At 43.7% G+C, this 113,456-nt stretch overlaps 1 protein-coding gene across 3 annotated transcripts; it reads right to left on the bottom strand.

The window, feature by feature from the left end:
• Positions 1–44,865: 44,865 nt before the first annotated feature.
• DAPK2 (death associated protein kinase 2) lies at positions 44,866–104,271 on the bottom strand. Of its 3 annotated transcripts, XM_069980551.1 has the most exons (12): positions 104,186–104,271; positions 85,350–85,449; positions 74,529–74,750; positions 69,821–69,959; positions 68,939–69,068; positions 66,987–67,035; positions 66,877–66,903; positions 65,211–65,363; positions 63,726–63,771; positions 56,517–56,606; positions 50,728–50,811; positions 44,866–45,338 (listed from the first exon to the last, which is right to left on the bottom strand). In XM_069980551.1, the coding sequence occupies exons 2-12, from the start codon at positions 85,409–85,411 to the stop codon at positions 45,258–45,260; spliced, it is 1,083 nt and encodes a 360-aa protein (XP_069836652.1). In that variant the 5' UTR covers positions 85,412–85,449; positions 104,186–104,271; the 3' UTR covers positions 44,866–45,257. The 3 variants fall into 3 exon arrangements, with proteins under 3 accessions (XP_069836652.1, XP_069836634.1, XP_069836643.1); XM_069980533.1 differs by lacking the exons at positions 44,866–45,338; positions 50,728–50,811; positions 56,517–56,606 and adding exons at positions 61,541–62,293; positions 62,419–63,244; XM_069980542.1 differs by lacking the exons at positions 44,866–45,338; positions 50,728–50,811; positions 56,517–56,606; positions 104,186–104,271 and adding exons at positions 61,541–62,293; positions 62,419–63,244; positions 104,106–104,166.
• Positions 104,272–113,456: the final 9,185 nt, after the last annotated feature.

Below are 113,456 nucleotides of genomic sequence, written 5' to 3'. Positions count from 1 at the left end.
AGGCAGGGACTCAGCAGTGCTATAGGCGGAAGTTATCCCGGAAGGAGGAGGGGGGAGAGCTGCTGTGTACTGAGCGGCTCCCCCCTGCGCCCGGCGGCATGTCATATCCATTACCCAGCTACAGCTCCCATCACCTGTTCATACTATAAGCAGATGATGGGAGCTGTAGTTCAATGTATATGGTCCGGATCGGCAGGAATGCGGCGGGTCGGCGTGCGGCGGATCGGCGGAAATGCGGCGGATCGGCGGGCTTACTGTGATATCCGAATGTATTGAATTAATACATTTATGCAATACTTTGGGGAGCAAGGACACTTGCTCCCCAAAGTATTCCATAGATGTATTCATTTAATAAAGCACACTGTACATAACATTACATTACATAGAAACCCATAGAAACAATAAAGTCCCATAGACTTCTATGTAGAGAGCGCCCCCTGCTGGACACTCCATAGGAATTACACCCTGGGTCGTGACGTCACTTCTTCAGAGAGAATTCTAACACTTCCTGATCTACTAAATTAAGGGAAATAGCAGTATATGTGCATTTCCCATAATTAATGTACATTAGAAATTTGTATAACTTTTCATAAGTAACAACATATCAAAAATTAATTTTGGCCGGACTTCTCCTTTAATTTAACCCAGACATCCGGGCACCAATGACCCCGGTCTTGAAAGGGTTAAAGACACAGCTAAAGGGCAATCAGTCCACCTAAATTAGAATAATGTACCAACAGGACTGACGGGCGGCAAAACCACAAAATAGCAGATGTTATTTTGGGCTCAAAATGATGGACATATTTTAAAAAAATTATAAATGCACAAGAAAAAACATAGTAAGAATATAGCCTGTAGGTGAAATAAATGCAAGCACAGTATACATACCTGATCCGTGTCGACTGACCCTGTCAAAGACGTAATCTTCGGAAGGCCGGCCGACCCGCTCCTGCCGTCCCTCACGCCGGCCCCCCTCTGCCGCGTCATAACTGTGCTCAGTCGCGATTGGCTGAGCACAGTTATGCTAAGCCAATTGCGGCTGAGCACAGTTATGACGCGGCAGAGGGGGGGGGGGGCGCATGAGGGACGGCAGGAACGGGTCGGCCAGCCTCCTGAAGAGGACGTCTTTGACGAGGTCAGTCGACACGGATCAAGTATGTATACTGCACTACACTTCCGGGTACACGGGGGGCGGGGAACACGGGAAGGGAGCCATTCACATACATTACAAAGTTGTATTACTTTGTAATGTGTGTTATTTTGTGAATAATTTCTTAGCGCCGCACTACCCCTTTAATGAGATGATCGATTTGCTCATCTCTAACTTTGACTACCAAGCACCTAGCGTGGATGTGCGGACAGCAGTATTACATAAAAAATGGAAACATAAAAACAAGGAATTTATTTTACGACTGGCATCTGACAAACCATCTTATTAAAATCTGCTCCAGCTGTATTAAAGTGTTACTGTCATTTGAAAATATCATTCCTATCGAGCCATCGGAAAGAGCCAGGTGCTGGTCTCTCAGGGGGGTCCATAGAGAATGGAGCTGCCAGTCATGTGCTGTACCCACAGCTCTATTCAAAACAAATGAGCTGCTGGCCGATATAGAGGTCACCGGGAGTATGAAGGTTGGACACCCCCCACACACACAGTAATCACTTGTCCCCTGTACTTGTATCCTGTGATTCAGATGCATAGCTAAAGGCTGATGGGCCCTGGTACATAATTTTAGCTTGCCTTACCCCCATCCCATCTGATGAGGCACAGTCAGAGGCCAAAAAATCTTTGACTCTCCAGCTGAAAAACTACAACTCCTATCATGAACTGCCAGCAGGACATGATGGGTTTTGTACTGCTGCAACATGGAGAGACACAGACTGCAAAACTACAACTGCCATCATGAACTGTTAGTAGGGCATGATGGGGTTATAGTTGTAAGGATAATCTCACCTGTCCAGGTTCTTACTGTTCAGGTCTGACTGCTGTGTATGGGGGCAAAGCTAATTGCTCTGCTCATTACATAGAGCAGAAGTCTAGGAATCAGAAGAGCAAGCACTGTAGACACCGGTATCTCAAGGACTATGTTGTATTTGGTGGACTACGTCGATGAACTTTTTTTTCAAAAAATAAAATGGTCAACAAGGGGTAGGGGGTGTTTTTCTTCACTTAACCCCTTGGTTGCCAGACTGTAAGCAGCTATTAGAGATGAGCGAACCTCAAGCATGCTCGAGTCCATCCGAACCCGAACTTTTGGCATTTGATTAGCGGTGGCTGCTGAAGTTGGATAAAGCCCTAAGGCTATGAGGAAAACGTGGATATAGTCATCCATGTTTTCCAGACAACCTTAGAGCTTTATCCAAGTTCAGCAGCCGCCACTAATCAAATGCCGATCGTTCGGGTTCGGATGGACTCAAACCCGATTCACTCATCTCTGGCAGCTACCTGTTGGTTTCCAGAGGATTACATCGGATTCCGTGGACTACATCCATGATCAGCTGATTTATATATATATATATATATATATATATATATATATATAATGGTCAACAAAAGCCAAGCTGTGATTGGTTAGGGTGCCTTTACACAGAGAGATTTATCTTACAGATTTCTGAAGCCAAAGCCAGGAACAGACTCTAAACAGAGAACAAGTCATAAAGGAAAGAATGAGATTTCTCCTCTTTTCAAGTCCATTCCTGGCTTTGGCTTTACAAATCTGTCAGATAAATCTCTCTGTGTAAAGGCACCCTTTCTATCTGGAAACAAGGACACTGTGCGATAAATTTACCTAAACCCCCGCCCCCGGATGTTTTTGTCTGTGTCCGACAGAAAAATCAGGCAGACTATACTCATACAGCCAGTGGGAGAGAGAAGAGTTGGAGGAGGAGAGTGACCAGCAGGGGGAGCTCCTGTGTGCCGTCCACTTCGTTGTAGTTCTTTTCTCTTCACCTCACACGATAATGGTGTGTACTGCAGAGCAGCCATCTTAGGGGGAGCAGAGCTGACAGGTACAGTGTAAGAGAGGTGGTGTATGTAATGTCCCACATTATCATTTTTACACACTTACACCCTTGGGACACCTTACTCCAATGTATTTTTGCTTCAAACCAACATATAAAATGCTGGTGTATACTTAATTCCCCCCATGTCTATTTCCTAATAATAAGTACACATTTTTGCCAAATAAAACATTTATTTAGCATTTTAAATCATTCGCTGGCGGTGGTAGGGATGCCCCTCGGAGCGCGGTGTGGTGGTGGTGGTGGCGGGGAAGCCACGAAGCAGCTCCTGGTAGATGATAGCCATGCATCTCCTTAGCTCCACATCACAGTATCAGTCTGGTGGTGTTTATACAGCTGATCAGCATCCTGCAGGTCGTGTTTATCCAGCTCAAGGTCTCACTGGCGGTTATGAACCAGACCCACCTGTTGCAGAGGCTGGTCACCCACGTGAGAAGCTGAATACTTGTGGCAATCCAGACTAGCTTCTCGCTGACTCTGCTCATCAAATTTAGCAGCTCACTGGTGGTAGTGGTGGTAATTCAACTGAAAACAGTTTTCCAGGTGTGCAGGGAGCTTCTGCAGGTGAGGGTGGTGGTCCAGATGATCTGGTCCCTGGTGGTGCAGATTCAGGACATGATATTATTGGTGGTGGTGATCCAACTCAGCTGCTGTAGAGTGGCAGTGATCCAGATGAGTAGCTGGCTGTCAGCGAAAATCCAGCTCAGCAGGCGGCTGGTGGTGGACACCCAACTGAGCACATCACTGATAGCGGTGATCAAGCTGAGCAGGGTAAAGAAGGTGCTTTCCATGCTGTGTAGGTGGCTGGTGATGGAGATCAGGCTGATTGGGTCTCCGGTGGTAACATTCCAGCTGAGCAGCTCTCCAGTCGTGGTGTTTGGACCCTGTCGGGTGCTGGTGCTGGAGCTGGGCCTCTGCAAATTTGTGGTGGTAAAGTTGGGACACTGCAGGTTGGTGGTGGTAGAGTTCCACCTGGGCAGGTCTTTGATCGTAGCATTTGGCCTCTGCAGGTCCCTGGTGACATCCCAGCTGAGTGGGTCGCTGATGGAATTGCCCCAGCTCAGCGGGTTGATGAAGGGTTCAATCAAGATGAGCGGGTGTCTGGTGAAAAGACAGCCCACCAGGATTGGAACCACGTAGCACAGGAGGTTGCCAAATGGCAAAAACCCTGTCAATCCTCTTATCTCTATCCATGGACTGACGAAAAACAGGAACACTAGAAATAAACTTGCAGTATACGCAGGCAGAATGCACAGGTAGTACAGGCAGTGTGATTGCTAGTGAGTTCCTAAGGACAGAGAATCTTCTTTTCTAGGGCTCTGGGATGACATCATCAATTATGTCACTTACTTGATGTCCCTGCTTGTCGTGTTCTCATGTGATGTCATGAGCATGCCCTGACACGTTGTTGCCATGCATCAGTGCAGACACTTTGCCACAATCCCCCTTGCCTGCAAGTGAAGTGAAAACCAACTGCCAGTACTAATGAGACAGATCATGTCTCTGTGATTGAACAGAGCATGTGCAACGCAAGAAAGAGGATGCCTGGCGGGCATTTACCTAGAGTATCGGGTTATGAAATTAAGCAGCACATAGGGGGATTACTGAGTCTATATCTCTGAAACGATACATTTTAAGTAATGCTTGTACAATGGAAATATGTTTCATTTAACATAACACAGCACTATAGATGTAGCTGTGACAGGGCCAATCAGTGACAGTGATTATTGATTATGATTATTATTAGTGAGTATTTCAGCACCTTGCACCTGCCAGTGATGGTGCAGCCTCTGTGCCAGTACCTTCCAACCATCTCAGGTCCACTATTCTGGGACTGCACCCATTTGGTCCTCTCCAGGGTACTGCAGGTGCCCAGTTTTACTGTGGGCCGTCCTGATAAGTACAGTTTCAGGCTAGGTTCACACTATGTAACTGTGCGGCTGTATTTTTTATGCGGCTGTAAATGTGCGGATGAAACTACGGCCGTGGGAAAAAATAGACATGCGGCTGAAAACATACGGTCATTTACTTGGAAATCTGGTTCAACTAAAAATAACAAATAAAATCTTAAGAAAGTGATGCAAACACCTCTGGATACATCTGGGAAAGCAGGGAAACAGTTTACATGAATTGCTATTACCGGGGTTTGCGATCCTCTGCAGTAATGCCGATGCCTCTCATGGTTAATATATTGAATTAATAAAACACATTTTCTTTGTAATAAAGTCCCTTTCGTTGTTCAATAATTTAATTCTAACGAATCCATCATTTTGCAATTAAATATACTGTTAAAATAAATATATATATAAATAAATGTATATTTATATATATAATTTTTTTTTACAGTATATTTAATTGCACAATGATGGATTTGTTAGAATTAAATTATTGAACAACGAAACTGATTTTATTTCAACGAAAATGTGTTTTATTAATTAAATATTAATTAGTACAGGAAGCTCCAGTAAGCCGCTAATTCATATTGCCGGCAAAAGAGCATTCTGTACTAATCATCACTTTACTGTAATTAAAACATCAAATGTTTCTTCTAATTATGTTATCACAATAGCATTGTTAGAAGAAACATTTAGAATTATATGTGCGCTCAGCTGATTGGCTGATCGGCTCAGCGCACATATTATTAGCGGGTCCGCAACACAGTGACTTCATTGTGCTGCGGACCAGCGAAGAGGACACATCGGGGTGAGTATAGAGCTCTCCCCACCCCCTCCCCAGCACTGCACCCCTCCCAGCAAGGAAGGGGGGTCACTTAACCCCTTCCTTGCTGGGATGGGTGCAGTCTGACATCAGTCTGGCCCCCAAGGGGTTAAGGGGGATACAATACATCCTCCCTTAACCCCTTGGGGGCCAGACTGTAAGAGCCGGGTGCCAGTGGTCCCGGAGCGTCAAAATTGGCGCTCCTGGACCGGGCGGCAGCAGGCTGGTAAGATTTAGGCTGGGGAGGGCCTAAACCAATGGCTCTTCCCACCCTGGTGTTACCAGGCTGCTGTCGTTTGGTTTTTAACCCGGCTGGTTATAAAAATAGGGGGGACCCTATGCGTTTTTTTTTTTTAAATAAATAAATAATTAAAAAAACACGCATAGGGTCCCCCCTATTTTTATAACCAGCCGGGTTAAAAACCAAACGACAGCAGCCTGGTAACACCAGGGTGGGAAGAGCCATTGGTTTAGGCCCTCCCCAGCCTAAATCTTACCAGCCTGCTGCCGCCCCAGTCCAGGAGCGCCAATTTTGACGCTCCGGGACCACTGGCACCCGGCTCTTCCCAGTACCCCTGGTGGCATTGGGTACTGGGGTAATAATGGGGGGTTAGTGTTAGCCATTTTATACCGGCTAACACTAGGCCCCGACTTGGTAATGGATTCCGTCTATTAGACGGCTTCCACTACTAAGTCTATAAAGTAAAGAAATAAAGACACACAAGTGAAAAATTGTTTTATTCAAATAAAAACACCCCCACACCACTCATTGACCATTTTATTACAAAAAAACACCAAACAACCGCTGGTCATCGACGTAGTCCACGGAATCCGACGGAATCCACAGGATACCGATATCTGAAAAACTAAAAGGGAGAAACACACAAAAAACACACAAACAGGAGCACAACACCCATCATTGTGAGCGGTGTTGTGCACCTTACAGTATGCAGCATCTTTACAGATCGCTGCTTACAGTCTGGCCCCCAAAGGGTTAAGGGAGGATGTATTGCATCCCCCTTAACCCCTTGGGGGCCACACTGATGTCAGACTGCACCCATCCCAGCAAGGAAGGTTTAAAGTGACTCCCCTTCCTTACTGGGATGGGTGCAGTGCTGGGGAGGGGGTGGGGAGAGCTTTATACTCACCCCGATGTGTCCTCTTCGCTGGTCCGCAGCACAATGAAGTCACTGTACTGCGGACCGGCTCTTGATATGTGCGCTCAGCCGATCAGCCAATCAGCTGAGCGCACATATAATTCTAAATGTTTCTTCTAATAATGCTATTATGATAACATAATTAGAAGAAACATTTGATGTTTTAATTAAAGTAAAGTGTTGATTAGTACAGAATGCTCTATTTAATGGAGCTTCCTGTACTAATTAATATTTAATTAATAAAACACATTTTTGTTGTAATAAAATCAGTTTCGTTGTTCAATAATTTAATTTAAAGAATCCATCATTGTGCAATTAAATATACTGTCAAAAAAAAATAAAAAAAAAAAAAATATATATATATATATATATATATAGAAATTTACATTTATTTATATATATATTTATTTTAACAGTATATTTAATTGCAAAATGATGGATTTGTTTAAATTTAATTATTGAACAACGAAAGGGACTTTATTACAAAGAAAATGTGTTTTATTAATTTAATATATTAACTATTAGAGGCATCGGCATTCGGCATTATTGCCGGCTATTTTTGAAGTACTCCGTACGGACCGCCTGTCAATCCACGGCCGTGAACTTGCACAGTTCCAGCCGCAAACAATGGTCTTGTTAATTTTTTACGGGTCCGTTTACGATGGGGCCGTAGGCTCATACATAGTGTGCACTGTGCAGCCGTATATCGTATACTTTCCAGCGTACGCATTAACCGAAAAAATACGGCCGATGATTTACAGCCCGCAATACAGCCGCACAGATACATAGTGTGAACATAGCCTCATGTAGCACAGTGTATGACTAAGCCTAATGCTGCGTTTACACAGAGTTATAATTTGCCCAATCATACGATTAACGATTTTAAAGTAACAATATATTTTTATAGCGATAAGCGTTTAGACAGAACAATATATCGTTTGGAAAAATCGTTATTGCAGTTGTTTTAAAATCGCATAAGCCTATCTCACACATAGGGTAAATTGTTGAAAGACTGTTTACACAAGGCGATCTGCGAATTTTTTGTGAACGACCAACGATGATTTGAGAACATGTTGAAAGATCAAAATGAATGATTTCTCGCCCGTCGCTTGATCGGTCGCAACTTTAGAGCGGCCTGTCTAAGCTGACAGGCAGCTCGGCCAATCACTGGCTCAGACAGGCCGCTATGAAGCTTTGGCGTCCAGGACCAGGGAGGAACCATACAAAAAAAGGAGACCGGGAACATGGACAGGTAATGTAAACTGTTTGAATCTTCAGCTGTCAGCCATACATTGCTATTACATGTAGTGATGCGCGGTCAGCGCCCGATGATTTTAGGTCAGGGCCTAAAGAAACAATCAGCCGATGATTGTTTCATTGGCTGATCGTTGTCTCTATTACATGGAGTGTTATTTGACCGAATCGGGCCGCTTCGGCCGATTATCTCTCTGTGTAGTAGGATCCTTAGGGCCTCCATGGCTGTCATGATTCTAATCATATTACATGACAATAGGAGAGTGTGAAAAAAAGACCACTGCAATAGAGAAGACTTGCGATACAAGGAACAAAAGCTTCAGAACACTTCCCAAATGTAGACAAAAAAATAAAGGTGTATGGAGGTGCAAATATTATTTATTTTACAAAAGCAAAAGAACATGACAAAAAAAAGCTTTATAAATTTGGTATAGCTATAACTGTGCTGCTTTCAGATAAAACACTGTGGTGTCCCACCACGGGCTTTGCTATAGGTTACACCCTTCATAAAAGTCTGTACTTATTGTTAGTCAGTGAAGAAGGTAAGGATAACGTTTCGCCACTAGATGTCGATGTATTTGGTATATGCACAGATGCTGCACGGCTGAAGTGTGTAAAGGGTTATTGTTTATTTGTGTGTCACATGGATCTGTGAACCTACGGGAATCTTTTCTTCTTCTGTTTTATCACCTTACTTCTTCTATTGCACTCTTCACCCACTCACAGCGCACTTTAGATACGCTGAGAAAGGAAGTCACATGGGTAGAGGAAGTGCATGAGTCTTTTGAGCTGGACAATGTAGAGGAAGGACGCAAGCTAGACAGCTCTCTACAGTGGTCCCTCTCGGACCCTAGCCCTCTGCCAGGTCCCCCTGCTCTCAAGAAGTTCAGTCTCAGTCAGGTCCCCGTATAGGTAGGGAGCAAGACAAGACACAGCTAGCAGTTTTTTCTCAGTAACGCTACACAACAACATACAGTAATAAAGCCCTTACAGGAGAGGACAAGTCAGAGACAACCTCAACCCACGCCATGGACTAGGAGAGTAACAGAGCAGGACAGTGTCCACAGACAGCAGTGAGCTAGGAACTGATCCGGATAAAGCAAAGTTGCTTAGAGCCTAGGAACTCTATCTTGCAGCGCGGTTGTCAGCAGGGAACCCACAGCATTCCACTTATCCCAGGAAACAAGGTCTGGGTCCTTGTGTTACCCTCATAGGATGGGTTATCTGACACTGGTGGGCATTAGGTGGTTTGAAGACCCAAAGGTCAATAAACGGGCACAAGTATTCTTTTCTTCTTCTAAGCATTCTTCTACCTCATCCTCCAATATCCCGGCAGAGCACAGTACTACTTGGGTTGAGACTCTCACGACATCCTCCTCTCTGCTACTTTAATACTTTGCATCTCTCAACACGCTACTCAGTCAGCACAACTGTACTCTCCGCTGTATTCCTATCACAGATCTAGTTGCTGTATTATCCAGTATTATCAAGTGTATTATCAAGTGCTTTCTCAAGAGAAACCTCTACTGTCAAAGCAACACTATATAACCTGCTGCGCATACGTACTCCTCTAGTAAAAACAGGCTTATTTATGATAAAGAGACTTTGTGATTCACCTCACACCGACACAGTGTACACCACAACCTTGGAACATTTCCCCTTTCTGTTTTTGGCAGTTCCGATAGTCCGGGAGGGTCACTACACCACTCCGGCCATCCGTGACTACACTAACCCAAGGAACCCCCGTAGCAACCCGGCAAAACACTGAAACAAGGTACAACCGGCCTTCTAAACTAAAAGCAGGCATGCCATCACACCTATGTAAAGAAGGGAGACAGGGGGCGCTTCCTCGTGTAATAAAAGGTGGCCAGGTGGATGGAAAGGAGATCTGACAGGGATCCACTCACCTGGGTAGGTTGTGCGAAAATTAGGCACAACTCTAAATGCAGCATGAAAGGGTGTACTCCGCAGCTGTACTGGGGGACATCACCACCGACGGTGGGAGAAGTAAATGCAGATGTGTAGTCAACCGACTACAGGACCAAGGATCAAATCCACACCAGAATACGGTAAGCGCAGGAGTATACACAATTTGCACACGGCGGTGCATCCAGAAGTCATCCAAAGAGTAGATGGCGTAATAACTAAATGATCTTTTATTGCAACGCGTTTCGGCCCTATATTATTCAACATGGGCCTTTCTCAAGCATACAAAGCAGACACTGCATAGGGTATATATAGGCACAACTTGATGACATCATGTGGGCGTTCCGGGTCAGTGACCTCAGGAAGTCCAAACTCAAAGTAAACAAACATAAGCACATGGTAGACGGACATAAACAAATATACCCATGTGGCCAGAGTGAACAGATATAAATACATGCAAGAAACAATCAAATAAAAAATATGTACAAATGGATATAAATTCATGATAGATAAGGGGCATCAATCCATAGGTCTATGAAGTTCCCAAAATATACTACTATAAGTTCATAATAGAAGTGGGTGAGTAGGCAAGCATGTGTTTTTTCCTACACATAGCGGAGTTCAACAACATATGAGAGACGTCACTCTGATTACTTGTAGATTATGTAAAGTCACTAAAGTGCATGATTGATTTAAAACAAACATGATAATATAGAAAGAAATCCATTGCTTTACCGTCTTGAGGGTGATCACCCCCATCATAGCCAGATAGCCAAGGTCCCGATGGTGTGGAGGAGCGGAGTAGTCTCTCAAGCGTGTGACGTCATCACGTCAACGCACGCTACGTTCGTATACTGATTCAGAGTGGTGGAATGGTGACGTCATCACGTCGACGTACGCTACGTTAGTGATGCGGTATTCTTGAAAAGTAGTGTATATCGGGCGCACGCTACGTACGTGTAAGGGTGCGGTATTCTGGAATAATGTTGCGGTGAATGGGGAGATGAGAGATTCTAATACATATAACCAGGGGGGGGAAAAAAGGGGACATATAAAATATATATTAATAAGCTCATTATGAGGTGGCACTAGCACTTTAATATAAGATCTATTTTTATTCTACTTCACTATTCTTATTATATTTACTCACTATCTAGCCTTACTCTTATTTTTTTTTTTTTTTCACCTCATAATGAGCTTATTAATATATATTTTATATGTCCCCTTTTTTCCCCCCCCTGGTTATATGTATTAGAATCTCTCATCTCCCCATTCACCGCAACATTATTCCAGAATACCGCACCCTTACACGTACGTAGCGTGCGCCCGATATACACTACTTTTCAAGAATACCGCATCACTAACGTAGCGTACGTCGACGTGATGACGTCACCATTCCACCACTCTGAATCAGTATACGAACGTAGCGTGCGTTGACGTGATGACGTCACACGCTTGAGAGACTACTCCGCTCCTCCACACCATCGGGACCTTGGCTATCTGGCTATGATGGGGGTGATCACCCTCAAGACGGTAAAGCAATGGATTTCTTTCTATATTATCATGTTTGTTTTAAATCAATCATGCACTTTAGTGACTTTACATAATCTACAAGTAATCAGAGTGACGTCTCTCATATGTTGTTGAACTCCGCTATGTGTAGGAAAAAACACATGCTTGCCTACTCACCCACTTCTATTATGAACTTATAGTAGTATATTTTGGGAACTTCATAGACCTATGGATTGATGCCCCTTATCTATCATGAATTTATATCCATTTGTACATATTTTTTATTTGATTGTTTCTTGCATGTATTTATATCTGTTCACTCTGGCCACATGGGTATATTTGTTTATGTCCGTCTACCATGTGCTTATGTTTGTTTACTTTGAGTTTGGACTTCCTGAGGTCACTGACCCGGAACGCCCACATGATGTCATCAAGTTGTGCCTATATATACCCTATGCAGTGTCTGCTTTGTATGCTTGAGAAAGGCCCATGTTGAATAATATAGGGCCAAAACGCGTTGCAATAAAAGATCATTTAGTTATTACGCCATCTACTCTTTGGATGACTTCTGGATGCACCGCCGTGTGCAAATTGTGTATACTCCTGCGCTTACCGTATTCTGGTGTGGATTTGATCCTTGGTCCTGTAGTCGGTTGACTACACATCTGCATCACACCTATGTGCCCCATCGGCACTGGCGTCACAACTTAACATCTTAAGGTCCGGTTATATCTTAGCCAACCAAGCCTTCTTTACCATGAAAAAGGATGCTGGTTGACCTCAGGGAGATCAACCAAAACACCGCAGAGACACCATCACGTGTCTCAACATCAGTGTATTCTAGAACATTGCCCCCTGAGAAATCAAATATGCAAAAGAACACTGCAGAGACACCATCACATGTCTCGACGTCAGTGAACTAAGACCTTCCCTCCTGGAAGGAACAACCAAGCCAAGGGTGTTCTCCAGTCAAGGAAACCACCTCAGCAAGGTATCCATCCACAGACAGCTGTTTCTGGGTTTTTGCCCCTCATCAGTGTGGAGTAGGTTTCTGGCTAGTGGGAGCAATGACTAGTAAATGCATGCAAAAGGACGCTGGTTGACCTCAGGGAGATAAACCAAAACACTGCAGAGACACCATCACGTGTCTCAACTTCAGTGTATTCTAGAACATTGCCCCCTGGGAAATCAAATATGTTCTAGAATACACTGACGTTGAGACACGTGATGGTGTCTCTGCGGTGTTTTGGTAAGGTCTGGCTAGTTCACTGACGTTGAGACATGTGATGGTGTCTCTGCAGCATTCTTTACCATGAAGACTGTGAATCTGTGGAACGGTCTACCACAGGATCTGGTCACAACAAAAACAGTAGAGGGCTTCAAAACCAGCCTAGACAAGTTCTTAGACCAAAATAACATAAATGCATATGTATAGAACCTATCACCCCTCCCCCTTCCCTGTATCCATCCCCTCCTTGGTTGAACTTGATGGACATGTGTCTTTTTTCAACCGTATTAACTATGTAACCACCACTGGAGTGGCTTCACACCTCACCACCAAGTGACCGGCCGCTCCTCCGACACAACACCATCGGGGGTTACCACAACACCTTGTGTCACAAAGACACTGCTGTAATGTCACCCATTCCAGGTGTAAACGTAATGACTCCCAGCTGAACGTCACTCACTTCACATTTAGGGGAGTGAGTCTGGTTAGACCAGTACAGCATGGCATGTACGACAGTGATTCTGTGAGTGTAGAACTATTCCCTCTGGCAGCATTTAGAGATATAGTTTACAGCAGTTAAAAGGACTGTAGGCAGGGGCGTAGCTTATGGGCCCTGGTGCAAGAAGTGAACTTGCCCCCCGCCACACACACACACAGTGCCACGCGACTCCAAAACCGCAACCCAACCCCCACACGCAGAAATATGATAATTTAGCGATGGTGGCACAGGCAGGGCTGCCTCTAGCTTTCTTTTTGCCTGATGCAAAAACGCTGTTGCCTTATGAAAATCCCTGTACCTCTTACCTAGTCATACAGTTACCAAATAATAGCAGTAAACCAGGAGCAAATACTCTCACAATACATAAGCCAAGGAATGATATGGTGCACCAACCCCCCTCCCTAGTATACAGGGAAAAAATATAGTCACTATAAATATACCATCAGACCAGGGGTGCGATTGCTAGGAAGAAGCAGTGTGTGTGGATTAGGCTTAGAGCAGTGTTGCCCAACCTTTTCCACCCCGGGGCACCCCTATCCAAAGTTCTACAAAATACAAAAAAAACATCATTTAGTGACTCACAGGTGACTGCTTCTTTGATCTGAGGCGTCATTTCCCTTTTTCCCATACAGTAGTAATTCCGCTGTTTGGTGTTATGTGCAGTAAATTGAGTATGTTGGTTGCCCCCTATCTATATGATCCCCTGTTGTGCCCCCATAAAGTAGTAATGTCCCCTGCCCTGCTGTACCCCCATATAGTAATAATGCCCCCTGCTGTGCCCCCATATAGTAATAATGTCCCCTGCTGTGCCCCTATATAGTAGTAATGTCCGCTGCTGTGCCTCCATATAGTAATAATGCCCCCTGCTGTGCCCCCATATATTAATAATGTCTCCTGCTGTGCCCCCTATAGTAATAATGTCCCCTGCTGTGCCCCCATATAGTAATAATGTTTCCTGCTGTGCCCCCATATAGTAGTAATGTCCCCTTCCCTACTGTACCCCCATATAGTAATAATGTCCCTTGCTGTGCCCCCATATAGTAATAATGCCCCCTGCTGTGACCTCTATATAGTAATAGTGTCCCCTGCTGTGCCCCTATATAGTAATAATGCCCCCTGCTGTTCCCCCCAATATAGTAACAATGCCCCCTGCTGTGCCCTATATAGTAATAATGACCCTTGCTGTGCCCCTATATAGTAATGACGCCCCCTGCTGTTCCCCCCAATATAGTAATAATGCCCCCTGTTGTGCCCCCATATAGTAATAATGCCCCCTGCTATGCCCCCAATATAGTAATAATGCCTTCTGCTGTGCCCCCACATACTAATAATGTCCCCTGCTGTGCCCCCATATAGTGTAATAATGCCCCTTGCTGTGCCCCTATATAGTACTAATGCCTCTTGCTGTGCCCCCATATAGTAATAATACCCACTGCTGTTCCCTTCATATGGTAATAATGCCCCCCTGCTTCCGGCTGATATACACTAATTTAATAGGACACAATAGCACAGCATACCTCACTACTGAGTCCAGGTAAATTAGTATATATCAATAGAGAGTGGCCCAAACAATAGTGAAGTGAATGGGGCCTGCTGCCCTACACCACACTATATGTCAGGATCTCTTTGGTGGTGGGATGCTGAAAGTGTACCTGTCATTATAAAAACAAAACAAAAAACATTTGACGTGTCATAGAGACACCATAGAGACGACATCATAAAGACATGTCAAAGACACATGATAGAGACATGTCATAGACACATCATAGAGACACCATAGAGACAACATCATAAAGACATGTCAAAGACACATGATAGAGACATGTCATAGACACATCATAGAGACATGTCATAGAGACGACATCATGGAGACATCATAGATACATGTCATAGAAAAATGATAGATACATGTCATAGTGACATGTCAAAAGTTTTTTTTAAATAATGACAGGTACGCTTGAAGGATAGCTCTGATGTGGATGTGTTGCTCCTACATATGTATTGTGTGAATGTAGAAAGGCAAATCAGCTCACCATGTGTGCAATAGTCAGTGGTGCTGGTCCTCAATTACGTCTGGAGCAGGTGGAAGGAAACAGAGATCCGGGCCATTTTCCGGTGGCAATAGGTAAAAAGTGGAAGTCCACAGCTCCAAGTAAAATGTAAAGTCTTTATTTAGAAATCCTCTTAAAATCCAAACATAACAATAAAAAACACGCCGACGCGTTTCAGGACACTGGTCCCTTAATCATGGCAAATTTATACTGAATATTACAAGCTTTTATAAGAGGATATGACCAGTATGTTACAAGGGATACGCCCCCCAAAAGGGAGGAGAAAAACATTGTATTGTGTATTAGGAAAATACATATGTATTGTGTATTAGGGACACATAATACACACTTCCCTCTCTTCTCTGTCTCCTTATCTGAGGCTTTTATTACAACAAGTCATGTTTAAACCTGACTGCTTTCCCTCAGATACTTCTGTTATATTAGCAGCAGAAGAGCAGTAGAAGGGTTAAACCTAACCTGCAGTAATAAATAAAGAGTTATAGATAAGGAGGCAGGAACAGCCTGCCAGGCCTCCCTGGCTGGCGGGCCAGATCGCAGCAGTGACCTCTGCGACCACTGTAGCTACGTCACTGCTGTGGTTATAGATATACTGTATAACTACATACTGTCTATAGTTCAAAAAGAAACAAACAAGCATAGTGAAATGAGAACATATTCAACATTAAAGCCACTCTGTACCCACAATCTGACCCCCCCAAAACCCCTGCCCGTGTACCTGGAAGTGAGTGGTGCATTATACATTACCTGATCCGTGTCGAGCCCGTCTGCCATCTTATGCCAAACATCATCTTTGGACGGACGGACGAATCCCTGCCGCCTTCCCCCCTCCGCCGCGTCACAACTGTGCTCAGCCGCGATTGGCTGAGCAGAGTTATGCTCAGCCAATCGCGGCTAAGCGGCTGATGACGCTGGTGGGACACAGGGAAGGGGGCGATTCACAGACATAACATACATTACAAAGTTGTATAACTTTGTAATGTGTGTTATTCTGTGAATAATTTTTTAGCGCCGCACTACCCCTTTAAATAATAATTGCACTTTGTGTAAAAAATACTATGAAGTGAGGTCACTGCTCACATCAGCTCATATTATCTGTAACACAATATGAGACTGAATAGAAGCCGTTGTTAACTTGAAATGGATGAATGTCATGATTTCCAATAGATGTCTGATGTAAACCTATGGTTAAATGATGGTTTGAAGTAGCAGTAAAGTTCACCTCTTAATTTGTTCTTCTAGAACACTAATAGGCACAAGAACAAACTTGGCCACTTTAATACTAATGGCTCATTACTTTATATATTATTCATGTTAAATCCTTCAAATATAAATTATTCAGTTTCTATGAAATTTCAGGAGCATCATATGGCATATAGAAACATGGGTACTAGGCATCATTGTATATAGATATAAATGGTGTGTGTGTTGTGGGGGGGGGGGGGGAGGTATACACACAATATTACAAAATTATATTTGAACAGTACAATAGAAAATACCAACAGTGAATTATTTACATTTTATCTACCACATATGGTTATTACATACTGGACTGGAAGGGGAAATCTTGTAATTGCCCTGGGGCCTGGTGGGTATCCTGATTCAAGAGGACAAAAATTCATGAGACAGGAACTGTACAGTAGAGATGATCGAACAGCGGAAAATCTTAGGCTGTCTCCTCCTTCCCCATGTACTGGGAAGGCATCAGGAATCAAATGCAGAAGGTTCGACAAGGTTCGAGTTCTATAGAACCTAACATTTTCCGCTGTTTGATCATCTATACTGTACAGTACTGTGCAAAAGTTTTAGGCAGGTATGAAAAAATGCTTTCAAAATTAGAATTGTTAATAGTTTATTTTTACCAATTAAAGGGGAACTATCAGCAGGTCAGACAAATCTAATCTGCTGATAGCCCCCTATAGTGCACGGGGCGCAGAGGACGAAGGTATGTCTCTTACCTTCCTCCTAGACGTCATTCTCATGTTGTTAGCAGCGTAATCCTCAGTCTGGGGCACTTCCCCGACTCATCCACTCCATTGATAATCATTAGAAGGAGCGTGCCGATGGGGGTAGGGCAGTGCTCCTAACGATGCTCCGCAATGCTTCGATTCATCTAACCTGCTGATAGCTCCCCTTTAACAAAGTGCAAAGTGAATGAGGAGAAATATAAATCAAATGAATATTTGTTGTGACCGCCCTTTGCCAGGATTGATTCTTCTAGGAACACTTGTACAATGTTTAAAGGAACTTGGTAGGGAGGTTGTTCCCAACCACAGATCTTCCTGATTAATCCTCCTATCTCTTTATGTGATCCTAGAAAGACTGAATGATGTTGAGCTCAGGGTTCTCTAGGGGCCATATTACTACTTTCTGGACTCCTTGTTCTTTTTTATACTGAAGACTTCTTAATGGCATTGGCTGTATGTTTGAGCTTTGTTCACACATGCTACGGTTTCATTGCAGTTCTGTCATGACTGCCCATGTAGGCACTGTATCCCACTGTAACTATAGGCACCATAGAAAAGTTTAATATAGGCACATTACTATATAGCAGTTATTTGTACACTTTATAGAGTTATAGTATTCTATGGTACATGTAAAAAACTATATGTTTTTGTTACTGAATCCCAACATTATTTAGCTGATTTTTCTTCCAAAAATGAAGGGTTTCCCAATCAGGATTTGCACATGGGCTTCTATATACTGTGATCCAACAAAACAACAGACGAGCAGGATTTATTTTACTTTGTGCCTGTATGTAAGGCTGAATTTCTTTTGGTTTCAATAAACAAACAGGAGCATCGCTGTTTTATAAAAGTTTGTGTCCCTGTCTCTGACTGCCAATCCTGCTGTCTGCCCGGCTCTACAGAGCTAATCTCCCACATATGGTGCTCCGTGCGGGCATAAAAACGCAGTCGGGTTAAAGAGACATACACACTGAAAGGACTTTGTACAGAGATACCTGTTTATGTCTTGGAAAAAAGCTGCAGGAGAGCTGAAAAGGAGGCTGCTGCAATGGAGGACTTTATGAAACAAGTCATGATGCACGCTGAGAAGCAGCAGCAAGCAATTACCCAGGCCATGCTGAAGCAACAGCAAGAAACCCGGGCCATGCTTCAGAAGCAAAATGAGGCACACAGGCTAGTGGTGGAGAAAATGGCCGAGGCAATCTCAGCTCAGCGAACTGCAGGAAACAGCTCTGTACTGCAAGGGACTCGGTGTCCGCAGCCATCTGCAAGGGCCACTGTACAGGCATCACTCCAAAAGATGACACCCACAGATGATGTGGAAGCCTAGCTCATGGTCTTTGAAAGAGCTGCAGAGCGTGAGAAGTTACCGGCTGACCAGTGGGCAGATGTTGTGGCGCCATTTCTGACTGGAGAATCCCAGAAGGCATACTATGACTTGAGTGAGCAAGACTCCAGAAACTATCAGAAGCTCAAAGGTGAGATCCTTGCCAGACTTGGGGTCAATATGCATGTGCGAGCAGGCCGGGTGCACAACTGGACTTTTTCTGAAAGCTCACCACCACGGTCACAGGTGCATGACCTGATCCATCTTGTTAAGAAGTGGCTACAGCCTGAGGAAACTACCCCTGGTCAAATTGTGGAGAGAGTGGTCCTGGACAAGTTCATCCGTTCCCTTCCTCCAAGGATCCAGCGCTGGGTTGGACAAGCTGGGCCTACAGATGCTGACCAGCTTGTGAATCTTGTGGAGAGGTATAGCGCCACCGAGGAGCTACTACAGGTGTCACCAAGACGTGCCAGCTCCAGGGACAACAAGCCATTGAAGCCAACTGGTAAGACTGTTCCAGTTACTAAAGGGGTGCAAAAGGTCTCAAGGGGAGGTGGCTCAGAGGGGGACCTAGCGGTTGGGCCCAGGAACAGTGGGACATTTGGTCAACAACCATGGTGTCAAGGTCGAGACCAGGGCCATATACAGTGTTGGCGGTGCCATAAACTGGGGCATATAGCTGCTAATTGTCCCCTGACGACTGAGCCCATGGAATGCAACACCTCCAGACGTATCTCCTTATTTGCACGACCTGTTCTTTCTGCAGAGACTATGTCAGAGACTGAACCTCAAATGTGTACTGTGTCAATTGGAGGTTATGCAGTACCAGCTCTGCTGGACTCTGGGAGCTTGGTGACTTTAGTGCATGGCTCTCAAATAGACCCTGGAACACACAGTGGACATACTGTCGGGGTCTTGTGCATACATGGTGAAACCAGAGAGTATCCTACCGCTGTGGTCCCAATAACGACTACTTGTGGGATAGCGTCTCATGAAGTGGGGGTGGTTAAGTCTCTAATGTATAATGTGATACTGGGAAGAGACTTTCCCCTATTTTGGGACTTGTGGCGGGGAAAACAGGTAACTTACACTGAGAATGTTGCTATTGATAATGTATGTCATGAGGTAACCCCGGTTCCATTTGACCCAGATGCTGAGGTACCAGCCGTAGGGGTGACCACAGAAAGTGACAATGTTCCCTTAGCTGTACTGGCTGGTGAGGGTGAAGTCCAGGAAGAAGTTCCTGATATGCCTGACTTGGAAGTGTCACGTGATAACTTTGGCACTGCTCAGCAGGGATCCCACCTTGATAAAGGCCAGAGAGAATGTTACCGTGATAAATGGGGTGTCACAACTTCCAGGGGCCAACAAGATGTACCCACACATGGCAGTCACCCAGGATCTACTGTACAGGGTAGATAACATATGTGGGGAAGTTGTGGAGCAATTAGTGGTACCTCAGCCATATCGCAGAATGGTCTTAGATCTTGCACACAAACATGTACTTGGTGGTCACCTGGGATGCGAAAAGACCAAAGAGCGTATTCTGCAGCGCTTTTATTGGCCAGGGGTCCATAAGGAAGTACAGAGGTACTGTGAGTCATGCCCAGAATGTCAGCTCACTGCTCCGGTGTCACATTTTAGGAGTCCTTTAGTACCACTGCCCATTATAGAGGTGCCTTTTGAAAGGATAGCCATGGATTTGGTCGGCCCAGTAGTTAAGTCCGCAAGAGGACATCAATATATCTTAGTGGTGTTAGACTATGCTACACGCTATCCAGAGGCTGTGCCTCTGAGAAACACCTCCGCTAAATTAATTGCTAAAGAGCTTTTCCACATGTTCTCTCGCACAGGTATTCCCAAAGAGATCCTTACCGATCAGGGGATACCCTTCATGTCAAAGGTCACAAAAGAAATGTGTAAGCTATTGAAAATTAAACACCTGCGTACATCTGTGTATCACCCACAAATGGACGGTTTGGTTGAAAGGTTCAATAAGACATTAAAAAGCATGCTGAAAAGGGTGGTTAGTAAAGATGGGAAGGATTGGGATTGTCTTTTGCCTTATTAAATGTTTTCCATCCGTGAGGTTCCCCAATCCTCCACAGGTTTTTCCCCATTCGAGTTGGTGTATGGCAGACACCCACGTGGACTCCTTGACATTGCTAAGGAAACCTGGGAGCAGGAGCGCACTCCTTATAGAAGTGTAATAGAGCGTATTTCCCTTATGCAAGATAGGATTGCTGCTGTCATGCCCATAGTCAAGGACCACTTACAGCAATCGCAAGAGGCACAAAGCCGTGTCTACAATAGGTCCGCTAAAATTAGAACCTTTAGCCCAGGTGATCGAGTGTTGGTGCTAGTACCAACTGTGGAGAGTAAGTTTCTAGCTAAGTGGCAAGGGCCGTATGAGGTGATCGAGAGAGTGGGACCTGTAAATTATAAGGTGCACCAGCCAGGTAGACGGAAGCCAGAACAGCTGTACCATGTAAATTTACTCAAACCATGGAAGGACAGAGAGTCTCTGTCGGCAGGAGCCCCCACTGGTAAGGATGTTTCAGTAGAGCCTGTATCAGTTGTAAGCCCCCCTTGTAAAAAGGTCCCAGAGGTGCGGATATCAGATACATTATCCAGAGCCCAAAAACAGGAGACAAAGGAGTTTGTCCTTAGAAACACAGATGTGTTCTCAGATTTGCCTGGGTGCACCTCTGTGATAAAACATGAGATTGTCACCGAACCACAGGTACGGGTTCATGTGAAGCCATACAGGGTACCAGAAGCTCGTAGGCAGACCATATCGGAAAAGGTCAAAAACATGTTGGACCTCGGGGTTATTGAGGAGTCAAAAAAGTGAGTGGTCAAGTCCCATAGTCCTTATTCCAAAGCCAGATGGGACACTTTGGTTTTGTAATGACTTTCGAAAACTGAATGAGGTGTCAAAATTTGACGCATACCCAATGCCAAGGGTTGATGAATTAATTGAGCGGCTTGGCCATGCTAGGTTTTTCTCTACCCTGGACCTTACTAAAGGATATTGGCAGGTACCCCTCACTGACACTGACATCTGGGGTGACACAAGAGAAAACTGCATTTGTCACCCCAGATGGTCTCTTTCAGTATGTCTGTTTACCCTTTGGGTTACATGGAGCCCCCGCCACATTCCAAAGGTTAATGGACATAATCCTCAAACCCCATCGCAGGTATGCCTCCACATATCTGGATGATATCATTGTTTTCAGTAATGACTGGGAAAGTCATTTGGCAAAAGTGCAAGCAGTAGTAGATTCCCTCAGGGCGGCAGGGTTAACGGCCAACCCTAAAAAGTGTGCTTTAGGTCTGGAAGAAGCCCGTTACCTGGGGTATGTAATAGGAAGAGGTGTGATTAAACCCCAAGTAAACAAGGTGGAAGCTATCCAAAATTGGCCCAAACCCTTAACCAAGAAACAAGTGAGAGCCTTTTTGGGTATAGTGGGGTATTATCGCAGGTTCATACCGAACTTTGCTACCATAGCAGCTCCCCTGACCGATCTTACTAAGGGCAACAAGTCTGTTATGGTCAAGTGGAGTGCAGAAGCCGAGGGGGCATTTCAAAGGTTAAAGTCAGTTCTGTGTAGTGAACCAGTGCTGATCACCCCAGATTTTGCAAAGACCTTTGTACTTCAGACAGATGCGTCTGATGTGGGTTTAGGTGCCGTTCTTTCACAGGAGGTAGGAGGTGAAGAACACCCTGTAACATACCTGAGCAGGAAACTTACACCACCTGAGAAAAATTATAGCATTGTGGAACGTGAATGCTTGGCAATAAAATGGGCCTTAGAATCGCTCAGGTATTACTTGTTAGGCCGACATTTTAAGTTAGTTACAGATCACGCCCCTCTTACCTGGATGAGTCAGGCCAAGGAACGAAATGCATGAGTTACAAGGTGGTTCCTCACGTTACAGAATTTTAAGTTCTCAGTAGAGCACAGGTCAGGAAAACTTCAAGGTAACGCAGATGCGCTGTCCCGAACACACTGTTTGATGGCCAAAAGTGTTCGCCCCCACAGGTTCGAACAGAGGGGGAGGGTATGTGAGACAGTGACAGGGATTGTGGTTGGGAATTGCTATATCTCCCCGAGGTACCTGCCATATGTGAACACTAGGTTCCAGAAAGTCCATACCTCATCCAGGGAAAGCTGGGTGAGATATGGAGGAATCCAGGAAAGTTAAAACCCATAGCAAACTACTTGCTATGGGACTGTTTTAGTTGCTGTAAAAGGGCCTGGATTTTTATGGAATGACAGGCAGGTTGGTAGTGGGGCCTGTCATTCCCTTTCTGGCCAGTCCAGGTTTTTCTATCTGGCCAAGTCAGCTCAGGTGCTGGAGGCCACTGATCACAGGTCTCATAAGTGGAGGCACAGAGTGTATAGAGCTGTGGCTGGCAGTGGAGAGGGTCAGGGCTGCTAAAGCTTCTGCTGGGACTTGGAGCCACACTGGTATTGTACCAACTTATGTTGTTTTATGTTGGGTGACTCGTAGCAAGTCACCTGTATAGCTAGGATTTGCTGTGTTAGTTAGAGCTCAGATGAGCAGGATTTATTTTACTTTGTGCCTGTATGTAAGGGCTGAATTTCTTTTGGTTTCAATAAACAAACAGGAGCATCGCTGTTTTATAAAAGTTTGTGTCCCTGTCTCTGACTGCCAATCCTGCTGTCTGCCCGGCTCTACAGAGCTAATCTCCCACAGTGTGCATACATAGACATGTGTTACATAGGGCCCTATTCCACCGGACGATTATCGTTAGCATAATCGTTAACGATTAACGATCTCAAACGACCGCTATTGCGAAAGACCTGAAAACGTTCACTCATTTCCATGGAACGATAATCGTTACTTATGATCGTAATTGCGATCGTTTCTTCTTCCGTATTTCTTCGCTATTGCGTTCGTATCTATTGCGAACGACCGAACGATGTCTTATTCAATGCGAACGATTTGCGAACGTTTTGCGAACGAGCAACGATAAAAATAGGTCCAGGTCTTATAAAGCGATCAACGATTTCTCGTTCGGTCGTTAATCGTTACTGCATTTCAACCGAACGATTATCGTTTAGATTCGAACGATTTAACGATAATCTGAACGATAATCGTCCGGTGGAATAGGGCCCATAGACATCCTTTGAATCCATAGAGTGTCCAGCAGGGGGCGCACTATATATAGAAGTCAATGGTACTCTATATATAGTGCACCCCCTGCTGGACACTCCAAAAGAATTACAACTGATTTGTGACGTCACGGTTTTTGAGAGAATTTGAAGATTCCATGATCTACTAAATTAAGGGAAATAGCAGTGTGCATTTCCCATAATTAATGTTCATTAGAAATTTGTCTAACTTTCCATAAGTAATAACATATTAAAAAATATGTTTTGGCCGGAGTGTTCCTTTAATCAATAGTCATGCAATCTCACTAGGATTATCTAAAAAATAGCTCAGCTATTGGTGAAGAAATGGGGCCGTATTTTCAGAATCTGATTGCAAATGTGGGAACATGGCCTTCAGCAGATTGCAGCATAATGCAATGTTGGTGCTTCAACTAATGTGCCCAAACATACAACTTGGTCATTGATTTTTCCCTGCTTACCTGGCCTTTACAGTCCCCAGATCCTAATCCTATAGAGTATTAGGAGCATGTCACTGCCTCCATATAATGTGCACAATAATAATGTGCAAAATAGACACAATTTTTTCCAGAAATTACACAGTTTGCACACACACAAAAAAAAAATCAAGATTTGGAATTTGAGAATTGTCTGTAGTTTGTAGAATTAAAAAAAAATTGTCCTTTTAGTCATGCATGTACTCATAAATTGTAAAACTAGAGAAATTGATCATTTTGCAGTGGTCTCTTTTGTGGCGATCGTTTCCAGTACTGTATCAGGACCAGTAGTTCAGTGAGCTCATTTTATCTAGTACATGAGAATGAACGTTTTCATTTACTATCCATCTTGCTAAACAAAAACATTACAATAAACTGTAGTTAAAGGGGGTGCTGAGGTAGCATCGGCAGCTAGGGCCTGGTAAGACCTCATTGTAAATGGCACATAGTAGGTAAGAGCCCTGCTACCAGCTGCTTTATGTCCTGCAGGAAGTGGTGTTTCATTTTCAGTCTGAGGTTGCGTTCACACGTAACACATCCGCAGCGGGTTTCTCGCTGCGAATTCACAGCAAGACCAACTGCGGATCCCTCCCCTGTACACTCTATGCAGACAAACTCGCAGCAGGATGGACATCCCACTGCGAGTTTGTCCGCAGCACGCCCTGTTAACCCCCGGCCGCCAGAGCATATACATCACCTGGTCCCCACTCTGGCTTGCTTCAGGGCTCCCGGTGTCTTCACGTCCTGCTCAGCCAATCAGTGCGCTGCAAATCAGATTACTGTATCTGACATTTTCTGCCAAAGATTTGAAGCCAAAGCCAAGAACAGACTACGAACAGAGATCAGGTCATAAAGGAAAGCCTGAAATGTCTCCTCTTTTCAAATCCATTCCTGGCTTTGGCTTCAAATCTTTGGCAGATAATCTGTCAGATAATCTTTCTGTGTAAATAGACTCTTAAAGTGTACCTGTTGTTATAACTCTCAAAATCTAAATCAACAGTAAATGTGCAATGAAGCAAGTTTGCAATATACATTCATTATTTTTGTTGTTGTTATCATGCTGTAAAACAAAGCTGAACTTACCAGAAATCCAGGTCCAGTCTCATGAAGGCAGATTTTCTGACTTGTGCTGGTTGAAAAAAAAAACAAAAACAGACTAAACACAGGAATTCCGGCCAGTACAGAGAGTCACAGCTCAAAAACAAAAAATATAGTATGCACAGCTATTTTACTCCAAATAGGGTGCACAGTCTCTATATAAGGAAACACACTTGAGAACAACCAAAGAAAAAGATGTAGGTAATCGACTGGCACTCCAATAATAATGAAAAATTCAAAAAAATTTTTTATTGAATATCACAATAATCACAAAAAAGAAGAACAAGCCCTAACCCATAAAAACAACTAAAAACCCTCATACTAGAGTAGAGGCTATAGCCCCTCTCCCACACCATCCTGGACAAGGATCTGTGTAAACAATCACTCAGTCTAAAGCTATAAATGATGAGGGTATACTGTCCCCCTTATAACAACAAATAATCATAGTGATAAATAGTACATACCCCCACAAAAAATGCATAGAAAAACCAATACCCAAATATCAAACCTTAGTAAAAGCACAACGAAAAAAGGGAATGTAAGAGTGCCTGTATATGTAGGGAACAGATGAATCACCAAATGTAATCAAACTGAGTGACCCAGGATGGGGTGTAGGAACCCCATGCATTCCGTCTCCCTCGATGTGTCTGTCAATCACATGACTGCCTTCTCTCTGTGAGTGCTCAGATGGTCTGGAAAACTGGACTGGACTGGACTTCCTGTTTTCTGACTCTTTGAGAAAAAAAAGAGTCAGAAAACAGGAAGTGACGTGTTCTCCATGATAACAAAAAAAAAAAAAAGAAAGCAAAGAATGTAAATTGCAAACTTGCTTTATATCACATCTACTGTTGGTTTAGATTTTTAAAGTTATTACGACGGGTACACTTTAAAACCATGCAGAAGGCACTGTCAGTACCCCAGAAAGCTGAGTGGGCACTGACAGATTCCCTTTAGGGTTTTCATATGTGCTGTATAGACTTACTGTATCAATGTTGCAACTTTTCCTGAATTCTTTTATGTATTTTTCTTCTCTATATTAATTCATAACCATAGACCATGTCTGAATTTTTGGTTTAAACAGGGTTTTAATAGTGGTGATTGCAAATTTCTAGTGTAATCCTTTTAGTTTTGTGAAAAAAAAAAAAAAATCTATTACTTTATCAATGTAGAGCAAATGACTCCTTTTTTTTCCTGCTAGTGGGATTGTAAGACACTGACATTGATTGTAAGATCTAAGTAATACTGTGTGATAGAAGACTGTTATAATTGGCCATAAATAAAAAGTATAGGGATTTACATATGCGTTTGATGAAAATGATATGATTAAATACCAATAGGGTTGTCAGAAAACAAATTTTTTGCCAGATATATTAGTTTTACACTTATACCTGATTCCAGCAGGGGGCAATGTGGACACATGTGTGGTTGGAACTTGAAGTTGTTCTGTGCTCAGCTTAATTATAGACATACTGAAGTCACACTACCTCATCTGCCCCTGAACCATATCCTCACGTACTGATGGGCTTCCAAGAATATAAAGGGCACAGGACAGTCCTACTAAAAAACAATCAATATCCTTGTTCAAATACAGAGAATTACGCTTGCATCATACACTTTACATGGTTGTTCTATGACTCTTTATTGTGCATATTAAGCACTTTAAGGTTGTAGAATCTTCTGTACACAATTGGAACCCTGTTCATTTTTTATATCTTTACTTAAGGGGCTTCCCGGATTTTATGCGCTTACGCACTTTGGATTGTTTTGCACTTTGGATTTTTGGCGCTTACACCATTTACCGTGCGAGATCAGGAATATGATAAATTAATAGTTCGGGCAATTACACACCCGGCAATAACTAATATCTTTATTTATTTTTATTTATAAAATGGGGAAAGGGGGGGGGGTGATACAAACTTTATTAGGGGAAGGGATTTTATATTAATAAACAAATTTTTTTTTTACACACATGCTAGAAGTCCCCCTTCTAGTATCACAGCACTGATCTCTCATAGAGATCTATGCAGTATAGATATACTGCATAATAGATCAATGAGATAGGAGTTCTATTGCTGAGAGCAATAGAATGCCGCGCCGGGATCAGCGCGAACCTGTCAATCACTTTTGTAGCCGGAGACAGCATTATACCTCCGGCCACAAGAGGGCCACTAACTGCCCCCAGCATTGCGGCGTACAAGTAATGTCACTTGTGCACATGCAAAGCGAAGGAGACGCAAGAGGAGGACATCACTGCAGCCTGCAGCAGCAGGTGAGTATTATTTTGTTTTTACAGCCAGGAAACACTGGTAGTTCCTGAAGCCTCCTGAAAGGCTTCCATATTAGTGTTTACTGGCCGTGAAAACAGCCATGGACGTGTGATGGGGGCCTGACACAGTAAGGTTTGTAAAAGTAAGTAAAAGAAACAAAATTCTTGCATTTGTCTCAAGTGTTATATGAATAATGCTTCAGATTATATGCTCCATTACGTGTGCATGAATGTATTTACTTCATAAGACCTGTTTTATCTAAAAATACCTTCTTATACACACAGAGCATTTCACAGTGTGCAGCAATCGTTTTGTGCAAAAACATCTTTGTCCTGTGAAATAAATTCCCGAGACAGAATGTGTTTATTCTCCCCCCAGTAATGTTTTTCAACAGACCAAAGGCTACCGGGCAGATCTCACCAGGAGATCTCTACCTCCATGGTCAGGCTAAATTATCATCATTTTAGGTACATCTACATAATCTCACTGGTATTCATTTAAAGGGAATCCAGCATTAACACAGCCCATACCAATCTCTTTACATAGGCTGATTGGAGCAGTGATGCTGACCTCAACAATTTTCTCAGTTTTCAAATTAGTTGCAGTGCTCCAGAGATATGGGTCAAAAATGTTATATGCAAATTAGCTTTCACAGTGCACTGGAGGTGGTCCCAACTCCCCCATTGCAACACTTTCCCCTCCAATGACATCACTTCATTAATATTCATGATAATAAAGCTGTGACCTTGCTTCCAGGGTGAATCTGTAACGCCTGGAGTAGTGGATCCACTGGGCCGTCACCAGCGATGGCAGTAACCTCACCAGGGAGCGGAGTCTAAGGGGCCGCTGGTTTTCTCCAGAGCCTGCCGCAAGGCGGGATGGACTTGCTGCGGCAGGCGACCCCCAGGTCGCTACCCCTGGCTTGGTTGCTAATGACGGCAGGCGAGGCGTGGCAGGAGCAGTAGGCAGGAGATAGTGCAGGCAGAGGATAGTAGACGTGGCGGACAGGACTCAGGAACAATGGGAAGGCAGCGGGCAAGGACTAGGGACAAGGACTGAAGACAGGAACAAGGGACAAGGACTAAGGTCAGGAACAACAGGGAGCTGGGCTAAACGCTATGGGAAGCATATAGAGGCTCCAACACCTGTAGTGGGGCAGGGTAGGAATTTATAGGGAGTGATTGTGTGCAACACCAATTAGGGGCGGACTGGCCCTTTAAATCTGAGACAGCCGGCACACGCGCGCCCTAGGTGGCGGGGACGCGCGCGCCGGCTGGCACAGACGGAGACAGGAGCGGAGGAGAGGTGAGGCGCCCCCAGGGTCCGAACTGGCAGCAGCGCCGGGTCCCTGCACAAGGACCCCGGCGGCTGCATGGGGCAGGAGGAGGTCGCGGCGGCGGCCCGGAACACGGGACGCCGTCGCGGCCGTGACAGAATCATGAATATTGATGAAATGGTGTCATCGGCTGGCAGAGAAAGGAGGTGCACCAAGCAAGCTAATTTGCATATAACACCTTTGACCAATATCTTCAGAACAGCACAACTGATTTGAAAACCAAGGAAATGATCTTTTGGGCTGCAGAGTTCTGATGCGGGCGCATCCGTGCGCGCCTGCATCAGGACTCCCCACTGAATATCAGCCATGGAAAACTGACATGTCAGTTTTCTATGGTGCCACGAGGGATCCCGGCCGGAGTGTACAGTATACTAGGTGTATACACTCCGGCCGGGATTCCCTCAGAAGGCAGCACAATGTGAGTTCCATGGAATCCCGGCCATTGTAACCATGGCCGTGATTCCCACGGAACTTATGTTTTGTGAACATAGCCTAAAGCTGTAGCTAAGAGGTTAGTATGGACTACATTAATGCTTTATTATCCGAATGGAGCATCAGACTTTTTTCCCAATATTTAAAATGTACCTGTCCTCTTAGTTAACATTTCAGGATAGTGTGTGTCCATTAGGATTAGCACTATATCTGGCTATCATGTATCTTATAGGGCTCTGCATGCACAGGTCACCGACCAATACCAGGCTGTGGATCATTTGGTCCTGAGCCTTGGCTCAAGCAGCAGGTCCTGGTGCTGGGGATGCCTGCTCCTGGGGGAGCCCACTCGCCAACTGGGCACTGCGCCTAGCCCTGTAACTGTAAGCACTAATAATGAGCACTTACAATTAAATGTGGCACTCTGGGTTAAGCGACACTGTCTCCATGCCCTGCCAGTCAAATGCTGTGCATCAATGACTCCTTCCCCCATCCAGATGTCATCTATAGTAGTGAACTATAAATCATTACCCAGCACAGAGCTGTTCAGTGCACTTTCTCCAGCACTATGTTGTGGCATAGCGGAGGAGTAGGTGCTATCCTGTGACTGGGCAGACAAGTAAGAGAAAGGAATCCCACAACTCTTCTAGCCCCCATCTTAGATTATTCTACAACATTAATGGATCCCAACCCATGGGTGTATTAACTATTCTCACAAAGCTCTGAAGTTTCCCACAGCAAGGTCAGGCTGGCCTACCATATATTATGGTGGAAGGTTAAGGATTTCAGTGGCTAAGGTGTATACCTCACTGTGGGTTTCCTCATGACTCCCTAATTTATTTTGGTTGGGTGTCGCATTCTATTTTAAGTGGCACCTTTATGACATTTGACCAGCTATGGACAGAGTCCCTCTCCCGCGCCCTATCTTTCATCATTACCTACAAATGTGCCATGCATTCTTATCAAATTTGAGGTTATCCTGGAGTTCATTTAGGGTGAAATCCGCACTTTACACATCCATTCAAAACCTTGTACTATCTAACTTTCCCAGATCTGGTAAGCAATGTTAGGAACAGACCATAGGTCCTATGAGAAGGATCACATTCCAAAAAGGAAGAAAAGAATGGGTTGCAGTCACTGAAGAAGTCTACATAAGCTTTATTTCTTCATATCAAACGATAAAAAACTGGACATAGTGCAAACATGGACATGGCAGACGCTAGACAAAACAAGGCGGTGACAGACAGTTTTGTGCGTAGCCGGGCTTCTACGGACCTCCTACGCACGAAACAGTCTGTCACCGCCTTGTATGGTCCTGTGTTTCCCCCCAAATTTTTTTTGCATTGTTAATTAGCCCACCCCCAGCTCCATACATTGCTCAAAGCAAGTAATTACCTGTTCTCAGCTGTTTTGGAGATATTTTTCCTGACTCCCCCTCCGGATGCAAAAACTGAGTTGAATGGAGTCCACTCAGACACACTCCCTCCTCCTGGCCCCCACCTTCAGTGTCAGGATCACATGTCCTGCTTCTCTTCTGGGTTAGCTTTTATAACCCTCCCCACCAAAAAGTGGGAGGATAGGTACAGTCACCCTCAGCTCCCTCTACTGCTGCTGTGAACCCCCCCCCCCCTTGACACACAGCTGACTGTGTCCACTCCCGGTGCTGTAACCCCACAAACACACACAGCTGCCCGGCCTGCTCCTGTGCTGTGGCACACCCACACACAGCTGACTGTGCCTGCTCCTGCCAGCTGCCCGGCTTGCTCCTGTACACAGCCAACAGTGCCTGTTCCTGTGACTTCTGCTCACACACACAGTGGCTGCACACTGTCAGCATGGGTATCACAGGACAGGAGAGGGCCGGGGGCGGCTGACAGAAGTGGGCACTGTCAGCTGTGTATGTGAAAGCGGAATTATCATAGCACAGGAGCGGGCCGGGTGGTTGACAGGAGTGGGTACTGTTGGATGTGTGTGGGTTGGAGCCAAAACAGCTGAAGTGTCTTTCTTTCCCCTCTCCCCCTTGCACAGTCCTGCAGCTAACAGAGAACCACCACCACCACCCCGGCACACTACTTACAGTTATTCCCCCTTCACACAGCTAACAGTCTCTCCCCTCTTCCCCCTGCATAGTCCTGCAGCTGACAGTCCCTGCACAGTCCCACATAGTAAGGAGAAGTGGTCAGGAAAAAAAAAGCTAAGGGGGCAGGTATTGGAACTGACCAGTCAGGGAGAAGCACTGCACGATGGGAAATGCAGTTTCCTGTCCGATGCCATCTAGGATATATACCAGCTGTTAGAAAAACTTGTAACAAAAAAACGGCAGCAGCGAGAAAGACGGGAGACGGCTCAAAATACTCAGAGGGATATGGTAAGACCAGCATTTCATTTTTTAGCCATTTAACATGATACATCAACAGACTGAGCAAAATAGGCAAGAACAGTGGTGCTTTGGATTACGAGCATAATTCGTTCTGGGAAGATGCTTGTAATCCAAATCACTCTTAAACCAAAGCAAAATTTCTCATAAGAAATTATTAAAATACAGACAATTGGTTCCACACCCCAAAAATAATAATAATTTTTTATTTTGAATAACAAGTAAAACAAAATTAAACAAACATTTATAAACAGCTGAACATGTTACATTGTAAATTTCTGTACAGTATAGCAATCAGCATGTGGAGTATAATGTATAGTAAGTGCATAAACCTGAAAGAACTGCAGTAGTTTGTAGATACAGGATGGAACTGCAGATCCCCATAATGCAGTAGCGTAGTACAACAGAGTGCTTTGTGGTCAAATGACAGCTATGGCGAATGGGAAGCTATGGGGGATTGGTCCATGTTTTCAGCATGGACCAATCAGGAAGTGAGAACCACAGAGCTGTGCAGGAGGACAGTGACAGAAACTTTTCTATACAGTAGTGTGAATGGCTAAGTGTAAGTGCAGGCACATTATAGCAGCAATGTGTATAGCTGTGTGTGAGTGCAGGCACATTATAGCAGGAATGGCGAAGATGGGAAAAACAAGGGATGACAGAGACTGCAGGGAGCATGAAGGAATGAGCAGGGCAGATGTGGGCACATACATGCAGCACTCTCTGTCTGGGAGAGAGGGGTTACAGCTATGGAGAGATTACTTCCACAGTCCTGTCCCCTGATGCAAGCTCCAGCCTGCAATGGATCTGCTATGATTTGGAAAGTGAGGAAGACTCCCTGGGTCAGTGTACAGTGCTGTAGCCCCCGCTATGCAGACCATGCCCCTCCCCGATCCCCCTCCCACCCAGTACAGGGCGCTTTTAAACCAAAGCAATGCTCTTAAACGAAGTTACAATTATGAAAAACTGTGAGCTCTTCTTGCAAAGCGCTCTCAATCTAAGTTACTCTTAAACCGAGGTACCACTGTACCTTCTTTACATTTAGGGTAGTGCTGTCAGGAAAAGCTTTCTTTAACATTGGGTGATCCCAATCCTGGCTTCATTAGTTCCAAGTATCTCAAAGGTTACATTTCTTTCTTGCAGATATTTTCCTCACCATGGCAATCCTTTATTAAAACCTTAAAATGACCAGTTTATCACTTGGTACACAGCAGTTATAATAAGAACCTGTCTCTTTATAAGTTATAAAGGAGTATGCATTAAATGGGTACTCCGGTGAAAATCTTTTTCTTTGAAACTGGCTTCAGAAAGTTATATAGATTTGTAATTTTCTTCTATTTCAAAATCTCAAGTTTTCCCATACTTATCAGCTGCTTTATGCCCTGCAAAAGTGGTTCATTCTTTCCAGCCTGACAAAGTGCTCTCTGCTGACATCTCTGTCCCAGACAGGAATTGTCCAGAGCAGGAGAAGTTTTTTATGGGGTTTTGCTACTGCTCTGGAAAGTTCCTGTCTCGGACAGAGATGTCAGCAGAGAACTGGACAGAATCTACCACTTCCTGTAGCACATACAGCAGCTGATAAGTACTAGAAGATTGGAGGTTTTAACATAGAAGTACTGTAAATTACAAATGTATGTTATAACTTTCTGAAACCAGTTGATTTGAAAGCAAAAAAAAAAATATTATTTGTTGGAGAACCCCTTTAAATGTAGAAACTTTTTTCTTGCTGTGAAGCTGTGGACAACTCAGAACATCCCTTACCTTCCTTTCTTTATATTCACATTATTTGTATATATGTGATATAGTTATTGAAACACTTAGGAAAGTTCATATTTTTTAGCAATTGAATGAAAAATCACACTATAGGAAGCAGTGTGAGCAAATATTATTGAATAAAAGAGTAGAAGATACTTGGAACAAACCAGTAGATGTGGTTAGCAAATCCACAGTTAGTTATTAAAGTAAAGCTGCCTTGGATACATATGTATCTATTATAAGAAAAAAAATACACAGGAAATAATATAAGGGTGGGCTAGGTGGACCAGATTGTCTTGATCTGACAATCTTTGGTGTTTCTCTGTTGTACTCTTCGATTTCCAACATTTTTTTTCTCAGGCAACAGTAAATGACATCACGTAGGGTGGTTTAATGCATATCTGACGTATAAAGGGCCATAACAGAACATTAAAGTAACATAAGAGATTGGCATTGATTTGTTCTTGTTATTACCATTTTCTAGGCGTGGCATCTGAACTAGTGATAGGCAGTTTGCTTTACAGGTGTTTTATTACTGTTGGTATCATGTTCCAGCACACAGGAAACAATGATTATTTAAGGAATGAATCTTAAAATTGGCATACATTTACAAACATGACCTTTTGGTTAGAAATCAGTTGGCACAACTGGTGAAATGTGCGCCCTGGTCATGTGTTTCTCTTTGCATCTAGGTTTGACCTAGAGCAGATTTAGAGTAGTGATGATTTCTTTGACAGCTGGAAAATGAACAAAGCATAGTAAATGTGCAGGAAAAGGATCATTAGAAAACATAAAACCTCACAGAGTAGAAAACTCAATTTTTGATGCTGGCTCACATATCACAAAAATGTATTTGGCATGAGATAACATATTTATGGCTGCTTTTAATATATGAACACCATATGGCTCACTATAGTTATTCCGAGTGACCCAAGCCTGGTGGAACAGTTAGTGCACTGTGTGAATATTACTTGTATATCTTGGGCGGTTGAGCGAGCCATGGAATATATAGTTTTACATAATTTAATTCTGTATTTCTAAGTGTTAAATTTCTTCAACGTTGATAGCTCTTCCTGTATAAGTTTGCACAATTGTAAAGGAATTGGTCAAATGCACACTTACATCCAACCTCAAAGAGGAACTATCAGCAGGTTGGACAATTCTAACCTGCTGATCGCTCCCTACTGCACACGGGGCCCTGAGGATGAAGGTATGTCTGTTATCCTCACCACCATTCCCATGCAGTTGTTAATGTAATCATAGCAAAATAATAAGTACATGGCACTCTCAAGTCATGCAGATGTGAAAGTTTATTTTACAGTGTACAAGTATATGAAAATGTGAGACCATATGATGTAGCAACGTTTTGGTCCTGCCAAGACCTTCCTCAGGCTGTTCAGTCTCTAGATGCTGTGAGAAGGAGAAGTCGGCACAAAATTGTAGATCTACACAAGACTTGGATAGGCTACAGGACTAAAGGCAAGTAGCTTGGTAAAGAGGGAATAACTGTTGGCACAATTTTTAGAAATGGAAGAAACACAAGGTGACTGTCAATCTTCCTTGCTCCGGAGCTCCATGCAAGATCTCCCTTGTGGGTTATGGGATATTTTGAAAAAGTTCAGGAATCAACCCAGAACCTCGTCAATGACCTGAAGAGGGCTAGGACCACACCGGTATGGATTAAAGTCCTCCTACTCAGGCCAGCACATGTCCAGGCCGGTCATGTGGTCAGATGAGACTAAAATAGAACTATTTGGTATCAACTCCACACTCCGTGTTTGGAGGAAGAAGTCAGATGAGTACAACCCCAGGAACACAGTCCCAACCATAACCCATCAAAGTTTAGGGGTGCTTTATTGCAAAAGGGACAAGAAAACTGCACCATATTAAAGAAAGGATGGATGGCCATGTATAGCGAGATACATCTCAAAGTACTACTTCCCTCAGTAACAGCAGATGGGTTGTAGATGGGTTTTGGCTGGCAGCATGACAATGACCCAAAACACACAGCCAGGGCAACTAAAGAGAGGCTCCATTAGAAGCATTTTAAGGTCTTGCATTTGTGTTCATGACACAACCCAGGCTAGTGTAGCAAGATAGAAGACGGCCCTCCGCACAGTAAGTGGTGGTCGTGGTAGGAGGTGGTCCCAGTAGATATGGTAGAAAAATCCCGGCACTCACAATTTAAATAATGCCATAGGCCAAAACGCGTCCTCCCATGTACCTGCTTTATTCACCTAAATAAAAGAAGCATTATTTAAATTGTGAGTGCCGGGATTTATCTACCACAACCCAGGCTAGGGCTACACAGGAACTTTGGTTATGTAAAACAAAGATTGCATCATGTTGCAGAAGCCTCTAATGTTGTTACATTGTGACTGCGACACAGCACTCTTTGATGAATGTTTTTTCACACACGACTGTGTTACCATTGACCTCAACACAACTGCAACTTTCTTGCTTCTCTGTGATTTGGATATTATGTAAATAGCAAAGTCACAACTGTCATACATTATACTTCGGTCTTACAACTTGGATGAGAATTACGGCCGTGCAACAACAGTTGCCATGTAGCCCCAGTCTAAGATTTATACCCTATCTACAGGGACCTCATTCTCAAGATTATTCCCTGCAGTCAGACCCCAGCAATCATACACTTAAGGGGATAAATATCAATGGTGTGAAAACCCCTTTAAATTGGACATATCTGCAGGATTTTAGTGCTATTACTAAGTCTTAAAGGAGAAGTCCGGCAAAATTTTTTATTAAAGTATTGTATTGCCCCCTAAAAGTTATACAAATCAACAACAAAAAAGCACTTTATAAGCATTTCCCGTAATAAGTGTACATTGGTGATTTGTATAACTTTTGGGGGACAATACAATATTTTTATAAACATTTTTGCCGGACTTCTCCTTTAACTTTTCAACATAAATCTACACAATGTCATTTTTTAATTGTCCCCTCCAGTGCTGAGATATAAGGTTTTGTTTTTATTAGGTTGAAGTGCCTGGGGGCATTCACCTGCACGGCTAGGGCCTAGGTCAGTCCAGCCCATGTACTCATAATAACTGACTCTTTGCCCGCTTATAAGAGCCTTCCCAGCCACAAAGCACTGTCCAACCACAGGATGGCATATGCATAGTAACCTAGTCTTCTCTTCTGCTGATCTGTGCATGTAGAGCATACTTTCTGGCCACCAGGGGAAGACTAGGTTACTGTGTATGCACCGCCACGTTATTGGGTGGAGTTGTAAAATAAAAATGATTTTAAGTCTTTCTTCATAAAACTACATGTCTGCTCAGCTACTCCTGCTAAAGCTTTCAGGTTCTCATTTCATAGATTTCCAATTACAAATATTGCACAACTTATCATTACACTACTCAGTACTGTAGCCACCAAAGTACTTTGCAATCTACCCAGCCTTAGCGTGGGTTCACACAAAGCAGATGCGTTCTGGAATTTTGTTTTGGTTGGAGAACAAAGAACAGTGCAATGCAAGTGAATGATGTGTTAAGAAACAATATATGCATCATAACAAATCCCCAGCACATTCTAGGTGTAGTCTATCTTTTGCAGATTTAACCCACTGCAATGCACATACAGTTTTTTTTATGACTTTGGTACAGAGTGTAATCTGCATTCCTATTATCTGTATAGTTCTCATTGAGACTGGAAATACACACGGCAGCTTTATCTGGAAAACTGACACAGCAGTTTTTGTTCCAAAACCAGAAGTGAATTCAAATGGGTTGGGAAATATAAAGGGAGGACTTGTGCTTCTCTTTTCTGTTGGATCCACTTCTGGTTTTTGCACAAAAGCTACATTGGCGCCCCCCCCCCCTCCAAAAAAAAAAAGCTGTGTGTGTTTCCAGTCTAAGGGCCCTATTCCACGGGACGATTATCGTTTGCATAATCGTTAACGATAAACGATCCAAACGACAGCTATTGCGAAAGACCTGAAATCGTTCACCCATTTACATGGAACGATAATCGTTACTTCTGATCGTTCTTGCGGTCGTCATCTTGTTCAATGCGAAAGAGCAAGGATAAAAATAGGTCCAGGTCTTATTAAACAATCAACGATTTCTCGTTTGGTTGTTAATCGTTAAATGCTATTCAACCGAACGATTATCTCTTAGATTTGAACAATTTAACAATAATCTGAACGATAATCGTCCTGTGGAATAGGGCCCTAATACTAATACTCTGCTGTGAGTTTTGTTCTAGTTGGTGTACACAGTTTATTCCATCTCAGGCAATTATTTTTTATTAATAAAAGGATGACACGTGAAACTCGATCTGCCTGAAACAACTAGTGCTAAAAAATAGAGTTGACCAAATGTCGGGCATGCTGGGGTTTATCCATAAGCTGTATCCATGTTTTCCAGGACTCCCTAGGGCTGCATTTAATTTCAGCAGCCACTACTGATCAAATGCTGCACATTCTGGTTTGTCCTCAAAGTTTGCTAAACTCTGCTAAAAAAGCAAGTAAACCTATGTTTACCCAGCACATTACATAGGTTTTAATTTGCATATGATCAGATAGATGAATGAATTGTATGAAGCTGTAATGATTTGTAATGATTAACACCACACATAGCTAGGCATACAAACCACAATATTAAAAAAGAATCGCTTTGTAGAACACTATTTTTTTTATGACATCACTACTCCTGTTGCTTTGTACTTCTTCGCTTCAAAAATTGGAAGCTTCATCTGAGTTATAATAGAGGGCGTGAGTGAAGCGCCACACCTGAATGTGATCAGAAGCCGCTAAAGGTTTTTTTTTTCATGGCAATAATAATGTAAAAATATTATGCAATCCATTAGAAAAATACTCTACATAAAAAAGGGAATAAGTACAATAGAGTGGACAGCTGTAGACAACCACATTAATACTCAGGATTTATCATAAAAGGAAGATCTTTACAATATACTAAGAGGTTTCCTTGATCTATGTTCTCTGTAATGTTGTTACACAGTGTTTCCTTTGAATCTAAAAAAAAAAAAAACATGAGTGGAAGTGAAGTCTCTTCTTTATTAGGGAAAGGTAAAATATCACAGATGCTCTAGAGCAGTATTTCTCAACTTTTTCAAGGCAAGTACCCCCATGCAGGGGCGTAGCTAATGTCTCCTGGGCCCTGGTGCGAGAGGCCAACTTGGGCCCCCCCCCTCCTTTCACGACCAAGTGATGCTATTGTTGTGTGTGTTTGTGTATATATATATATATATATATATATATATATATATATATATATATATATATATATATACACACACAGTGGTGCCTTGGATTATGAGCATAATTCGTTCCAGGACCGTGCTTGTAATCCAAATCCACTCTTAAACCAAAGCAAATTTTCCTATAAGAAATCATGTAAATGCAGACAATTGGTTCCGCACCCCAAATATATTTATTATTCTGTACTGTACAGTAATGGAGAGGATGGGAAACACAAGGGCTGACAGAGACTGCAGGGAGCATGAAGGAATGAGCAGGACAGATGTGGGCACATACATGCAGCACTCTCTGTCCGGGGAGAGAGGGGTTACAGCTATGGAGAGATTACCCCCCCCCCACACAGTCCTGTCCCCTGATGTAAGCCCCAGCCTGAAGGGGATCTGCTATGATTTGGAAGGTGTTTAGAGTACAGTGCTGTAGACCCCGCTATGCAGGCCATGCCCCTTCTCCACTCGCGCTCCCACCCGATACAGGAAGTTCTTAAACCAAAGCAATGTTCTTAAACCAAGTCACAATTTTGAAAAACTGTGAGCTCTTAAACCAAAACGCTCTTAAACGAAGTTACTCTTAAACCAAGGTACCACTGTATGTATATATATATATATATATATATATATATATATATATATATATATATATATATATACACACACACACACCAAGACAGATATTACCTATTACCGCCATACTGTTACCGACCAAATCCTGTATACTGAGACCAATATTACCAGTAATACCAGTATATAGGGAGGAAACATTACCGCCACACCACAACCACAACCATCACCACCATATTGTTACTGACCAAATCCAGTATACTAAATCACCTCATCCAGTCATATAGAGGTGGCCCCAGCTCTACACAGGCTCTATACACCATATACATTACAGTGCAGATATATCAGGTGACTCACAGGGGACGTCTTCTCTGATCGGAGTTCTTTCCTTTTCATCATCTTCTCCATCCGTCCTAGGCCGTTATGAGAACTTCTCCGAGCCACGAATCCACAGAATCTGCCAGACAGACATATTAGGCTCCACACTCTGACACCATCCTCATCTCTATACACACTGCACATCTGTACTGTCCCCTTTACACCCTCATTTAGTGGGTAGCCCTGACTCTGTGACCTCCTAATAATATATGCCCCCCTCTGTGTATTCCCTCTCCCCCTATGTTGCCCCCCTCCCTTATAGATGGCCCCCTCTACCCCCTCCCTTATAGATGGCCCCCTCTACCCCCTCCCTTATAGATGGCCCCCTATACCCCCTCCCTTATAGATGGCCCCCTCTCTCCTCACCCTCCCTTATGGATGGTCCCCTCTCCCCCCACCCTCCCTTATAGATGGCCCCCTCTCCCCCCACCCTCCCTTATAGATGGTCCCCTCCCCCCCCCCTCCCTTATAGATGGTCCCCTTCCCCCCCCCTCCCTTATAGATGGTCCCCTTCCCCCCCCCCTCCCTTATAGATGGTCCCCTTCACCCCCCCCTCCCTTATAGATGGTCCCCTTCCCCCCCTCCCTTATAGATGGTCCCCTTCCCCCCCTCCCTTATAGATGGTCCCCTTCCCCCCCCTCCCTTATAGATGGTCCCCTTTCCCCCCCTTTATAGATGGTCCCCTTCCTCCCTCCCTTATAGATGGTCCCCTTCCCCCCCCCACCCTCATAGATGCCCCCCTCTTTCCCCCCACCCTCATAGATGGCCCCTCTTTCCCCCCACCCTCATAGATGGCCCCTCTTTCCCCCCACCCTCATAGATGGCCCCTCCTTCCCCCCACCCTCATAGATGTCCCCCTCCTTCCCCCCACCCTCATAGATGGCCCCCTCCTTTCCCCCCACCCTCATAGATGGCCCCCTCCTTCCCCCCACCCTCATAGATGCCCCCCTTCTTTCCCCCCACCCTCATAGATGCCCCCCTCCTTTCCCCCCACCCTCATAGATGGCCCCTCTTTCCCCCCACCCTCATAGATGGCCCCCTCCTTCCCCCCACCCTCATAGATGGCCCCCTCCTTCCCCCCACCCTCATAGATGGCCCCCTCCTTCCCCCCACCCTCATAGATGGCCCCCCTCTTTCCCCCCACCCTCATAAATGGCCCCCTCTTCCCCCCACCCTCATAGATGCCCCCCTCCTTCTCCCCCACCCTCATAGATGCCCCCCTCCTTCCCCCCCACCCTCATAGATGCCCCCCTCCTTCCCCCCCACCCTCATAGATGGCCCCCTCTTTCCCCCCACCCTCATAGATGGCCCCTCCTTTCCCCCCACCCTCATAGATGGCCCCCTCCTTTCCCCCCACCCTCATAGATGGCCCCCTCCTTTCCCCCCACCCTCATAGATGCCCCCCTCCTTTCCCCCCACCCGTACAGGCTGATAAAAAAAACAAAACTTAACTCACCTGACATCGCGCTCCCACGTTGATTCTCACTCCTCCTGGTCTGTCCCCGACTGCTGCGCGGCTGCCGGGGGTGTCGCGTCTTATCCCCGGCAGCGCGCGCATCCCAGAACTCCCTGCGCGCCGGAACCGGAAGTCAGGGCCCAAGGCGCGCAGGGAGTTCTGGGATGCGCGCGCTGCCGGGGGTAAGACGCGACACCCCCGGCAGCCGCGCAGCAGCCGGGGGAAGACGGAGCCCGACTCTTGTGACCGCAAGCAAAACAATGCTTGCGGTCACAAGAGTGATTGATCGGGGGGCCCCGCGGGCCCCCCTTGTGGCGGGCCCGGTCGCGGCGGCGACCCCCGCGACCACGGTGGCTACGCCACTGCCCCCATGTGATAAGATATCAGTTATAAATGTAGACTAAATAAAGCAGAGATCACACTGCTACCATAGGCTGTGTACAAAGCCTCTGTCAGCAGTAGAGACGAGCGAACTCCAAAGTACTTGAATCAAGTATTTTTTAATACTCGAGTGCTCGATTCGAGTAACAAACTCCATTCAAAATCTATGGGAGACCCAATAATTTAGCCAGGTGCTCCCCACTTAGCAGAGCAGAGGGTATCTGGTTAATCTGAAAATGTCTGGCCCCCAGGAGGTTAGCAACCTGAAGGCCAGACTGTGCTCTGTTGGGGGGGCACCGTCTTGCCAGCAGAGGTTTAAGTGGAGATGCTATGCATCCCCACTTAAAAGAGAAGTCTGACCTTTTGCATAATCTGACAGGCAGCAGGCGCAGGGGAGAACATTACAATCAAGCATTGCTTACCTCTCCCTCTGTCTACAATGCGCAGTCTGACAGGCTCCGGGACCCCCAACAAAAGGCATTTTTTCCCAAGTACTAATGGCAGTACATCCCAGCTGATTGATTGTCTGCCTGCCAATCAGTGACTGCAGCGGCATTCCACCCCAGTCACTGGCTGGCTGAGCGGGCAATCCATCAGCCGGGTCGTAAAGTCAGCTCTGTAGGAGATCCTGGAGCCCAGCAGGGGTCCCAGAGCAGCGTTTCAACACTTGAGAGGCATAAGGGGAGGTCAGTCTTGATAGTTTATGTTTCCCCTATCCCTGCAGTTTGAAAATTTTGTCAGGAGTTCTCCTTTAACTCCATGGGGGCCAAACTATTCCGTTTAGTCTGGTATCAGTCTTGTAGCCAGGTATGTCCATTTTAGTCAGATATGCCCTGGTATGCCCAGGACATGGATGTCATCAGAGCAGCAGCCAAAAGAGAAAACTGCGATTTCAGAAAGGAAGAGTGAAAGGGGGGGGGCACTATACTGATGTCTCTTCCAGCACCTGCACTCACCTGACAGGTGCCGTATGTGCGGGGCAGGGGAGATTTTGTGTGCCAGGCAGATGCTGCCAGACCATACAGCGCCTGTCAGCCAAGTACAGCTGCTGGAAGAGGCAGTGTGTAACAGAAAAACAAGCACTTCATCCATAGCATTTCTTTTATTTCCCCCAAGGCCTCCTGCGTACCCCATTAACCTGCACCACGAACCCCCTATGATATGCGTACCTCAGGTTGAGAAACAGTGCCCTACCGGTCCTTGTCTGCAAGCTGCCAGAAATCACATGTCGCAGAGACATCAGATTGTTTAAGCCAGGGCCTCAATGGCATGCATTCTCTTCTGCTATTTTTTATTAAGTGTCACTTTGTACTGGAAATCTTATGAAATCATACCTGAAGCATGCTGAGTTAAAAATGCAACATCCCTCAAAACGCTATAAAAATGCAATGTTAAAGAAATTAAAACAAAACAGCCTTTACAATTGTGTTCTATATACTTTAAATTAACAATTGGCTACGGCTGCAGTGTGTGTGTGTGTGTGTGTGTGTGTGTGTGTCTGTATGTATGCAGAGGGACCTAAACAAACAAAAATACCACCAAGAAGACAGATAAAGGCTGTGTGTAAATCCAGCCTGAGGCGTATTCTATGTTATTTATAGCAATAATGAGATGAACACAGATTCATTTCCTGGACAATGAAGCAAAATTCTAATATTAATTAAAAATACCCAACTTTATATAAGACACATTCATATTCATTTACAACAGCTTCTACTAACACCAGATTTGCCCCTGTTATTAAAATGCATTCATCCCTTTCATTTTCTAGATTATTATTATTTTATTATTATAATTATTATAGGTGGCATTTAATTATCTTAATTTCCCTTCTGGGTTTAAGTATGAGTGATCTTTGTTTAATATGTAGGGAAACACTTATTAAAACAGACTCCTACAGAATTCCCATATGGCTGAATCAAAAAAGGTTTTTATGTTCCTGAGAGATGTAAAATGTAAAATAAGAAGTGGGTGCCCCATGAAAAACAGTAATGCTTAGCTAGAGGATAACAACTGAACTATGAGCAAATCAGTGTCGATATGGACATGTTTTTGCTGCTGACAATCCTTCTAAAACCAAGTTCACACTGTTGTGTTGCTGTTTGTACTTTATTTAAAGGAGAATTAAAAATGGATCTAAAAAATTATATATATATATATATATATATATATATATATTCTTTTTTTCTTTGTTTCTTTTTGATAAAAAGACAAGGCCTGAGGCTGTAAAAAGCAGAAGTAGCATTCATACATGTGACAAAGATAAAAGTTTAGTGTTTTATGACACTGTACTGCAGTGGCCGCACAGAGAGTAAAGCCAGGACTACACTACAACTTTTGTAGCACTACAAAATAAATTTTAACTATTGGGTGAAAGCTTCAATCTACACAACTCAATGTGTTGCTTAGGACTGAAGCTGTAGATCCATAGTTTAAGGGGTACTCCAGCGGAAATGTTTTTCTTTCAAATCAACTGGTTTCAGAAAGTAAAATAGACCTGAAATTTACTTCTAATTAAAAATCTCAAGTCTTCCCATACTTATCAGCTGCTGTATTACCCGCAGGAAATGTTGTTTTCTTTTCAGCCTGACAGCGCTCTCTGCTGACTTCTCTGGCGGAGACAGGAACTGTCCAGAGCAGAAGAGGTTTTCTATGAGGATTTGCTGCTGCTCGGGAAAGTTCCTGTCTCGGCCAGAGATGTCAGCAGAGAGCACTGTGTCAGACTGAAAAGAAAACAACGTTTCCTGCAGGACATACAGCAGCTGATAAGTATGGGAAGACTTGAGATTTTTGAATAGAAGTAAATTACAAATCAATACAACTTTCTGATACCAGTTGATTTGAAAGAAAAAGATTTTCGCTGGATAACCCCTTTAAAATCAGTCTTGTGTTGCTACAAAAAAAAAATTGCAGTGTAGTCAGACACGTCCAGAGGACTGTAGAAAAAAGTCTCATAAAAGCCTAATTCTAAAAAAAAGGCACATATGACTGACAAGTCCACTCATGGAATAAAAAGTCTAGAATAATGATTAGAGATGAGCAAGCTTACAGTATGTTCGGGTTCGCAAAACCCTTAATGCTCGGCATTTGACTCCTGGTGGCTGGAGAAGATGGGTGCAGCCCTGAGACTAGTTTCACACATGGCAGTTTTTTGGAAACTTACTATAAATTCACTCATTTCTATTAATGAGCTTCAGTTATGGTCACTAGTAATTCAAAAATGAACCTGTTTAGAAGGCAAGCTTTATGGTATATACTAACACTCACATGTCATAATGCACATTTTCTGTATTTACATGTTTTAAAAGCAATATAAACTATTAAAAAATGCAGTGACAAAGATAACACATTTATACATAAGAACACTTTCCAAGTAACATAAATGATGCCATCAGTTTCAGTAGAGCATGGCAACCACTGTAATGTAAACCTTTCTGTTCATAAGTCTTTGTATAGAGTTAATGTGCGCAGGTGAACGTAGAATGGACAATCAGAGTTCCTTGAATCACAATGTCTCCTGTGGGGAAGTATATATTAAAAGTGCAGTATGAATTTGAACATATTGGCCAGTGTCATCTGAATGCACAGCATCCCGTATTGTCCATAAACATGGGCACTGGCTGACCTTCAGGCACAATACTCCAGATCCACCCATAAACTCCTCAGGATACACTGCTCCTTCTTCTGGTCTGAATCACTTGCATTCTTTCTGTATTATCCTCAACATCACTTTCACAGTTTCTCTAAAATGAAACATACCAAAACAGTAACTTTACTAGCTGACACGTGTACTTCATCTTAAAACTATTAGCATTCTACTATAATAGGTAATCATTACTTATCTAAAGTGCCATTTTTACAATTTAATGACACCCACGATGTAACCATTGCTAACTAGTTAGCGGAATCATGTTATCGAGCAGAAGAAGCTGAGCAGATTAATAAATATCTTAATAGGAAAAGATTTATTGTAACTTGTAATTTATTGATTGAAATCTCTGATGTTTCCATGAGTCCAGTCCACTGAGTGACACCGCCCACTGGACTCCTTTTCCCAGAATGAGCAGGGAGCAGGCTGTAAGTTACAAGTTAGACTGAACCTTTTATCTTTTCCCACAAAGATAAAGATATATATATATATATATATATATATATATATATATATATATATATACACACTGTATATATCAATCTGCTCAATTCTTCCTGCTCAATAACATGATGGCAATTGATTAGATAGCATTGTCTTGGTGACAGGTTCCCTTTAAACTTAATGAGGAAGAGATATTCTGGAGTAGTAGTAGTGCAGTGTAATGGAAGCAGTAAACATGAAGGTTTACAATACAAGAGTTTCTCTCGTCCCATTGGCAGCATAACACATGGGGTATCATCGATCCTATAAGCCTGCAGACAAGGGAATATTTAAATGAAAAACTGAGGAAATTTGCATAGCTCCTCCCCAAGAGGATATATAAGGCACCCAGAACCCCCCCCCCCCCCAACAGTAAGTTGTGTAATCGTCCTTAGCCCACGGAGGGTGCTCTCTCCTCCAACTATTGTGTGTTTTCTTGTTTTAGGTGGCTGTTCTATTAGCAGGTCTTATGCTGTGAGGAGTATCCAGCTTTCCTGGAATTCTGAGTGGATTTTGGGTATTCTGCTGCAGTGGATAGTTTGCTGCAGTGTCCTGTGCTCAGAGGAGACGCTCCAGCTAAGCTCCCATGTTTCCTCATTTACATTTGTCTCCATTTCATGGGCGTTGCCCCTATGCTACTTGGACAGGAAGCGCATGTTTTTGACACGTACGGTCCACGATTCTATTACAAGAGTCATCAGGATTTCTATGTGATATCCCCTGCCTGTCATTTTTATGACCTTCAGTATTCTGACTTAGCTGATAGCGTTCATTTGCTCCTCTCCGTCGGCCCGTGGTATAGGGCCTTTAGGCTTTGTCAGCCTATCAAGTCCTAGGGGGAGGAGGCTTAGGGTTTTTTTGGCTCCCTTTTTCCTTTAAGACTCCACCTTTGCTCTGGATTCTGAGCAGTCAGCATATGTAGGCAGTCCCTACATTACTTGCCTTAGATTAATCTTTCTCAGAAAGTTGTCCACTCAGTAAGTGTGACTGGGTGAGCTACTGCCATTCAAGGCTAGAAGATTTACGTGCTATTAATATTTAAATTTTTTATAATGTTCTCATAGAAATGTTATCCATGGACTCTGGCAGGTACTCTGGAGGCCAAAAAAGTTCTTCTAAGAAGAGACATCTAGCATGTGTACAGCGATAAGCTCCTCTCCCTGATGGATACGAACACCGCATGCTTACATCAATTTTGGTTCTATTATTTGTCTATAGAATATATATCTATGATTATATGGTGTATGTTTCTTTTAACAGCATCATGTCAGGCTTGCCATGCTTTAGATAATGAGGAACCCACGATAAGAGACGTGGTGACTTGGGTCAAAAATTTTGTTCAGAGATCTGTGTCTGAGTCTAGAAAATGTCGCCAAGGCAAATGTAAAAGAAGATCTAGACAAGTCCATTCCCCTATTTCCCATCCTGTGAGTGTTTTTAATTTGGATTAATCAATGAGTAGAACTTAGGATTCTATTTGGTGTCTATCTTATCAATAGGGGTCTGAATATAAGCTGGTTGATGAGGTTATTTCATCATCTTGTGACTCTTCGTCGTAACCATCTGATGAAGAAGGGGAGTTCTCTAAAAGGTACTGCTCAGTAGATCGTTTCATAAACTGATCAAAGCGGTTTAAACTGAAATTCACCCTGAAGATGGTGATGAGATTGCCTCATATTCTAGGGCGCCTTCTCTGTGGAGGAGCATATGAAACAAATGCTTCAAGTGGAATGGAAGATGGCTGACAAAGCCCCAGTTCTTAGCAAGAAGTTTAAGACCTTGTACAAATTAGGGCTATAGTCACACGTAGTATGAGACCGGCCGTTCCGTGACCCGATCTATCCTACTGGCAGAAGATGGGTCTAAGCTAAAAGACCCTATGGACAGAAGGATTGAGGTAGCTCTAGAAAGGGGCTATATCTCTGCTTCTGCCCAAGGTGTTGTCACTATATCTTCTCCTGAGGTCTCTAGGAGCCTAAGGAGATAGCTTTCTAGGGTGCAGCATGACCTAGAGGCTGGAGATACCAGGGACAGGGTCTTTGACTTTTTCAAACATATCAACCTAGCCACTGATTATTTGTGTGATGTTGCCTCTCAACATGCAAGGTTGTCTTCTAGGCCTATGGCCAAGTTCCAACGCTGCGACTTGGAATTCCAACCTGGTAGATTTTTTTAGACCTAAGTTTGATAAACTGATGAAAGAACTCTCAGATAAAAAAGGCAAGTCCCTTCTGTTAACGTCGCAGGTGAAATTTCAGAGTTCCTTTCTTAAAGAAAGATGTGTTGCTTATGTCAACAGATAAGGTGAGACCAAATCTAACGCTTTTAAGAGAAGTGGAGAGGATCTTCTTCTGGGAAGAGCCAAGGTAACCAGGTTATCCACTCATCACATCAGAAGGTTTCACAACATGCTCGCAGATTGTCCAAGACGAGGCCTCACTGTCCCAGGAGAATAGTCACTTAACACTCAGTTATTCAGTCAGTTGGTTGTCAGGTGGGGTCTGCCAGTCATAAATCTTATGGCAATGAGAAGGAATGCCAAATTGAAGAAATTTAGCTCCCCTTACTTGGCAGACAATCCCATGGTAGTGGATGCTATAACAATCATGTGGAAGTTTAAACTGGCTTACATCTGTCCTCCTACATCAATAATCCCGAAGATATTGGTGAAGATGAGGCAGGACAAGGCATCAGTGATAGCAATCATACCCTTCTGGCCAAAGAGCCCCTGGTTCTCCTTAAGTCAGGGGGAGTTTTGGAAGTTACCCCTGAGGCAGGATCTACTGTCTCAGAACGTCAGGACCTGCCAAGACCTGAAAGCCTTCAAGTTAACAGCTTGGAGGAGAAGGGGACCATATTTGGCACCAAAGGTTTATCGATTCGGGTCTTGAACATGCTGTCCCATACAAGAAGTGAAGCCACCAACAACTTTTATTTAAAAATTTGGAGAGTGTTTAGTAGGTGGGGCTCTGAGAGGCATGTTGATGCCCCAAATCCATCTATCCCTCAGCTGTTGGAATTCCTGCAAGACGGGTTCGATAAAGGCCTGGCTCCTAGCTCCCTCAAGGTCTGCTGGCATAGCTTTCAGCTCATCTCAACAGAAGATTTATTCAAGGCCAGGAGATTAGAGTCTAAGGCCTAGAGTTATTAAACCAGTCTCTAATTGGGACCTATGTCTAGTGTTAGGGGGAATGCTGGGTGCCTTATATATCCTATTGAGGAGGAGCTATGCAAATTTCTTTTTTTTTTTCTCCATTAAAATATTCCCTTGTCGTGCGGGCTTTTAGGGGCAGTGATACCCCATGTGTTGTGTTGCCAATGGGACTAAGGGAAAACACATTAACATATAAAATGTTAACTTAAACATCGTTGACTTAAACAGCAGAAATCTTTATGGATGGAATACCATTAAGCCCTAAGAAATGAATAAAGTAAGAGAGAAAAAACAAACGGCATCATTTCATGGAACATCACTCACAGAACAGAAGATGTGTGGGTGTTTTTTTCTCTCAATTAATTAAAAGTGGTTTCTGACTGACTTTTTAATGAGACACTCTTGTTTTTCATATTTGGGAAGGCTTACAAACTTACAAACTTGCCATATATAGTCTAGAATAATATGCTGTCATCTAATGTGCTCAGTAACCTAATATAAAACTATTAAGATGCATTGTAAGTGTTGCAGTTATGATCACATGAAGGGCACTGTCACTGATGTTCACACAGCTATGTTTGGACAACCATCATTTAATGGCAAAAAAAGGCTACAAATAACGTTCATGTTCATTATTTGTGGCTTTTGCTGTTGTGTGAACATAACCTAAGGGTGGGATGACCCTGCCCTGGCTGTCACTTGCCATAGACTACCCCTCTTAAAGGGGTAGTTCAGCAAAAAAAAAAAAAAAAAATCTTCCAAATCATTAAATCAACTGGTGCCAGAAAATGAGATTTGTAATTTACTTCTATTAAAAAATCTCAAGTACTTCCAGTACTTCTTTCATTATTTTCTCTTAGACAGGAACTGTCCAGAGCAGTAGCAAATCCCCATAGAAAACCTCTCCTGCTCTCCAGACTGGAATGAATACCACTTCGTGCAGGACCTACAGCAGGTGATAAGTACTGGGAGACTTGAGATTTATTTAATAGAAGTAAATTACAAATCTTTGGCATCAGTTGATTTGATAGAAAAAAATGTTTTGCTGAACTACACCTTTAACTGACATGTAGGCAAAGCTCTATTGGTGCATTTACATGGAGCGATAATTTGGCCAATTGATCGTTTAACGATTTTGAAGCAACAACATTTTTATAACAATCAGTGTTTAGACAAAGTGAAAAATCGTTTAAAAAGTCGTTATTGTGATTGCTTTAAGATCGCTTAAGCCCATCTCACACATAGGGTGAATCTGTGAAAGACTGTTTACACGAAGCTATCTGGGAATTTTTACTGAATGACCAAAGATGACTTGAGAACATGTTGAAAGATCAGAATGAAAGATTTCTCGCTTGTCGCTTGATCGTTCGCTGTGTTTACATGAGCCGACTGTCGCGAAAATTCGAACGATAATTCCGTGTGGAAACGCACCATATATTTTGCCCTTAAATTAATTTAGCAAACTTGTCTCCTGTTATGCTGCTCCTTCCCTCCCATTGTTGACAGCTCTTTGTCTAGGTTATCAATCACCACTCTGGTGTAAAAGCAGTGGTCTGGCTAGTGTATATAGCTATTATATAGATGTATAGAGGGGGTATCAAGACCGACAGTGTTAAAATAGGCCCTGCCCCCTTTCCCTGCCAGATACAGAGATACAGGAGACCAATGGGGGACAGTGATCAGTTGAGATGCAGAGGCACAAGGACAGGTAAGTATAACTTGATTATTATGTTCCCACCACCCCCTGCCCTCCCTGTTTGTTAAAGTTGATAGAAGTGCCCCTTTAATTTGCATGACAGGATGACATGTCAGTGAGCTATTTAATTGCTTTATAAAATAGAATTACCAGTGCAAGCTTTTCTTCATCAAGAACTTTCTTCTTAAGAGAGCGACTCAGATGATTGCAGAGAGCTACGACACTGTAAGAAAGCTAAAGAGAAAAAAAACATATCAAAGAAAAAGAATATGTGAAATCACTAGGCTATAAGGCATCTTTTTAAATGTGTTTTATGTGAGGTGAGGTACTGAGATTATTCAGGAAGAAGAAAAAACTTATGTCAAGAGGATGTAATATCTTTGGATGTGTGGGATAGTACTTTGCGTTCTCTAAAACCCAATTATGTGACTGCTCAGCTGGAGTATGAAAGAAATGCACCTATCATCCACACATTACGGAATTGGAGGAGAGGCAGGTGCTTGGATAGAGTCCCATGGGCAGAGATAGTCATCCGTCTTGAGGATATCAGAAGGCTAAAAACTTGGCGATGGTAGGCAGATCTCCACAGCATACGTGTTTTTTTTTTTAAGCTATTAGCTGTCATTCAGCCCACTGCCATTCCCAATACCACTGGAATCACACTAGGCCTTTTTCCCCCCTAAAGAATGCCAATAAAAATGCCAAAATTGGTGCATGACTTTATTTGGCTCAAAAATGTTGTGGCCAGATGTTAGAGAAGAGTCAGTTGGGAAGTATGAAACACCATACCCATATTACGTATATTACGAGTTTGGCATTTTTAGAGCAACCTGAAGTTTTCCTGCTCTTGCCAGTTTTGTGTTTTCCAAGAAATACGGTAATTGAGGGAGGAATGCCAGAGAAAATGCCACATCTTGCAATTCAATGCAATTTTGTGTCTATGGGAAGCCTAAATCTGTACACTCAGCTTGGCTGAATGGAGAGAGGTAAATAAGCTGTCAGACCCCTCTGGCATTGGCTTACATCCAGTAGGAACAAAGGCCTTGGCATGTTGAAATCCAAGTCATGTCAAAATCAGTAAGCTTAACTAGAGCATTATCCAAAGTATATAGCCACCTTTAAACAAACATTTAAAAGGGTTTATCCAGGCCTAGAAAAAAATACAGCTACTTTCTTGCAAAAACAGCACCACCCCTGTCCCCAGGCTGGTGTGGTATTACAATTCAGCTCCATTGACTTCAATAGAACTGAGTTGCAAAACCACACCCAAACTGAGGACGGTGGTGCTGTTTCTGGAATAAAGCTGCCATGTTTTTCTAAGCCTGGATAACCCCTTTAATAATGTATTAAATCACCAACCCCAAGATACTTATCAAAATTTTCTCTGTATAACAACTGGAGTCATGTATCCACTGGACCGGCGCTAGTGATAGCTTAAGTCACACCAGAGAGGCGAGTCTAAGGGGCTACCAGTCTTCACCAGAGCCCACTGCCAGGCGGGATGGATTTGTTGTGGCAGGTGACCCCCAGGTCGCTACCCCTAGCCTGGCTTGCTAGTGGTGGCAGGCAAGGTGCAGCTGGAGACAACGTAGGCTGGTCAAGAACACACAGGAACACAGCAGGTAGCATGGACAGGACTCACAGCTAGGAATCACAAGCAGGAAAGCTGGGACTGCAATGCTTATGGTGGCAAATTCAGAGGCTCCAACAGGGGGTCAGTTCAGGTGCAGGCATTTATAGGGGAAGTGTTTGGTGCAACAACCAATTAAGGGTTTACTGCCCCTTTGAAGTGACTCTGTACCCACAATCTGACCACCCCAAACCACTTGTACCTTTAGATAGCTGCTTTTAATCCAAGATCTGTCCTGGGGTCCGTTCGGCAGGTAATGCAGTTATTGTCCTAAAAAAAACTTTTAAACTTGCAGCCCTGCGCCAAACTGCTGTGGCCTAGAGTATCTGTGCCCTAACTTTGCACCACTCCTCCGTCCCTCCTCCCCACCCTCCTCATCATTAGGAAAGCCACTGGCAGGATTTTTCCTATTCCTCTGCATTGAACTTAACGATCCAGCCCATGTGCCGGGCTCACACAGGTGATGAATAGAAGAATACCTACCTGGGGCATTCCTAATGATGAAGGGGGCAGGGAGGAGGGACAGAGAGGTTGTTCCAGCCTAATGCATACACACTCTAGGCCACACCAGTTTGGCACAGGGCTGCAAGTTTAAAAGTATTTTTTTAGGACAATAACTGCATCACCTGCCGAACGGACCCCAGCACAGATCTTGGATTAAAAGCAGCTATCTGAAGGTACAAGTGGTTTTGGGGGGACAGATTGTGGGTACAGAGTTGGGGGAGACGGGGATGCACGCACCGACCAGGGTGAGACAGTGCTGGAACGTGGAGTGGAGAGATGTCCTGAGGGTCCAAAGGGGAGGCAACGCTGGGGCCTAGGTCGCAGATGCAGCTGTGACACCCTGTATTTCAGGTTTTGAAATGAATTGATTTTTTTATGCTCTAGGTTCCTAATTTGTTTCTGCAACACTTACAGTAATCATATAGAATGTCAGCAAAGCAATGTGGTCAGTGCTGCTAAGCCTCTGAACTTCAGTGTCATTTTCACTCAACTTCAAAACAGTTTCCGTAAACTGTGTGTAATGCTAACTAATAGAGCCGGCTACGAAGGTTACCTAAAGGTCTGGATTTACTGTTTACAACTATTAATACAGTATGAAAGGTGACACAAGCATTCTGATAGAAACATGCACTTCTTATTACAGTATATAAGAGTCCTTGAAACAGGCCTGAATTTATCAGAACAGTTCAGCTGGTTTTTACACAGTCTTACCATTGTTAGTGTCCTCCTGGTAATGGCGTACTAATGGCTCAACACACCAGAGGGACATATGTGCAATGCCTGTTCTCAATTAGTGTTGAACGAGCACCAACTTTTGTATATTTTATCCCTTGAAGGGATAGGTAAATAAAATATACAAAAATGCAACCGGAATGAAAAAAATGCAATCGGTTACTGCAAGACACATTAGAGGTCCAGCTGTATGCCAACAATTGATCTGTCACAATCAATTATGATTGGTATTACTGGCATGAATGGGTGAATTTGGTGTAGAGGAACCTGACTGAACCACACATAGCCCTGTCCTTAACCCCATCAAGCACCTTTGGAATTAACTAGAATACAGACTGTCAGCCAGGCCCTCTTCTCCAAAATGGGCTAAATATTCCCAGAAGAGTGGAAACTGCTGTAACTTCAAAGGGGTGAGGGGTGCAACTCCATGTTATTGCCTATAGACTTGGGATGTCCTAAAAGCTACTGTGTGCTGTAGGTGTGATTTGTTGGTGTCTACATAGTATATATCCTGCATACTGTATAGCCACCTCAGAAATAAGGCTGATATTTCACACCTTGACCTATAATATGTTATCAGAATTGAATCTTTCTTGATATTAACTATGATTCAAAGCAATTAGTCCTAATCTCAGGGTGGGGCTTGTACTACTTGCACTTGGCACATTTTGCTTCCTTTAATTGTTAAAGCTTTTATGCCTGTAAAAGTATCTTAGATTTTATTCTGTATACATGAATGAATAATTAATGCAAAAAAGTTTATCAGCAATAGCAGGTTTCTCTGTTGTGCCTGAAGCATTAGTATTAATATTAAACATAGGTTTACACAAACTTCCACGGATGGTGAAATATCTGGCTGCCAGTGGCGTAGCTATAGGGGTCGCCATGGCGACCGGGCCCCTACGCTAGGGGGGCCCGCACGGCCCCCCTTGCCACTTCCTCCTGTGCTCCCCCAATCCGGGGGGGGGGGCGCGGCAGGGGATATGCCCCCCGGACCTCTTTCAGTTCAGTGAGCTTCCGGGATGCCGTCCCGGCCGGAAGCTCACTGATACAGGACCGCGGCGCCGGGACTTCTCCTCCTCGGCAGCTGACATGTGACGTCATCACGTCACATGTCAGCCGCCGTGCAGTAGAGAGGAGAAATCTGGGCGCCGCGGTCCTGCATCAATGAGCTTCCGGCCGGGGCCGGCATCCCGGAAGCTCACTGAACTGAAGAGAAGCTGCCAGGCCTGAGGGAGATCAAGGATCCAGGTGAGGTGAGTTTATTTTTATTTTTTTTATTTTTTACATAAATGTTGCGATGTGGGGGGCTGCACAAGGGGTCTATACAGGGGGGGGGGGCTGCACAAGGGGTCTATACAGGGGGGGCTGCACAAGGGGTCTATACAGGGGGGGGCTGCACAAGGGGTCTATACTGGGGGGGGGGCTGCACAAGGGGTCTATACAGGGGGGGCTGCACAAGGGGTCTATACTGGGGGGGGCTGCACAAGGGGTCTATACAGGGGGGGCTGCACAAGGGGTCTATACGGGGGGGGGCTGCACAAGGGGTCTATACTGGGGGGGCTGCACAAGGGGTCTATACAGGGGGGCTGCACAAGGGGTCTATACTGGGGGGGGGGCTGCACAAGGGGTCTATACTGGGGGGGCTGCACAAGGGGTCTATACTGGGGGGGGCTGCACAAGGGGTCTATACTGGGGGGCTGCACAAGGGGTCTATACTGGGGGGGCTGCACAAGGGGTCTATACTATGAGGGGGGCTGCACAAGGGGTCTATACTATGGGAGGGGGGCTACACAGGGGGTCTATACTATGAGAGGGTTACACAGGGGGTCTATACTGTGGGGGATCTACACAGGGGGTCTATACTGTGGGGGGGCTACACAGGGGGTCTATACTGTGGGGGGGCTACACAGGGGGTCTATACTATGGGGGGCTACACAGGGGGTCTATATCTACATTATCTGTACTCAGAGATATCACTGTGTTGTCTGGCGTTACATAGGACTGAGGAGTTTTTCAGCTGGAGAGTCAAAGATTGGAATACAATGATTAGACAATGACACAGTACAGTCCATTAATTATAGGGGGCAGTAGTGCAGTACATGAGGTGGAGGCAGTGACAGTGCATTAGAACATGGTGGCACATTAGAGTAATTGGATATAACGTTAGATAGGACTTTGCCTGATCGGGTGAGATGGGGGGCCCCAAGCTAACATTTGGGCACCAGGGCCCATCAACCTTTAGCTACGCCCCTGCTGGCTGCAGTTAGATATCTTTTGTAAATCCACTCATGATATAATCTTAGTAATGGTAAATACAAGTTCACATACTTTTTGGCCTAAAAGCCCTATTACACCGAGCAATTATCAGCCATATTTGGTCAATCATCATTTGGTGTTATAGATCATGTTAAAAGGCAATGATCAGCCGACATGCACACTGTCAGCTGATCATTGTCTTTCAACATGTTGAATCAAAACGATCATGACAGCGACAGGCTATGTTCACACAATGTCAAAAAATAGAGAAAAGGCGTCCGCCTAAGCAATTAAAAAAAAAAAAAGTCAGTTATTGCCACGATTTAACTGACTGCAATGCATTGCAGTCTATGGGAAGACGGACGGCCAATGCACACAATGTATTGAATAACAGCGGACGTTTCTTATTAGTTGTTCACACAAAGTTTTTATTTTGTTACCGTTCTTTCTCCGTTTTTACTATTAAATTCAATGTACTTTTCAATTAAGCCGCATCCAAAGGGTAATTAGTAACACCAAATCAAAATAATGTGCCAACAGCCGTCATTGCACTAAGGGGAGGCCAGACGGCTAAATGACGTCCATTATTTTAGACTCAAAATGACAGACGTCATTTTAAACGGAGCAGAAAAAACGTTGTGTGAACATAGCCACTTCTCCGTATAACAGAAATTGCGACAGCAGACCGCTACACTCTTCAACTCCCAGAACCCTCCCACATTTGAATAAATTAAAATACTGAATGGTCTATTAGGAATCTGTAAATGTCATATATGCTTTATAAACTGTGACTTGTTTGGTAAGAATGAATTACCTTCCAGCGTCTCCGAATATATTGCTTTCTTAAATTCTCCAAGTTGATAATGGACTTTTTTCTTACCAGGACCTGATGCTTATCTTTTGGCTGTGAGATAGGGAATATATAATCATTTAGTCACGTATACTAAGGGAATAACCAACATAAATGTTATGGGGTCAGGGGAGTACTTGCAGATATAGCAATATAGAACTTACCAGCTAGATACAGTATGAGAGGAAAGCAGAAGGATATAGAAGTCACAGCATATGGAGTATGAATTCTATAGATTGATTGGAAAGTGTGGAGAAGTATCATCACAGAGCATACATACACACACACACACATTCTTGAGAGGCCCCAGAATATTAGGGGGCCGAAATGCGCTGCAGTTCTTTCGTCCTGATAGCACTTCCTGTGGCTCCTATGCTGCCTGTGTGTGAAATGACACCCAATTGGCCGTCACCCGCGCTCACACCTTCTTTTAAATCAGATAATTTTTATTCAGATTTTCCAGACATACAAATTATAGACAAACATTTAGAAAGGTAATGCTGTGAAATTTCAGAAAGTACAGTCATATATTACGAGCATGTCTCCTCATTTCTTCATCACTAAGTAAAGTAGTTATGCTATAGCTCTCTTTAATACTACGCAATTTCCAGCCAGTATCTCAATATAGCGCTCACACCTTCTGCCTGATGGGAATTCCCTGATCCTGACCAGTTTACATTCGTTTGCGTACACACACAACCCCCCCCCCCCCCCCCAACACACACATATAGTGTGTGTAGGAGAGAAACATGGGTCATTGTGCTGCTAAAAAAAAAAAAAAAAACATGAAATCATTGTCAGAGCAGAAGGAAGCAAGTTTTCTTCCAGGAAAAGATTGTATAAGACTCGGTTCATGTTGAAACATCTCCACATCATCACAGATCCTGAACCAAATTTCACAAAGGGTGCAAGACACTGAGGCTTGAAGCCTTTTCAGGTCTCAATCCAACATTACACAACCTGGTTTTGGGCAAAGCTGAAAATCTGACTCATCAGAAACAATGACCTTTCTCCAGTCCTTTATGGTCCAATTCTTATGGTCTTTTGCTAATTTTAGCCTGGCTCGAGATGGAATTGAATCCTTCCTTTCCTCACCAGAACTTTTCTTTTCCACTCTTTTAGCTGGTTGATAGTTATTTTTTCTTTGATCACAGTTACTTTTCAGGTATTACTAGCACTGCTTGTGCCAACCAGATGGATAAATATATTATACTATATGGCTATGGCTTTGGCTTCAAAAATCTGTCAGATAAATCTCTTTGTGTGAACACACCATAACTTTAGATTAATACTGGTGAAAAATGGACCGCAGTGCAGATTTTAAATCTGTAGCATGCCATGTTTGTTGGATTCGCTGTGGATCTGATGCAGCTTTTCCTCACTGGCTTCAATTGGAAAGTTGAAATGTGCAATAAACTCTCAGATCTTGTGGATATGCTGTGGCCCTGCAGCAAATTCACAACTGCAGAATCAGAATACATTGCTTTCTTTAAATTCAAAATATTAGCATATTTAACCAGAAATCTGCAGCAAGAATTCCACAATATTGCTCTTAAAGCAAAAGATTGGTTTACGTTTGAATGCCCCTCTAATATGATGCTATAAGGCATGCACAGACCAAGGTCTCCATACTCCAAAGTGCTTTGGTTAGAGAAGCACATACACAAAGTTGTGTAATACTTTGCTGTTTCATTTAAGGTAGTAAAAATAAGCAGACATAGGGCTTTATCGTAAAGATTTGTTATACTGTATCATACTGTATTTCCACCAACAGACAAGGTAAAGAACCCCTTTAGAAGATATATTGCAGTCCCCATCCAATATGACAAAAGCCTGTAAATAGTCTGAAAATGTTCTTTTTAACCCATACAAAGAAAGAAAAATGTACCGCAAAAGAACTTGTACTAAAATAAGTTTTGTGAACATTCCACAAATTATTCTTAGCTTCCTGCCCTCTACCATGACCCTAAGGAAGCAGCTGGTTGAGCTCAATTCTGTGTGCACATCCCCAGCAATGCAGAGTTTTAGTCAGCACCATCACTCTGTCAACATGTACTGCCTAAGTGACCCCCAAATCCTGATACTCAGTACATTGCAGTACACTTCTATACATCAGCCAAGAAGCATTCACACACATGAAGAATCTAAACAAGAGTTTTCTGAGCAATATACATTTCTCAGAGTATGCATTTTAGAGTTCATTTAACCTTGAATTTGGTAAAAAAAAAAAAAAAGGCCTTTTGTGGTGAATGAGGAAATGTTTACTGTATGCAAATATAACAGTATTGGACCTGTTGAGGAACTATAATTCAGGATATACTCAACCATGCATCTGCATCATCTCTGCAATTATAACCATAGCATTCATATCACATACACAGTATTGTGTAGATACCCTTGTGTCACCAAAACAGCTCTGATTCACCAAAACATCGAAATGTGTCCAGTGCTATATGCAGGGATGGGCCCTAGGCTTCATGGTGTCCTCTGCAAAATTACCATTTGGGGTTGAATTCCAAGTTTGCCTTGTAATAAAAATCTCCCCTAGTAATAATTCCCCCCATATACAGCAATACTGTTATCCATTTAGGCTGCTGGGAAAGCTGAGTAATTTTCTGAGTGTTTTACATGATCAGTTTATCCTTCATCACAGGTTGTTACCCAGCTTTCCCAGGCTGCCATATTTGCCTAAGTTCCCAGTTCACATATAATACCACTACACCATGGCCACCACCATTACTACCATGCTATTACTGAATAAAACCCTAAACTATGCTAAGACCACTATCCCCCTATACAGTGACAATATATTGGTAGATAAAAACTCTATACTGTACAAATGATGTCAGTGACATATCCAGTGACATACAAATGACATCTTCTCTGATTGGAGTTGCTCACTTTTCTTATTCTTTTCCATCCAGCCCAGGCCATGACTCTTCTCTGCAGAATCTGCCAGAGAAACAAATTAGTTTCATTGCTCCTGCACCTATACCATTAGGCCTACTCACTGCCCCAATATAGTAGTGTATCTCATAGAGTTGTTAGGTCCATTCCTTGCCTTATATAGTAAATAGTTTTCCTCTATTCCTCCATGTAGTAGTTAGGCTCTTCTGTGCACCCATATAGTAGTTAGGGCCCTCTGTGTCCCTACAAGGTAGTCAGGTCCCCATTGTGCCCCAACAGAGTAGTTAGTTCCACTCTATGCCTCAAGAGAGGAAAATGAGGGGAGCTTTAGAGACCTGCGTGGCAGATTCTGCAGAATTGAATCATAGCTGGATGGAAAAGTTGGGAAAAGGGAACAACTCCAATCAAAGAAGATACCCCCTGTGCATCACTGGATGTAAAGCAAGTATTCAAAGCAAAGACAAAGCAAAACTGCATTTCAGGGGTAGATTCCCTTTTCATCTCCAGATTGCAATTTATTGAAGGAGGAATTTACCTGCCAAACATTGTATTGCTTTGACTTTGCTTGGAATACAAACCTTCAAAACTTCAAATCTTCACTGGGAACATGTCCATTACTTAGGAATGTTTACTGACAATGGCAAATGTAGCGGTTTGGTCTCTGCCAATTATGTGGTATCCCATAAGGTTCTGTCCTTCCAGCAGAACATTGCCCAGGTGCACATCACAGTGCAACCTAGTGTCTTTTTTTCCTCAGATAAGCAATGCACATGCACCTGGAAGTCCACATAATATAAAACATAAATTATCAGGTTAAGGGGTTACTTACTTTCCACTCTACAACCCCCCACCCCACACCTTCAACCTCCAAGCTGCTTTTGTTCTCCCTGAGCTTGTCCCATTGCTCAAGGCAAGTAAATGTTTTTATGTTTTCCCCTAGGCTAAGCATATTTTTTAAATAAAACTTTCAACTTGGAATAGTAAGACACTTTCTTCCATTGCCCCATGATCTTGCTCTAAGGCTCCCATGCCCACTGTATAACGAAAGAGAGAAAACAGCTCACTACTCCAGATCCACCTGGGATTCACCTGTGCTCCAATTCCCCATGTGGTGGGAGCAGCCAGAAGTATTAGTGTTTTCATCAATTTGTATAAGTGAAATGTGGGCAGGTAGGCCAGCCTTTACTTCCCATGTGCAGCAACCAGACCATGACTGTTACTGTTTCACTTAGGGTACTATTACACCAAGCAATTTTCCGACGACTAACGATTAACGATAAACGATCTTAAACGACCGCTAAGGCAAACGACCCGAAATCGTTCGCCCAAGTACACGAAACGATGATCGTTATTTATGATCGTTCTTGCGGTCATTTAGTCGTCGCTATTGCGTACGTTTCAGCTGTGAATTCTTATTCCACCGAACAATGTGTGAACGATGTGCGAACGATCAAACGATAAAAATAGGTCCGGATCCTATTAAACGATCAACGATTTCTCGTTGGTCGTTTAATCGTTGCCTGCTATTACACGAAATGATTATTGTTCAAATCTGAACGATTTAACAATTTTTCGAACGATAATCGTTCCGTGTAATACCACCCTTAGTGTCTCCCTCCTTGGACCATTTTTGGTAGGTTTTGACTGTTATATATCAACACCCTAAAGTAAATGCCATTTCAAAGGACAATCTGTTCCTTTTTTACGTAGCTCAGATCCTTAGGCTTGCCAAATTTTAATTTTCTATGCTTTCTGCTTCCAACTCATTAACTTCAAGAACTGACTGGTCACTTTGTGCCTTATATACTATATCCCACAACCTGACATGAGCCATTGTCACAATATAATTGATGATATTAAATTCACCTCTCAGTGGTTGTTGTTGTAACTGATCAGTGTATATAATGTAGTTTTTAATATAACATAGTAAATTATAGTAATTCTTTTCATTGCTGAATTTTACAGACATGCTATAGACACTGACCACACTGGTCACTATATCACACATTATGTGCATTATGCTACAAAGACAACAAACGATCTGAACTATACTAATACATATAGATGAAGGAGTCATTGTATTAATATTTATTGCCATTTCCACAAATTTACTATAAAGTGCACATCTTTTTCACAACTTCACACATCTTGAGTGCATGGTCATAAAGAGATGGAATAAACCTTTTTTAGAGAAAATCTATTTAAAATAATAAATTTATATATGAACTAGACCTATCTCATATATAAATCAACCCTCATTTAAAAATACATGCATATCAAGGGAATCCGTCTCTAGGTTTATTCTGCCCTATCTGAGCGCAACATAGTCTAGATACACGCCTCTTGGTAAAGCTGGCCTGCCCCTGTCACAGGCATTGCACAAAAATCTATACCTGCTCCAGAGCAGGTGTAGATTTTTGCATGGTTTAAACCTGTCTCCAGGCATAAACCATGATGACTTAGGTGCAGGTGCTTCCTTCCTTGCATCACACAGTTTGTCTTTTGAGTATGGGAACAATGACGTCCCCGTACTCAGTGAGATTAGCGAATGCCTGGTGTTAACCTTGTAGCATCACACTTTGCATGAGCGGACAGGTCGTTCTAGGTACGGGAGATAGCTCAGCCCCAAAGTGCTGATGTCACTGTACCTAGGAAGCATCCAAAAGATGGAGTGGGATGTCACAAGAAGCTGGAGAATTACGGCCAGGCCCATCATGTGACCAGTGAAGCACTATCGAAGGACAGCCAGTTCCGGATAGGTAGGTATATTAGTAAATATGTGTGTTGTGGTTAACCCTTTTATGCGGAATTTTTCATTTTAAGCCATAATACCCCTTTAGGGTGCGTTCACACCTACAGGATCTGCAGCAGATCTGCAGCAGATTTGATGCTGTGTTCAGTTATTTAAATGAAATCTGCTGCAGAAAATCAGCTGCAGATCCTGTAGGTGTGAACGCACCATTAATATATATTCCCCGCAGAGTTAAAAAAAAAAAAAAAGTACATTCAGATATTCTTAGCCTATGTGATACTCTCTTATAATAAATATATAGAGGAAAAAATATCTGTTTCTATATCAGTAAATATATAATGACTATACGGCTATTTCTACATACTTAACACTTTCATCACCACACTTATTGCAACCTAGGGTCTGTGTTTCTGATATTTAGTCGTTCTAAAAGATCATCACTGCATGATCCATTCAAAAGATTCATGAATGACTCATTTATATCTCGATTGAATACAGCACCAAAGTTTCTACATTCATAACCAGTATTTCCTTGTGGAAAGCCATCTATCAAGTCTTGAATTCTTTTTAGATCCTCCGAAAGTTCTTTGCTCAGGGATTCATATCGTGACTCTAGATCCTTATATCTTCCAGTAACATTTCCAACATTGTATTCTACAAAGTTAATTTCATGATTTAGGTTCTTCTTCATGGACTCCACTTTTCGACACTCATATCGGAGCTGAGATAGACTGTGTCTCACATTCTCATTCTCTTCTTTATACCAAGCTTCCTTTTCATTGTAGATAGATATCAGAGCTTCTACATCCTCCTGCAGAGAATCATAGTTTGTAGCCAAAGAGCCGAGTATTTGTTCTGCACCTTTCAGGTCTTCTACAACTTGTGCAAAGCGCTCAAAATTAACATAAGTGTTATTGGGGGGCATGCTGGAATGAGACTTCATGGTATATTCCCTTAACCTCTTAGCCTTCAGTTTCCGCATGGCTGTTCTCTTGGTATCATGAATTTTGTTCTCTTCTTTGGACTGAAGTGTCTTAAAGTAAAAAGGAGACATAAGTACCAGAACAAGTCTATGAATGTTATTGAACACTGGGATGCACAGATTCATGCCGAGTAGGGAATCCACAGGCTTTTTCATGGATAAAACATTACACAGCACACCAGACCATGCTTTTTCACTTGTGAGTAGGTCAATCAGTAATCCAATTCTTCAGGTCAGGGAGTAAGATAGTGAGGCTTCCACAAACAGAAAATTCAGCATTGCAAACATGTGACCAATCGAAATTAGTATCGGTCTGTTAGTAGAACGTAATGGTACAATGGTACAATTTTTTTTTAACATATCACACTGGAATTGCTCTGTCTCTGTACATCCTGGATTCTTCATATCCATATTATTTTTTAATAAATATCAATGTTTTTTCTTAGAATATGCCATACAGATACAGAGCTACTTAATAGGATCTTACATGATACACAATATTCTCATGCAAGGATTTTAAGATTGTACTCACTGTTATCCATGGATGGGAAAGAGCTTCCTGTATGGTAAGGCGTTTCCTGAAGAAAATATCAATGTAGATTGTGAGTGACAAACTTAAAATATGAAGCTTGGAATTTAAGTTTTTACATGCTCTATGTGCAATAGTCCATTACTAAGCAAAAGACAATGTAGCATGAGGGTAAAACCAACAGAGATCATTGATTCTAAGGGATCTGTAGTGTCCCTTGTTAATCAGGAAAATAGCTGGTGACATGTATTGAAAGTGCTACTAATATGAGGTCCCGTCTATAACACTTTAAATACAGGCATTCCCGTGACTGGTTAGGACAGGAAACTGAAAACATATATCCTTCAATTGGCTATGCCAGACTTGTAATACTGGTGATCAGAGCAGGGACTCTCTACTCCTCCATGACTGAGTATAAATTCTTATCTTAAACAAAGATTCTGCAGTAATTAGAGTAGTTGTAGTGTAGTTTTGTAGCTGTAGTTTTGGGGGGGGGGGGGGTGGCTGCTCCAACTCTCAAGCACAGCTACTACTGATTTGCCTGTCTTTACATGCTGTGAAATGATGAAAAAAACTGCAGACCTCAACATTACCAATAAATAATGTTAAATCAGCAGAAGAGGTGATATACTACATTTTTGCAATTCAATTTTCTGCCTATTTACTATATCATATGTAATGCTATTAAATAGGCCACTAGGTGTCTCACTTCCTTGAAATCTGCAGTCAAGGCCCCGTCACTAAGGCCATTTGGTCTTTTCTAACAGAAAAAAGAGACCTAATGATTGCTGCAGATAAGTAAACTAGCTTATCTAAGGCATATGTAATTTATAAAAAAAAAAGCCCACCCACTGAGTGAAATGCAGAAGCATGGCAAGCACAATAGGGCAAAACCGACAGCATACATAAGGCAAGCAGTAACTACCATATATATTTGCTGGGGGGCTTTTATTCTTTATATGTCATGACAGGTACGCTTTAAGTCCTCTTCACTCTTGTTTAGACATCCATGAACACTGCACTTAGCTCCAATGGTTGATTTTCTGCTTCCATAAATGGCAAGACAAGACATCCAATCTTGGAATGTTCTGTAGGGCACACACTTTCTCCCTATTTAATCTCCTAGTTAGTTGTATAATTCTATTTTTCCTTGTTTATTTTTCGTGTTGCATCTTTCTATTGTTCTCTTAATCTTCTTAAGGAAGAAAATAATTGACATCACAAGTCATGAATTTCAAGTGGGTTTTCTATTAATAGATTGTAACATGTGCCAAATAGTTATTTTGCTCCCCATGGATTTTATTCGGCCCCCACCAGTGAGACATTCAGTATTTTCTCTAGACCCAAAAATGTCATACACAGTATCTAGGAAACTAAAATAAAATGTATCTGTTTGGAAATTAAGCCATCAATCCACACTTCCAATGTTCATTCCCCCCCAAACACAAAACTTTACATGCACTTGTTCTGTCATTGTTTACTTGTCACCTTGTGTCCTTCACAAGCAGCTTCCTAATGAAGTCTTTGGCCAACTCGCTGGTGTGACTGAAGAATTCCTCATCAAATTCATAGTTAACTGCAGTAATGTTGGAAAGGGTCTCCTGTTTGTTCTCTCCCAAGAATGGAGATGCTCCACTTAACCTGAATAATAGAAAGATCTCATTAAAAATGGGGAATACATTTCCAGCGAGTGATCATATATAGAAGACCAAACTGGCCTTACAGTTTGAAGAAATCTCTTTTAGTTTAAGGACAGGTACATTATTTTAGCAGCATGTAATGAAATAATTCAAATAAAATGAAAGTATTTGAAGTTTGTGTTAAAAGGACTTTGCAACAAAAACATAAATAACCCACATTATGTATATTAAACATTATGTGGGACATTTATTAAGTCCGACGTTTTTTACGCCGGACTTAAAAATGTCCCCGCATCTCCGGCTCTAGGGGGATTTATGTAGAGGCGGACTGCCTGTACATAAATCCCGTGCGCTCCGGTGCGCACGGCCGAAAACCTACGCCAGCTGAGGACTGGAGTAGGTTTTTGGCGTATCTTTTGGCGGAACGGATGGTGAATCGCGCGGACTCTGAGTCCGCGCCCTCCGTTCCACCCCCTTCAAACCCCCTCCCGGCATACCCGGCGGAAAGTGCCAATTTGCGAATATTTTATTCGCAAATCGGCCATTTGCGAATAAAATAATGCGCAAATCGGCACTTTCCACCGAAAAACCCCTGTACGCCCATTGATACATGTCTCCCTATGTGTATTTAGGAGGATGGTTGAAGGAAGCAAATTTCTATATGGCTGGGGGTAGTTTAAAAAACAAGCTCATGTTAGATTCATGTACTTCTGTCCCCTGCAGCTGCGGTGCCAATGATTCCAGTCCTCTGCTGGTCACCTCTTCTTTCTGGTTCCCATGACATGCTAACCCCACTGTAACTATCACAGACATAAGGAAGAAGTGGTGACCAGCAGAGGACCCCACCCCTCCCCCAGATAACCCTTTTAAATGAGATCTAATAAAATTAAGGAGGCACATAATAATAATAATAATAATCATAATAATAATTACATAATATACTTATCTGCGGCATTTTGTCTTATCATTACAATAAATGAATCTGCAAGCTGGCAGGGTAATATTAGTTAACGCCAAACAACCACCCACTAGTTATAGGTGCAGGATGAGGAAGGCTGAGGTCTGGCCATCACTTAGTATGTATGGTCTGATCCTGTATACAGGTGACATGTTTCACTATAATACTGTCTGTGATGATAAGGAGAACACTACTGTAAAGTGATTTGTGCACAACAGGAAGTGCTTATTTAGTATTAGGCTTAGTGGCCAGACTGAACACTGCAAGGTTTAAGAATATTTTGCAATATAAATAGTATAAGAGAAAAATTACGAAAAAAGCGGCAAAAAGTCTACAAAAAATATGTTTTACATAAAAACTTAATGTAAACGAACTGTCATTTTCTGAATGACACATTATCTTTTACTCAGAATGTGCGTCAGCAATGGAGCAGCAACAAACACTTAACCACTAATAACTGCCTTTCCAATCCCCTGAGCCATTCAGCGTAGTTTTACCCGACCCTGATGTTTGGTGAAAGATGGTACACACATAAAGGTAAAAACTTAATACTCACAATATGTATGTAATCACACCAATGCTCCTAAAACAGAGGAATATTACCATTAGTATTAAAAGTCAAGTCCCTTGGTTGTTGTCTTATAGTTCTTTACAAAAGAAACTCACCACATATCTACAGCCAGTCCTAGTGGTTCATAATTTACTATTTCAGGAGCTGAAATGTCAATTTACAAAATTACATGAGTTCCATATTGAATAGTTGCTTCTAGAGAGCCAGACACATTGCTGCTAATAACAGAAAACATCCTGTCCTACATGATGGAAATATTCACTAAGAACAGAATTACATTTTGTCTCTCATTTTCCAGTGCAGCCTTGGAAACTAAGGTGATCTGACTTGTTGTAACGGGTAATGCACTGTTAGTCGGCGTAATCTTCAGCTGGGAGCACTTTTTGGAGCACTGCCCTGCCCCCATAGTCTAGCTTGAGAAAGGCACTGAGAGATTAGTGTGCCGAAACGCGTCGCTTGTTTTAAATAAATTTATTATAGTAAGGACTTGGCTTGGTGAGTTACATCTATTGGGAGCCGACCACATACGGCTTACTAACCACCCAGCTGGAATACCTGCGCTATGCTATTGGAAGGATCGCTTGTGGGCCCTATAGTCCTCTAAGGACCTGACTTCTTTTTGGTGTATCGACTCTACACGCTGTGTAGATGATCCTCGGCTAAGCTGCGGTATTGATAATACGCTTTGTTATAGTGTTGTGCCTACTATTGCACAACCTCCCAAGGTGAGCACAATGATGTTTTTGTGCACATTTGCTATTTAGTAACTCAGATATTGCACTAGGAAGCGCCTTTTCCCCCCCCTTTTCTCTCTGCCCCCATAGTGTCATCCGGCCCGCCCGCTCCATTAATAATCACAAACAAAAGCATAACGGCTTAAAATTGGGGCATTGTTAGTAAATGAGTGACTATATATAGATGGGATATATAGTGTGTGTTATGATTGGCCTATTCTTAAGATAAGCTACTGATATTTGATCATGGGGTATGACCAATCAACTGAAGAGTACTCCCATCTATAAGCCAAATACAGGGGCCATGAAGCTTTAGTGAGCTTCTTGTGCCTTTCATTGTTTACCCAGTCACAATGCCATACATATTGTTGTGGCCAGGTCTGGAACTGCAGCTCACACCAATGGTGTTTACAGGCTAAGTTGATATGTAATGCTCCTATTGTGCAGCAGGCAGTCATACCACTCCTAGTTATCTTAAGTGGTGCTACAACAGTGGTCCTACCTTCTTACAGTAACTTAAAGAGCATTTCCAGACATTTTACATTGATGACCGATGATGTGGATAGGAAAAACCCCCTTAAAAGACATTTAGTACATATCCACACTATATGCAATGTGTATTCCGCATCAGTTCCTATACCTTCCTGGTTTGGTGGCTAATGGCCTCTACATTTAAGAAGGGTATAAATGGAGCGGTGGCCGCACACAGCAGCTCTCTCCATTAAGTCATAGGAGTTTTGTAATCAGCTTAGTAAACTAGCTATTTACACAATGGCTTATGATGTATGACCACGTGTCCAGTCATCAGGTACATAACCATAGTCTCTTCTAGACATGTCCTTCAATCAGCAGATACACAGAAATCTCCCACTCAATTCTAGCATGTAGACACCTGCCCTTTCAGCAAATATATGGTCCCATGTGGTAATAATGACACTCAATGGGGATGCGTTTAGAACAACTTAAAGTTTCTCTGTCGTTAAAATTTTATTTTAATATGTCCGAAAAACATATCAAAAGTTTATATCATTCAAAGTCTGAGTGTTCAGACCCAGACCCTGACCCCGGGATCGGGGAGAGGACGATGCCGCCATAAGCTCCGCTCCCCAACTTTTATTATGAGTCTTACTCATCACGTGACACAGAGCTGGATAAGGACTGTGCAGGGAGCAGTATTCTCCTGACTCATTTGCACGATCGGTCAGGGTCAGACCCAGATTGGTCAAAACTTTTGACGCGTCTGTGACAAGTCAAAAGTTTTTTTATAACGACAGCAACAGTTTAAATGAAAAATATTATGAGCTCTTACATACCTACAAATTCTGGTGTGCCAAAAATATTCTTAAATTCTACCCCATCTTCAATTTTATGTGCCAGGCCAAAGTCAATGAGCTTTATATGGGGAACGGCTATCGCTTTATCCAATAGCATAATGTTTTCTGGCTGAAAAAAGCAAGAATTACAGTTATAGGACAACCACACCTTTTTGAAAATACTAACACCTTGCTCACACAGAGCACTGTGGTACAGAGGATTGAAGTAGGAAGTTTAAGCTTAAAGGGGGTTTCCATTAGCTTTAAAACAAATCCTATGAGCTGTGAACAGAGTAAAAAAAATAATTTACTCCCCCCCCCCCCTGAATTCACCCTTGCACCACCAAAGCTCCAGTGGCCCCTGACAAAAGTGCTGAAGCCAGCGATTGGTTGCAGTATCACATTCTCAATGTAAGTGACCTTGTAACAATTTTGACTACAACACTGGAGCAGTGGCAGATTTAGTGGTCCATAATGGTTTTTCTTTAATGTCCTTTATTTTACCTTGTTCCTAGTCTGTTTGTTTGTTTTTTAAACTGCTGGAAAACCCTTTTAGGCTATATTCACATACCATCAAAATGGCAACAGTTTTTTTTTTTTTGGACGGCCATCATTTAATAGTAAATAGCAGTCGTTATTTCATAACAACGGCCGTCATTCTTATAATAACGGCCGTTGTTATAAAATAACGGCCTTATTTATGACGGCCAGCCAATAAAAATGGACATTATTTTGATGGTGCATGAACATCGACTCAAAGTGTCTGCTTATTTTCAGGTAAGATACTGTATTGTGTAAACAAGGAAAAAATAACCTTACAAAAAAGGCGAAGTGCAACAGCTAATCTTACGCAATTATTATATAGTTAAGTAAGGTTTTCACCTTTAAGTCAAAGTGTGCAATCTTGCGGGTGTGCAGATAGTTCACGCCTTCTAGTATCTGTTTTATGAACCTGGTAGCCTCTTCTTCACTCAATGACTCCTTCTGAGCCAGGAAATCAAAGAGTTCTCCTCCTGAAACGCTATTCAGACAAAAGACAAAATTACTTTAATAACCTCCACAGAACAGGTTAAGAAATAACAGAGGAAAAAAAGATATAAGTAGACACTTTGCATTATAATTCAGTCTTCCAGGTAATGGAGAAGAAGAGTATAAATTCAATTTCCCATACAGTGGTGGCAGTAAAGCATTATCATATGCGGGCAAACCTGCACCTGCACGCGATGTCCAATAGCTGCACAGTGTCTTCGATGTTGTGGTGACACTGTGTAGCCATTGATTCTTCTACTGATCTGTGACTTTAGACACACAGATAAGTTACAAGCATATATTAACATTTTGTAAACCTTTGACGTGGAAAACATTACATATTATTGCTGGTCATGTATGTCTGCTGTGTGATTGTTGTTTAACCTTTTGAATTCAATAAAGAAATGGGCCATGTATATCCATGATCACATCTTGGAGGAGCTAAAGGATGCACAGCCTAATCTAAAAAAAAAAAAAAATGAATGAATAAATCTCAACTGGCTGCCACAACTTCTATATAGGAACAAATTCTATACTAACAAAGAGGCAAGATATATAGAAAAAAATGGTTGGCACACCGAAGCAATGAACTACAATGCATACTTTATTGAAAATAACAAATACAATGATACTGCATGACAAATCACAAAACACATTATTCCATCCCCTAAAAAAAATTAAAATCTTCCCAATGAACATGAGTTGAAAAACTACAGTAACAACTCACTCCCTGACCTGCTAGATGAGAAAGACACCCCTGGTCATAACAATACGCCCCACAAATTCATAGCAATTTGTAAACAATAATCCCTGGCAAGAAAGCATTAAAAAGCTGGTGCATAAATAATCCCAAAAATACAAGAACATGTAAAGTGCAAATAAGTGCTGAGACAAAGTGCTAACTGACAATATATATATGCTAAAATGGCAAATAAGGGCATAAAATATCACCAAAACCAGGGTCAACCAGAGGGTTCCGCCCAGTAATTGGTCCAATATATATATCTTACCTCTTTGTTAGTATATGTTTATCCATGATGTGATCTACATTCACCACTTTTTACGTAAATTGTGGCAATTGTTCTGACCATAAGATTTTTGTTTGCGCCTGCGGCGGTCTTTTTGGGAGCAAAAAAAAAAGAATCATGCCATTGGCATCACCGTGCCAGCACTGATCCATTAAGGTATAATACCCAAAGGGATGTACCTGGTGGTACATTCGCTTTAAAAGATTCCTTTGACATTAGCTTGTACTGTTGACTTATGCATAGTTTGTTAAAATAACAATGACCATTTAACCTATAGTACCCTGCCATATAACATGTACAATATGTTTTCCTTCGAGCATATCTTTTGATGGCTAGGAAGGCCACTCACATTAAATAACTGTAAACCCCGATCTGATTATGTCAGACTGGTAACACCAAGTTGTTAATTTATTCATAATTTCCTTGGAAAAATGACATAACACATAATTCTAAGAAAAGATGTTACGGCATTGTAATGTTATGGGGAACACTTTAGTGAGCACTTACCAAAATAGGCATGCTAGGAGAGCTGACAGGTCCTCTAGAAACTAACATGTCAGAGGTAGAGGAAGTAAAGAACATGCAACATCCGTCTGCTGAACCACAGACTATTTATTAATTTTTGAGGTTATGTTCCCACACAGTATTTTTGCTCAGTATCTTTCAACCAAAGCCAGGAGTGGATTGGAAACACAGAAAGGCTATGTTCACACACTGTTGAAATTGAGTGGATGGCCGTCAATTTGTGGATGTCCGTTATTTGCCATTAAATGGTGGCTATCCCCTCAATTCCAACAGTGTGTGAACATAGCCTTTCTGTGTTTCTAATCCACTCCTGGCTTTGTTTGAAAAATACTGGGCAAAAATACTGTGTGGGAACATAGCCTTAGGGTTGGTTCACATATACCGAAACGCATAAATTTCTTCTGCAGCTAAATCCGCTGTGATTCCCTGTACTGTAATTTTCTATGGCTTTACATAGTTGCAGCGGTTTTTACATTCTGCTGCGAGTATGTAAAACCCCTTCCCACTAACCCAGCACTGCCCGCCTAATAAATTAGCCGCCCGCGCTCCTGCTTGCTTCTCGGGCTCCCGGCCAATCAGTGGCTGCGGCAGGGCAGTGCACTGATTGGCTGAGTGGGACACCAGGGAGCAAGGAGACTGAGAAGCAAGCAGGAGCACGGGCAGGTAACGTATTAGGCGGACAGTGCTGGGTTAAGTGGGGAGGGGCTTTACATACTCACAGCAGAATGAAAAATATGCGACTATGTAAAGCCATAGAAAATGACAGTACCGGGAATCGCAGTGGATTTCGCTGTGGAACTCACTGCGTGAAATGGGCCGCGATCCGATACGTGTGAACCTACCCTTTAACAGATTAAAGCTATGTTGACATGTACAGATTAAAGCTATGTTGACATGTACAACGGCTATTGTTTAATGCTGCCTATAACCAGAATTAATAATCATGATCATTAATATTGGCTGTAGGTAGCGTTGAAAAACGGCCATTTCCACTGAACGTCCGTCGTTTGCACAGTGTGAGAACAAAGCCTAAATATAGAATGTCTGTCAATATTCCAGTAAAGTGCCAAACACCTTACTCCTGTAAGGCTGTTTCGGATGGGCAGAATCCCTGAACCCTCCTGTCCTAAGTGTCAACACCAGCCTGCCGATTTCTGGCACATGTTGTGGGCCTGCCCCCACCTTGTGACGTTTTGGGAGAAGTTTGTTGAATTCCTCTCTGAGGTGGTGCAGAAGCCTGTAACACATGATCCAGCCATGTGTTTGTTGGGTATAATGGATGAGGAAGTGTGGCCTCATCATCTCCGCATATGTATGAGAGAATCTCTGTTTCTGGCGCGTAACACCATTGCATTACGGTGTATAGATAGGAGATCGCCTCGCCTTTCTACCTGGATCTCACTAGTCAACAAAGTGATAGAATATGAGAGAATTGTATTTATTCATAGGAAGTGCCCGCAGAAACTCAACAAAGTGTGGGGATTGTGGTGCGACTCATCTTTAACCGTTACCTCTGACCACGAGGATCGAGCCTAATGTATATCCTTTAAATTCACAGGCACCAACTTAGTTGCTCCATGTTGGACCGTTTTGGTTGTTTTGCTTTAGTTTGGTTGATATGTATATCCTTGTCATTTGTGATATGAATCTGCTATACTTTATCTGTTAAAATTGAATCCTGTGGAAGAATGTGCCTTACTCTCCTGAACGTATTTTATTGTAATTCTGCAATTACTTTTAATAAACTGAGTTTAAAAAAAAAAAAAGTGCCAAACACCACTGTTTTTCATTGTTCTGCTGCAATAACAGAGCAAGACAATGGACCAAATATTTTCCCTGCTCACTCACTAGTGCACATCTGTGATCAGAACAGATGTGTAAAAATATACTCAAGAAAGAACTAAAATGAATACAGTGGGTGCTGTATGGATTACTGATGACAATGTACCCAGTGGGATGGATAAGGAAGCAGTGTGCTCATGGGAATTGTAGTTGCTTGCCACAGTGAGAAGATACTATTGACTACGTGGGACAATGCAAAAAATCTCTATATCCTTCAAATTTAAACGACAATCGTTCAGTGTAATTACAGGCAACAATTGGAAATCGTTCGTATGTCATTGATCGTTGATTTAGATCTGAACCTAAAATTATCGCTAATCGTTCGCTGTAATTCCATGTTCGTTCGCTCAAGTTCTGCATTTTTTCACTGATCGTTCAGTGTAATTGCACATTGTTCATTGTTACTGGGATCAGAAGGTATAAATGATCATAGTAACGATCGCAATAACGATCCTATCCAACAATTATTGTTCTGTGTAATATGGTGAACAATTTCAGGTTAACAATAAACACGTTTGCATTCATTTATCTTTAGTCGTTGATCAATAAAAATCGCCCAGTGTAATAGGACCCTAACACCCTTGGCACATTACATCAAAAGATTTTGGAGAACATTAGCAGTTGTAGAAAAAATGCCCAGTGGAAATAATATAAAATAAAGCACATATACAGCAGCAAAGACTAGGCTAAGCGGATATTAAGAGACGCCTGACAGCTTCATGATACAGCGACCACATTAGTGTCTATTTATACTATATATACATAGAAAATAATGGTAAAAGCATAACAAGACACCTCCCCCACCGGCCAACAGACCCTTCTACAAGTGCTACAATGTGAAAGACTTCACATATTAGGATGAGGAGGAAGTTGCAGGAAGGAAGAGATGCTTCATTTCCTCCTGGAATATGACTTGTCCAGATTTTCCTGTGTCTACATTTGATGCTTCCGTCATTTGACCACTAATATTCCTTATGTTTTGTTTTCCTCAAATTTTTATCATGCTACCATAAAGTCTTTGACATCAAGTATCTTGTATCTAAACATTATTAGCCTTTTATCGAAATGAAATGTTACCCACCCATTATATGTACTGACTATTAGATAAAACACCCATTAAATCAATCCCTGCTATTACTGTACTATTATTAATGTGGGGGACTCACAGCTCCAGGATGAGGACCACATCAGTCTTGTTCTCGTACACATCCTGCAGAGTGATGATGTTCGGATGCTGAATTTCCCGTAGGATGTTCACCTCTCGTTCTATCTCTTCCCGCGTCACTCCTCTACGGCTGGCACGACTCTGTCTCTTCTTGATAAATTTGGCAGCATAATCTATCCCAGTCTTTCTCTCCTTGCATCTTTTTACAATGGCAAACTGTCCACTGGAGACAAAAAGTATGATTAAAAACTATAAAGAATAAAGTCCCTGAAAGAAAAAAATCTTCACATTTAGGAATATAAGAAATGGATTGTAAATGAATGAAGGTTGGACTGTATATATTTTGTTTTTTTGCTTTTCATTGTTTTACTTGATAAACTAAAATATAATAAAAACATTAAACAATTATGTTTTTATGTTTTTGTGATGGGGTAAATTATTCAGAAGCTATGTCAATAGAAGTTTTTGTTTTGTGTTTGTGTGTGTGTGTGTGTGTGTGTGTGTGAGTGTGGGGGGGGTTATCTTATCTAAAGAATAGTGAGTGCTATTTTTCTGTAGTGTCTCTGGATAATTTATTTTTCCTGTCAGTTTAAGGTGCAAGGTCACCTTTAAGTTTCTAGGAACTGATCAGCAGCATCCTATTCCAGATGTCCCACAGCTGGCCTCACTGACTGATAGAAATCATCACGGCAGCAGAGAGTGGGGAAGGGACTACTGCATAGAGTGTTCAGTAAAGGCGGTGTAGGCCACAATGTTCTTATACAACTAGGGGGAGATGGAGAGTGTGGATGCTGTGATGTTAGAGAGACGTGGTCACACAGATGGGTGTTCATGACATATATCACTTATTTAAAATGTTTATTTAGAATTTTACTGAAAAGATACTATAAGAAACTAAAAAGTTAGAGCAAGTGAAAATAAGGAACAAATGCATATTTTAAGGTATTCTATCCAGAAAACAAGTCAAAGAGGCATTGCCAGGGCACTCTAGTACACTGAAGCACAGGCCATGTCTCTATGACACTTCAGAGCAGCAATGAAAAGCATTGTTTAAGTGATTGCAGCCTCGGATAACTAGACTAAAGGTATGGATAGTCTCACTGCTTACATAGCTACAGTATGTTGGTAGTTTGAGATGTCTTTTATAGCTGATAGTTTCCCTTTAACACGCTTATTTTCTACAGGAATGGTGATCACTGGATATCTTTAGTTATGTGCACAATTCCAGTAAAACCCTAGTGAAAGTTATGTGTAGCAATCCTATCATACACCAGAAACACATGTCAGACTGACACACACACACCACCATTCCACATACACCTAAGTCTGAACAATATCTGAGCCACCTGCAGGATCTGAGCTGCTGCCACATGGCTGATCAGATGTCATTCTGACTTATCTTTTCACAAGAATGTGTTCACACTCCTAAGCTGCAATGGAACAAGTCGAGATCTGTTTGTTTTCTGACTGTTATAAAGTGACATCATAAGCTGCCCTGTTCACTGATAAGAAATTATTCACTAAAATATTTAGTTGTATTGTCCGCACAACAAGTCAGGTGAGTCAGCGTACAGCAAACAAGCTTCTACCACCCATGTCACCTCTCACCTGGCACTGTTGGTTCGTTTTTAGTGTTTAGTAACATGATATACTATGACAGTATTCAAAGTTAACTGCATGGCTAACAAAGAAATTGACTATTTCTGCAAAGTGCAAGCTAAGAAACAGCGATTTTCAGCCATCCACGGCAGCAAAAGACAGAGTTCTGCAAGATCGGTAGTTATTTGCAATGCCTTTTCAAGGCACAACTAATCGCGTGGCCGGGCCGCACAAATGATCGCTGTATCTTTACTGGCTGCACATCAACTTATTACTCAGAGAGAAGTGCGCCCGATAACAAAAGATTTTATTGCTGAAAAGTGGGCATTTTCTTGCTCATTGTCAGAGGAATGAGCATTTTCCTGAAACGCTCACTACTGATAACTGACCCATGTAAAAGTCCAAGCTAAAGCCCAAAAATGTCTTTTTGCAATTGGGACGGATTCTGTGTATTTTCATTCATGGCTCAAAATACTTCCCAAGACACACGCAAAACTGCATTCATATTTAAGGCTTTGTTCACACACCGTCACAATGACAGCCGCTTTTGGTGGATGGCTGTCATTTAGCAAACAGCAGCAGCCCTTGTTTCAAAAACAATGTCCCTTATTTCGAAAACAACGTCCACTAAAAATGGTTGTCATTATGATGATGTCTTGGGAAGTATTTTCAGCCATGAACCAAAATACACAGAATCCATCTCAATTGCTGAAAAAGCCATATTTTGAGCAATAAATGGGTGGGAAAAAAAGGACCCAAAATTTGTTTGTAACAATAAGGTCCATATAATTAATATGTATTTAATTTCATTTTGATAATCACAGCTGCTGTGATGTTGAAGGACAACGATCAGCAGACAACGATCAACAGACATTGTGCATGTCGGCTGATCATTGCCTTTTAACGATCTAACAGCCATGCTAGGCATGCTAACAGCCATGTTCATACATTCTGTGCTCTTAAAGACATTCTTATTGTGCTGGCAATAGAAGATTCCATGCCTTCCCCTGTTCCACTATATCACTTGTACACATACCTCCTAACTAGATGAAAAATCTGCCTGGCGTTTTTATAGGGAACCTCTTCAGATTGCATGATGAAATAACTTCCATGCCACTTTTCATTAAATCTTCTGCACAAGCTCAGCAGACACAGACAATTACTACGCAGGTTATGCAACTGACCTACTTTGTTCCATGTTTTATTTATTACAGACCTTACACGCTTCAGAGACCACTTTCTCTAATTCTGTTTTTAAATGTCCAAAAACTGACATGTCAAGGGCCATTATAACCTGAAATCTCCTCCATGTCACATTTCACAAAGGTAAAACCAGAGAAAGCCCAGCACTCACACTTCTTCAATGTATATACTTGAGTCCAGGGGTAGGGAATCTTGGCTCCCCAGCTGTAGCAAAACTTCAACTCCCATCATGCCTGGACAGCCAAAGCTTTAGCATTGACTGTTCAGGCATGATGGGAGTTGTAGTTTTGCAACAGCTGGAGAGCCAAGGTTCCCTACCCCTGCTTTAGTCCATACAATCAATACATCAGACAGGATGCATTTTGGCCCGCCTGTAGCCTGGGCCTCTTACCCAGCAGTGACTGCACATGCTCAGATGCTTCCTAACTATGTCCTGTGTTACTGGTCTTGTTATCGGAGGAGCTCAACTTCTGAGTACGAGTGGTAGCTCCAAGTCTGGCTACTAATCCTTCTTTTAAATGGAATAACACAATGGGCATTAGCCTAAGACCCATGCTAGTCAGCTATGTAATGAGACATCACTCACTGTATGTGGGACGCGGCTATTATTGTGGACATTTATTTATTTGTAAGTGACACATATTCGTAGCATTTGTAATGTGTTATTTCCTGTCTGCTGGGAAAATTAGGTGGGAGATGGGAAACCTTTAGGGGCACATGTATCCAGTAACAGATCATAATAGGTCCCTTTTGGGCGGTACCCCGAGGCCCTGAGCTCCTGGGGGGCCCATGGCCACTTAAAAAGACTGATACTTTTAGTGGTGAAATGTCAATGAAAAATTGTGGCTTTTCTACAGCAATTTTGCACAATTCCTGTAGTATGAACACCACGCTGTGCTGCCATAGTTACATTGGGTTGGGGGGCCCAGGCTTGGTAAACAGCCCGAAGCCTATGGTAAGTTAATTTGGCCCTGCATGTATCATTCAGTTTGTGATACTGTTCTGGCTAATACTGAGGTTTTGCTCACAGCGTACAAAGTTACACTGAGTTTATAAAGGCATTTGCGGAACTTTGAGCAGTTTGTGCCAGCTGTGTCCTTTTTTAATTTTTTTTTACGCTCCGAGGGGGTGCGGTTTATTATTAGCTACTTTGTTACTGAAATTTTATCATGTGCGATTTTTTAGCTTTTGCATACTTACACCTATAGCATACAGGCACTGGTTGTTGACTGGTTTGCCGACCTATACCTGCATTATACTATATATAAAGATGTCCGGACCATTGTAGCAACGAAGCACTTTTACCACTCTTCCTTTTGTCTCCAACCCTCTCCTCATGGATTTTAAGCTCTTGCTTGATAATTACATGTGTATCTTTGTAGTGTCTGGATTGTAAAGTCTATGTATGTAATCCCAAGACTGTAAAGTGCTGCAGAATATGTTGGCACTATATAAAAAAAAATTATATATATATTATAATTATTCTTATTATACTCCACATCAATTTCTTACTTTTCCATACACATCAGTTATACTTACACTAGTTTTGCTTTCTACTACTTTAGGCTACATTTGCAAAGCGGCATGCTTCTGTTGCTAAAATAATGCACCCCCCAGGTGTTACATTCTCACTCAGCTCAGAAAAGCATTCAGGCCCTGCTAAAACACAATTCGTATAATACAGTGGAGACGGCGCGGTTGGCACTACTATATACACAATCGGTATGCGATAAAGCGGACAGGCAGACTCAAAACTGGATAAACTGTGCGGCTAGTGGAGGTGCCCAATGCCAAAGCAAACAGTCCAACTTGGAGTAGGTAGAAGAATTGAGGCGGTCACTCACCACGTTAGATGCCGAAGATTCTTTATTCATCCAGGAATGAACATAGCGGGGAAGGGGGAAGGTGAAGGAGCCGTGCAATCAGACAAACGTTTTCGCGGACTTCCGCTTCGTCAGGTCTGGCCAGACCTGACGAAGCGGAAGTCCGCGAAAACGTTTGTCTGATTGCACCGCTCCTCCACCTTCCCCCTTCCCCGCTATGTTCATTCCTGGATGAATAAAGAATCTTCGGCATCTAACGTGGTGAGTGACCGCCTCAATTCTTCTACCTACTACAATTCGTATAATGCTTGGTGGTTTTTCCTACAGTTACTTAATTTAGAAAGACTGTAACTTGAGGTGTGCTTAGTTCACATGCAGTACCCCTGAAAAATAAAATACATGCAGTTTTATGCATACCTCCACAGGAAAAAAAGTCCTCCCTAATCTGTATTATTCAGATTCTTAATACAGTCATGTACTGTATATGAGCCTTAAAGCGTAACTGTCATATTTTTTTTTATTGCAGAAATCAGTAGTATAAGCAGTTTTAAGAAACTTTGTAATAGGTTTTATCAGCCAAAAAAGCCTCATTCTGTACTCAAGAAGCAATCTCCCAGCCTCCCCCCCTGACTTCTTATCTGTGCATTATCAGGCAAACACGTCTTCATTACAGAGAAGCCAGTGAAGACGGGCTCTGCTCTCTCCATTCTATTCTTATGGAGGGGGGAGGGGCTGAGGGAGATGAGGGAGCAGGAAGAGGTGACATGAAGGTCAGCTGTTTTTACACTGTCTGGGCACCTAAACCGCAGGATTCAGGTGTCAGAAAGGTCAGTGCTTATCTATGAACTTACTGAGAGAAGTTTGCAGGGTGTTGTGCTATGCAGGACTGCTCCGTGCTCAGTCACTCCTAACAGCCCCTCCCCTCTCCATAGCCACATAATGGAGACAGAAATCCTGCTGCTTCTGAAGTGAGGGGGGAGGCTGGGAGATTGCTTTTTCAGTCCAGAAGGAAACTCTTTTGGTTTATAAAACCTATTACAGAGTTTCTTAAAATCGCTTGAACTGTTGATATTTAATGTTTTAAAAAAAATGACCCTGAAATGACAGTTACGCTTTAAAGCTGTAGCCACACCTGCTGATTGATAAGGAGGAAGAAGAGCACTGCATGTTTCTCTATTCTTCCCACTAAGACAACAGAAACCTTGATGGAGGCAAACATACCCCATTACAGGCCATGATGAAGATGTTAAGTAACACAGATGTGACCACTGCTAAGGGCACTTAGTCTGGAAAAAATACATGTTATATAAAATATTAATCTAACAAATATATATATATATATATATACACATTAATGTAATAATGTATATATGTTATTCTGCAGGGCAGCTCCAGTAGACAAAGCAATAATGTTATATAGATTTGTAATTTACTTCTATTTACAAATCTAAAGTACTCCCATACTTATCAGCTACTGTATGTCCTGCAGGAAATGTTTCCTTTTCAGTCGGACACAGTGCTCTCTGCTGACATCTCTGTCTGAGACAGCTGATGAGTATGGGAAGACTTGAGATTTTTTTTAAATAGAAGTAAATTACAAATCCATATAACATTCTGGCACCAGTTGATTTAAAAGAAAAAGATTTTCGCTGGACAACCCCTTTAACATTCAGGTTCTACTTTGTATATTCTTCAGTTTACATGTGCACAAATTATCACACAGCTTGTAAAACCCTTCACATGGTAACAATATATAGACAGTAGCCTTGGTCTGCCCATGTGAGCAATCTTGGTTGTGAACATGCTGAGTAAAAACATCCAAGGTGTCTCCCACTATTTGTTACTTTGCATATAGTGCCAGTAATAGTGTGCTCCAAAAAGTTGTCGACCATACCGTGCAGTGCCAATCTTATTGTGCCCAGTGCTGACCACAAGTCCAACCACACTCGGGGCCAGCCATAATGCTAACAGTTCCAGCCACAGTGCCCAAAATACAATACTTACCTCCCCCACATTAGCCTATGTTTAGTCATCCCCTCCTTCTATAGAAGTTATATAGATGTAAGCACAGGAGGAGAATGAAGAGGTGATCTGTAAATGTATAGTAACATGTGACAGACTTATAGAAAGAATTTCAGTGACTGGGAGTTGGTTCCATTCATCTTAATGGCAAGTGCAGTGATTTCTGCAGGCCTCATTCAGATTAGAGCTGCAGCCTGTACATAGCATCACTTTATAATGTATAGTCTTATATTATGCAAGCTTTTCTTTTTTAGAATAAAAACTATAATTGGCTGACCATTCCTAAATGATAGATATATTTTTACTGTGATGCTGGCAGATTTATACACTGCACATTTTACTACTTGTCCATAACCTTTCCCTGTATCTGCTATTAGGCTATTTACAGTCTGGTTCTAGATAGCTGAGAAAGTGGAGGCCTTTATCTTGTGAAACTACATGTCACAGCCTTGCTAATAAGAAACAACAGTTGTCCTGATCCAATTAGGTGAAAGAGACTAAGCATTCCCTTCCCATCAGCGCTTACAGGAAGACTAACCTCTTCCATAGAAAGCATCTTCTAAATCGCAGCAGACTCGGGGGAATCTTAATATAGTAGCAGTGCTACGAGAGGTATGTGAGTGACACACGCTGAGCATGTAAAGGTTATCATGTGTCTGAATTAGTGGTGAGCGTAGTTTTAGCAGATGTGTACCGCAGACCTGCAGGCTGTATTCATGTAGTGGAAAGCTCTTGAAGTGCATTAGGGTTTATGCGCACGACTGTAATGGGGCTGTCATAGAGACCCTATATTGCACCCATGTGTGACTCTGGCTTTATGCAGATGCATATACAGGGGACTTACTGTACTAAATAGTAATACAATGCCTATGCTTTGGTCTTTGCCATGTGCATGAGCCCTTAAACTTTGATATAATCGCAATTCGAGTACGCTCTAGTCCGATCATTCGAATGAAGAATAAATATATATATATATATATATATATATATATATATATATATATATATATATATATATATAAAAATGTTATACTGTCCAGTAAAATTGAATGTTCATATGCAGCCTCATGCTACCCCATAGGGATACAGTGCAATCACAATAATACGATAATTGTGCCCATTTAGTTGCTGTGGAGTCTGGCCATTAAATGTGTTCTTACTCTTTCTTACAAGTTGAATAAAAGCTAAAGTATGTATTATAAGCATTAAACTTGAATGAGTCACAATCCTTTGAAATCTTACAAATAAGCTTATAAGAAAACCGGATTCACTACTGGATGGGAATGACAATGTACCACAGGACTGTAGATATTGCTTGTTAGAAAACATTTTTCTGCTTCTAAAAGATAACATTTCAGTTCGTGATATATCCGTATTTAGATATTAATGCAAACTGAAAAGACAGACACACAAAGTGAAGAAAACTCAACAACTTGCCATTTGTTGAGTTGCAGGTGGCAGATTAGGGGTCAGATCTGACATTTAGCTTTAGATCACCTCCTGTTACATAGTAAATTATCCTGTCATCTAGCACATTCCTCCAACTATTCTCCCTGTCGCCATGATACCAGCTTTTCTCATCTCTTGTCCAGCAACCTCAATGTCTGATGTAATGCAGCGTTCATCTGCAAATTATTCCTAGCGAAAAAATAAGTCCCACGTCATAAGGAATTGTTGAATACGTCAGGCGCTGATCAGTCACTAGAACAATGGATGCGACTTCAGAGCAATTCATTGCCCTTTTGTTTCCCAGTACAACCCCATTTAAGAATATTTTAAACTGAAAACATTACATATTTATTCATATGCAGAAACCTATGTTTTTTGTTTTTCTCTCACTCAATAAGACCAGCCCTGGTAACATAGCTACCTTGTATACGTTCGATCATTCGCATTTAGAAGTGTTCAGCACTGTCCCATGATTCAAAATGACATTTCTCTGGTAGATTCCACAAAACAGAAAGAGAAATACTATGGAGAGACTTCGCAGCAGGTGATTCCCTGCAGTTTCATCGCTAGTGATCAACAGACATCTCTCTGTAGCTACTGTGGACTTTTAACCAGTTGTTATGAAAAATGTTAACCTGTTTACTCCCTATTGCATCTACTCGTTACATTACTGTAAAAAAAAATAAATAATTTTTTATGTAATTGCACTATTATTGAAAAATAAAAATACAGATTTGAGAAAAAAACAAAACAGAAAGAGAAATGTCTAGATATCACTATTACAAACCTATTACAGTGTTTTCTTGGTTACATATGCTCAGTAGGTCAATCCCAGTGATTCCTGACCAGTGACCACTAAAAGTAGCCTCTTTTCACTGGCACTGGACATTTCCAGAGGCCATTCTAAAAAAGAATCAAAAGATCACTACATGGCACCATACCAGATATGTAACAGCAATATCTAGACACAGGAGGATTTTTTTTTAGACTGATTGCATCTGGCAAGTTAAAGGGGTATTCCAGAGACATAAAATTGTTTTTAAATCTACTGGTGGCAGAAAGGTATACAGATTTATACAAATTACTTTTACTTAAAACTTTCAAACCTTCCAATACATATCAGCTGCTGTATGTCCCGCAGGAAGTGGATTTTCCAGTCTGACAATACTCTCTGCTGCCACCTAGCAAATCCCTATAGAAACTGTTTCTTGCTCTGGACAGTTCCTGACACAATTAGATGTGGATACAGAATGCATTGTGTTAGGGTGGGTTCACACTACGGAATTCTCGCGGATAAACTCAGCAGAATTCCGTCGTGCACCATAGTGCACGGACGGTTAGACTACCGCCCCAGTGCACTGATCTGGTCTGCTCCACTGATATTCATCAGAAAGGATGCACTGGCCGGGGGCGGATCAGTGCACTGGGGTGGTAGTCCCGTCTCCAGTGCACCATAACACCTAATTAACATACAGATTAAACTCCTAATAGCATAGAAATGGTGCTGAGGATGAAGGTAAAGAACTTACTTAGTGCTTCATGCCCTTTAGGGAGTGATCAGCAGGTTATAACCTTCCCTTTAATATGTTTGTGACTGGTTACTAACCAGTCACCAAATGCTAACCAAATGTGTCTGATTTTTGTCAGATTGATAAATCTGGACCTTTGTTTCTAACCTGCAATTGCTGGGTCATTTAGAGCCCCATACTGTTTAGCTGATGGGAGCTGCATACCCCCGTCTTCTATTTACTACTGATCCCTATTTCTTCTATTTTGTAGACTATGGAGGTATCTTCTGAACATTTACAGGGAGCCTGCAGGCAGAAACTACAAGCTACTGGATATGAAGATGCCCCTAGTTATTCACATGCACTACTGATTTATGCATCAAAATGATAAAAATAGGTACACATTAAGTATAGTCAGTTATGCAGGAAAGATACATGAATATATTTATATTTGCAGGCAGGGGCATAACTAATACTTTAGCAGCCATAGCTGCTGCTATAGGGCCTGCCGCATCAAGGAGCGTGGTGACCCAGCTGAATAGTGAACAGAAGTTGAGCTGCAATACCAGAGACAACCTGAGCTGTCATCATTTACAGAACCGGATGGCCGAGTTTTGCAAATGTCCATTTAACTGCAAGCACTCCTAACAAGCGCTTGCAGTTATGTAGTTATCACTACACTTGACGGTTTAGTGGTCAGTCGGAAGTGTGTGTGTGGAGGGGGAATCAAAGGTTTGCTATGGGGCCCAGACATTTCTAGTTACGCCCCTGTTTGCAAGCAATGATTTGGCACTGATTTTTTTTACCTTCAAGACAGACCCCTTATCTTATAATAACTTATCCCCTATTCAACTATTCAAAGGATAGATGGTCCTAGCAGTTGAAGCCCCCCCCCCCCCCGTGTGTACTACATAAACAGAAATCATATGCTATATGAAACCAATTTTTTTTTAAAGAGATGATGATGAAGCTCTTTTCTCTTAATAACATCCATAGTTTCCAGTGTTTACCTGAACACAGTTTATGTTGTGATATTTTAATATGGCCACAGTTCAGGCCATAGAATGGTATAAAATAAGATCTATCTCTTGGTGCAGTTACCTATAAGCATGTCACATTGACATAACCAAGCAGCTGCGGAACTGTCGACAGCCACAAGTCACATTATTATTTTAGGTTCTATAATCCAGTAAGAGCTGTAAATAAGCCTCATGTTACCTTCCTAGCTCATCGGCTATGATGTACAGGTCTTCCACCTTCTGTTGCTTGAACAAAGCCATGATAGGTTTTCACGTCAGAGGAACTTCATTGGAGAAAGCTGGAAAAAACATATGGATTGAGTAGTGTACATAATGCAGAAATGCCCTATATAGCATAGTATCTCAGCATATGTCCTTCATATTTCATGTAATATGACCACATGGGAACAGCAGAAGACAGTTTCTACAAAATTGTTAAATTCCTCACATAAAAACTAAATGCCTCCAAATGGTGCGCCCCTCTGTATTACACAAGCACTGCTCTGTGCATGCAGCTGAAATGTTTTCTCTACAACAGTCAAGTTTTATCATGCTACATCACATACGCATCGCTCAGCATCAAGTTTATTATAACACAAACTGTTGATATGAGGTAATCGTAACCTTAATCATCCGTCTTGTTATGGATCACACTCTTCTACAAAGAGCAAAGTGACACGTGTGGGCTGAACCTGGAGAGTCGGTGCTGAGCGCCAAGCATGCATCATGAAAAAAAACAGGAATTCTCACTGTTCAAATATCCTGAAATGTTTACAGCATTTCAGCTAAGGCCTATGATATCTTACAAGTATTCACATGTTAAATGAGTAATCCAGAGAAAAGAAAGACATCATTCTCACATTATCTTCAAGCTAAAATCTCCGCACAAAGTGGGCAAACTTGTGGCCAGGCAACTAGTGGCCTAGTAAAATGTTAAAGGTGTTCTCCATCAGGATAAAAAGGAAGGCTGGGTTAAAGGGGAACTATCAGCAAGTTAGACAAATCTAACCTGCTAAAAGCCCCCTATAGTGCCGGGGAGGCTGAGGAGGAAGGTATGTCTCTTACCTTCCTCCTTGGCGCCAGTCCCCTTCTGTTAGTCGGGGTAAACCTAGGAGCACTGCCACGTCATCTGTTCCGTCTGCTCAATTGATTATCATTAGAAGGGACGGGTTAGATGACAGGGCAGTGCTCCTAACAGTGCTTCGAAGCTTAACCCGACTAACGGTGCAGGGCCGGCAACGAAGAGGAAGGTAAGACACATACCTTCCTACTCAGTGTCTACTAGATTTTTCTAACCTGCTGATAGTACCCCTTTAAAAATCTATCTTTTCCCCTGCCTGTCCTATTATCCACTCAATCCCACTCACAAAAGCAGGTAAAAGCTCAATCACACCATGTTTTGCCTATCTGAGCCATCGACATGTCAGAAAAATGTCAAAATGATGTATCTAGGCATGTACAGGCAGGGGCCCTATTCCTTTCAATAGCTTGAACATAGTCAGCTAGTGACTAAGTTTGGATTATTTTCCAAATGTATATGAGTTTTGTCACTGACTGAAAAGCCGAACTTCATATATACACAAAAAATGGCCTATACTAGCCAAAAGTCACTATCTAATTTTCAAACCATTGAAGTAAATAGGGTCCATGCCTGTCCATGTGCAAGGATGTGTAGGCACCCCATTTTGAGGTTTTCCCGATGTATCTATGCCTTGGAGGCACACATTGTGTTGTGCACCCCGCCATTTTCCAACATTAAGAGTGCATAAATTATGGCTATATATGAATTGTTACTTTTATTGCAGAATAAAGATGAGTGCAACTCGAGCATGCTCAACTCTAATAATTGGACTCAACCATCTCTATCACAGAATATACTATCTTCATTTTGCCACGTGTTTGTCAGATGCCAGGTGTTATCCGGCATTACACAACTTTTAATATATTATTGCTGTCATATAGAAAACAATAAAGAGTAATTATACTTACCTGTCCCAGTGTATTGTTGCTGTCATATAGAAAACAATAAAGAGTAATAATACTTACCTGTCCCAGTGTCACCGATGTCCCCGGCTGACTGCAGCGACTCCACTACCAAAATAAACCCATCTTGGGAGTGAGAGCCCGCTCAGCTGGGGGGAGTGCAGAAAGGCAAGTATAGGCTCTTTATTGTTTTCTATATGACAGCAGCTACATATTAAAAGGTTGTGAAAACCCGGATAACCCCTTTAATTTAGTTGCAATGTCCTTTAATATCATGAAAAAAATTAATTAATTAAAAAAAATACAATTTTTACATCGTGTACCATTTGGTTTGGACTATATGGATAAAGGGTGGTCTTTGTAGAGTGTGGTGTTATTTTACTCCACATACTGTTTCCTCTTCTCCTACACAATTCAAAGAAATGTACTGTATCTATTTTTAGACACTTCTATCTTTTTGTGCACAGAACCTGATAAGCAACTTTTCCAGTTGTACAACCGCAATTAGAGCACAAATTGGTAACAAACGCACAACATAGTACAGGTATCAGATTCATGGTGTCTCTAACATTCAGTTAGATCTCACTTTTTCAGTCTCAGATTTATGAATCTGCCAGCAACCAATCACAGCTCCTGTTATATCTTAGTGAGCTGTGGTAAGATGAAAGCTGAGCTGTGACTGGTTGCTGTGGGAAGTGTGAGTTTCAGGCAGCTTGATAAATCTGGGTCAAAATGTTCATATAAATGACAGGCTCCATCAAGCTCCATATGTACATGTGTACAAGCTCCATATGTACATGTCTTCTCCTTGCTATCACTTTTACCACTTTGTCATCCTCATGTTTTACTATATAACAATATACTGACTCAAAATATTATTATTTTGGGTACTGACACTATTCACATAGGGCGGATATGCTGCGGGTTTGAACAACAGAGCAGAAAAACACAGTATTTGTTGTAGATTTGCCGCTGTGCATTATGTTAATTTTGCAAGATTTCAGGATTGCTTTATAATATAGATAAAAAAATGGAAAATTAAAAAAAAAGCACTACAAAAATTCTTTACAATATATTTAACATAAAAAGATTATTTAAACAATAAGTCATTTTATGATGACACATTCCCTTTAAGTAGACAGGGGCTACAGCAAAACCATAGGACATAACAGTACAGAGTATCACAACAGATTTTGCTGCTAAGCTCGCAGTGTGAAATCCACTGCGACATTGTACGTGTGAAAATTACCCTATAATCCCCAGCAAAGATGAATTTATGTGCAGTTTTTCCATTATTCTTTTACACAGCATGTAGATAAGATTTTTACGGTCCCAGCTACTTTATATGCTACTGTAAATATGCTACAGATATCCTGAAGGCAAAACCACTATGGAAAGTCCGCTGCATATCAACCCTAACAGACTTTAAGCAAAAGACTTTAAGAGTGCGTTTACACGTACAGGATCTGCAGCAGATTTGAAGGCACATATTTGATGGCCAGGGGCGTAGCTAATGTCTCCTGGGCCCTGGTGCGAGAGGCCAACTTGGGCCCCCCCCCCCTCCTTTCACGACCAAGTGATGCTATTGTTGTGTGTGTGTGTGTGTATATATATATATATATACACAGTGGTGCCTTGGATTATGAGCATAATTCGTTCCAGGACCGTGCTTGTAATCCAAATCCACTCTTAAACCAAAGCAAATTTTCCTATAAGAAATCATGTAAATGCAGACAGTTGGTTCCACACCCCAGATATATTTATTATTCTGTACTGTAAAGTAATGGAGAGGATGGGAAACACAAGGGCTGACAGAGACTGCAGGGAGCATGAAGGAATGAGCAGTACAGATGTGGGCACATACATGCAGCACTCTCTGTCCGGGGAGAGAGGGGTTACAGCTATGGAGAGATTACCCCCCCCCACAGTCCTGTCCCCTGATGTAAGCCCCAGCCTGAAGGGGATCTGCTATGATTTGGAAGGTGTTTAGAGTACAGTGCTGTAGACCCCGCTATGCAGGCCATGCCCCTTCTCCACTCGCGCTCCCACCCAATACAGGAAGTTCTTAAACCAAAGCAATGCTCTTAAACCAAGTCACAATTTTGAAAAACTGTGAGCTCTTAAACCAAAACGCTCTTAAACGAAGTTACTCTTAAACCAAGGTACCACTGTATATATATATATATATATATATATATATATATATATATATATATACACACACACACACACCAAGACAGATATTACCTATTACCGCCATACTGTTACCGACCAAATCCTGTATACTGAGACCAATATTACCAGTAATACCAGTATATAGGAAGGAAACATTACTGCCACACCACAACCACTACCATCACCACCATATTGTTACTGACCAAATCCAGTATACTAAATCACCTCATCCAGTCATATAGAGGTGGCCCCAGCTCTACACAGGCTCTATACACCATATACATTACAGTGCAGATATATCAGGTGACTCACAGGAGACGTCTTTTCTGATCGGAGTTCTTTCCTTTTCATCTTCTTCTCCATCCGTCCTGGGCCGTTATGAGAACTTCTCCAAGCCACAAATCCACAGAATCTGCCAGACAGACATATTAGGCTCCACACTCTGACACCATCTCCATCTCTACACACTGCACATCTGTATTGGCCCCTTTACACCCTCATTTAGTGGGTAGCCCTGACTCTGTGACCTCCTAATAATATATGCCCCCCTCTGTGTATTCCCTCTCCCCCTATGTTGCCCCTCCCAAATAGATGGCCCCCTCTACCCCCTCCCTTATAGATGGCCCCCTCTACCCCCTCCCTTATAGATGGCCCCCTCTACCCCCTCCCTTATAGATGGCCCCCTCTCTCCTCACCCTCCCTTATGGATGGTCCCCTCTCCCCCCACCCTCCCTTATGAATGGCCCCCTCTCCCCCCACCCTCCCTTATAGATGGTCCCCTCTCCCCCCCCCCCTCCCTTATAGATGGTCCCCTTCCCCCCCTCCTCCCTTATAGATGGTCCCCTTTCCCCCCCCTCCCTTATAGATGGTCCCCTTTCCCCCCCTTTATAGATGGTCCCCTTCCTCCCTCCCTTATAGATGGTCCCCTTTCCCCCCCTCCCTTATAGATGGTCCCCTTTCCCCCCCTTTATAGATGGTCCCCTTCCTCCCTCTCTTATAGATGGTCCCCTTTCCCCCCCCACCCTCATAGATGCCCCCCTCCTTTCCCCCCACCCTCATAGATGGCCCCTCTTTCCCCCCACCCTCATAGATGGCCCCCCCTCTTTCCCCCCACCCTCATAAATGCCCCCCTCCTTCCCCCCCACCCTCATAGATGGTCCCTCTTTCCCCCCACCCTCATAGATGGCCCCCTCTTTCCCCCCACCCTCATAGATGTCCCCCTCCTTCCCCCCACCCTCATAGATGGCCCCCTCCTTTCCCCCCACCCTCATAGATGGCCCCCTCCTTCCCCCCACCCTCATAGATGGCCCCCTCCTTTCCCCCCACCCTCATAGATGGCCCCCTCCTTCCCCCCACCCTCATAGATGCCCCCCTTCTTTCCCCCCACCCTCATAGATGCCCCCCTCCTTTCCCCCCACCCTCATAGATGGCCCCCCTCTTTCCCCCCACCCTCATAGATGGCCCCCTCCTTTCCCCCCACCCTCATAGATGGCCCCCCTCTTTCCCCCCACCCTCATAGATGGCCCCCCTCTTTCCCCCCACCCTCATAAATGCCCCCCTCCTTCCCCCCACCCTCATAGATGTCCCCCTCTTTCCCCCCACCCTCATAGATGTCCCCCTCCTTCCCCCCACCCTCATAGATGGCCCCCTCCTTCCCCCCACCCTCATAGATGGCCCCCTCCTTTCCCCCCACCCTCATAGATGGCCCCCTCCTTCCCCCCACCCTCATAGATGCCCCCCTCCTTTCCCCCCACCCTCATAGATGGCCCCCCTCTTTCCCCCCCACCCTCATAGATGCCCCCCTCCTTTCCCCCCACCCTCATAGATGGCCCCCCTCTTTCCCCCCACCCTCATAGATGGCCCCCCTCTTTCCCCCCACCCTCATAGATGGCCCCCCTCTTTCCCCCCACCCTCATAAATGGCCCCCTCCTTCCCCCCCACCCTCATAGATGGCCCCCTCCTTCCCCCCCACCCTCATAGATGGCCCCCTCCTTCCCCCCACCCTCATAGATGCCCCCCTCCTTCCCCCCACCCTCATAGATGCCCCCCTCCTTTCCCCCCACCCTCATAGATGGCCCCCCTCTTTCCCCCCACCCTCATAGATGGCCCCCCTCTTTCCCCCCACCCTCATAGATGGCCCCCCTCTTTCCCCCCACCCTCATAAATGCCCCCCTCCTTCCCCCCCACCCTCATAGATGGCCCCCTCCTTCCCCCCCCACCCTCATAGATGGCCCCCTCCTTTCCCCCCACCCTCATAGATGGCCCCCTCCTTCCCCCCCACCCTCATAGATGGCCCCCTCCTTCCCCCCCACCCTCATAGATGGCCCCCTCCTTCCCCCCACCCTCATAGATGGCCCCCTCTTTCCCCCCACCCGTACAGGCTGATAAAAAAACAAAACTTAACTCACCTGACATCGCGCTCCCACGTTGATCCTCACTCCTCCTGGTCTGTCCCCGGCTGCTGCGCGGCTGCCGGGGGTGTCGCGTCTTATCCCCGGCAGCGCGCGCATCCCAGAACTCCCTGCGCGCCGGAAACAGGAAGTCAGGGCCCAAGGCGCGCAGGGCGTTCTGTGATGCGCGCGCTACCGGGGGTAAGACGCGACACCCCCGGTAGCCGCGCAGAAGCCGGGGGAAAGACGGAGCCAGTCTCTTGTGACCGCAAGCAAAACAATGCTTGCGGTCACAAGAGTGATTGATCGGGGGGCCCCGCGGGCCCCCCTTGTGGCGGGCCCGGTCGCGGCGGCGACCCCCGCGACCACGGTGGCTACGCCACTGTTGATGGCCCAGATTGGATTTAAAGCAAATCTGCAACTTCAAATCTTCTGCCGATCCTGATCCGAACGTGTGAATGCACCCTTAAGGTAATGTGTCCTCAAAAAAAATTTTTGTTTAAATACTATTTTATATCAAACATATTTTTTAAGACTTTTTGGTAACTTTTTTTTCTATTGTTCCATTGTTCCATAATCCTGAATTCTTCCAGTTTTCATTCTCACAATAGGTGTAACACTAAATTAAGACTTCCTGCTCTACCTGTGATAAGAGGCTGCTGTAAAGTGATCTGTACAGCATTACAGCATCATGTGACAACAGTAGATATAGAAGACAATAGCAGCTCCCTATTGAATGACCTCATCAAAGGTCACAGAGTATGCTCAGTTATGTCTCACATTCATTTTAAGGGGGAAAGACTCTGTATATTGCCATCTCTGTCCATGAGTCTTGCCATAAAGCATGTCACTAAATACTGTTAAAAACAGCTCAGGCAAGATGGCTACCCCCATACCAATGTACCAAAAATTAAATAAAAAAAATACAATCAGATAGTAGAAACAGACTAGAATAAGAACACGTTTCAGTATGACTCTAATCAGTAAAAGAGAATCTAGGTGACACATTCCCTTTAATGGGCAAATAAATCCCTGTAAGAGTCCTCATGGATCGGTCTCTATCAGTTGTGTATCCATTAATTTCCCTCTTTATTCAATACATATGTAACAGTGAGTTTCCTTATAGAGGAACTGCTCTAGTTTACAAGGTCCTTCATAAAAGAGCTATATACCTTTATGTTTCAGCTGAGCCACACCTTACTAGAAACAAAGGTCATCATTACATGGGACTAGATATGTCAGAGCTGAATTTGTGAATGCAAACAGATATGAGCTGAAATAGCAAGGGAACACATACTCATGTTAAATCCCCCACTGTTCTAGTAGCATTGGACCTGAGGCCCAGCAGTGCTGCCTTTTACCATGACTTGGCTGCTGTGGTGGTGATGACAGTAGATATTAAAGGAGAAGACAGTTATACAAATCACCAATATACACTTATTGCAGGAAATGCACATATATTGTTTTTTTCCCTACGCTTACTACTGCATCAAGGCTTCACTTCCTGGATAAAATGGTGATGTCATGACCCAACTCCAAGAGCTGTGCGGGCTGTGGGTGCTGGAGAGGATGATGGCAGGGGGACACTGAGGGACACAGGGCACTGGAGGGACACTGAGCATCCCTCTGCCATAATCCTCTCCAGCAGCCACAGCCTGCACAGCTCTGGGAGTCGGGTCGTGACATCACCATTTTATCCAGAAAGTGAAGCCTTGATGCAGTAGTAAGTGCAGGGAAAAAAGCACTTTATAAGCATCTCCTGTAATAAGTGTATATTGGTGATTTGTATAACTTTTGTCAGGCAATACAATACTTAAAAAAAAAATTCCGCTGAACTTCTCCTTTAAAGCGTAACTGTCATTTAAGGGCCATTTTTTTGAAAACATTAAATATCAACAGTTCAAGCGATTTTAAGAAACTCTGTAATAGGTTTTATAAACCAAAAGAGTTTCCTTCTGGACTGAAAAAGCAATCTCCCAGCTTCCCCCCTCACTTCAGAAGCAGCAGGATTTCTGTCTCCATTATGTGGTTATGGAGAGGGGAGGGGCTGTTAGGAGTGACTGAGCACGGAGCAGTCCTGCACAGCACAACACCCTGCAATCTTCTCTCAGTAAGTTCATAGATAAGCACTGACCTTTCTGACACCTGAATCCTGCGGTTTAGGTGCCCAGAGAGTCTACAAACAGCTGACCTTCATGTCACCTCTTCCTGCTCCCTCATCTCCCCCAGCCCCTCCCCCCTCCATAAGGATAGAATGGAGAGAGCAGAACCCGTCTTCACTGGCTTCTCTGTAATGAAGACTTATACTACTACTATAATCGCTAAAAATATGACAGTTACGCTTTAAATTAACCCCTTAGTGACCGCCGATACGGCTTTTTACGGCGGTCACTAAGGGTTCTTATTCTGCTGCCATCAGCTTTTTATAGCGATGGCAGAGAATAAGGCTGCGGGGCCGGGACGGCCCCCACCCCATCCCCCCAGCTACCGTCCCGCCCCCCCTTAACCGACGATCGGCGCTATTAACGTTATAGCGGCGGCCATCAGTAAAGGGGATTACCGGTGCCGCCGCCGCCTTTCATCTCCCCCCGCAATGAAATAAGTGTCCCCCAGACCTCAGATCAGCCCCCCCTAGTAGGGCGATCACTAACCCGGCGTCCTGGCTGGTTATGAAGTGCGCATGCGCTCCACAAACAGCCAACTCTGAAAATTTAAAGTGACAGAGACCAATTTGGTATAGAAAACAGCAAAACCGCACTATATATATCTCCAATGGATTCTCACTTCGGGACCTCCACTCCGTCCCACTCACTCAACATCTCAGAGATAGTAGTGAGAAAAAACTTGGTGTGTAAACACCTGTACATTAGCCCCTCTGGACAGCTGTCCAGAGGGGCTAAGGTACAGGTGTTTACACACCAAGTTTTTTCTCACTACTATCTCTGAGAGACCAATTTGGTCTCTGTCACTGAACTATGATTACTGTGATAGAAAATATCACAGTAATCATAGTAATACAGTGAAAATGAATGTCTAAAGTACAAAAAGTGACAAACATACAAAAAATAAAACACACACTTTTTATTATAGTAATAATTGCAGTTTACTCCCAAATTACCCCTAACCCCCCCCAGATTACCCGTAACCACTGCACGTTGCCCATAACAACCGCACGTTGCCCTTAACCACCGCACGTTGGCCGTAACCACCGCACGTTGCCTGTAACCACTGCACGTTGCCCGCAACCACCGCACATTGCCCGTAACCACCGCACATTGCCCATAACCACCCCAAATTGCCAGTGACCCCCTCCAGATTGCCCGTAACCACCCCAAATTACATGTACCTACCCCAGATTACCTATAAGCACTTCAGTTTATCAGTAACAATCCCAGATTGTCTGTAACCCTTCCAGGTTGCACATAATCCCCCCAGGTTCCCCGTAATCACGCCAGATTACATGTAACCCCCCAGATTGCATGTAACCACCGCACGTTGCCTCTGACCACGCCACGATGCCTCTGACCACCGCACGTTGCCTCTGACCACCACACGTCACCTCTGACCACCACATGTCGCCTCTGACAATGCCACGGCGCCTCTGACTACCCCAAATTGCCAATGACCCCACCCCAGATTGCCTATAAGAACTTCAGTTTATCTGTAACCACCCCACATTGCCCGTAACCACCCCACGTTGACCGTAACCACCCCAGAATGTCTGTAAGCACTGCAGGTTGCCCATAACCACCCCACATTGCCCGTATCCACCCCAGATTATCTGTAAGCACTGCAGGTTGCCCGTAACCACCCCACGTTGCCTGTAACCACCCCAGATTGTCTGTAAGCACAGCAGGTTGCCCGTAACCAGCCCACGTTGCCCGTAACCACCCCACGTTGCCTGTAACCACCGCACGTTGCCTCTGACCACGCCACGTCACCTCTGACCACGCCACGTCGCCTCTGACCACCGCAGGTTGCCTCTGACCACCGCACGTTGCCTCTGACAACCCCAAATTGCCAATGACCCCCTCCAGATTGCGGTAACCATGCCAGATTACAGGTACCCACCCGAGATTACCTATAAGCACTTCAGTTTATCTGTAACCACCCCACATTGCCCGTAACCACCCCACGTTGCCCGTAACCACCCCAGATTGTCTGTAAGCACTGCAGGTTGCCCGTAACCACCACAAGTTGCCCGTAACCACCCTACGTTGCCTGTAACCACCCCAGGTTGCCGTAACCACAGCAGGTTGCCCGTGACCACCCCAGATTACCTGTAACTACCTCAGGTTGCCCATAACCACCCCAGACTGTCCGTAACCACCCCACATTACCTGTAATCTCCTTTTTTTATTTTATTTTAGTAACTGCGCTATTCTAATAACCATTACTAGCTGCGGTTTTGCTCCAGTAAATTGGCGCTCCTTCCCTTCTGAGCCCTGCTGTGTGCCCATACAGTGGTTTATGCCCACATATGAGGTACCGTTTTACTCAGAAGAACCTGCGTTACAGATTTTTGGGTACGTTTTCTCTCCTGTTCCTCGTCAAATTGAGAAATTTCAAACTAAACCAACATATTATTGGAAAAATTCGAGTTTTTCATTTTTACTGGCCAATTTTGAATACTTTCCTCTAATACCTGTGGGGTAAAAATGGTCACCACACCCCAAGATGAGGGGTGCACTTTCCAAAATGGGGTGACTTTTGGGGGGAATCTATTCTGCTGACACTACAGGGGCTCTGCAAACGCACCTGGCGCTCAGAAACTTCTTCAGAAAAATCTGCACTGAAAATGCTAATTGGCGCTCCTTCCCTTCTGAGCCCGGCTGTGTGCCCATGCAGTGGTTTATGCCCACATATGGGGTACCGTTCTACTCAGGAAAACCTGCGTTACATATATTGGGGTGACATTTCTCTCCTGTTCCTCGTGAAATTGAGAAATTTCAAACTAAAGGAACATATTATTGGAAAAATTCGAGTTTTTCATTTTTACCGTCTACTTTTGAATACTTTCCTCTAATACCTGTGGAGTCAAAATGCTCACCACACCCCAAAATGAATTCTTTGAGGGGTGTACTTTCCAAAATGGAGTGACTTATGGCGAGATTTTACTCTGATGGCACTACAGGGGCTCTGCAAACGCACCTGGCGCTCGGAAACTTCTGCAGCAAAATCTGCATTGAAAAAGCTAATTGGCGCTCCTTCCCTTCTGAGCCCTCCTGTGTGCCCATACAGTGGTTTACGCCCACATATGGGGTACCATTGTACTCAGGAGAACCTGCGTTACAAATTTTGTGGTACTTTTTTCCTCTTGTTCCTCGTGAAATTGAGAAATTTCAAACTAAACGAACATATTATTGGAAGAATTCGAGTTTTTCATTTTTACTGTCTTCTTTTGAATACTTTCCTGTAATACCTGTGGGGTCAAAATGGTCACCACACACCAAGATGAATTCTTTGAGGGGTGCACTTTCCAAAATGGGGTGACTTTTGGGGGGATTCTATTCTGCGGACACTACAGGGGCTCTGCAAATGCACCTGGCACTCAGAAACTTCTTTAGCAAAATCTGCATTGTTAAAGCTAATTGGCGCTCCCTTCCTTCTGAGCCCTCCTGTGTGCCCATACAGTGGTTTACGCCCAAATATGGGGTACCGTTGTACTCAAGAGAACCTGCGTTACAAATTTTGGGGTGCTTTTTCTCTCATGTTCCTTTTGAAAATGAGAAACTTTAATCTAAACGTATATATTATTGGAAAATTTTAATTTTCCATTTTTTTACTGCCTAATTGTGAATACTTTCCTCCAGCCCCTGTAGGGTTAAAATGCTCATTATACCCCTAGATTAATTCTTTAAGGTGTGTAGTTTCCAAAATGGGGTCACTTATGGGGGTTTTCAGGATACCAGACTTCTAAATCCATTTAAAAAAAGAACTGGTCCCTAAAAAAAATCAGTTTTGGAAACTTTCACGAAAATGTGATAATTTGCTGATGAATTTCTAAGCCCCGTAACACCCTAAAAAAGTAAAATATGTTTATCAAATTATGCCAGAATAAAGAAGACATATTGGTAATGTGACTTAGTAACTAATTTATGTGCTACGATGTTCTTTTTTTAGAAGCAGAGAATTTCAAAGTTCATAAAATGCATTTTTTTAATTTTTCATGATATTTTGATGTTTTTCACAAAAAACACACAAAGTAGTGACCAAATTTTGCCACTAACATAAAGTGCCATATGTGACAAAAAAACATTCTCAGAATCGCTAGCATACGTTAAAGCATCACTGAGCTATAAGCGCATAAAGTGAGACAGGTCAGATTTTGAAAAATTAGCCTGGTCATTAAGGCCCAAACTAGCTGCAGCACAAAGGGGTTAATCTTAACTCTTAAACAAGTAAAAATATGGTCTATCTTCACAATCTAGAAAACCTTATAGAAGCCATGAGAAACGTAATATTGCAATCCTTCTAAATTCCATAAATTGAGTCCCCAATGGACTGCAAATCCTGCTAACATTTCAAGTAATACAAACACTCCCATACCTGCCTAAAAGTAATAGTCCAAGAGAATGAAGACCGGTGGATCAGTGATCAATAAGTTTGTAAAGATTTCAATGTGGGCATGTTGCAATAGGAAACATCATCTTTGGCTGAGGGGTCCTTTTACACACACACACACACACACACACACACACACACACACACACACACATCTAACATATTATCTGACAGATTATTGAAGCCAAAGCCAGGAATGGATATGAAAAGAGGAGAAATCTCAGTCTTTCCTTTAGGACCTGTGCTCTGTGTATAGTCTGTTCCTGGCTTTGGCTTTAATAATCTGTCAAATAATCTGTTAGATATCTGTGTGTGTAAAAGGACCCTAAATGCACAACATAGTTGGCCTCTATGTCTGATGTATACCAGGAAAGTAACATAAAAAGTTAAGTAATACATTACAATACTAAAACCTTTAACATATTATCATCAAGAACAATTGAGCCACAATAAAGCTGTCTTGTTGGTGACCCAAGGAATGTAATCCATTGCACCTGAGTGTCTTGTCACTGGCCCCACTGACTCCCATCTTATCTGCTATGCAGGAGACTCTCAGCCTGGAGTTCCATGTTTGAAGTAGAGTCCAGTCCTAGATTCCCTCCAGATAAAAGGTTGTGCTGCCCTCCTTGGTGTGGTTCATTGACTAATGTAAATATGCCTGTTTGTGAAAGGATCTCTATCAGAAAGTCTGGCTCATGCCAGGAATGTTTAGAGCACTTGTTTAGCCTCTTCTTATATTAACTCTGTAGTTATCAGCTAGCACATAGACTGGGGTAATAAACCTATGGATGCACTGCTCACCTACTTCCTGTGCAGATAGGTCATTGTTATACAGCATTCACTATAAGGGACTTCCACATGTGGAAACTCCCAAAGAACATATGATCTCTGGAGGTTCCCTAGATAACCCCACTATAGAAGTCTGCTCATGTGTGACTCAGTGCTGCTGAGTACACTGGGATAATACATAGTCACAATGTTATCCTTAAAGGAAACCTGTCACCTGGAAATGCAGTGCTGACAATGTTATATCGTTCTTGGCAGGGCCGGGACAAGGAGTTTTGGTGCCCTAGGCAGAGAAGGCAAATGGCGCCCCCCCTCCCCACACACACAGGAGCATGCTGGGAGCTGTAGTTCTACCTTAGTCACACAGGTGCATGCTGGGGGCTGTAGTTCTACCTCTGCCACACAGGAACATGATGGGAGTTGTTGTCCAACCTCAACCACACAGGTCATGCTGGGAGTTGTTGTCCTACCTCAGCCACACAGGTCATGCTGGGAGTTGTTGTCCTATCTCAGTCACACAGGTCATGCTGGGAGTTGTTGTCCTACCTCAGTCATACAGGTGATGCTGGGAGTTGTCCTATCTCAGTCACACAGGTCATGCTGGGAGTTGTTGTCTAACCTCAGTCATACAGGTCATGCTGGGAGTTGTCCTATCTCAGTCACACAGGTCATGCTGGGAGTTGTTGTCCTACCTCAGTCATACAGGTCATGCTGGGAGTTGTGCTATCTCAGTCACACAGGTCATGCTGGGAGTTGTTGTCCTACCTCAGCCACACAGGTCATGCTGGGAGTTGTCCTACCTCAGTCATACAGGTCATGCTGGGAGTTGTTGTCCTACCTCAGTCATACAGGTCATGCTGGGAGTTGTCCTATCTCAGTCACAAATTCCACTAACACACACACACACACACACACACACACACACACTCCATTAGTACACACACTCACACTCACTCCATTAGTACACAAATACTCACCCACCCACACAGCAGTAGCAGTGGAGGAGGACACTGAGGATGTTTCTGAGGATGCTGATCAGTCTCCTCATCGTTCTCTGTCCGGAGGGGGGGCGGGGGTTGGGGTATCTGCCATTACACTTGTCCCTGCACTTCTCCCCTCTCCTGATTGGCTCCAGAGGTCATGTGACATTAATTAGAAGCTTTTCTTCTGCTCTGGAGCCAAGCAGAAGAGAGGAGGAGCAGCTCAGGTCCTGCCATTGCCTAGCTGGAGCAGAGTGGAGAAGGGATGCTGCTGTGTGAGGTCAGGTGGGGGGATTTTTACGTGAAGCTACATTGCGCCCCCTGTAATTCACCAGGAGATGGCGCCCTAGGCCATCGCCTACCCTGGCCTACCCTTTGTCCCGGCCCTGGTTCTTGGGAAAGAATCCACGTATTACATCCATTCATTTATCTGTCTGAGAGAGTGACCAGATTATTGTCAGAACATTGTAGAATATTCTCATTATTACAGACTTATCTGACACCTTTTGGTCTCAAACATAACAGAAATCTAAAGAAAACACTATTGTATAAACCATCAGTGTCATAAGTGTAGAGGTATTATGAGTGTGTGGCAATGTATTATTATACCTGACAGCTTGGTTCCAAGTGTGGTGTGGGAATGTAAATGTCCCACCACAGCATAAGAGCAGCTACTGCTTATCTGACCAGGTATAGGTGAGCCCACTGCTTATCTGACCAGGTATAGGTGAGCCCACTGCTTATCTGACCAGGTATAGGTGATACTACTGCTTATCTGACCAGGTATAGGTGATACTACTGCTTATCTGACCAGGGAAAGGTGAGCCCACTGCTTATCTGACCAGGGAAAGGTGAGCCCACTGCTTATCTGACCAGGTATAGGTGATACTACTGCTTATCTGACCAGGTATAGGTGAGCCCACTGCTTATCTGACCAGGTATAGGTGATACTACTGCTTATCTGACCAGGTATAGGTGATACTACTGCTTATCTGACCAGGGAAAGGTGAGCCCACTGCTTATCTGACCAGGGAAAGGTGAGCCCACTGCTTATCTGACCAGGTATAGGTGATACTACTGCTTATCTGACCAGGTATAGGTGACACTACTGCTTATCCAGCCAGGTATAGGTGACACTACTGCTTATCTGACCAGGTATAGGTGAGCCCACTGCTTATCTGACCAGGTATAGGTGACACTACTGCTTATCTGACCAGGTATAGGTGAGCCCACTGCTTATCTGACCAGGTATAGGTGAGCCCACTGCTTATCTGACAAGGTATAGGTGAGCCCACTGCTTATCTGACCAGGTATAGGTGAGCCCACTGCTTATCTGACCAGGTATAGGTGAGCCCACTGCTTATCTGACCAGGTATAGGTGACACTACTGCTTATCTGACCAGGTATAGGTGACACTACTGCTTATCTGACCAGGTATAGGTGAGCCCACTGCTTATCTGACCAAGTATAGGTGACACTACTGCTTATCTGACCAGGTATAGGTGCCACTATTGCTTATCTGACCAGGTATAGGTGAGCCCACTGCTTATCTGACCAGGTATAGGTGAGCCCACTGCTTATCTGACCAGGTATAGGTGATACTACTGCTTATCTGACCAGGTATAGGTGATACTACTGCTTATCTGACCAGGGAAAGGTGAGCCCACTGCTTATCTGACCAGGGAAAGGTGAGCCCACTGCTTATCTGACCAGGTATAGGTGATACTACTGCTTATCTGACCAGGTATAGGTGACACTACTGCTTATCCAGCCAGGTATAGGTGACACTACTGCTTATCTGACCAGGTATAGGTGAGCCCACTGCTTATCTGACCAGGTATAGGTGACACTACTGCTTATCTGACCAGGTATAGGTGAGCCCACTGCTTATCTGACCAGGTATAGGTGAGCCCACTGCTTATCTGACAAGGTATAGGTGAGCCCACTGCTTATCTGACCAGGTATAGGTGACACTACTGCTTATCTGACCAGGTATAGGTGAGCCCACTGCTTATCTGACCAAGTATAGGTGACACTACTGCTTATCTGACCAGGTATAGGTGCCACTATTGCTTATCCAGCCAGGTATAGGTGAGCCCACTGCTTATCTGACCAGGTATAGGTGACACTACTGCTTATCTGACCAGGGAAAGGTGAGCCCACTGCTTATCTGACCAGGTATAGGTGACACTACTGCTTATCCAGCCAGGTATAGGTGACACTACTGCTTATCTGACCAGGTATAGGTGAGCCCACTGCTTATCTGACCAAGTATAGGTGCCACTATTGCTTATCTGACCAGGTATAGGTGAGCCCACTGCTTATCTGACCAAGTATAGGTGACACTACTGCTTATCTGACCAGGTATAGGTGCCACTATAGCTTATCCAGCCAGGTATAGGTGAGCCCACTGCTTATCTGACCAGGTATAGGTGACACTATTGCTTATCCAGCCAGGTATAAGTGAGCCCACTGCTTATCTGACCAGGTATAGGTCACACTACTACTTATCCAACCAGGTATAGGTGACACTGCTGCTTATCTGACCAGGTATAGGTGACACTACTGCTTATCCAGCCAGGTATAGGTGACACTACTGCTTATCTATCCAGGTATAGGTGACACTACTGCTTATACAGCCAGGTATAGCTGACACTGCTGCTTATCTGACCAGGTATAGGTGACGCTACTGCTTATCTATCCAGGTATAGGTGACACTACTGCTTATCCAGCCAGGTATAGGTGACACTGCTGCTTATCTAGCCAGGTATAGGTGACACTACTGCTTATCTAGCCAGGTATAGGTGACGCTACTGCTTATCTAGCCAGGTATAGGTGACGCTACTGCTTATCTAGCCAGGCATAGGTGATGCTACTGCTTATTTAGCCAGGCATAGGTGACACTACTGCTTATCTAGCCAGGTATAGGTGACACTACTGCTTATCTAGCCAGGCATAGGTGATGCTACTGCTTATCTAGCCAGGTATAGGTGACGCTACTGCTTTTCTAGCCAGGCATAGGTGACGCTACTGCTTATCTAGCCAGGTATAGGTGACACTACTGCTTATCTAGCCAGGCATAGGTGACACTACTGCTTATCTAGCCAGGTATAGGTGACACTACTGCTTATCTAGCCAGGTATAGGTGACACTACTGCTTATCTAGCCAGGCATAGGTGACACTACTGCTTATCTAGCCAGGTATAGGTGACACTACTGCTTATCTAGCCAGGTATAGGTGACGCTACTGCTTATCTAGCCAGGTATAGGTGACGCTACTGCTTATTTAGCCAGGCATAGGTGACACTACTGCTTATCTAGCCAGGTATAGGTGACACTACTGCTTATCTAGCCAGGCATAGGTGATGCTACTGCTTATCTAGCCAGGTATAGGTGACACTACTGCTTTTCTAGCCAGGCATAGGTGACGCTACTGCTTATCTAGCCAGGTATAGGTGACACTACTGCTTATCTAGCCAGGCATAGGTGACACTACTGCTTATCTAGCCAGGTATAGGTGACACTACTGCTTATCTAGCCAGGTATAGGTGACACTACTGCTTATCTAGCCAGGCATAGGTGACACTACTGCTTATCTAGCCAGGTATAGGTGACACTACTGCTTATCTAGCCAGGTATAGGTGACGCTACTGCTTATCTAGCCAGGTATAGGTGACACTACTGCTTATCTAGCCAGGTATAGGTGACACTACTGGTTAGCTGCAGTTACCAGAACTGCCCCCTTTACAGGAGAAAGTCTCCCCAATAGATGAGCTGTATAAGGGGGAAGGAGCCCACTGGCAGCTTCTGGTGACAGCCGTGCAGGTGACAGCTTAGCATTAGGGAAGTGCTGTCCATGCAGCTCCTCGGTGCCACTTACAAGTAACTGCAGACAAGTTGTACTAGAGGAAACCGTGTATATAGTGAAAAAGACGCAGCCCAGTGAGTACATGGCATATACAGTGTGAGGGCACTAGCTAAATAGAAAAGCCCGCTTCTTAGAAGGAGACAGTTCATGTCTGAAGACCCCAACAGAAGAAACACCCACGAACTGTACGATATAATCGTGATACTCACAGTCCGTGCATGAGGGGCTCCCCAATGGGTCTCCCCCCGATAGAAGCATTAGAGACCATCCCCGAGCTCATAAGACTTACCTGCTGTGCTAGTCAGTCCAGTCCCAAGGCAGTCTGCAGAACTTGCAGAGCCGTCTCGTCCGCACTCCCTCCCCCTACATCTGTCATAAGAACACTTCTGTAATTGTCCTCTGCTCCCTCGCCCTACTCATTGAAATCGCGCAGCGTAAGCGCCACCTAATGGTTATTTTAGGTACTACAATCCCTGCAGATAACATGGACGGAACGCTGAGGACCTCTAGAGGACGATGCAAACTCTACTGCTGCTACAACTTCGTTCTTACTTTGGGGTTGCTCAGGCAAACCACAGCAACTTTTCAACTGGGATCATTTAACAAAAATGCTAGATAACAATTGCTGTTAAATAACTGTTATGGCACCCCCTGGTGTTCTTTTCATTCTCTCTAAGATCAACCTCCTAATGCTGTGTTCTCTAACCTGCTACTCTCTAATTCCCAATATGCCCCTACAGCCTAATGTGTCCAGTGGTGGTGGTCACACATGCTCAGTAGGTGTCATACAACCAGGATCCTCTAGTACCAGTAGCAGAGTGCATTCAGGGCAAAGCAAATAATGACCCCTAAACTGGTCCCATGCTTACATTCACCATGCAATATTTATTAGATTTTGGCCTGGGTTAACCACCTCTGTTAGAATTCCAGCTCGAAAATGTTTTGCAGGCTTTAACAATGAAACATGTTAAATAGCAGAAAAACTATTTAAAGGAGAACTCCTGGCAAAAAAAACACCTGTAAAAAAATCAGGGTGGTGGAAACATAAAAATAAAGGGATACTTACCCACCCCTGTGCCCTCACAGTGCAGCACCATGGCTCATTGTCGACAGGGGTTAGGAACCTTGGCTCTCCAGCTGTTTCTAAACTACAACTCCCATCATGTCTGTACAGCCAAAGCTGAAGGTTTGTCTTTCCAGGCTTAAAGGGGTTATCCAGCGCTACAAAAACATGGCTTCTTTTCCCCCTCTCTTGAATCCAGGTCAGGTTTGTAATTAAGCGCCATTTACTTCAATAGAACAGAGTTTCCAAAACCCCACCCAATCTGGAGACAAGAGAGGGGGAAAAGTGGTCATGTTTTTGTAGCGCTGGATAACCCCTTTAATGGGAGTTGTAGTCTTACAAAAGCTGGAGAGCCAAGTTTCTCTACCCCATGGTCTCCTGTTTCTCCTGGCTTCCTGTGTCCTCATGACTGGGCAGGATGTACCTGCTCAGCCAGTCACTGACGGTCTAAACAAGCATTTCTAAGGAATGGGAGACCCAGGAGACCAGTGGGGATTCATGAGTGGTGGTGCTGCGGCCGCACAGGGATGGGTTAGTATCTCGATTGTTATGTTCCCACCACCCCCTGCCCTCTGTGATTTTTACATTTTCCCTTAAATATTAATATTTTATGCAACAAAATTTTATCTGTCTAGAGATGGACTCCATAGGGCTTCTAATGTTTTAGGTACAGTGTTTTCTTTTTTTAACTTAAAGTGACTGTACCACCAGGCCCAGGCTGAAGCACTGGAGGCAGGCCGACCCACCCTTAGTGGAAGGAAACCCTAGCCTCTCTATGATAGGGTTCCATTGATTCTAATAGAGTCACGTCATGGAGGGGATGGGGTTTCTTCCCACTAAGGGTGGGTCGGCCCGCCTCCAGTGCTTCTGCCTGGACCTGGTGGTACAGTCACTTTAAGGGTCTGTTCACACGTACCGACTCGCTGCGTAAGCCTCGCACAGAACTTGCATCAAACTCGCATTAAAGTAGCTGCGTTTTTGGGGTGTTGAACTTGCCTGTGAAAATCATGTGAAAATCAAAACTCGTATGTAAAAATCGCACCAAACACGCAGCCAGAATACACATGCATTGACTTGATAGCAATCAGTATCGCTGTGGATTTATGTGCGAGAAACAGCGATAAATACACCGCAAGTCTGTACGCGTGAGCTGACCCTAAACCAGAGGAAAAAAATCTTGAATAGAGAAGAGGCTGTTTTTCCCAATGCAGTTATGGCTTTGGAAACAGTGTAGGAATGCAATTAAGCTTTACATAGTGGCAGTTGAGATGAGTGAATCTACAGTAGGAACAGTGCAAAGGGCTATCTGCATTCTGCTCTCAGGCTGACGGCTTTAAAGTTTGCTCGGCTCCGTGCCTCTCCTTCCCCGATGCTGGGAACAGATGGATTCAGTCCTGGAAAACTTCTCCCAGTGTACCAGGACTGGATCAAGCTTGTCCCAGCACCCAAGGAGGAGAAGCACGGAGCGGAGCAGAATTCAAAGCCTGATGAGCAGAATGCAGATAGGACCAAAGCGCTTCACTTCATTCCTACTGTAGGAAAAAAAAGTACTGTGTGTGAACAATTTAAAATAACAGCTGCTGTTCCCGCAAATTAATGACACGCACGTTAATGTGATGGCCGCTAAGAACAGTGGCTATTACTATATATATATATATATATATATATATATATATACACACATATACAATGATACCGTGGTTTAAGAGTATTTTGGATTGAGAGCGTTTTGCAAGATGAGCTCACAATTTTTCAAAATTGTAACTTTGGTTTATGAGCTCCCTGTACTGGGTGGGAGGGAAAGTCTGGGAGGGGCAAGGTCTGCATAGTGGGGTCTACAGCACTGTACTCAGACCCAGGTGGTCTCTCTCACCTATCAAATCATAGCAGATTCACTTCAGGCTGGGGCTTGCATCAGGGGTCAGTACTGTGGAGGTAATCTCTTCATAGCTGTAACCCCTCTCTACCCCGGGCAGAGAGTGCTGCTATACTGTACCCACATTTGCCCTGCTCATTGCTTCATGCTTCCTTCAGTTTCTGTCAGCCCTTGTGTTTTCCATCCTTTCCATTCCTGCTATAATGTGCCTGCACATACACTTAGTTATATACACTGCTGTATAGAGAAGCTTCTGTCACTGTCCTCCTGCACAGCTCTGTGATTCTCACTTCCTGATTGGTCCAAGCTGAACACACACCCCTTCCCCATTGCAGTCATGTTATCACACAGACCTCTGACAGCAGCCCTGCTACTCTATTCTAGCCTGTTGTAGTACGCTACTGCATTATGGGGATCTGCATCTCCATCCTATATCTCCAAACTGCTGCTGGTTTTCAGTTTTATGCAGTTACTATACATTATACTCTACATGCTGATTTCTGTACTGTACAGTAACTTATAATATGACATATTTTGCTCTTTCTGAACATTTGTTTTACATGTTATCCAGAGTACTAAATCATTATTTTTGGGGTGTGTAATCAATTGTCAGCTTCTTAATAATTCCTTATGGGAAAATTTGCTTTAGTATAAGAGTGGACTTGGATTACAAGCATGGTCCTGGAACAAATTATGCTCGTAATCCAAGGCACCACTGTGTATAATATATATATATATATATATATATATATACATACACATACACATACAGGAGGAGTATACAGGAGGAGTATACAGGCATGTTTACAGGAGCCTCTATTCTTTGTAGCCAGCCAGATTTTCCAGTAGTTTTATCTGATCAGTTTTTTTTGTAAAGTTCTGTAAATAACATTTGTACACATGTAGTATACCAGAGCATGGTTCCTGTGGCTGGGCTGAGGATGGCACCTGTCAACAAGTGTTATTATATATTTTTAGGAGTTAACATGTTTTATGTGCAACTATTCTGTGTATTTCTCTGTACCAGTAACTGGCAGGCAGAGAATGGGTTACATGCTTACACTGCACACTACACAACAGCGACATCTACTGACCTTAGTGGGAACTGCTCTAGGTAGTGTGGTAAGCTTAGGAAGTTGCTAGAAGGGGGTGTGGTTATGCAGATAGGCCCCCTATATAAGGCTAGCTGTTGCAGTGTTTAGCTGAGACAAGTTGAGACAGGAGACAAGTTGAGACAGGAGACAAGTTGAGACAGGAGACAAGCTGAGACAGGAGACAAGCTGAGACAGGAGACAAGCTGAGACAGGAGACAAGCTGAGACAGGAGACAAGCTGAGACAGGAGACAAGTGACCAGCTGTAGAGGGGATAACATCACCTCAGGAGACCACCACAGAGAGAAAAGCTGCTGAGGGGAACAAGGAGAAAGATCTTACACAGAGCAGCAAGAGAACAAACAGCTGGAGGTGAGAGAAAGAGAGACCTTGAGAGACAGTTTGTCAGGTGCACCCTCAGGAAAGGGGCAGCACATATACAGTCAGTGGGAATCCTAAAGACAGACACCCAGTGGAGAGACTTGGCTGTAGGAGGGAGCCGAGTTAACTTAGCCTCGGCACCCATCTTCCTGACATTCGGGGGGTAGGATTGACTAGGACCCCTGGATCCTCTGGGAACCGAAAGTTGTGGCCTAAGGCCCGGCCCAGTAACTTTGCAGGAAGCTCCCTGGCAGACAGGGAGGGGAGAAGCAGACTCAAGCACCATTGGGAGAAGTCCACAGGATCATAGTGCTCACCAGCGTCCCACACGTACTGGCAGACCAGGACCTAAGGCAGGTCGTCTCTCTTCACACCACCAGGCTCTCATCAGTACAGTAACCCAGTCAAAGCCGCCAGTATTCACCACTGTATGCTAAAGGACTGTATAACACCTGCAAGTCTTACAGTAAAGGAGTTGTTGTTACACTGCCTCCCTCCTTGTCTCCCTGTTGTCTGGTCCACCTGCACCACACCACCATCAAGGGCCATATTACCAGGCAGCAGTATTTTGGGGTTGGCCCCGGGGGAACTACAGGTCCACACCACCGACCACCTTACACACGGGTGCAGCCCCCCTACAGAAACCGCTGCAGCAGCCACAGAAGAGAGAGTGATACCAGGGAAGCGCCAGAGAGTCCCCCTGTACCTGCAGAAGCCCTCGTGCCCACCTGTGACCGTGACAAAGTTCCAGCCATCCTGCAGGTATAGCACACTCTCCCCCTGCAGCCCTCAGTGCATCCCCTCACAGAGGAGCTCAGCGCCACGCTACCAGGAGAGACTACCAACACCATCATCCTCTCCTCACTCCCCCCACTCTCTTCCCATTACCCCGGCTCGCTGCATGTTTCTTATTGGCGTCACGAACAGGATAGGCTGTGTGCCTGTCACAAAGTACCGACACCTCAGCTGTGAGAAAAACTGCCCTCAAGTGTGTGCTAACCGCAAAAGAGGGGGAACACTGTACCCACAGAGACTTTAACTGTATGCTGCTTGTGAGAAAAGACTGCTAAAGTGTTTCTGCTACTGTTTTACTGAACTGTTTCGCCTGAGAGAAACTTTGCTTAAAAGAGGGGGAAGATGGAACCCATTTCCCTGTGTGTGGATTTGCAGATGTTCAGCATGGACCTTGCTTTATTGAAAGAGACTTTACAAGCCACCATGTTTGTTTCACTGTGCCACCTTTACTGTGCTCTCAGAGACTTTGCCACTATCCTAAAGAAGAAGGATTTGTTTGCTGCGTCACAGTCGCAGTGCACCGCCCCTCAAGGGGTTAACTACAGCTCCGCTGAAGCGCGGGAAAGAGTATGTCCCGCCTTACCTCAGAGCAGCTACGCAGCACCACAACAGCAACGGTCGCCCGCCAAGTCTCCTAGAGGTCTGCACAGACAGCGCTTCCGGAGTCCACTGTGTGCCGCCATCTTGGGTGAGTCCCAGCCTCATAGGAAAAAGAGCGCCTCCGTCCCACACAGGAAGTGGGCGGAGTCTGGACCGCCCGGAAGAGGAGGGGGTTCAGTAGCGAGCAGCATGGCGAGCAAGCAACAACCCGAGACCGGAGTTCCCGCATCCGCCATGTCCGCCAACCTGGACGGCATGCCTGAGCCGCAGCCTGCCCCTCACTCCTCGGAGCAGGTCTGCATTAGTATGCCTCCGGATGCAGCGCTCGAGACAACAGACCCAGATGAGGCAGGGGCGCTAGAGGCTCCACAGTGCCAAGTTCCCGTCATCCCCTGGGAAGAAGGGGCCGCGATACAACCCCGGTTGATGGACGGTCGGCCACCGAGCCCGGAGGAATCTGTGATCCCCAAATGGTGCTTTGGGGACGAAGGCTGCCTGCAGCAGATCCTCACACAGATCCGGGAAGTCAACACAGTCCAGGGGACCCAGCCCCGACAGCGGCCAAGCACCGACACCGACCAAAAGTATCGGCAGTTTTACCAGGAGAGGATGGACCGAGAGCGGGAGATCCGCCAGAGGCTGAAGGAGCCCACCGAGAAGGACGCACGCCCCTTACGGCTGCAAGGGACTGTCCGTGAGTTCAGCCGGGACCGGGGGTATGGGTTTATTGAGGACAACCACGGGCCCAAGTGGTATTTTGTAAACCGGGCTTCGGTGAAACGCCCTGACCTGCCGGAACACTTGCACTCCCTGTTCCCAGGAGAACAGGTGGAGTTTACCCCCATGCTGGGACCCCGAGGGTGGTGGGCAGCGGGTGTCACCAGGGTACCGCCCCCACCTTATAGCGGCCTAGATGAGGACTGGTCAGAAGACCCCCACAGACCCTCCGTAGCCCTCCGAGAGACCCCAGAGGGCCTACGTCTGTTGCCGCTACTGCCCCCAGACTCTGATGGGAGTGCACCCAGCTCCAAAATGGCTGAACCAGCGCCTTCTCCCCCTTCAGCCCCATCAGTAGCTGCAGAAGCGGCTCCGCCTGCCCCGGTCCCTACTGTCCCAGCTCCAGCGGTACCCACCGTCACCCTAGAGGTACCACCTACGCAAGTAGAGGCCACCCTGGTGGTTGCAAAGCCTGTGACCACCGCAACCTGGTCCACAAGCCCTCCGGGTGTCCGGGACGTCGCCACCACCACCATTGTGGAGGCGAATGCCACTTGGCATATGCACTTAGCGCCAGGAGTGAAGGTGCTCAGCGGTCCCAGCACTTCCACCGGAGAGGAGAAAGCAGTGCCTGCAGGGGTCTCGGCCGAGTCCTCCACCCACACACCATCAGGAGTAGCAGCAGCACAGCTACCAGCGTTTCCGCCACTCCCACCAGGTGAAGAGCGACCACCCTTATCCAGCGCTAAGGGCAGAGCCGCCATCTTGGCTCTCTACAAGTTGCAGCAGCGCTGACTTTGACTGAGGTACTTTTACCCACTGTTGGCAGGAATGCCCTAGTTACCTCAGGAACTACTACAAGTTAACTGTTTATTGCAACGTTTAAGAACTGTGCCTGGCATCTGCCATGATCCAAAGTATACTTTTATAAAGTTTTATGTGTGCTGCAACGTTTTCTTATCCAAGTAAAAGTGCCTGGTCTTAGGACCATGAAAGTTTTGCACTAAAGTGCTATTGTTTGGGGGGTTATGTTTTTGTTGGGGTTTAGTGTGTTAAAAAGACACACATATGCCATGGACTGCCTTTTTTCCATGAAACTCTAATGGACTCTACCCAGGTCATGTGCCAAAGAGGTTTGTTTGCACTACTACACTGTTATTGCAGCCATGTGTATTGCTTATTCAAAAGGACCACTCTAATATGGACGCTGTGCTAAGTGCCAATAGAGAGACTTTAAGAGTTCCCTGTTGGGCAGGAGCCCACTATGTTTACAAAATTGTTTGCACTATATTTGCCTATGTGCCTAACCAAACTTTTACACTTTTATACAGGTATGGTGCCTTTTATTTGTGTTTCCAGCTTTCATCCTCGCCCCAGCCCGTCGCCGAGGCCGGCTTATTTTTAGAGGGGGAATTATGTAGTATACCAGAGCATGGTTCCTGTGGCTGGGCTGAGGATGGCACCTGTCAACAAGTGTTATTATATATTTTTAGGAGTTAACATGTTTTATGTGCAACTATTCTGTGTATTTCTCTGTACCAGTAACTGGCAGGCAGAGAATGGGTTACATGCTTACACTGCACACTACACAACAGCGACATCTACTGACCTTAGTGGGAACTGCTCTAGGTAGTGTGGTAAGCTTAGGAAGTTGCTAGAAGGGGGTGTGGTTATGCAGATAGGCCCCCTATATAAGGCTAGCTGTTGCAGTGTTTAGCTGAGACAAGTTGAGACAGGAGACAAGTTGAGACAGGAGACAAGCTGAGACAGGAGACAAGCTGAGACAGGAGACAAGCTGAGACAGGAGACAAGTGACCAGCTGTAGAGGGGATAACATCACCTCAGGAGACCACCACAGAGAGAAAAGCTGCTGAGGGGAACAAGGAGAAAGATCTTACACAGAGCAGCAAGAGAACAAACAGCTGGAGGTGAGAGAAAGAGAGACCTTGAGAGACAGTTTGTCAGGTGCACCCTCAGGAAAGGGGCAGCACATATACAGTCAGTGGGAATCCTAAAGACAGACACCCAGTGGAGAGACTTGGCTGTAGGAGGGAGCCGAGTTAACTTAGCCTCGGCACCCATCTTCCTGACATTCGGGGGGTAGGATTGACTAGGACCCCTGGATCCTCTGGGAACCGAAAGTTGTGGCCTAAGGCCCGGCCCAGTAACTTTGCAGGAAGCTCCCTGGCAGACAGGGAGGGGAGAAGCAGACTCAAGCACCATTGGGAGAAGTCCACAGGATCATAGTGCTCACCAGCGTCCCACACGTACTGGCAGACCAGGACCTAAGGCAGGTCGTCTCTCTTCACACCACCAGGCTCTCATCAGTACAGTAACCCAGTCAAAGCCGCCAGTATTCACCACTGTATGCTAAAGGACTGTATAACACCTGCAAGTCTTACAGTAAAGGAGTTGTTGTTACACTGCCTCCCTCCTTGTCTCCCTGTTGTCTGGTCCACCTGCACCACACCACCATCAAGGGCCATATTACCAGGCAGCAGTATTTTGGGGTTGGCCCCGGGGGAACTACAAGTCCACACCACCGACCACCTTACACACGGGTGCAGCCCCCCTACAGAAACCGCTGCAGCAGCCACAGAAGAGAGAGAGATACCAGGGAAGCGCCAGAGAGTCCCCCTGTACCTGCAGAAGCCCTCGTGCCCACCTGTGACCGTGACAAGTTCCAGCCATCCTGCAGGTATAGCACACTCTCCCCCTGCAGCCCTCAGTGCATCCCCTCACAGAGGAGCTCAGCGCCACGCTACCAGGAGAGACTACCAACACCATCATCCTCTCCTCACTCCCCTCACTCTCTTCCCATTACCCCGGCTCGCTGCACACACATTACAATTGCTTCACATTGAACATTTACTTTATACTGGTGGAAATTAGGTTGAATAATTTTGCAGTGGAAAATTCATTTAACCTGCTATGACTATGTTCACAGATGTTCAACGGCAGTTCGATACGCAAAACCATGGCCATTGTTTGGTATACTTTGGCAGCTGTCATTGCAATGACAGCAATGCTGGCACA

The sequence above is a fragment of the Dendropsophus ebraccatus genome, chromosome 1 (assembly GCF_027789765.1).
Source record: "Dendropsophus ebraccatus isolate aDenEbr1 chromosome 1, aDenEbr1.pat, whole genome shotgun sequence".
In the NCBI taxonomy this organism is placed as follows: Eukaryota; Metazoa; Chordata; class Amphibia; order Anura; family Hylidae; genus Dendropsophus; species Dendropsophus ebraccatus.
The sequence above is the reverse complement of the archived record's forward strand: the minus strand, read 5'-3'. Positions and strand labels throughout refer to the sequence as shown.

Coding starts and splice junctions, on each gene's coding strand:
- DAPK2 (XM_069980533.1), bottom strand. CDS start 85,411: ATGGCTTTGTTCAAGCAACAGAAGGTGGAAGACCTGTACATCATAGCC. Junction 69,069..69,820: donor TTGCACACTTTGACTTAAAG/GTGAAAACCTTA, acceptor TGCTTTTTTCAG/CCAGAAAACATTATGCTATT. Junction 67,036..68,938: donor TGGCACACCAGAATTTGTAG/GTATGTAAGAGC, acceptor TTGACATTTCAG/CTCCTGAAATAGTAAATTAT.